We start from the raw sequence: 136,360 nt of genomic DNA, 5'->3' as shown, positions 1-136,360 counted from the left end.
GACTGCTGTGGCACAGGCAAGAGAAAACACAGCCCCCCTCACCTCCTCCCTCTCCACCCATGAATGAAATCTTCTATAAATGCTATGGCCAGGACACAAATCCCCGGGTGCCCTTTGCTCAGCTCTCCTTGTTCACTTTGCAGGAAGCCACTAATGGATAACAGCAACTCAGGTTGCGGATGGACCCTGGGGTCCATCCCAGCCCTGGGCACGGTGGCCCTGGTCCCCTCCATCCTGGACCAGCGCCTCAGAAGGCAACAGTGGCTGCAGGACCCAGAAAATACTTATCTTTTTCTTCTGCTGGTTGAAGTTGTCGATGATGACGCCGATGAAGAGGTTCAGGGTGAAGAAGGCACCGAAGATGATGAAGATGACGAAGTAGATGTACATGTAGAGGTTGATCTCATACACCGGCTGCTCTTCAATCTGACCAGGAGAGATGGGAAATGTGAGACTAACCCTTTCTGGAAAGCACGTCCCCAAGTCCCCGGACGAGGGATCACTCTATCCAGACACAGCTGTGGGGTCACTGCTCCAAAACCTTTGGCAGATGCTGTGTGGGTTGAGTCGTCCTCATGGGAGCAGCCACGGGAAGGGACATCCATGTGACACCAGCTGGGCGACAAGGATGTGCTGACCCCGAATCCCACGGCGTGGGCTGGGGAAGAGGAAAGGATGCCCAGGTGCAGCGATATCAATGAGCAAATTTGAGTTTCTTCCCAATAACTGGTTTTCTGAGGGCTGAAATATAGCCTGGAGGGGACAGGGAGAGTGGTTTAATTCGTGCCGTGGCAGCGCACGGGGGTGGCACAGCCTGGCAGCCTCGGAAAACACTCCTTGTCAAGGGGTATCGCTTAATTCTGCTCTACATTCAACTGGAGACAGCCCAAGGTGTCAAAACCAGCTTCCCTCATTTCGAGGAAGGCCGTTGGCAGAAGAGAGCGTTGATTTTTTTTTCTCCCAAAACAGTTTTGCCCCAGGTGTCGGGGGAGGTGGGAGCCCAAGCCACTTTCGGGGGGAGCTGGAAGCAGCTCCTTCGCTGAGCGCCGGCAGCTGCAGCCGGGGCGAGCAGGGCGGCTGTTGCTGATGCTAAAAAAAGGCAACGAAAGCAATACGTTCAGGCCCGTGGGTGCGCGGGGCCGACCCCCTCCGCGGGGCGCGGGCGAGCGAGCTCGGGTGGAGAGAGGTGGGAACTCCCTTCTGCCGCGTTGGCTCACGGCAGCGCCTGCACACGCGGGCTGGCCCGGGGCCCCTTTCTGGGATGGATTACAGCAGAAACAGCCCCTGCATGAAACCCTTCAAAAAGTTAATTTTTTTTAACCACCCGTTTAACCCAAAGCTTAAATGCTGGCTGCTCTGTTTTAATAACCCATTTATTAGGGGGCCTACATAAAATGACCCATTTAGGGGGCTACAAGAAAGCTGTGGAGGGACTTTTTACAAGGGCATGTAGTGATAGGACGAGGGGTAATGGTTTTAAACTGGAAAAGGGGAGATTTCGATGAGATATTAGGAAGAAATTTTTCACTGTGCGGGTGGTGAGCCCCTGGCACCGGTTGCCCCGAGAAGCTGTGGCTGCCCCATCCCTGGAGGAGTTCAAGGCCGGGTTGGACGGGGCTTGGAGCAACCTGGGCTGGGGGGAGGTGTCCCTGCCCGGGGCAGGGGGGGAACTGGATGCTCTTTAAGGCTTCTTCTAACCCAAACCATTCTATGATGCTATGATTCTTGCCCAAGGCAAGGCAGGCACTTTCTCCAGGATGGGATAAGCTCTCCCAGCTGGAGCGGCACATGGAGGGCATCGTGTCACAGCAGGGTGAAGGATGAGCCCTCTGGGTTGGAGCTGTGGAGGCAGAGTGGGGATTTCAGGCCACGAAGCTGAAGCGGAGAGGAGCGGGCTCAGCCCCAGCTGTAGACCACCAGGTCTGGTCACCAGCCCAGTGTGGGGTCAGGGTGCAGCTGGAGTGGTGGCTGTGGTGCAGGTGGCAATGACAGGGGTGGCAGAGACACAACTGGCTGCCCTTTTTGAAGTTCTGCGCCTCATCAGGGGGGATGTTTTGGGGGTTTCTCCTCTCTTTAGCCCATGTCCTAGCTGAAGCCATGGGTGGGATGGAGGGATACCAATGGGCAGAGCCAGAGGGGACGCTGTGGCCAAGGGATCCATCCCCAGCCCGTGCTGAGCTCCTCCTCGGCCCCAGGACTCCAGGACTCTGCTCCCAGCTTGCCAGGGGGAACCGGCCCCATGGGACGAGCGATGCTTGGTGCCAGTTTTGAGACATCCCTGCTTGTCCCCTCACCTCGCGTGAGTCCACGGCGGCATACATGATGTCCATCCAGCCTTTGAAGGTCGCCTGTGGGGACAGCGGAGAAGAAGAGATTGGCTGGGAGGTATTTGGGGGCGAGGGAGGGAGGGGAGGGTGATGGGTGTGTGTTTGGGGTTTAGTTTGGGGCTAAATGCTGGCTCAGCCCGCAGTTACAGCTTCTCCGTGGGAATGGCAGGAGAGGGACCATGAGTTGAATCCACAAGAAAAATGGCCCAGTATAGAAATACTGAGATCTGCACGTGCGCGTGCACACACAAGCTCCGTTGGGTGGCTGAGCTTACCATGGACTTCCCAAAACACGGCTGCAAACCAGGCTGGGAAAAGAAGCAATTGACTCTTTTCTCCCCCAAAACCCCAAAGTGTGTATTCCCAATGGCAAAGCTGTGCCGGAGCCGGCTGCCTCCCTCCCTGTGCCACCTCTGTAGCCCTGACGGCTGTATCGCTGCCTCTGCTCTCTGGATCTGATCCTGGTGGGGTGTGTGGGGGGTACACTGCATCTTTACAGGCTTTTGCTGCTAATTTGTTAAACAAAAAGCCTGAACATCTTGTTTCCTGAATCTGATGGAACAACAAATCTGAAGAGGAAGCTGAATTTAAAGCTGGTTGATCAATTTGTGTTATGGACCAGTTCTGCAACCACCGGTTCCCCTGGATCTGGTGGGAGTAACCCCAGTCTGCCCAATAACACAGCCCACACCTATATTTTTATTAAAATTATGATGAGCAGTTCCTCTTCTGCTTGGCTGGCTCAGCTGCGGTGGGTTCAGTGGAAGCACGGCTGCGTTCGCCCACTGCCCTGCAGCGGACACACACACTCTTTTTCCAATCGTCATCTTCCCCATGCAAAACTCTTGCGGCCTACGACTACAGCAGACTGAACTTTCCAAATGGGTGGGGGGAAAATGCTCCTACATCCTGTGCTCTCCAGAGGACTTCTTGCAGCTCCAGGCTTGGTGCTACCTACACTCATCCACGGTGGTTCCTCGGTGGTGCTTACCTTCCCCTCCCATCTTCTACCCTGTCCCTTTCCTCCTTGGCTCTGCAGGTTTGGTTTTTGTGTTAAATCCCAATTTTGGAGCTACGAAGCAATGAAGAGGCCCCATCTGGGCATCAGGGCAGCATCTTCCTTTGGCTCTGATGCTATATGCATGTCTTGGAGGGACAGTGGCTGCTTTCATTACGTACCACCTGCAGCAAGGAGAGGTATCCCAAGCCCACGTTGTCGAAGTTGACCTTGACGTTGACCCATCTGACCTCGTTGGTATAGAGGAGGGCCATGCAGTCACTCTTGTTGTTCACCACGCTGATGTCAAAGAGGTCCCCTGTAGTGGTGTTGACACATCGGTAGTACTTCCCCGCAAAGAGGTTCACCCCCATAATGCTGAATATCAGCCAGAAGATGAGGCAGACCAGCAGGACATTCATGATGGAGGGGATGGCACCAAGCAAGGCATTCACCACCACCTGCAAGGGGAGAAAAGACCTTGGAAGACCTGGCTAGGGAACCAGGCTAGCAATGATGATCTGGATGGCCCTGTGCCCCAGCCTCACCCTCCCCAGCAGCACCGAGTGGGCTCAGACTGGACCAAAGTTACCTGAGCATTGATCCCACTGATCTGGAGTCCCCTGAAAACCAACTGGGATGGGTCCCTGATGTAGGTGATAGACAAGAGACCGGGTCTGCTCAATGGTGCCATGTTTCATGGCCGTGTCAGAGTCAGCAGCACACGGGGGAGGCACCTACCCTCATGCCTTCAAATCTGGACAGGGCACGCAGTGGTCTCAGAGCTCTCAGCGTCCGCAGGGACTTGATGGCTCCCAGCTCGGAGTAACCCAGCCAGTTTGCTGTCAGGCTGATAATGGAAACCTGGAAGGAGCAGCCCAAGGGATTAGCAGCATCTCAGATGGAAGCACAACCGAACCACATCCCTGCAGCTCCTGCCCTTCCCTCTGTCTCCAGTACTCCCTCGGGCTGGTGGGCATCACCTTGTCTTGGGACACAGGGATTGGCATTGAGTCCTTGGGTCCCTGGCGAAGAGCCACTGGAAGGGTGTCCCTGCCTTTTGGGTATGAAGGTGGAGGTGACGCAGAAATACTGCACAGGTGGAACGGCCTGCTGTGTCACAGAGCTTTTGGGAGACCCTATATCCCTTCCCATCTCTACTGGGTCCCGGTAGAACAGCATGGGCTTGTTCTTGGCTCGAGTGTAAAACAGAAAGGGTTTGAAAGGGTTTCTGCAACCCGGGAAAGAAGCGGCCCTTCCTGTAGAGGACCATTATTTTAAGGAATGGTCTAAGCCCTCAGTCCACAGACACCCCACTGTCCTTTAAAATACAATATGTGTTCATTTCCACCAGCCTGCTACAATCCCCTAAGGCTCCCAAATCCCTTGGCTAACTATGGCTCTAGAGGTGTTCATCAGATAACACTTACATCGACGATGAGGAAATCCAGCCAGCACCACGCATTGGTGAAGTACACCTTGAAGCCATAGGCCACCCACTTGAGCAACATCTCAATGACAAAGATGTAGGAGAAGACCTTGTCGGCGTACTCCAGGATGGTGCGTATCACCTTTCGTTGTTCAATGTAGATGTCCTCAAAAGCCTGGAGGAGGCACGGAACTACGTGACAGTCATTCTTCCATTAGACCCCCTGCGCAGCTCAGAGCAGCCACATCCACACCAACATTGTCCCCGCTTTCCTAGGGCTTGGGGCGGCTTGAAAAGTTGAGGGCGTAGCTACAGGTGGCATTTACCGATGCACCTGATCAACATGGGGTCTAAGTCTTGTTTTAAGTTCTTGTTGGCTACGTAGAGCGGTGTTTGCCCCAAAGCAAAGCTTCACTGCAACAAATGTCCAGCTGCATCTAATTCCCACCGGTCCGAGCACAAGCCAAAAGCCAGGACACCAACCTGCACCTTTGGATGCCCTGGTGGTTTTGAAAATGCTCTTAAGGAGCGTTTAGGGTTACTGATACATCTTCAGGGCATGTAAAACATAAACAAGCAGAGGTACGGGCATGGTGACCAGGTGTTGCACAGCTGTTTTAGCACAGCTTTCGATTCCGGCACCAGCTACAACCTCAGACATCCCCAATCTGCACTTCGGAGCGTGATGCAGACACATAAAGTATGTCTGAAAACCAGTTCAGTCCTTCTGTCCTCCTTCCCTCTCTCTTTACCCCCCAAACTCGCAGAGGAGTCGGTCTCCCCGTGAGCTCTGTGTATTTACAGGTGTGGTTGAGTTATATCTAGCCCAAATACTCCAAGAGGACCAAGAGGCTGACACACAGCTTTTTCATGAGGTCGATTTAAATGGACGCCCAGGTTCTGGGAAGGCGCACCACTCAGCGGCTGGAAATGCTGAACAGCAAAATAACAACCATGAATTATTCGAAAAGCACCTCCCGACAGCCTGTTACGGAGGCAGAGAAATGGGGAACAGTTCGCCTAAAGCTGAATAGGTGGTGCAGATAGTTCATGGTTGACACTGAGAGCAGGAGGGGAGGCTGTAGGCGGTTGCATCCTCTTGAGCCCGTGGACCACAGTCCACGATAGATACTGGGAAGGGTTGTACAGGGGTGATGGTACTGATGCAGGGCTCTTGGAGGGCAAGGGAAGGAAGGTTAGATCCCCTTGCAAGGCTGAACATCGGCCAGACCTGAGCCAAATGGGGTTTTAAATCAAACATCTGCCCACAGCTGTGTTATTTTGCACAGGAAACAACCAGGCGATGCCCAGAGCCTCTGGTGCTGCTGCCTGGGCTCTGCCCGTGTTCCTGGGCTCCCACCAAGCTGGGGAGCTGCTGCAGAGCAAATGGGACAGGGCAAAAGGTGGGACCTACCAGCGCCCCGCTGCTGAGGAGGATCATGAAGACGATGAAGGTCTCGAACCAGTCGTGCTCCACGATGCGGAAGCAGGTTTTCCGGAGGTTCCACCACACCTTCCCTCTGTCGCTGGTGATGTCCACGTAGAGGCAGGGAAACCTCTTCACGCAGGCTGGGGATGGGACAAAGAGCTGTGGGTTACCTCCTGGCCAGGGCATTTCCACCAGCGTGACACTATTCGTGCTTTTATTGTCTTTTCAAGCCCTCCTAGGTGGAGGTTGGAGCAAGATCCTGCTGGGTTTGAGGGCGCACATGCAAGAGGGGACCCCCATGGTGACCATCTCCCTGGTAGTACAGGAGGATTTGGAGTTTGGGATGAACTAAGGGAGCCTGGGGCTCTTTATGCTGCAAGAGTTCATTGGCAATAGCCCCTCCTCCATACCCACCTCCCCGTCTCCACGGGGTCCCCTGCCCTGCTCTGTCCCTCACCTTCAGTGAAGCACTCCTCGGGCTCGTTGCTGTCCTCAGCCTCTTCTGCCGCCTCCTCCTCCTCTGGCGGTGGGGGCTTGTAATCCACGGTGCTGCACAGGGACGACGCGTTGTCGCTGGAGAGGGGATTCTGCAAAGGGAGAGGAGGATTCAGGCTGAGCTGCCTCGTGGAAGGGATGCTCCCGGGATGCGGCGGCCTCCAGCCATCCTCCAGCTCCTCCTGCCCCCACCATTGGAGCTAGCTGGTGGGACCCCTTTGTTTGAAAGCTGCTCTGAGTCCCTTTCCTATGAAAATGCAGCCCAGAGAGAAGCTGGTGAGTTGTCCAGGGCTGCAAACCTTGGAGGATCGTTGGTACATGAGCTTGCACAAGCTTTGCATGTCATCCAGGTTCAGAGGAGCAAAAGGTCCCCTGACCCCCACCTTCCTCCCAGCATGGCAAGTCCATCTCCCATCAACTTCTACCATCACCTCAGGCTGATTTTCTCACCTCCTCCTCCTCCTCTGCACGATCCCGTCTAAGAAATACTCTGCCAAACACCCTTTAGTACGAGACCCGCAGAAACCTGGGTGGCCACCATGGCATTTCTCTCCATTCCTGCTGGCTTGGCTTGTGCCGAAGGGGGCTTTTAGGCTGAGGTTCACCCGAGTTCACAACCTGCATCCCAAATATCTCTCACCGGCTCCATCCCGCGCCACAGCTCAGCTTGGCCGGCTTCCCAGACACCACTCAGCAAGGCCCGGAGGGGCTGATAACGAGAGAAAGCCTTGGCAGGCCCCTGGGATTTTTTTCCTCCCTCCCTCTTTTTTTTTTTTTTTTTTTTGTTTTTGGCTTTCTGAGAAGACTTTCTGCAGTGCTTGAGGAAAGAGCAGATCCTCAGACCTGCCTGTCCTACCTGGGAGGAACTAGGAACCTGAAGATCTTGGGTGGGCATCTCCAATGCAAGATGGTGTTGGCTTGGGCGAGGAGATAATCCTCCCCCACTGTTTCTAGTGCTTTCAGTAGTGAATAAAGCAGCTCCTCCATCCTCCAACAAGCCAGGGAAGACCCCCTGGGGTAATTTGAGGCACTGCCATTGCCTGCAGCTTTAGGGGCTGTAGCCACCTCAGTAGGAGACCTTGCTTTGGGGGACCCTTGCAGCCTGGCTGCTGCATGCTGGGGACACACAGGGCATTGCCTTGAGGAGCAGGACGTGGCAGAAATTGTCAGCTGGTGGCTCTGCAGGAGCAGTGGGGCCACACTCCACTGGGACTTGGGGGGGTGACAAGGAGGGACAGGGGGATTAGGAGGCCTCGGCATGGAGCCAGGCAAGCTGTGACCCCGGGGAAGGACACATGGAAACCATCTGTCTCCAGGACAAACCTTGCAAAGGCACAAGGTGGGGACGAACCAGCCTAGCAGTGCTGGAGATCAGGGGAAAGGTGTCCAGAGCGGGTCCTCTTGAGGGGGAGACAGGGATGGTCCCCAAACCCCATCCCTGGGGGTTCCTGAGACCCCACGCGCCTGCAACCGACACGTTTGCAGGCCAATTTCCATCACACACCCGGTACGGCACCTCCAGCCTTGCTGGGTGTTTCCACCCAAATCCAAGGCTTTCCCCATCCCGGCCAGCACCGAGCACCGGCATTCAGGCACCGCGCACCCCGACTCCCCCTGCGACTCCCCCCATCATTCACAGCACTTGACGATACTCTTGTGAAGTACGCAGCCCAGAGCATCTCAGGAGACATCACCCTGCCTGGCAGCATGGGGGTCTGAGGCGAAACCCCCCCAGGAAGACCCCTGAGCTGCAGCTCCAACTCTTCGCACAGCCATGGCATGCCAGCACTGCTGTTCCCGTCACCTTCTCATTGCTTCACCGTGCGAAACAGAAACCAACTGGAAAGACGCAAAAGCACCCGAGGAGACCCGCTGCGCTGCGGACATCACCCCTCTGCTATTAGTTCACCCTGAAAAATGTCTTTGTCTCGGAAAGGAGCTGCTCTGGAAGGGGGAGAGTGGTTAGCGGCGTTTTCGGAGCAGCCCACCTGGAGAACCCCCCCGCCCCCAAGTTTGTATAGTCACCAGTAGACCGCGTCCCTGGTGTGAGGTGGTGTGTTGGGCTCTGGCTCCATCTGGAGCTAATCGACGGCATGTGAGTGCACCGAGCTAGCAGCAGTCTTCCCCTACAACCAGCCAAGGCTTCACACAAGTTAGCACCCGATTTCTAATTATCATTTCACATGATGACCACCAGCTCATTGCCCACCCCTCCTGTTGGGGCAGGGACCGGGTTGTTAATGCATCCCCCACCCCCCGGCTTTGCACCTTGGTCAACATTCGGCCATCAAAAGCAGCAGCGATGATGGGGTGAACTGGTATTTAGTGGTTGAGAGATGCCGTTTGGCCCCTGCACGTGCTGAGCAGGCAGGGATGGCTCTCAAAATATGAGCTCCATGGAGGGTGCTGGAGCAGGTGCCACTAGATGTCAGCTGGACACAGCCCTGTAACGCTGGAGCCACGCTGGGACATGTCCGAGAGTCGCCTGCTGAGGTTTTCCCCCATCCATGGGGAAGCACGTCATGGTGGTGGGGAACTGAGGTCCATGGGGACCCCACAGACCAGGCTGGATATGTCCCCCTGTCCTGGTTTGAGCAACACAGGGTCGATTTCCCTTCTAGCGCTAGGGAAAACTGCACTTTTAGAAGACTCCAGTGTCTGAATTTGTGAAAATATTTCCTTTACAGCCGGCGATGGTGTGCGGGTTTCAAGGTCTCAGTGTTTCCGAGCTCACCGGCTGCGGGGATGAGGAGGAGCGAGACCCGGGCGCTGACCCGAGCTGCCAACAGGGTTAGTTCATACCAGGAACGGCACATTCACTATAAATTAGGAATTTTGCTGAGGAGTTCTCTCTCTCCCGTGACGGCTGCCGTCCTGAGAACTCCTCGCCCCGGTGCCGCAACCCTGAGCCCGTCCCTTCCTCCCGAAGCCGCAGCGCTCGCAGGGTCCCACGTTGGCTGTCGCTGCTGGGGGTGCACAGCTTCTACGGGTAGAATGGGCTGAGGATAATCCTGGTGTATTTTATATTGGTACTGGGATCAATATTGGTTCTTTAGCGCTATTAATGTTCATTATTTAGTCTTATCCTATTAAATCTGTTTATGTTTCAACCCTCAGGTTGCTTTCTTTTTCCCCCAATTCCCCTTCCCAGGTGGGGAGAGGTCATCGGGTGAGAGAATAATCGTCTAAATGACAGTAAGTTGTTATGGGTTTCTCAAACCATGACACCCCCCATGCCGTCGGGTTGGCATTAGCATCACCTCCGTGCAGAGCGACCGCACACCTGGGTGTACTCTGGATTAGTGCTACTGAGCTGGACTTATAGTAGGAAAAATTTGGGGAAAAAAAAGTCAGTTCTCAGCCCTCCTGCTGAGATGGGGGGGTGGGTGACAACAGCACCCTCACCCCTTCCCTTGACCAAGGTGCTCCAGGCAAGTCTGTCCCTTGTGAACACAAGTGAAGACAGGTGCCCATCGCCATGCGGAGCTGCAAGGAGCCCACCGATGGGGAGGGAGGCGGATGGCTCCAGGGTTTTGGGAGTCCTAGTGCATTTCGCAGCCCTGAATTGGGGTCCCTGGGCAGTCACAGCCAAGTACGGCAGCAGTTGGGATTGCACCCAAACTACACCCCTGCCTTCTGCCCCGGCACACCGCCCTGAGCAGGACTAGCTGGGACAGAGCTTCCCAAAGGTGCCTCAGCTCCTGAGCAGACACGTTCAAATGATAAATCCCCAGGTCAGAGCTGCTCTATTACTCACACAAACCCCCTTTCCGTATTGCTGCAGTTACTCCTCTCCGCCGCGGCATCCCTGCTGCCCTGCCTCTCCCCAGGACCTCGGTTGCGACCACATTGCAAGCAGTAATTTCCCACCAGACCGTCACCCTCCTTTTTGTGCCCACTCGGGTTTTCCAGACTTTCTTGTCTCGCATCCCCCTGGCATCTTCCCAGAGCACCAAGGCGATCGGTGCCCCACGCGCCCTGACAGTCCTCTCCGCGCCTCAACATAGCAATGCCAACATCAGCTGTCTCCTCGGCTTTAGATCCAAAATGCATTGCTTCATGTTCACTTGTGTTAAGCTCCTCCATCTGGTTTCATGCCCTCCCCAATGGTGCTTTCTGAGGCATTAGCAGTGGATCCAATGTTCGTGCCATCAGCAGATTTCCTGGCATCGAATTCCTCTGGAACATCTTTAACCCCAAACGGAGCGTTTTGACCCTCGCACCAGCCCTGTGGTGCGGTGGGTCCCCCTGGCATTAGCGATAACCCCATAGCCTGACCCAAACCAGGGCAAACTCCTGCTTGGACCCCCCCCACCTCCAGCTTACACTGGGAGATGCCAGGTTGAAAACCCCCAAGTTTGGCCCATGCCATGCATTGTGGAAAAGCTAGAAGTGACCAAGAGAACAAGAGGGAACGGGCACAAACTGGAGCAGAGGAAGTTCCATCTGAACCCGAGGAGGGACTTCTCTCCTGTGCGGGTGGCAGAGCACTGGCAGAGGCTGCCCAGAGAGGGGGGGAGTCTCCCCCTCTGGAGCCATTCCAAACCTGCCTGGACATGTCCTGTGCTACTGTTGGAGGTGCCCCTGCTCTGGTGGGGGGTGGCAGTGCGGGGGGGCTCCGGAGGGCCCTTCCAGCCCTGACCAGTCTGGGATTCTGTGAACCAAACCCAGCATCATTCTTGGGGCGGCACAGCAAGAAAGGGTCAGTCCCAGTTTTGGGGTTGAAGCCCTTCCAGACGCCTTTCATACCTTGGCATCTTCGGTTTCGGACTGGGTGCTCGTCTCCTCGTAGAGGTCAGACTCCTCCGAGGCGATGGGGACTTGCACCGTCAGGTTGGGGTTGTTAATGAAATTCATGTGGTCCAGTTCATCCATGAAAAAATGGTCTTTGCCAGCGACTCCGTCCAAGTACTCCAACTTGAGCTCCTGGCCAGTGTCCACATGGTTTAGCCCAGAGTTGTCCTTCTTACTGTGCTCTTGCTCTTCCTCGGGGGCCACCTTCTTCCCCTTCCACAGCCTGCGGAGCAGCATCAGCAGAGAGGTCTTGACAAAGTCGATCCCCTTGGTGATCCTGCCAATAGCAATCTGCAAATTGTTCATCTCTCCATCATCGTCAGACGCCGCCAGGCTGTCGGCACTGAAGGAGCTCAGCAGCAAAGCTAAGAACAGGTTCAGCACCTGGAGGGGACAAAAGCAAACACCAGCATTGATGTTTGGCAACAACCTCATCCCTGTAGGCCAGAGTGGCACGGAGCAGTCATGGCCATGGAGAAGACCCTGTCATCGAGCATGTCATGGGACTCCCTCCTCCCATTTCCCAGCTCTGGGGACTGCAGAGATGTCAACCCCATCTCCTGGAGGAAATGGACATGGTCCTCCTCACTCCTCCTTGGGCTGCGATGCCCTCAGTGTCACATCCACCTGCTTGGGTCCTTGGATCCATTTGCAAGTGATGTCAGTCATTGCTTCAGCCCCTCTCAAGCCACCTACCCTATGGGTCCATCAACACGCCCTTCCCTTTGTTGTCTTGGAGCTCTTGGCCTGGCTGGTCACCACGTGGGACTCCCTAAGCCTATGGTGCTTCTCCCCACCACCCACAGGAACGCAACTCAGCTCCATCCCTTCTCTTCCCAGGGAGAAACCTCCTGCTTATTGTCCTCCCAGCTGCAACTCTTCCTCTCCTCTTTGCTGGCTCTGGTAGATCAGATGCCCAGCGAACTCCTGAGGGTCTCCAACACCCTAGAGCCACGTAGGAGCCTGAGCCACAGCCATAACCTCATCCTTTTCTACCAGAGACTGCACTGTTCCACAGCAAGTAGTATTTCATCTCAACCTAAGTCAGCTCATGGGATGTAAATATAGCTCCAAGCACGGACTCTCTTCTGCATCCCCCAGATCTCTCCTACTTCACCATGCCCAAAACGTGACTGGACCCCACCGCAGCCTTGCCTGGCATGGGTGGACTCCTTGCTTGCCAGAAAAGAGGAGCAGCTCACGAGAAGAGGAACGGGACGGGCTCTCCCCGGGGTACGGGAGCATCGGCAGCACCCAGCCACGCTCTCGCTGCGCGGAGCGGCCGATGGGCCAAGCCCACAGCTGTTGATGTTTGTGCCTTTTAGTGCCAGCAGCGCATCTGAGAAGGGAATTAGCTGCTATTCAAGGTCACTGCTGTTTTCACATGGCTCATACCATATGACTTAAACCGCATCTTTAAATAAATCCCTACTATCCCATCAGTTTAATACTTATGTTAAGTACCAGTTACAGCTAATAGTTGCCGTTGCCTCTGGCTTTTTTGGACAGGAGTCCGTTACCTTGTCACCTGACTGACTTCCTCCCTTTTCCCTTAATAACCCCAAAGGAAATGCTCAAAGTGTCATTAACAGCAAAGGACGACCAGCCGTCGCCTTATTCCTCTGCAGGGGAAGTGGGGAGAAACACACACCTCCCCGCCGCCGGGATGCTCGGAGGTTGTGTGGGACAGGCTCCAGTGCTCGGAAATACCGGAGACACGGCCAGGAGAGCCTGGCAGAGAGGATGAAGAGGGTAGAGACGGCTCTGTAGGTGGTCACGCGCCATGTTTCTCTACTCAGCTTTAAATGAACCCCAGGCAGGAGCAGCACAGAGCACAGCAGGAGCTGGAAAGCTTGCCTGCAAAGCTGGGGTGACATCTCAGGGAGGGCTGTTTCTGACCCCATCAGCTGGGCTTCCCCCGTATCACCTCCAGAAAAGTCTCCTGGAGGGCTGGATGGGCTGTCCTACTCCAAAAACCAACTCTGGAAGAGGAAAAGTCTCCAGGAGCCCTTTCGGGGAGGGTCTCCAGGGAGCCCCAAGCTGCGATTCCCAGTCCCTAATCTCCTGCACTCTCTTCAGACCACCCTGGAGATGCTCCTGTTGCTCACAGGTGATCTTTCAGCCTGGTTCAGCATCGCAATTCAAATCACCACGTTCCCCTCCTCGAAAGGTAGAGCCGTTGCTGGGTGACGGGCAGCCCCGGGGGGACATCAGGCTGCTCCCCACCGCGAGGCGATGCGCACCCCTCTGCCCAGCGTCACCCAGCACAGACCCCCGGAGACCCCGGGGTGAGGTCTGCAGCCAACACGGCTCTCCGTGCTGCTATGGGGGGCCAGTTCAACCCCCCCAATACCCGGTGTGAGCCAGGGGAGCCAAGCAGCACCCAAATCCCGATGTTCTGCCCTCAAAGCGGGACACTCCAAGCCACCCTACCCCTCAACCCAAGTTGTGGGGTGGTCTGGGTTTCCCCCCGGGGCTGCTTTCGCCCCACTGGGAGGGTTGTGCCAGCCTGGGGCTGGAGCAGCTACCCGAGAGGCGTCAGCAGCGCCCTGCTCGGATAGTTTTTCAAAGCAAATTCCAAAGGGCTTACACAACCCCGGCAAGTAATAAGAGCGATTCGGCAAGCCGCCGCGCTTCCCTCCCCTGCCTTGCTCCTTAAGAAGGGAGAGCAGGGCCCACGCAGCCTGGAAAACAAGCTTCAAAGCCGCCAGCGAGAGGGTTACCAAGTTTAGAAAGGATTTCACGCTCGCCTGGAACTTGCAGACCTGCAGCGCGGGCAGCGAGCAGCTCGGGTTAGCGGGGAGGGCAGCGGGCAGGGAGGGAGGGTGACGGTGACCAGGGGTTCAGCGGGACCTGGGGGAAAGAGCCACGGGCTACAGAGGGGTCGTGCATCCCTGGGATGCCACCTGGACCGCAGGGAGGACTGGGGATCTGCACCAGCCTGCCGGGTGGGTCTGCTCCCCAAAGCAACTGGGAGCAAAGGGCCAGCCCTGGGGCGAGCTGGGTATAATGCCGTCTCCATCCCTCATCGCAGGAGAGTGGGAAACGGTGGAGGAAAGCCCGAAAAGCCGTGTGAAGAAAGGGCAGCTGGAACACTCTTTTGTCCCAGAGTCACCCCTGTATCTGCCTAATACCCGTTGTTAAATTTTCCATGCCTCGGTTTCCCCTTCTGTTGCTGATCTGGTTTCAGCTGACGGTCCCTCAGAAATTGCTTCTTACCCTGCTTTATGTGGAGCTGAGCACACAGCATGGCCCCACTGCGTCTCCAGGAGGGAGGTCAAGCCCTTTGCCTGTGCTCCTGTACAGCTCCAACAAGACCATGCCTACAGGCATAGCGCTGTAGATGAGCCGAGCTGGATACCGTTGGGCAGAGAGCGAGGGGCAGATGTGTCCCCACCCCATGTCCCCACTCCATCCTCGCCCCCCACCTTTCATTGAGAGTCCACCCCAGCTCCAAGACTCACCACAAGGTTCCCAATGACCATGACCATCATGAAGACAATGAGGCACATGGTCTGGCCGGCCACCTCCATGCAATCCCACATGGTCTCGATCCACTCCCCACAGAGGATGCGGAAGACGATGAGGAAAGAGTGGAAGAAGTCATTCATGTGCCAGCGGGGCAGCGTGCAGTCAAGGGAGATCTTGCACACGCATTCTATGTAGCTCTTCCCGAAGAGCTGCATCCCCACCACGGCAAAGATGAAGACGATGATGGCCAGCACCAGTGTGAGGTTCCCCAGGGCGCCCACTGAGTTACCGATGATCTTGATGAGCATGTTGAGGGTGGGCCAGGACTTGGCGAGCTTGAAAACCCTCAGCTACAAGGAGCAAGGAAACAAGGCGTTGATTTGCCTGGGGTTTTCATTGCCACAAGGTGTCAGCAAGGCTGCGAAGCTGGGATTAGACCTTCCCGTGGCAGTTTTATTAAGGCAGGAGGGATTAAACACCCAACTGCTTTGCAAAGAGCACAGGTTCCGACTTTCCTAAATATTTAGCTTGACTGACAGTGTTATCTTTAACAGGGGACCACCATAAAAGAGGTCGAACAAGCTGTTCTCCACCCTGGTGGCAAATGCATGCAGAACCCCCTGGCCCAGCTTGTCCCCGAGGCACGTACCAAGCGGAAGGAGCGGAGCACGGAGAGCCCTTGCACGTTGGCCAGGCCAAGCTCCACCAGGCTCAGGGTGACGATGATGCTGTCAAAGATATTCCAGCCCTGCTGGAAATACTCGTAAGGGTCCAAAGCAATGAGCTTCAGGACCATCTCTGCTGTGAAGATCCCCGTGAAGACCTGTGGGAAACAGCAACTCATCAGCTTGCTTGAAAGCCAGCGCTCAGCAGGGGGTGGGTAGCACCTCGTCTTTTTTGGGGCATTCCCAAAGCGTTTCATCCCACTGGGTCCAGCCCTGGTTGCGAATGAGCTCCCCAGCCGCTGCCCAGTGTGGCTTTGTGGATCCGTGCTGGGAGTACTGGGGACTGATTTCTACCAGAGAGACTCGGCAAAGGTGCGTGTTGGCAGGCAGAAATTAAAAATAAAAGCCTCGTTTGCAAAGGGACCCACTACGAATGACTGCTGAATCACAGGGATTTCCAGCATGGAGAACTGGGCTGCTACTGGGATGCCCCTGCCCCTCCCCGAGCCCGGTGAAAGCTGATCCGGCTTTTACACATTACTCTTTTCCCGGGACTACAACGGCGGCGTGCATTATCACATTACTCCGGAGCGGGATCAGCAATGTGGCAATTAGCATCCTTGATGCAATTTCGTGACACGGCCTGTGCAGGGAAGGGGGGGGGAGGGGGGGCACTGACAAATTTTTCCCTGGATGTGGAGTGAGTTGGGGCGCATGGGTCCTTGCCTCCGCTGCGCAGGAAGCCTTCTGCGCTGCCATCCCAGGGGATGCTCCCCAACATGCCCCTTTGCGTGCCGGCCCACAAACGTCCCCTTTTCTGCTCCTGCCAGCTCATCCCCACTCTCTTCACATCCCCACTCTCTTCACATCCCCACTCTCTTCACATCCCCACTCTCTTCACATCCCCACTCTCTTCACATCCCCCCTCTCTTCACATCCCCACTCTCTTCACATCCCCACTCTCTTCACATCCCCACTCTCTTCACATCCCCACTCTCTTCACATCCCCACTCTCTTCACATCCCCACTCTCTTCACAACCCCTGCTGCTTTCACCTCTGGCACAGGCAGGCGATGTGGTGGGACATAGCGGCGCGGTGGGAGCTGCTTCTCCCGCTCCCATCCCTCCCTGGCCCTTCCCCAGCAAGCCATCCCCATCCCACACCGGCATGAGGGTTGTCCACGCGGCCAGAAACCGCCGCTGGCGCGAAGGGAAAGCTGGAGGCGTCTTTGCAGTGTGACCGTGCTTCGAGCAACGGCCGATTAATCCCCTTGTATTTCCTGAATGAAACCAGAGACAAAGCAGCTATGTGCCCAGCGTCATCCTGCCTGCCCGGCGCTCGGCCACCGGCGTGTGTCACTCCAGTGCCTGCGCGCAGAGAGGCCCCGGCAGGTGCTGGAGTTGGGCAAGGTGGGAGGAGATGGAGAGCTCTCCCACCCCTCAGCTACGTTTCCCAAAGCCACCAAGGGCCTCCTGCGCTTGTCCCACCAGCAGATTGCATCCACCCGAAAGCCCTTTACCCTGAGCTCCCAGCAGGAGCAGCCACAGCTGGTTTGCTAAAAATGCCCATGAAATCAGGACAGCCCAGATCTGCAGTGATTTCACTGGGAAAAGTCCGGATTATTAGTATTTTTTTACTGCTGCTGGCACTGTTGTCTCCTGCTCCATTGGGACCTGTTTGCTCCCAGCACCCGAATTGCCCCTGCTCTGCCACGCGGCCACCCGGCACCGCGAGGACACTGTGGTGGCAGCAGCTCGTGCCTGACCCCTGGGTTGCAACGTAGAAGATGGCTCAGGACAGCTCTGCAAGGCCATGGCCACATTGGCATTGCCAAGATGCACCAAGGGAGACAGAAGCTGCAGCAGAAGGGGAGCAGGGGGTGATGGACCCCACTTCTGTGTCACCTCCCTTGATCCGAGCCATCCTGGAGCCCGACGCACCACAGGGTTCCTGTGATCAGACCTCCATCCCCAGCCCAAGCAGTTTCTCAGCAGCTAGGAAGTGGTTCCAGGCACGCTGTTTCCAATGGCCACAGAGGGGATCTGCCCACCAGGGTGGACGGTGTGGCTGCTGTGGCCCTAAATGGGGAAGGATGGGTAGTCCGTAGCTGCCTACCAGGTTTCCCACGGTCAGCACGTTCTCGAACTCCTCTGTCATGGGGTAATGCTCCATGGCCATGAAGACCGTGTTAAGCACAATGCAGATGGTGATGCCCAAGTCCACGAAGGGGTCCATCACCACCATCTTGACAAACTCTTTCAGCTTCACCCATGGAGGACAGCAGTTCCAGACCAGGAACGTGTGGGCAAATTTGTACCACCAGGGCGGGCACTTCTGGTGAGCTTCCTCCAGCTCTGAGGGCAGGAAAGAAAAATTACATCAGTGTAGGCTTCTCCTCTCGTCCCCTGGGTGGTCCAAGTACTAACCCCTAGAAGGGACCTCTCCTGAGGTCCTGAACCAGCCCTAGACCACATATGAGTTTCATATGGGGGCTAAAAGCAGGAGCCTTCCCATGCCCACGTACAGTGATGTTGCAGACCTTACCCTCCAAACCAGAGAGGGATGGAGAGGCAGATGAGTTGGGGAACTGTGGGTCCAATCCTGCTTTCAGCACCCAGGCAGGATTTGAGGTGTCCCTGCCAGGCTCAGATGGAAGAGACACCCAAGGGAATGAGCAGTGTTGTTCCCTTGGTTCCCAATGGTGTGGCTGGAGGGCTTGGTGCCCATTCCCAGGGAGGGCAGGGCTGAGAAGCCCCTTATTGCTGATTTTACAGTAATTTTTGCTGTGGTCGAGACAGCGGCTCTTGGGAAGCCACTCAACAGCTCTTGGTTGACTCTGGAGATCATGGTAATCGATTGAATTATTGCCTCTGAGCATGATCCTAGCAAGTTGGGACGAAAAGCCTTGCATCGCTGCAGTGCCCTGACCACATTTGGAGACCCCAGGTCCAGAACCATCCTTCACATGGGGCTGGAGATGTGGGACAGCCACTATCACTGGTGTGTGCTGAGCACCCTAAGCCCACCAACACACAACGATTGGGCTAAACCAGCCAGCGCGTACAGCCCTCACCCGGGCTGGAGAAGGACGTACCTTCCACAGCGTTGGAGATGACACTGATGGCGCTCCCCACTCTCTTCTCGAGGCCTGGCCCATCTTGGTTGCCCACGGTGAGGTGGTTGTGGTCCGATTTCTCTGGTTCATTGGTTGGGTTGAACTAGAAGGAGAGGAGGCCACAGGGGATGAATGCAGAGCGCTGTGGGGTATTTAATGCGCTTAAGGATAGAGCAAGGAGAAAAAAGGGGCATGGTCTGGAGAGACCTTAGGGTGCAACATGGGAGCTGCAGATGGGCTGCAGAAAGGCTTGTAGGACCCAAAACAAGCTGGACACAAGCCTGTCCCTCTGCTGGGGTTTATTGGGGTGGGCACCCTCAAGGGATGGCAGAGACAGAGCCGAGCACGTACATCAATCACCGTAGCGGACCGCTGCAGCACGACCTTGGGGACCACTTGCCCGTTGCAGTCCTTTGCCTTGTCCTGGTCACTGTTCAGGTCTGAGTCGTGCTCCTTCTCAGCTTCACTGCTGGGCAGGGAACCACCGCTGGATCGCCGGTCCTGCAACTGCAGCAATCCATGTCTCCATCACCTATGTGTCCACAGCCATCGGGAGCTTCCCACAATCACTACAGGCCACCAGGTTAAGGGGGGTGGTGGTGGGTGAAGTGACCCCCAGGACCATCCTGGGCAGGACTTTTTGACTCCAAAGTCTGCTGCTGCAGGACCTGGGCAGAGGCGAGCTCATCGGCAAACTCGGATCCTCACGAGCAATGATGAGGGAGAACAATTTGTCGGAGCTAAACCCATGCCCAAGGTTGCAAGCTTTTCCTTTTTGCTTGCTTCACCATTTGGTCAGGGTGAATAATTCATAAAGACAAAATTAGGGCAACCCCCAAATTTCTGTCTTGCAGGAAATTTTAATCTTTGAAATATGCTTTCACCCCAAATGGGAAAGCAGCAAAATCTTCAACGCTTTTGCTGAAATGTAACGTTCAAGATTTTTGGACTTGCACTGAATTTGTGAATGTTTGGGTCAAAATGTAATATTTTTTTTTCCCCCCAAATGTTGCAACCCTTCCTTTTCCTTTTTTTTTTTTCTCCCCCCCTTTCCAACAGTGGTATTAATATTTGAACTTTACTGCACCCTCTGGTAGCACTGAGGATGCCACAGCAGAGTGGGAACCTCTCTGGTCCCGCTGCATGTTGCCGAGATACAACACGGTGTCCACGCTCGGGCGCTGGATACTAAATTGATCCGGGTGCCCTCACTCTCAACCTTATTCCTTGTCTTCTCCATTTCTCTAGGTGATAACAAATGAATAATAAAGACTTTGGGCAACTCACTGGTTAATTTGTTCAGGGAACCGGCCACGGCATCATCTCTATGCCCAGCCCTGGAGTCCCCATCCCTTGGGCAGGACCTGCTTAGACCCATTCCACGAGCAGCGTCAGCCAGATAAGAGCAAAGCCACTTCCTCGGAGGATGTCGTGGCTTGGCACAGATCAGCAGCGAGAGACAAAGGCTCTAGATAGAGGAAAACACTGTTTTGTGTCTCTCTCTACATGCAAGGAAGCTGGTCCTTTGCCCAGACTAACAGTTTGGTTTGCAGGGATGTCTCCTGCAGACGTTGCTGACATTGGCCAAAATGACGATTAGAGGTGGAAAATGGCTGGGCTGCCGTATCAGACATCACAGAAGCTTTTCCTCCCATTTTTATAGGCATATTTTGCTTAAAAAAAAAAAAAAAAAAAAAAAAGAGAGACTCCCGAGAACAGGAAAAGGGCCATGGTAACACCTCGGGACCGCAACGGGGCAAATGGGCGCAAGTCGGGCAGATTAGAGACGGCAGCTCGGAGAAATAATCAATGCAACCCCTCTGCAGCATCAGACATGAATCTCTGCTCGCGCGCTGGGGTACAGCAGTGGGGCCAGACCCCCCAGAGCCGTGTCTCAGCTCCTGCAAGGACCCCCAGCACCTCCCCCGGGTGAGAGGCAAGGTCTCTCCAGCCCTCTCTTCTACTTCCAGTCTTGGCCAAAAGCAAATGGTTTGCTAACGCATTTAGCTTTGCTGCAACTGCCCTGGCTTCCTTGAGGGCTTCTCTGGTACCCTGGTCCTAATCTGCCCGTGCAGGCTTCTCTGCCAGGTTTCCTGCTCTTGACGTGCCGCAGGAAGATATATTGTTAGTTCTGGTGCCTTTTGTGCTTTGTGTCTCTCCTCCTCCTTCTAAGCGACACCGCAATTATGCGCTGCACCTCTCTGCTGCCTCCCAGTGCTCCCTGTGCTGGAAATTAAATCTTTTCAGCCTTTTTCTTTCCTCCCCTCCCACCCCCCCCAGCCGGGATAGTATCTCAACTTTTTGATTCAGCCAAGACCCCCAAAATATTTACTCTCTACAACTCCTTGAAAGGAGGTTGTAGAGAGGTGGGGGTCAATCTCTGCTCCCAAGTAACAGGTGATAGGACAAGAGAAAATGGCCTCAAGCTGCACCAGGGGAGGTTTAGGATGAATATTAAGAAAAAGTCCTTCACGGAAAGGGTTGTCAAGCACTGGCCCAGGCTGCCCAGGGCAGTGGTGGACTTGCCATCCCTGGAGGTATTGAACAGAGGGGCAGATGTGGTGCTGAGGGACATGGGTTAGTGGTGGTTTGGGCAGTGTTGGGTTGATGGTTGGACTCCATCTTAAAGGTCCCTTCCAACCCAGACAAGTCTATCATTCTAGTTATTATCTTCACTTACTATGGACCAAATGGAACTTATTCTTGGATTTTACATAGAGGCACCTTCACACTTGTGTCTGCCTCCCCTTTTCTCCCCCTGTTCCTAAAGTCCCTCATTTTGGCCTCCACACTTTCCACCAACCATCCTCTCTTGCTCCTCTTGATGCTTCTTCAGCTGCTCCATGAGCTGCTGAAATTCCTCCTCCTTCTGCTGCTCCTCCAGCATCGTGGCATCGTTTTGTTCTGCGTAAGCCATGGCCACCACCGCGAGGATGAGGTTGATGAGGTAGAAGGAACCAAGGAATATAACCACCACAAAGAAGATCATGTACGTTTTCCCTGCTGCACGCAGCGTCTGTGGAAAGAGGAGGCACGGGCTGTCACACCACCTCAGCACGATATCAGTTTGATGATGCTTCCAATGAAAGGTCTTGCACCAGGGCACCCTCCCATTTGTGGTGGGAATACAATATTTTGCTCCCATCTTCCCCAAGGGCCGCTCATTGCCCAATTGACCTTCCTGCAGTCCATGGCACTGGGTTAGGACTTGTGTGAAACAGCCAGGAGCCTCAGCAACTACCCCCCCCCCCCCCCATGGTGGTCCATGCTATCTGGTAGCCCAAGGCCTGCAAGCATGTATGGTGATGGGACCAATATTTCATCAGAGACTCACTTTGCTGTGACAGGGGCTGATGTCTCTCAGCCTCCAACTTTCTCAGGTCTCACCCTTGGGACAAGAGCGGTCCTTTTCTAACTCCGGATCTGAACACTGTCATTTCCAGAGGACACGTGCAGCCTTCAGACATAGGCTTGCTTTTATCTAAACAGTCCCTGGACCCAGGGGATTTCATGGTGCCTGCAACTTCTTCCTCAGGGAAGACTCAATCCAGGGGACAAGCGACCTAGCTTCCCCCCCCTCACTGTGTCCCTTAGCTCAAGCCAGAGAGGTACTAGATACTCCTGTAAATCCCTGATTTCCATGATTCAGCACTGCTGAAGCACACCTGGGAAATACACTGCACTGCTCAGGTTGGGCAGCTAGGTGGGACCATGCCCCATCTCCGCTGATGCTAGTTAGATCCATACATCATGGGACAAGGTCCCACCTCTTTGCACTCAACTGATTTTTCCCATGTCCTAGGCCAGGGGCAGCATCAAAACAAGAGAAGTATTTGCACGAGGATAAAAATTTGCACGGAAGCCCCAGGCCCACCCCCGGGGGTCACACGGGCACCTACCAGCTGGAAGAGGTTCTCCCAGAAGTCCTGCGTCATGAGGCGGAAGAGGGCCAGGAAAGCCCAGCTGAAGGTGTCGTAGCTGGTGTAGCCATAGTTCGGGTTCCTCCCCGCCTTCATGCACTGGTACCCTTCAGGGCACTTCCTACCAAAGGAGCCGCGGGGGCAGTGGGTGTGAGCCCCTGGCACTGCCCCTCCTGTACCCGCAGCAAAACGCTCCATCCCTGGAGGTGCTGAGATACTTCAGCAGAACCCCGTCCCGAAGCTGATGCAGTTGGATGCCCAGACGGATACCCACCAAAGCTGATACAGTTGGATACCCGGACCCATATACCCCCCAGACGGATACAGTTGGGGTTCCCAGACCATTCACCTCCAAAGCCACGTTCCCAGCCCCGATCCTGTCCCATCTCAATCATCAGCGGTCCCACTGGCAGCCTCATCCCCTCCCACAGAGTCAGAGGGCACCTTGGCAAGCCTTGGTGACCTGCACTCACCCAGCATCGCTGCTGTTCCCGCAGAGCAGGGCATCAAGCGCTCCCTCCAGAAAGTAGAAATTGGCTTTGCGGTTGGGGAAAGAACAATACAAAAAAAAAAAAAAAAAAAAAAAAAAAAAAAAAAAGAGAGATACAAACATTGATTTTCAAGTTCTTGGTTCTTGGCAGCTCCTCGCTGTCAGGGAAATTCCCTGAATCCTGGTGTTGGGCACCGGGTTATCTTCTCTCTGCCGACTTTGCTATTCGCATTGAACTGCTTGGCACTAGCTCAGAGAGTTCACAGCATTGTTTCACAGACCCAACTAGGTGGCTCCCAAGCCCATAAAGAGCTCTGGAAACAGCTGGATTGGCCAGGGTCAGGTCTACTGGGAAGATGGGTTAACGTCTGCTCACAGGACCAGGGCTGGTCTGTTTTGCTGGGAAAACGCACAGGGCGTCCCCAGGGAGCACTGAGCATGGGGGACTACAGGGGGCCCCAAAAAGCCTGGGGAAATGGTCTGCTACTGCTCCATGGCCATCACTTTCCTCCTGCTGCTCCCATCCCAACCAGCCCCTACCTGGGGGGAAACCCACCCTGCTCACAGACCAGGGCTCTATAAAACTCCTCCTTACAGCTTGAGCACAGACTCAGAGCCACAGGAGCTGCCAAGAAGTGCCACCACAAGCCACCGGCCCCCAGGGACACATAGATGAGCACCTGGAGACACCCACGCCAGGACATGGGAGAGGGCACCTGGAGCCCATCCTGGGCATCACCTAGCACAGCCCTTCCAGGAGCCACGCAGGGATTTCTGGAGCTCCCTCAAAGCATCCTCGGCTCTGCCTGGCTTCTTGCCACCAGGCTTTTATTTAACCTACGTAGGCTCATCGAGGAGATATCCTGCTTGCGAAACTCCAGGCGATATGTTTTTGGCCCGGCCCCAATAGCTGTTAACCTGAATGCACGGCCGCAGGGTGCTGTTGCTATTTGCACTGCACTCATTAGGTCCTATATATTGAATTTTCACCCCTACCAAGAAGCCTTCCTGTAATTAATGCCAGAGCGACTCGTACACTTGGGCAAAGCAGCTCAGCCGAGACGTAACCTGACCTTCTGCTGAGTTCTGCCGAGTGCCCTAAATGAGACGTGAAACATCCCCGTGGAGCATCCTGCCACCGTGCAGCTCTACAGGCAGGTTTTCCAATATATATATATATTATTATTTTTTTTTTTAAACATTTTCACAGAGTTTAACACCCCAAACCAAAGAACAAATAAAAAACCCACCACGCGTTTTTGTTTCAGAGAAATGTTAGGAAAGCAGCAAACTTGGAGACCTGTCTGAGGACTTGTGCTTGATCCCACCTCTCCCTCCTTCCCCTCCTGTTGGCTGTCGCAGTGTTGCTTGCACGCAATGCTCACTGAACACAGCAGTACTTGGGGAAGGACCCAACTATGAGGCAGCAGTGAAAGGGGGTGAGAAATGTCATTCCTGCATCCTTCCCTCCGGTCTTCCACCCAAAGTCCCATCTGCTCCTGTAGGGTTTGGTCTCCCTGCTGTGACCAGTCGGATGGAGCAGCCATTCACCAGTACCCACCCCGATGGGGAGATTGTGTCCTCACTAGGAGGAGGAAGACATGGAGACAGCATTTTGTCCAGGCCTCCCCATGGTGAAACCTTTCTGGAGGAGTTCAGCTTGCCCAGGTGGACTACATTTTCCCTGGCAAGGAGGACTTGATCCCACCTGTCTGTCCTGTGAGTGTGCACAATCCCACCAGAGCACCTCAGCAGATCCGTGCTAGCAAGCCATCTTGGTCTGACTCAGAGGAAGACCGAGGAAACTGAGGAGCAAACCAGGGTGACGGGTCAACAGAGAAGGGCATGCATGAGTGTTTACCTTCATCGTTGATGTAGGCCTCAAAATCAAAGGTGCTGTTGCTGGTAAAGTTGCTGGTGAAGTTGCTGGTGATGCTGTCAGTGAAGTTGCTGTAGAGCGTTGCGTTGACCAACGTGTCGTTGTCCAGCCCCAAATCCCCCATCAGGGTGTCATTGAGGGGGGGCCACCGCACGCACTTCTGCCGGAGGTTCCCCATGAAGAGCTGGAGACCGATGAGGGCAAACACGCTCAGGCAGAAGACGGTGAGGATCATGACGTCCGAGAGCTTCTTCACAGACTGGATCAGAGCCCCAACGATCGTCTTCAGCCCTAGGGAGGGGGTATTACTGCATGGCTAATCACTTGTTTGCTAATTGTGGAGAATGTGTTATGGTGTTTCTAAAAGGTGCTGGGTCTGGTGGGGACACGTGGTATCACCGAGTTCACCCCATGTGCTCAGACCCCCCAGCTCTGTGCCCCACATTGCTGGGCAGCATAAACCCTTCCCCCAAAACTGTCACCCTTGGGCCAGTGCCAGACAGGCCTCCCCACGCCAACCTTATCCTGGGTATCACAAGCCAAAGCCCACCCCAGCCTGGCAGCCATCAATTCCTTTTGGCTTTGTGTTTTCCTCAAATGCCAAAATCTGTCCTTTTTCTGGCCTCAAAATGCCAGAGTAGACCACTTTGCTGTGGCACATAGAAAAGCTATTTGCCAGCCCACTGGAAGGTGCTGAGCACCGCTCTCAGCTCCAGAAAAGCCTCTGTGGTCCAACAACCCCACATGCTGCTGTCCCATGGGTGGTTGGGGGCCCAGCTGGACCCTCCAGCCTGATCCCTTCAAGCTGGAGAAACCCTAACGTGTCTGAATGAAGGTGACAAAGCGACATCTGCATTAAACATCAGGATTAACTCATCTTTCACCCCGAGCATCGCCATTTCCTCCGCAGAGGAGTCTCGCCCACAGATCCTCAGAGAGCTTTTGACATGAAGGATGTTGTTCCTGTCACCCGAGGTCTACACGGATGAGGGGTGATGCCGGGACATCCTGACATTGATCTTAAAAGCAGCTCTGAGCGCAGAGCTTTCTCATGTGCAGGCAGTTTTCTGAAGACACATGATTTTTATCCCTGGCATCATGCCAGTTCCCCCACCCCCCTCCCCAAACTCCTTAGGTAAAACCCTGTTCTCTAAGGGCTTGTCTATGTTGGGAAACTGCTGAGGACAGCCGTTCTAAAACCGCTTATTTTTACAACCGCTATTTCTTCTGAGCCTCTTGGGGGGGGATGTCATTCCGGAAAGCAACAGCAGCTTACGTTTTCCTAAACGCAGTTTTTTAGCCTGTTTGATGGAGGCAAAAACTATTCAGATGTGAACCCTAAGGATCTGGAAACAGCAGGGACACAAGAATTTATTCACCACAGGAAGTTATCATTTTCAGTTCAACCTCACGCTTATTCAAGGGGTCTGACCTATCATTTCTGTGAGCTTGCACTAGGTGGTACCAAAGCAGGGTATTGAAATGGTACCAAATTTGGGAAACAGCCATCAGAGACATTTGATAACACGCTCCTAACGCTGCAGGCTGGATGTTCGAGGTGACGTTAAACACTCGCCGAGTGGCTCTTGCGCTAATACCTGTTAAATATATCAACCCTAGAACCGGAGCAGTCAGCAGTGGGGACAAAACTGAGTTTATGGCTCCAAGGACCAATCAAAGCGTATTGGTTCATCGAGCCCATAAACACCACCCGAGCACAAGCCCACTTAAGGCATCTCTCCAAGGAGCCCTAAAAACACCACATCTGGCTCATCGGGGACTTTCCCTGGCCAAACAACCGAGTGAGCACAGCTATTTTCAAGATGTAAAATCAGCAGGACCTGACCCAAAAGCTGAATTATGTGAAAAATTATTTATAAGTATCGAATACCTTATTTCCTCTGTTTTCTCTTAGAGCTGTCAAAAGAACAAGGGATTGCTGTGAACTGTGGGAAAACCTGAGCTCAAGGAAAGGGAAGATATGGAGAGGACACCCCTTCTTTAAGTCCTACCTGGTATCACGGTGATGGTTTTCAAGGCACGGAGGACACGGAAGGTCCTGAGAGCAGAGATGTTCCCCAGGTCCACAAACTCGGTAATATAGCTGCAGGGCAGGAGAGGAAAGGGCTTCAAGGGTTCTACCGGGCACCCGTCACTGTGTTTCTCAGCTCTCCTCTCCAGGGTATCCCCCCCACACACACACACCGGGTGCAGTGTACAGACCTCCTTCTCCTCCCCACATCCCACCAAACTCACGCCATGGAGATGACCATGAAGTCCAGCCAATTCCACGGGTCGCGCAGGAATGTGAAGTTGTCGATGCAGAAGCCTCTCGACAGTATCTTGATGAGGGACTCGAAAGTGTATATCCCAGTGAAGGTGTATCTGAAACGGGAATGATGACTCAGGGGATGCTCACCTGGGTCAGAGGGCTGCCTCAGGATGAGGTTTTGTCCACCCCTGGCAGTGGGACCATCTTGGGGAGATGAGTTCTGGGGGCTCACAGCCACAGGCTGCTGGGTTCTTGGGTTGCTTCACACTGGGGGAGGTTTTCACCTCACCTTGTAAGGCCATCTCAAGGTAACAATCCCTTTGGTGACTACTGTGCAACACCTCTGATTCCTGCTGATGTCTCACACCACCATGGTCTCTGCAAAACCCTGCTGAGACCTGATTGTGCAGAGCCACAGCAGAAAATGATGGATTTTTCCTCTTCTCACCTGGGGCTGGTTGTCCACTCTCCTTGGACTGGTGGATCTACTCAGCCTCTCCAGGCTATCGGTGCTGACCTGACCCAACCTGATCTGCAGTGGTCTCCTGTCACAGAGACCTCACCAGATTTTGGACAGCACTGAAACACTCCCACTCTTTGCAATGCCTAACGCAGAGCATGGGCATCCCTTCTGAGATCAAGAGGGCCACCAGCATCTCCCAGTGACACATCTCCTCCTCTGAAGGGTGCCTGGATCCTAACATCCCTCTCTCGGCCTTGGTCCTGTCCCTCCTGAGGATGGCCAAGCTGGGATGGCCGCCGTGGCTGGGGCAGGTCATGGGAGGTAGGGACTTACTCCACGTTCTTGGACCACGCCGGGGGGTTGCTCAGCGTCATAAACACGCAGTTGGTTAAAATCGTGATCATGATGAACATGCTGAATAATTTAAAACCTGGTCAAGGAGAAATGCTGTGGCTGTTGCCTCGATTTCCCCCCACCCTTTGCACAGATATGAAGCCAAGCACCCCTACTCCTCCTGTCCTGGCTCCCACTTTGGTCCCATGCCCTGGCCTGCTCCTCCTGCAGCTCTCTCCCGTGCTCACACTTTCCCCTTGTTCCTCTGCTCCCATGCATGGTCCTGGCCCCTGCCCTCCCTTTCTGCTCCCCTCCCCATCTCCGTGGTGCTGACTCTGCCTCCCTTCTTGTCCCCTGTGCTCCTTCCTCTCCATCAGCCCAGGATACAGCTCTCCACACTTATCTGATTCCTCTGCCAAAAACATCTCTTTTTCCTCCTACGTCCTGGCCACCAACCTCTGCTGCCACCAGAGCTCTGCTGGGAGCACTTCCAACCCATCCTAGTGCCCCTCTTGCTCTTGGGGTCCTTTCCTGTCTTTCCATCTCTGCTTGTCTCACACCAAAAGCTCCACGTCACAGATCGGACAGGATCCCCTGACCTAGTAAGCATTTTCCTTCCTTTCCAAGTGTCCCCAGACTTCAGAGACTCCATGCCTAGAAATCTCCACCACTTAGGTTTCTTCTCTTCTCCAACCAAACTGATTCCTCCCTTCTTCAACCAGGGCTGAGCCCTTAGTGCCATCAAGGTGCCCAAAGCCTTCAAGCACCCATTCCTTGGGAAGGGATGGCTGGACAGTGTGTCCTGGCCATGGTGGGGGCCAGCCCAGGAGATTTGCTCCCCACACCATCATGAAACACTTCTCTCAGCCCTCTCCCAGGGCTGTTCACACTCTGAGCATCAGGGTTTGACCTGGCAATGGAGCAGCACCACAGAGGACAAGGATATGAATGGATAAGCACTTTGATAGCTCCTCTGCGGATGGGGTGGAAGGGACCCAGCAGGTAGAGGGCAGGTGTCGCTGAGAAGCGGAAGATGGACTTCCCTTTGTTGAGGACTATGAACGTCTGTGGAAAAAAAAGAGAGGAGGGAGATGGATTAGCTCTTCTGCACACCCCCGAAACACCCACGGATCAAGTGCTGCCATTAGAAGTGAGGCCTCTATGCATGCTTTGGATCTCCAAAGGCTGGAGACTCTGCCAAGGAACAGATGCTCTGCTTTGGAAAAGAAGCAACCACAGCAGTCTGGAGCCGTAGATCACCAAGACGGGCTCCAAAGAGATCCTGGGACATGGTGGAAAGAAGAGAAGGGTCCATGCTTTGCTCTTTTTCTTGGGACTTACATCTAATGCCAAGTCTACCCATGGGCTAAGCTGTGCCCCTCACCTTCTTATCCTTGTAGAAAGGGTCCAGGTCCTCCAAGGGGGTCCCGATGAGCTCCAGCGGTGGGTCACCATAGATGAGGGGCAGATTCTTGCCGGCTTCCAGGTCACTGCTGGGTTTGATCTCCTCTTCCTCAGGCAGCTCAACTTGCTGCCGCTTTATCTTGAGCGCCTCTGCCTCGGCGATGCGCTGCTCGATGGCGGCCAGCGAGGCAGGGGTGAAGGGGCGGAGGTTCTCGGGGCCCGGGATGTGCGGCAGGCCGGCCATCCTCTCATTCTGCTTCCTGGACGCCTGCGCCCAGCCTGCTGGGGAGAGGGGGGCTGAGAAGGCAACGCCAGCTGGTGCCGTTTTGGGCCATTTTTGCTCAGCCCTTGAAACCAGGTGATGGCAAGATCTGGGTGGGAGTTTGCAAACGGGTCTATTGCAGAAATACTGAGCTCGCGAGAAGAGATTATTACGCACGGATCGCTTGCAGACGGAGCAACACGCGTGCTCCTTTCTCCTCCCAGACCCCCATTCAGCCCCATCGGGGCTGAGCACCATATGAGCTGAGCAGTTGGTGTCCCTGGCACAAGCCGGCTGTTGTTAGACATGTAATTTCACAACCTAGATGGGGTCGTTCAACAAAACAAAACACCTTCGGCATCAGCAGCACCGCTCCGGCTGTCTCCCCTTTGCCATATGCTGTAAAGCACGGACAGCTTTCCTCCTGCACCTCGTGCAGGTAACGGTGCGGTGCTCAAAGCAAGAGGTTCCTCAGGCAGAGGAGCTCGGACCTGCAGGGGCGGTGGCCATTTCACAGCGCCCGTCCCTAGGAAACACGAGTAACCTGCAGTGCCGGATGGCTCTGCTCCCGAGAGGATGGGGTTAAAGTCTTATCTTGAGCCAAAAAGCAAAGCAATAATGACACTTTCTAATGTTACAGAGATCAGGATGACTCCCCAGACAGGAATAGGATGGGCCATTTGAGGGAGATAAGAGCGGCTCCACTGAGCAGCAGAACAACAAAAAGGGTTGTAGAGAGCAAAGCCGGAGAGACCCTGGAGGAACGCACTGCCATGGCCTGAGGAGAGACCCTGGAGGAACGCGCTGCCATGGCCTGAGCGGGGCTGAAACGCTTAGCAAAGGCTTCCTAGACACCAAAAATGTTCTTGTTTTGAGTCACCTTGCCTCAGTTTCACCTCGATATCTGTTTGACCCATAAACATCAGCTTGTGGCAGACATGAGCCCAATACACGGCACAACTCATCCCGCTTTGCAGGGATACTGGAACATACGCACCTCTGTGCCTCCCCCTCCCCAAAACCAGCATCCCACTGGCAAGCGGCGACTCCTCCATGCACCAAAACTTTACGCGATGCCGCTGAGCACCTGCCCCCGAAAAAGCTTTAGGATCAATACTCCTCACAGCCCTGCCAGGCTGAGAGCTGGAAACCTTCAGCCCTTTGTAATTAAGGAGAACCGGACATTTATAGCCCTGATGGGAAGAGAGACTCTGCATGCGTAACGGTATCGACACGTTCCTATGGTGATTATAAAACCAAGTGATAAAAGCAACGGCAAAGGGAGGTATTGATTTCGAGCAGCGCAGAGATAACTGCATTTTAGAAACCACTACGCTCCCCGGCTATCGCTGCCGAATTGAATCTCGGGGGGGGGGGGGACAAAATGGATTTTCCCCATGGCAGCCAACCCCCTGGATGAAGCCAGGACTGACACTCCCCCCCCCCCCCCCTGCTGCAACATCTCTTGGGCACAGACCACCTTCACCACAGTGTCTGAGCAGCCCCTTCATGGCTCCGGCACCAGGGCTTCCACACGTGCTCAAAATACAGCTGGTAGAGGGATGGGAGCGCCTTGCTGCCTTTTGGAACAGGGCAACCTTTTAAAAATAAATAAATAAAAAAAGTAAAGTGGCAAGAGGGCTATTTTTTGTATTTAAACCTGTGAAGTGCGTGCAATTTTTTTGCCACCACACATCCCCGCGAGGGGACGATGCCCACGGCAGCGGGTCAGCAGGGCACCACCGTTCCTTCTTCTCACCCAGTTTTTCTGGATTGACACCCATTTCGTGCTCTACTTGAGTGGCTCTGGAAACCTGCCTTGACACAGATGACCTCAAAGCTCAAGCCAAAAGCACGGGGCTGCGTCTGGCTCTATCGCCCCAAGTCCCACCGGGGATGCACTGATGCATGCTCAAGGAGGACCTGCAGCATCCATGGGGGGTGGGGGGGGACACCAAGCCACCCCATCTCCTGGGGACTCCAAGGACTCGCAGGAGCTTGTTGGTTGGAGGCAGCCTCAATTTCCCTGGAAATGGGGTTTTGCAGAGCTGTTAGGGCAAGTGTGCGCGCTACGGGTCATGCCAGTGCTCCGTAGGGCTCCAGCCCCTTCAGCACCATGCTGCTCCCTCCAAGGCTCCGGTGCGTGGGGTCCCGCACGGTCCACATCTCCCCTGGAGCCTCCTGTTGGGTGCTGCCCCTCCAAAACCCCCAGCAGTGCCGTGTCCCCGCTCACTGCGGTCCCGGCGGAGGTGGCTGTGTCTCCAGCTGCCACCAGCGATCACCGCAGGGCTCAGGTTTCTCCAGCCCCATGACTCTGCTCATTCCTGCCCCGGCAGGAGCGAGCACAGGAGGGGAGCTCAAGCGAGCGGCACCAGCTTTGCTTTCAGCCCGTAACTCCTCTTCCTCTTGCTGGGCTGAAGCCGCCGTGCCGTGGTGATCCGGCTGCCAACCGAGCAGTCCCGGGCAGCACCAGGCACAGGGGGGTGATGCTGAGGGCTGGTGGCACCCCCCAAGGCAAAGCAGGGGGTCCTCAAAGGGGATGTTGCCTTAGGCATGGAAATGCTTTTTGGGGTTTTTGGGGGGTCTTTTGCAGCATCTGGTCCCGCTCTGACCCCTTTGTGGCCACCCCAGAGATAGCGGGATGACTCCAGGGAGCAGGAGCAGGAGTTAAGCCTATGAATCCCACACACTGCAGCCCCGAAGCCATCGGCATCTCTGGTCGATTGCTGCTTCCCAAAAGAGAAGGGGCCAAGAGCCAAACGGGGGCTCTGCAGGGGGGCTCAGCTCAGCACCCCTCTCCGCCCCAGTGTGCCCAGTTCCCACAGCAGCACATGTGGGAGATAGTGGGGTCCCACCACCCCAAGTGAGGCAGCTCACCCTGGGACCGGCCACCTTCCGCCGCTGGGACGGGGGCGAACAGCCCCGCTGCTCCCGGCCTGCCACATTTATAGCAGCGGCTATAAATAACTGAGATCAAACTCTTTGCGCCTCCGATAGGTAAAAGCGGTTCGGACGCAGCAACAGGTGCTGCCCCGGGCACGAGTCGCCCCGTGGTCCTGCGGGGCTCAGCCCCCACTCACCCCAGGACCTGTGTACCCCCCCAGAGTCCCTTATTAAAGGCGGATTCCCACCCCATCAGCTTTTATGCTTAAAAAATTAAGAGTTGGACTCAATGATCTTAAAAGTTTCTTTTTTTCCCAACCTAAAGTGATTCTATGGTTAAATTAGTCACTTAAAGCGTCTCTACAAAGCCTTATCTGCTATTTGTCACCTTCTTAAAATTTGGACTCCCAGATAAGCTGCGTAACTCCTTTTTACTGTGATACACTTGAGCTGCTGCTTTTGGACACGCTGCCCAGGTCCAACACCTTGGCACACCATGGCTGAGCATCTCGCTCCCCAGTTCAGCATCGTCAATTACCAGTAGGCAACTGGGAGCAGCTCCCGGCTCAGGAGCACGTGGCCTTCACTTTGATAGAAATTCGGTTTCCCCTGATATTTCTTGCTACTCTGAGGCCACACAAATGAATCAGCCTCCAAAAAAACAGGAGTGGTTTGGAAGCTACCAGAGATGCTGCGTAATAGGTTCTGTATAACCAGGACAGACGGAAGGGTGACAGGGTCCTGTCTGGGACAGCTTGGAGAGCCACCCCATCCCAAATTGGCACTTCATCCATCCCTGCACAGAAAATAACCTCCTGTGGGCTGAGGATGAGGCGGGGGAAGGACTTTCTTGGCTGCTGCGTGCAGACACGTGGCTGTGGGGGGGACACAGGGTCGCTGGGGGCCTCCCCCCATCCTGCTGGCCCACGCAGGTGCTGGGCTCAGCCCATCACCCCAGCTCCAGGGCTCTGCTCCTCCCTTCCCAAGGCATTGCTCCCCAGCAATGCTGCCCCAGCCTGGAAAGCCCGGAGAGGTGCACTTGTTCCCTCACCTTGCTCAGGGTTGGGTTAACAAAGACAGACATAACTGGGGCGTCTCAAGCAATGGCACGCTGCTCCCGAGAGATTTCAGCTCTGCACGTACCCAGAAGGAGACAGCAGTGGAACCCTCTGAGCACCTGCAGCGTTGCAGCAAGGCCACCAAACACATCTTGAGGAGCTGCCGCCTGCAAACCTGCCCTCAACATTCATCCTCTGAACAGGAGACACTCTGGAAAGACCCCAGAAGAGGCCGATAAGAGCACAAGTCCAGGACAGAAACCAACCTGAATGGTCACCAGCAAGTGTAAATCAGCTTCACTCACCAAGAACCAGCAGAGCCAGATGATGCTCAGCCAAGTGCTTGCAGCGTAGAGCACAAGGGGTACTCCCTGCGGCAGGGATTAGCGTGGAAACAACGAGCTCGTGCACCAAAGCCAACAAACAGCCAGCTCGGGGACAACCGGTGCCAGGGAGCCCAGAGCTGGCCCACATGCTTGTAGCTACAAGAGGTTAACACCGGGGGAGATAAGCCAGCACCCAGCAGCTCAAGAGCTCTGGAAACCAGATGCCATAGCACACACAACCCAAACCCATCACACCACAAACACAATCCTGCAGCACCCACTCCTTGCTACCTGCACCCTAAATCCTCCTGGGACACACCACTTCCACCCAAACCAGCACCCAGAGGCTGACTGCATACAGGACAAACCAACCCATCTTCATCCCTCCCTTTATCCCCCTGAGGACACCCGGGGTGGGGCAGGATGGTGCAATGGGGACCAGCTGGGACTGCATGGTTTGGGGATGAGTCACAGCTCAGCGATGGATTCTCAGTCATGTGCATCCCAAGTGCTGCCACAAACACCAGCCATCTTCCACACTGCCCATCTCCGGGGAAGCCTGGCACATCCCATGGGTCTTGCTCTCCCAACCCTGCTCCATGCCCCATGAAGTCCCCCGTAGCAGGTCCCCTCTCCACCCCTGCACGCGTTAAATAGGTTTTAAAACCCCAAACCACATGGGCTGGGAGACCTGCTGCCAGGAGAACCTGTTATTTGGTTCAAACCCAGCCCCGGGGCACGGTCAGGACAGCATTTATATGTCCGAGGAGGACAGACAGCTTTATGGGGGTGATAAATACCGGAGCCCTTATCCGCTCTGCGTTTCCCACCTCTGTACACCCGACCCCTCGGCCCCAGTGGTGGCACCATGGGGGGAAGGAGAAATCCTTCCAAATCCTGCCACCATACCCAGCGAGGCAGAGGGACCCCAAAGAGTGAGGCTGTGTCACGCCTGTGCCGTGGTGGCGATGCCATCCATTGCTGTGGGTTTTGTTTGAGCTCCAGGATATGCGCACTTTTCTTGTGATGCTCCAGCACACGGCGGAGGGGGGGGGGGGGACGGGGGGGGGGGGGACGCGGTGCTTTGTTGTAAAGTCTGATGGTTGAAAAGAAAAAGCCTTCAGGCACGATCCTGGGGATGTCAGGCCTTGAAAAAGTCCTACGAGGTGTTTATTTCCTACTGGGTTTTCCCCGAGTTTTGAAAAACAAAATGGGGAAATTGAAAAAAAAAAAATAAATCTGATGTGAAATGTTTTGTTTTTTTTTTTTTTTTTTCTGCCCACAAATAGCACAGGAGGTGGAGATCGGCTTTAAGTCATGCGCATGGGCGATTTAACGGGGCGCCGAGCAGGGCCTGGAGCTGCATTAGCGTTTTGGAGATTATATGAGTTTCTAGTGGTAACTAGCATAAACACCCTTCAGTTGTGCCAGACAAAATTAGCCATTTTATAAACAAGTTTATGTCCCTTTCAGTAACATGATAAAGTGCTATTTAAGAGCCTGATGTTTACTATCCCCAGATATATGGTCGTCCCTTAATGCTTTGCTGTAACTACATCACAAAGGCTATCTGGAAGGACATGTGAAGTTTCCAAAGTCTTCTTCTGCAAACAAATGCCTCTTATGACGCTGCCGTGGGACGCTGGATCTCCACCACTGCGGCGGTTCTGAACCCATCCTAAACTCACTCTGGTTTTAGGCTGCTCTCTTTTAAAGGGGGCTCGTGCTGAAGTTTCACAAAAAGAAAATAACAGCAGTAAAAAATTAAGAGAGAGTCACGCCAATCCTTTTCCCACTCTATTTTCAAATAGTGGCGGGCTCGGAAGACTTAGAGAGTGAGAAAAAAAAAATTCTTAATTTTCCATCATTATCCTTTTGAATTAATGAGGTTTTTAAGTGCTCAGCTGGGAATTCCCGTGGGTTGTGTGGCTCAAACATCAGCCTCTCGCCCACCAAGCCCGGCGAATGCCGCTGGCTCCCGTTAGTGACACGTCCCCCCTGTGCCGACTCCTGTCACCACCGTGGGTTTTTTACCCTCCTCTCGGTGTATTTTGTTCCTTTGCCTGAAGCGTGGCCCAAGACAACTGCACCGGCAGGAATGCGGGATGCTTCCAAGTGGCATCCGTCATCCCGGGAAGTTGGGTGAAGCTATGCTGCCTTCAATTTTGCCCCATGGCGAGCGCAAGGGATGGTCTGCTGAAAGCCCTTGGAAAACAACGCCAGAGCAAGCCCAGCGCTGGTGGATGCCTTTCCCCAGCCAGACCGGAGGGACTGAGATGCTGCGGCAAGTTGATGCTCTTCAAGTGCCACTGTGGTCCCCCAGGTCGGTCCAGCCCAGCCAAGGTCACTCGGCGGGTGTGAGTCAGGATCGTGCCTGAAGGCTTTTTCTTTACAACCATCAGACTTTACAACAAAGCACCGCGTCCCCTCCCCCCGCCCCCGTGTGCTCGAGCATCACAAGAAAAGCGTGTATATTCTGGAGCTCAAACAAAACCCACGGCAGGGGATGGCGTTGCCACCACGGCACCGGGGCGACATGGCCTCCTGCATCGCAGCCTGCACCCGGTGGGGGTTGGAGCTATTTGGGGTCCCTCTGCCTCGCTGGGTATGGTAGCAGGATTTGGCCCTGCTCCTTCTCCTTCCCCCATGGTGCCACCACTGGGGCTGAGGGGTCGGGTGTACACCCACTGAGTGACCCACAGCAACAGCGATGCTGGTACGGTTGCGTGGGCCAAATCTTTGATTTTAAGGACAGGTCGAATAAGTTCACTGCTATGGGAATGACGCTGCTTCCCGGCTTTCCGCCTGCTAGACGTCGCCTTTCTCAGGCAGACCGAGAGGAGGTCACCAAACACTCCCCAGCCCCTTTCCTGGCAGCGGCCAACCCACCCACCGCCTCGCGATGCGCTTTGGGACGAGGACACCCGTGAGCCGAGGGCTGTGCCGCCGCTCGGGAGATTTACACGGAGGAGGAGGAGGAGGAGAAGGACGTGATGCCTGATCCCATGTTTCAGGGCGCGTTGCGGCAGCACCTTCAGCGGGGCCCCCCCCGCCGCGACGGGCGCTCTGCAGGTGCCATGCAAGGTGCTGCTCCCTTCCCCAGCTCCTCGCGAAGACGCGGCCGAGCCCGAGCCGTCGCTGCCTTCCTTTGGAGAGCCAGATCCTTAACACTGAACATGCTAAGGGGGCACCAGCCTCCCCCTGAGACATAAGCCACTAACACCCCACCCCCCCCGCCCCAAAATACATCCCCTGCAGAGGTGCCTCCACTCCTGCAACTGGCGTAAGCGGCGCGGAAATTAAATTTATACAATTCGCTGATTGTTGTTGACCTGAATTTACTCAAACGCCGGCACTTCCATGCCCGTTTGCCCGCGGCCCTACCAAGGGGTACCTCGATGTGCTTAAGGCGGGGGTGGCACACATAGGCTGGAAGCCGTGAAGTCCTCAGATACTCTCCCGTGGGCCACAGATGGAAATAGGAGGTTGCAACATCCTGCAGCAACGCGCTAACCCCCTCCTGCCTGGAGCCAGGGGGATGCGGTGGGGGGGTACCAACCCATCCCCACCTCCTCTCCATCCCCCCGGCCCTACTGACCCCCCGGAGGGGATTGCCGGAGAGGGGACACCAGGGGGGATGGCTGCTTGGGTTTATTTTGGGGGGATTTTGGCTGGGGTGCAAGCTTGGGCAGGCAGGGAAGGGTTAAAGCGGGGACCCCGCGCTTGCCCACTGCCCACTGCCTGCACTCGGGTGTCATCCAACGCTCCCGCTCCTCCCTGCCAGCGGCTCTCATGTCTCATGTCAGGCTTGGAAAAGATCTGAGCGGTGCTGCGAGGGGACGGCGTGGGGGGAAGGGAGGATGGCATAGAGCCGTCACGGCTTGCGACCCCCCCCAGGGGGTCCCCCAGACTCGGGGGGTGTGGGGGGCGGCGATGCAGCCACCGCGGAGGGATGCCAGGATAGACACCATGGGGATCCCCAACGAGCAGGTGGAGACCTGACGCTCCCTCGGGATTTGCAATATCGGGACCCCTGCAGCATCCCGGCGCTGGAGGATGCCCATTTTCCCATCGCAGCCTCCGTACCCCGATACCCCGTACCGGCCACCACGCAAACCAGGACCAACACGGGGCACCTGCGGCCATCACAGCCTGCCCCGTGCCCAGCTCCAGGTGAGCCCTGCACCTCCGCTCTTGCCTTCCAGCTCCCGAGGAATCGTTCAGATCCACTTGGATCCGGATAAGGGGGACTCGGAGAGGAGATATTCCCAAGGGCTGTATAAATAACCGAGGAGGGAGGGAGCCGTACAGACAGACAGGCGCAGAAGCTGTGCACCCTTCCCGGCATCTCCGGAGCTAGAGATGGGATCTTTGCCCTTATAACTCCCCGAAGGATCCGCCACATTCTCCCCCTTCCTCCCTTCCATATAAATGACCTCATTAGTCCAACCTGCTGAACACAAATGATGCTGGACGTCTCCTCGTTACCGGCAGCCGCTCACTTTCCTACGCTTAAATCCAGCAAGTTTCCCCGAGTGAAGGTGGAGCTGCCCGAGTGGCTCCACGGGGCCCTTTGGCCCCTGGGTGATGCTCATGGGACGTTTATGTACACACTGGAAAGTAGAAAATGCTATTTAAATATTAGCACAGGCAAGCCAAGGCTGGACTCAGTGTTCTTTAACAAATTCCCATAAATATACCCTTTTTCCCCTGAACTGTAATGACGTCAGGCATTTTCCTAGCGGGGACTAAGGGAGGCAGCTCCGGCGCTGGCAGCATCCACCCGTCAGCGACCTGTGCAGGATCTCCCCTGTATGACAGGACCCATCGGGGTGTCCCACCCTCCCCAGGGGTTTGGGGAATTGTTGCCCATCGGTGATATCCGCTGCTAAACCTCTCGCCGCACATTTGGCTCGCTGCGTGCCCAGGCTGGTCCATCGCATCCCGGGCAGCAAGCGGGGTGGGCAGGGGAGGAACCGCATGTGCTTATCTGCAAACTTCGCTCTGCCACTCACCACCGGCTTCAAGGAGCGAGGGAGCAGTGATGCAGGACCGGGCCAAGAGGGATGCTTGCCGTTGTGAGGGATGGGGGCACCAGGGTGGCCGATTGCCTCTGGATAGACCCTGAGATGGCACTGGGGGCGCACAGTGGTCCCTGCAGGTGTGGCGAGTGATGGGATCTCTGCGGAGCCCCATGCACCCACCGCCGGCGGGCACCCAGGTCAGAGCTGCGTGGAGGCTTGGGGGGGGGGGGGGGGGTTCAACAGCCAAAAAATGAGCCGAATCCCACCCTGGCACTACCTCTTTTTCCACTGTCCACTGGGGGATCTGAACCCCACATTGGGCTCACCCTGCCTCCCCCGTACCCCAACACCGGTGGCTGTGCAGCACGCACCCCACAGCCCCCATGTGCGGATGGGGCAATGACGGCCTCCTGCCTCCGTGTCACCCCGTCACCGCTGTTTCAGCATGGCAGAGGGGTCCCACCTCCTCCTGATGTCACCACGGGGGTCCCTCCTCGCTGCCCCACGGGGGACAGGGGCTCTGCGGGGACAGGCGCCTTCCCGAAAGAAGACACTGCGAAGCACTCCGCAGACCTTTCCTGCAACCTTGGCTTGGCCAAGCTGAGGTTTATATTTAGATCTCCAGGAGGAGAAGCCAGGAGAAAGGCGACTTGTGACTTTTAAGCCCTGCCTGTAGCTCCTTTCCTCCGGGTGGGAAGGTGGCTCAGAAACCGGTTGCCCGTCACATCCCCCACCATCCCCTCTCATCCTGGCAGCAGGTCCGTGGCCACCGAGGGTCTGGTGGCTGCTGGCACACGCGTCCCTGTGCCCTGCCTGCACCTTTGCGGGGACTTTCTCCCCCCGTCCCAGTCTGTTTTCCATGCAGGGGGATCTGTTGGGTGCCTACAGCCCTAAACACCACCCCAGTGACCGTGGGGGCTGTCCTGCTCCCATCCACCTCCAGCGCTCTGACTACGAAGCCCCCGATGTTGCTTGCACCGCTGCAGGCACCGCAAGAACGACAAACCCGGTGACATCCAAGACGCTGTAGACCCTTCCCGGTGCCCTGGCATCGACCCAGGGCTGAACCCGGTACTTACTGTTGGGTTGAGAGATTGAAATCCCAAGGAGAGACCTTTTAGGGCCAGAATTTCCCTCTCCTTCGACTCCTGGAGGCTTTGGCTCAGCGAGTGCCTGTTGGCAGAGCAGCTGCTGCTGCTGTCAGATGGTCATGAGTGAAACCTGAGGACATGCGGGGTCCTTCAGGTAGCCTCAGCCCCGTCTCAGCTGTGGCATTCGTCTCCGGCTGCACCAATCATGGGGCTGGTGGTGCCTGCAACCCCCACGGCCACATCTCCCAGCGCTCCTGGGGGGTCCTGTGTGTGTGGACCACCCCCTGCGCTGCAGCCACTCCGGCCATGCACTGAGCTGGGGACGTGGCCACACAGGGCGGTCGGGGTGACAGAGCAGCGTGTCCCAGATGTTGAGGTGGCTTTAGGTTGGCTTTGGCACCAAACGAACCATGGGGAGGTGGAGGTGGAGGTGGGAAGGGACCCCCAGCCAGCACCTCCCCATCTCTTTCTCCACAAATGACGTGCAATTGGGAAGAGCAGTGGGACAACCGTGAGGGTGGTGGTGGTGGGGTTGGTGCCAACCCTGCTGCCAGCGTTGTCTCGTAGTCGGTGGCTCTTTGAGAGCGTCATTTGGTTGTGCAGCACCCAGCACTGCCCGCGGCTCCTCCTCTTGCTTCTGCCTTTTCTGCTTCGTTCCCCCCATGCCCCCCCTCCACAGCTGCCTAATCTTGCACCAACACTGCGTTTCTCTGAACACCAGGAGCACCTGATGGTCAGGATGGCCAGCGGCCACGTGGGGTCACCCTGCTTTGACACCAGGACACCTCAGCCTGTGTCCCTTGATGCACACGCCATATGGGGAGACCTCCGTGGGTCTCAACCAGACCAGGGTGGACTGGGATGGTGCAAAAAGGAGGTTTGACACGTGGTGGCCTCCCATCTTGTCCTTCCTGACAGAATCTTTGGGTGCTCTTTGCATGCCCAGGTAGTTCCTCAGGTGCGTAGGGTGCTCAGGGCACACCCAGGGTTGGGAGGAGAGCGTGGAGGGGTGCCCAGCTTGCAGGGCTCAACCCTTTTCGGGTGCATGGGGCTGCGTTGGGGGTGGACCAACCACCCCAGCACCCAGCCTGGTCAGAGGGGACTCATCATGGCTCCAACACTGCCAGGTCTGTGCAAATCTGCTGCTCATCCAGTCTCAGAACACCCTGTAGGAACTTTCCGCTGCTGGTGTGGGCTTTGATGGTGCCGAAGAACCTGCCCTCCCCAGCCTGGCATCCCTTGCCGGCGTGTTCCCATGGCAATTCGCCTTTCCCTGCCTCCAGCCTCTCACCCACCGGGGTCCTGGTGCTCGCCTGCATCCCATGGCAGTCAATAAAAACAGGGCCAAGACTGCAAACCCGAGCACGTGGGGAGCTGGGAAGCAAAGTTCCTTGGCTCAATTCTGCTTTACACTCAATAATTTTCCTTTTCTGTTCAAGATTGTGTAAACACAGCGGCGCGGGAGACCGGGTTTAGCTCTCGGAGGGAGGAGAGGTCGTGCAGCGTGGGATGGAGGATTAGCTCCACGCGGGAGATGCCCAAGGTGTGCTTGGGGAAGCATAACTTGGATTTCTTCAATTAAAAACCGACCCCGGGGCTCTTTTTACTGACTTGAAGCCCGGGCTGGGCTTGGAGCCGCTAAAGCCATGGGAAGGAGAGGGTGAAGAGCTCCCAGGGGATTGCTGCAACCAGGGCAGAGAGCACCGGGAGCCCATCAGGAGCTCAGCAGCGAAGCGACAGCCTGTCCCCGCGGGCAAAGCACGTTCCCCGTGTGTCCGGCGGTCGGTGGTTTCAGCCTGCGAGGAGGGCAGGGACAGGGAAGTCCTCCCGCTGTGGCTGTGGGGACTTCCCATTTGCTCCGGTGGTCACAGTGAGAAATTCAGGGGATGCTCGGCGGGTCCCATCAGCTGCCCCAAACCCAACCCTTGCCGCCTTGGATGTGGCTTCTGCCCTTCTGGAAGCTGGGGGCACCCCGGGGTGCCCATCTGGGCACTGGGCAGGGATGAGGGCACAGCTCTGCCTGCCAAAACCAGCTAAATCCCAACTGGGATGGGAGCTTGGGGTACCCAGGGGTACCCACAAGACTAATTTGGGAGGAAAACCCGTGTCCTTGGGGTGACAGGGCAGGATGAGGGCAACGCCTGGCACAGCCTGAGGGACCCTGGGGTGTTTGAGGTGCTTTGGTTTGCACCGTTCCCCTAAGCTGCGGGCGCTGGGCGCATCCTGCCCCTCTCCCTGCTGCGGGACCAGCTGCATCCATGGGGGGGGGCGGGGGGGGAGCGGTCTGTGGGGCTGAGCTGATCTCGGTGCAGGCAGGAGCTGGGCAGAGACAAGGCTGGGTTGGAAATAAGCTGCGCCAGCGAGCTGGGGCGCGGGGAAGGGGCATTTGCGGGGTGGACTCCCCAAACCACAGCGCTGGGCGCATCCCGGAGCAGGGATGCAGGAGTGGGTGCAGGCACAGGCATCGGGGCGCCTTGGGCAACCAAGCGGGGTGGCCTGGCAGCCCCCAGAGGAGCAGGGGATGCAGGCAGGGAAAGAAGCAACAAGCAAAAGCACTCCCAGCCCTGAGCCTTATTCCCATCCCCATCGCTGATTAACCCTCACCTGGCCAGGGCTGCGGAGGGGGACCCTTGGGGGGGGTCCCAGGTCTTGCTGGAGCCTTGGGACACGTGCAGGGTTGGGTGCACGCTCCCCCGAAGCGACGTGACCCCCTTACCTTACTCCCTGGGTGCTCTCAGGGCCCCCGACAGAGTCATTGGGTGCTGGTACCCAGGGCCAGCAGGCGGCAGCCCCCCCGAGATGTGCTGGGGTCCCTCCACGCCGGCCGAGCCCTGTGTCCAGGGCGGTGTGTACGGGGACACTGTGCGCTCCAGGGCTGACACCCTGGATCCGATGTCAGCGCCCGTGGCGGTGTGGCGGGGCCGCAGTGCCACCCACCGGCTCCAGGCAAAACACCCCCCCCCTCCCCTCTTCTGCCGGACACCCCTCTCCACCCCAGGGGAGGACAAGGCGCCCCCAGGGCAGGGTGGGCGATGGGGATGCTGCCATACCCTGGGCCACGCTGGAGGGGAGATGGGGAAAACCTGCCCCTGCTCTGCCTAGGCTCAGCTACCCCAAATACGTGGCTTTAGGGCACGGTCTGTGCTAGAGATGCAGCAAATCCTTTCGGAAACCTTTCCCGCGGGCTGATTGTGATGCACAGTCCCCGCGTGGGGGTGGCACATCAGCCCTCCCGCACCCGCGGTGGCCTCCTGCCTTCGCAGGCTCTGCCACACGCCCTGGAGGTTGTGGGGTCGAAGCCCAGCGGGTCATTTTTGGGGCGCAGGTTTAGCACACAGAAAGGTCCGTTCGCAGCTGAAAATACACGCAAAACCCGGCGCTTTTCAAAGCTTTATGGCAAGCGTGACATTCCTGCCGAGCATCCCCAGCCCTGGCGCAATCTGCTGCTGCTGTCTGCTTCCCATCCCTGCCCAAACAGCATCTTCCTTGCTAATGATGGAGAGTTTATCCACCTGTGGTGTCCTCCCGGCTGCAGACAGGTATTTATTTGACAGCTGCCGTATTCCCCTGGAGGTTTCCTGGCCGGTAACGCAGGACATTGTTGCCCCCGGGGGGTTGTTTAACGAAACGTCTTCCATCTCACCTCAAATCAAGTTTGAGGTTCTGTTTGCCCTCTCAACACCTCTTCGCAAGACCGGACGGGATCTCCGGAGATCCGGTGGTCTGGAAAGGGGCCTACAAGTGGCTTTTATTTAAGGGAAGGACGTGTGGCTACACGGAGAAATTACAACCCAGGGAGCGCGAGGAGCTCTGCTGAGATCGGGTGGTTGGGGTCTTGGGAACACGGGAGAGGTTTGGGAAAAGAGCATTCAAGGCTGTTCTCGCTTCTGGAGACAGCGTTTGCCCAGGCAGGAGCTCAACTCAGGGAGGGCGAAGGATGCTCGTGGGGGAGAACGGAGCAGGCTGTGGCGTGGTGGTGGCAGCTCCGACCCGGAGGGGACATGGTGCCCCAGCACCTCCGGGACAGCCTGCGATAGACCCGTCTTGCTCTGGTCCTCGCCTTCCTCCTCCAGCTCCTCTCCGCGGCTATGCCCAGAGCCTGGCTGCTTCACCAGGCAGAGACAAAGCAGATATTTCTCCCCCAGGGAATATTTCCAGGCATTCCAGGCATTGGCAGGGCTGCCACCCTCTAGCCAGCTTGGCACCAAGTTATCTGGGTTTGTAGAGCAAACCAAACCACTGAAAAGCAATGCTGGATTTCAGAACAAGATTTTATTGGCAAAACCCTCACTAGTCCCGGGCAAACGAGTCCCCAGTGAGGATGGGTGACCCCCACTGCTTGCAAACCATCCCCGTCCCTCTGGTGCAAAGCCCCTGGGAGAGCTGCAGAGCTCCTCCGAGCCACCATGGCGAGGGTGATGGACCGTCTTCCCCGGCACCGAGAGCAGCTGAGGCAACAGGCAGGGGAGAAAGGGAAACATTTTGGAAATCAGGGGAGGATCTGAGGCATGAGACCACGGGGGGTCTCCCCTAGAGAGCTGTGGGGTTTTGTCTGCCTCTGTATTTGCTTCTCCCGCTCCCAGAATGGCTCCTGGGGGTTGTGTCTCGGCATCTTCCCATAAGGGAAACAATTTTGTGAACCAAGGAAGGAGGGGAAAATAAATGGCAGTCGGTCCCTTCAGTGTTGGGGCCCCTTCAGTTTTCATTCCAGTGCCAAATGAAAAATGCCAGATGTCCTTTGTGAAATGATATTTGTGTTTCCTACCCCATCCCGGGGCAAAAGAGGTGAAGAAGCTCTCTTCCCTTCTTCTAAAGCATCAACCAGAGAGCTTTGGGCAGGCGAGACACAGTCACAGGGGTTCACGAGAGCCACCGGCACCCCATCAGGCAGAGCCTTTCCCAATGGCCGTTCATACCACCCTCTGAGGGTGCCAGACCCAGAACCTACACAATCCTTTTTATTGTGTTTCTGGGACCGTAGCTGTGGAGCTGCACCACCACCACTGTCCTCGGGGACGTATTTCCCCCCTGAACACTGTCCTCATCACGCTGTGAAGTCTTGGGTCACCAGGTTGAAGACGTTGCTCTCCATGGACGACTGCCACTTGCCCCAGTTCCTCTTGATCTCAGCCTGGACCTGAACCAACACCACAGACCTGTGCTGGCACCCAGAGGCACCCACCAGCACCCAACGGAGGGACAGGAGCTGCACCTGGGGCTCGACAAGGGATTTGGGGTGACGGAGGGTGGTGGGGACCCCCATGCATGTGACCATGCCCAGGTGTGCACACATGCATGGTTGCGTGCATGCAATGGTCATTGGGGTGCACCCTTGGGGGGTGTCTGTGTGCCCACGTGTGTGGCTGTGGTGCCCAGGGGGTTGGTGTTGGGGGGGACACGCACCTCTCCATTCAGGAAGCAGTACAGCAGAGCCACCAGGAACCCCTGGAAAGGACAGAAAGAGCAAATTTCACCCGAGGGAAGGGGCTGGACCCCTTTGTGTTCAGCTGCTGCGCGTAGCATCCTCCCACACCTCTCACCCCATCCTACAGGTGTATGGGATCAGCACAGACTCACAAGACCACAACCGTTGTGCCCTGTCCCTGGTGTCTGAGGGGTGTCTGGGACATCGTCCCCTCCTAAAAGACTGCAGTGCGTCCCGGGGTTCCCTGGTGTGATCTTGGGATGGTACAGGATGGACACATGGGGATTTTGCCTACCCATCTCCCCCAGTCTGTACCTGGTAGGAGCCGAGCACCAGCTCGAAGTACAGCCGGGCATCCACACCGATGTGCTCGGGGAAGAGTGCGAAGACCACATAGTGCACCCCGAAGAGAGGGATAAGGAGCAGCGTGGACTTTGTCAGCCTCCTGCGGAGAGTGGTGGCATAAGCTGGGGGACGGGGTGCGGGGTGATGGTCCTGCTGCCCTGCCAGACAAACCCTTCCCAAGAGCTTGGTCTTAACCCAAAATTGTTTTTCCATGAGAGGAGGTCTTGGAGGCTCCAAGGATGGTCCTCCTCTGTGCTCCTCCAGGGAAGGTCTCCTGCCACCCCAGGTGCCCCCAGAAACCAGGGTGAGGGGAGCTCCCCCTTGCCTGAGATAGTTCTTACATGTACTGCTGCTTGTAGTTTTTGCTGATGTCCGGGGACCGGATCTTCTGCGCTAACATCCTGGTGACATTGAGGAAGATGAGGAAGTTCACCTGCCAGGGGAAGCCATGTCTCAGGCTCTGCACAGACCCCTGGTTGGATCCCCCTTGTCCATACGGGACGCCCATCTCTAGGGCTGGGATGCTCAGGGAACGTACTCACAAATATGGCCAGGAGGATGGGAGCCTTGATCACCCACCAGTACAGGCTGGTGTAGTCATCCCAGCACCTGTGGGAGAAGAGAAATGGCTCTGCCACCCACTTGCACCCTTTTAGCCCAGGTCTCGCCCCACCACCCCGCCCAGACCCCCGTCCCATCTGTACATCACCTCTTGCCGCAGCATGGGCCCCACCAAAAAGTAGAAACAGCTTTAAAATAAAGTGCTGCCCCACTTCTCCCCTCCTGAGCCTCCCATGCAAGAGGGTCATCCCCCACGACTTGCACGGGGGACACGTGGCCGAACTGGCCTGGAGAAAGAAGAGGGGGGGGCTGCTCTTACCCGTGGTTGTCGTATTGCAGCCTGGTGATCACCCAGACGCAGACCGTCAGCATGGGGACACCTGCAAGGACAGGACCCGGGCAGGGATGCGGAGTCACCCTGGGGCCCTGTAACCTCCCCTCTGTCCCTTGTCCCCAAAACCACGTGTTTAGGTCAGGTCTGGGGCCCTGGAGGTGGCAGGAAGGTGGCAGCCTTTCCCCTTTCTTCAGGTTTTTAAAAGAGATGGTGCCCACTGATGGTGATGTGTCTGTCTGTGTGTCACCTCCTGGCCACCCTCCTGCCCCGCTCTGTGCTCTTACATCTAACCTGGGCACCTGGGATGGGTTTTCCAGCCCCAGATGGATGTGGGAAGAAGGAATGACCTGTCTCTGTCCCATCCTGACCACATTCAGGATGGGTCGGCAGCAGACGCTGCTGCAAAGGCTCTTTGGTCGACGTTTTCCCCATTGAGTGATTTCGCACGCATGCCACGAGGGCAAGGATCAAGCCATGCTGCCCGACCAGCTCCAGGGGCTGGCGGGAGCCCCACTGAGCACAAGGCCATGCAGAGATGTTGGGGTGGGGGGAACACGCCGCGAGCAGCCATGGGGACCATTGTGCCTGTGCCCAGGTGGGCCTCAGGGCAGGCAATCCCCGAAAGCGGTGCCTACCCCAGTCTGCGTCAATGGGACCTTGCTGGAGGGGCTGATGTGCCGGGGGGCCCCACACTCACCCCAGCCGATGAGGATGTACCACCAGATGTACCTCTTGTCGGAGGTGAAGGTGAGCAGCAGCAGGGTCTGCAGGTACATGCCCTCCACCAGCAGCCAGTAGAAGTTGGCCAGGACCGAGTACTGGAAGAAGGCGATGGCTGCTTTGCAGTTGACCTGTGAGGATGAGGAGGGGGAAAGGCTCAGGAGTGCCAGGCTGGTGTCAGACCTTGTCCCGGGGGTATAGGGGATGGTCAGCCTCTCCATCCATCGGATTGAGGAGATCTGTGAGGGTCTTTCAGTGCGGCCCCAGGGATGCGGCACCGGTGCCACACGTCACCCGTGGCGTTTTCTGCTCTGTCTGTGCAGCATGGGCAGATGACCACAGGCTGTTATTGTAGGACCTTTAGAAACTCATGTCTGTGGTGACCACAGTGTTGTATCTGGGCTGCACGCAGAGGTTTCTGTTCCTATTGACAACCCCAAACCTGCGCACGCAGAGGTGCAACGTCTGTTTGCACTTACACGGTGCTTCTGGGGCTGTGCGGAGCTTTAGCCCTGCTGGGAGACCCTCTGAGACCAGGGAGAGCTTTGAGGGCAGTACATAGAATCATCGAATCATAGAATGGTTTAGGCTGGAAGGGACCTTGAAGATCACCCAGTCCCACCCCCTGCCCTGGGCAGGGACACCTCCCCCCAGCCCAGGTTGCTCCAAGCCCCGTCCAACCTGGCCTTGAACACCTCCAGGGATGGGGCAGCCACAGCTTCTCGGGGCATCCTGTGCCAGGGGCTCACCACCCTCAGAGTGAAAACTTTCTTCCTGATATCTCATCTACATTTCCCCTCTTCCAGCTTAAAGCCATTCCCCCTCGTCCTATCACTCCATGCCCTTGGAAAAAGTCCCTCCCCAGCAATCCTGTAGGCCCCCTTTAGGGACTGGAAGGCCACAACAAGGTGTCCCCAGAGCCTTCTCTTCTCCAGGCTGCAGACATGTTCACTGCAGACAGGGCCCAGGCAGAGGTGTTGTTGTGAACCTCCTGAAGACCACCCAAGCCAGCCTTTCCTCTCCAGGTTCACAGCCTTTCCCTCTCTCCTCTTTGCAGTGCTAAATCCACTGCAAATCCACCTCGACCCCTCCAGATCAGCACATGGTGCCCTCACCTGCACCGTCTCCGGGTTGAGGCTTGACGTCTTACCGTTGACATTGTGCAGTGGTCAACAGACTCGTCCGAGAAGAGGACAGCGTCCTTGATGAACACGGCAGCCCCACGCAGTATGAAGGAGGTGAAGAAGTGGATGTGGATGGAATTCCTGGTGCAATGAAGCTTCCTACAGGAAGAAGAGATGTGTTGTGCCAGAGAGGAGCGGACAGAGGAGCCCAGGAGACCACGTCTGGGTGGTGGTCAAGCACAAAGCCCTGGAGAAGGTTTTCCTGCTCTGAAATCATGAAGGACGAGGTTGTGCTGTGCTCAAAGCTGCTGCCCGGGGACGAGGTGTGCTGGGGCACATCCTCCAGCCACCTCCTGAGAGCATCCTTCTGCAGCACAGCGAGGTCTGCAAAAACAAAGCTTGAAAGGGCAACCTGGGGGTTTAAAGTCTTTGTGTCAGCAGGAAAGGACAATGCTGCGGTTTGTCTCATGCCTCCCTGGTTATCTGTGTTGGCAAGGATGGAGCGTGGCTGCTCGGGGAGGGGAGAGACTGAGAGCAACCATCTCCTGCTCACGATTTACCCTGTTTTCCTCCAGGGAGCAGCCAGCACTGAGCCCTACCTGAAGCAGGAGAAGATGCCGATGGCCAGGAACAGGGCTGCCAGGGACGTGGAGTAGCCGCAGGTGTAAAGCACCTTCATGGTGACAAAATAGCCTTTCTGGAAGGGAAAGCACCAGCGGAGTGAGGCAGCGTGGGCTGGGAGGTGGTGGGCTGCCATGGGCGGGGAGGTGGCAGGGTGATGATGCCCCAGCCCTTACCCAAGCTGGGCTTGTGCCCAGCCAAGCTCAGGTGCCTCCAGGCAGCCCGGTAACAAGGATGAGGCCAACGAGACATCTTCATCTTCACGTTTCACTGCCCAGTGGCACGGGTCAACGTGGGGTAGGGTGATGCTAGGGAGGGTACCCCACGGTCCCTGGGGGGGACCCACTTGCCTTGGCCTCGGTGTCGTTATTGCTGCCAACGGCCTCCAGCTCGCAGGCGTTGTAGTAGGGAGGGCTGGGGAAGCTCCATCCCGACTCGGTGCAGTTCCTCCAGATCAACGCTGCAGCGACAAGAAGGGACCTCACGAGAGCCACGGGCATTGCCTCTCCATCAGCACCCCCAAATTGTCCAGCCTGGGGATGGCACCCTGCTCTGCGGGACACAGCCTAAATCCCAGAACCGGCACCCTGGCTGTGGGAGCAGCATGGTACCCACATGGCCTGCCTGCCCCATCCCTCCCATCCAGATCACACCTCTCCCCTCCCGTGCTGCGCCTGGAGGTGCCAGGACATCTACGGGCAGGATGTGAAAGCCAGCATGAATCCCTGCGGTGGGGAATTAAAGCTAAAAAGGGGCTTTCTCACCCTGCGGGGGCTTCATCAAGCCTCTCCTGAGCTGTTTCTGCCCTAAAGCCAAAGCATTTACCAACCCTCCATCGCCTTTGCCCAGCCGGGGAAGCGCTCGGGTGCCACGGGGGCCGGTCGGGTGCTCTCCTTCACACTCCGCTGCCTCTGAGATGGATGGAGGCAGCGGCTCCCCCGGCAGCAGAACCCGCCCCAGGAGAGAACCCGGCCTTGAAATAATCATGGTCTTACGCTGCGTTTTTCATCCGCGTGGCTCGGAGTGGTACCGAGCAGGTCAGGAGCATTAAGCTGGTGTGTGGATGGGGAGAGGAGGGCACCGAGCAGGTAGGGGACTCTCCTGGTGTCACCCAGCTGGAGGATGAGGTCCCCAAGTGCTCTACCCACAGGGGATGCTCGGTACTGGATAACGAAAGGCTTTGGGGACTTCCCTGGTGTGACAGAACCCTGCATCTCTGCTTTTGCCCATCCCCTGCTTGGACTGCAATACACGCCAAGCTTTTGGATGGGGTGGGATGGGAAGGGCTGGGGTGGCACCATGCAGGCAGGGGTGGGCGCAGCTCAGCCCTGGGTCCCAGGGGATGAGCGATGGGGGCGGCATTCAGAGCACCGCACCTTTGGACTTCTTGAAGACGTGGAGGATGTCGGGGCAGGCGACGGCTCGGGACTGGCCCACGGGCACGGCCGACCAGCAGCTCACTCCATCCCACTCGGTCAGGCAGCCTGGGGAGGGACGGGACGGTGAGCGCCGCCGGGAAGGGACGTGCTGGGGACACACACACACAGACACACAGCCCCCCCGGTGCCCAGGCACAGCCGGCGGCAGGCACGGCTGCGTGGATGTAACGGGAGAGCGGAGAGTGTCCTGCCGTCACCCGATCCACGGGGCCATGCCGTACCCCCTCAGGAATTAGGAGCATTCTGGCTCCAGTTCTGAGAACGACCTCCCCCAGCGCTGAGATCTCCTTTTAGCCCCGCGGCGGGACGGGACCTGGTATTTCCTGGGGCTACATCACACCCAGAGCTCCTGCATGGAGAGAGACCCCGGGGGACGAGGGTGCGGGAAGGGCTGGGACTTTCCTGGTGGCATCTCAAATAAAGCAGGTTTATGTGGGATTTCTGCACCCAGCAGCCGTGGTGGCCCAGCTCGGGATGTCTCTCCAGCCCGAAGGAAGAGGACAGGAGAAAGCAGCGCAAGACTTGCTGGAGAGCAACTAGCTTAAACATGCTTTGCTTCCTTCTCTAGCACTAAGTTCAGCTTTAAAGGACTCTCCAATCGCCTTGGAAACGAGCACGGCCGAGCAGATGCGGGGCCTTGAGGAATTAGTGCTGCAGCACACCGGGATGAAACATAGACATCACACTTCCAGGACAGCTCTCCTCCTTGCACATGTACATTATTAACCTCGTAGATATACATTATTAACCTGGAGGCACGTCTATTCCCAGCCAGGGAATGCGGACTCAGACAATTCTAATTAGTTTTCTCTGATTTTCAGCAAAAGCAGTCTGTAGGCACCCGACCAGGCTTGGAGGGATTTGCAGGGCTGTCATTACAACGTCAAGGCACGTCTTAATTTTGGCTCTGGAGGACAGGTGAACCGAGCACAGCTATTGGGACCGACGCTGAGAGCGGTTGCTGCATTTCTTGGGGTCTGAGCGAAACATCTGGATGTGTCTGTACGGCAGAGCCACCCTGCTGTGTATAGGTGCCTCTCTCACGGTATGAACGAGCTCTTCCAGCACAGCGAGTGCTGTGGGACCACTTGGTGGGGAGCCAGAGGAGCCGCCTGTGACACAGGGACTGAGCTGGGATTCACGCAGCTCTGCAGCGCAATCCTGGGGAATAAAGTCACCCCTCCATTCGGATGGGGGGAAAAGGTTTAAGTCTCCCTTCCCACCCCGTTCCCCTCTCCTGGGCTGCTGCAGCATCTAAAGAAAGCCCCGTTTCCTAGCGGTGTGCAAAATGGGGACCGCTCTCCCATGCAGAAGAGGCGATGGAGGCAACTTCTGGGTGGAGAGGGCGAAAAAAACATGAGCAAAGGAACAGGCAACGTGTCTCATTGCCCACCTCGCAGCCAAGAGCTATGCCTTCAGTGTCCCCGCATTGTTGATCCCCAGAGGCCACTACGTCCTCGTGCTGTCCCCTCTCCCCAGGCTCCCAACCGGCCGAAAAGAGCATTTTTTTTCCCTCAAAACGCAGTTTGATGGGAAGTTCCTGCCCAGCATTTCTACTGGTTAATTATATGCAGACCTGCCAGGGTCTGACTCCCTATTTTTTGCTGCTCTAAATGGTACCTGGAAACCTCCAAAACAGCTCATCTGAGTCTCACCAGCAGGTTATTTCTTCCCAACTCTCTCCGAGCAGTAAATGCTGTGAGCTCCGGAGCGGACTTTGAAGGGAAAGCGTTGCAAACGCGATCTCTAACCAGACTTAGGGCCCCCCCCGGCGGGTTCCCCAGCAGGATGCTGAAGCCTGAGGTCCCCGTCCTGCTCCTTCACGCTATATTGCCACCACATCCAGGGTATCTGAGCCTTCCCCTCCATCGTCACTTCGTGCCACGCTCTCGGCAGGACCCTCCCCACGCTGGCACAAGCACGCAAGGGGGAAAGGATAAACTCAGTTCAGGTGGGCAGCGGAGGAGGCAGTCAAGCAAGAAACCTGGGATTAAATACTGATTTTAATTATGCATTCATGCTTCTTGCTTATTTTCCAACAGTGAGTTTCCTTCCCCCCAGCTGGCACGATCTGGGCTGAAAAGTGGACCTTTTCCAATCAACTTGGCTTTTCTCTGCTAAGCTGGATGATATGTTATATCTCTGCACAGTTACTTAAGCAATTTTGCACCTTAACATGCATTTATTGAGATGCTTCATTTTTACATTTGTATTAGATGAAAACCTGTTGAATGACGCATTTCTTATTCAGTAGGTGATAATTTTTACCCAGAATTTGAGCCGAGCTGCTTTTGGATGGAAATTGAAATGCAATTAAAAAAAAAAAAAAAAAAAAGTACTAAAGCAGTGCTTTAAAACTGTTTTTCAATTAGTTAATTGGTTTAAAAGTCCCGGATATGTAAGAATTAAGTTGCTCAAAAACATGTTTCGCATTAAAACTAACTGAATTAGGAGGACACGAAGTAGTGACATGCACCGGGTGACACTCCTGCTGATGGCCAGGGCTCCGCATCGCCCATGCCTGTATCCCTGCCTGGTCCTGGAGCATCGGTGCAGGGGGGACAGGAGCGGGCACGAGGCTCTGCTTGGGATATGGACCACACCGTCGTTTCGTTGCCATATGCCTTAAATCCGTGGGGTACTCAGCCCCTGAAGTTATTTGCATCCCTCAGCCCACCCGAACCCCCCCGGGTGAAATCTCAGCCTCCCTCTCTCCCTGCAGCAGCAATTTTGGGGCTCTCCAGGGATGCTTAGAACCAAAGAAGCATAGAATTGTTTTGGTTGGAAGAGACCTTGAAGATCATCGAGTCCAACCATCAAACCACCACTAACCCACGTCCCTCAGCACCACCTCTGCCTTTCTTTTCAATACCTCCAGGGATGGAGACTCCACCGCTGCCCTGGGAAGCCTGTGCCAATGCTTGACAACCCTTTTGGTGAAGGAATTTTTCCTTATATCCATCCTAAACCTCCCCTGGTGCAACATGAGGCCATTTCCCCCTGTCCTTACCCTTCACCTCGGCGCTGGTCTCCATTTTCCTGAAAATACCTGCTCTTCTGCAACCCCCCCCTGCCATGGATGACCCTCCAAAGACTCCCTTAGCAAATCCCCCTCCTCCTCCTGAGGAAGACGAGCCCCGTGCATGGCGGGCAGCCCGCACTCACCTTGCTGCCCGGGGGATCCCGGGGGAGATGGCGTTTGGCTTTCCCTCCTGATAATCTCCAGACATTCAGCTTCTTGCTCTTGGAAGTAGAGGACGATGGAGCAGTCGGGATGTGTCGCTCGCACCTTGGGAAGGGGGAAAGGGCAGACAGTAGGATGCCGGGCATTAAAAGACCCGAGCAGGCGGGATACCAGCCCATATTCAATATTCCTGCTGCAGCCAGCCCCAGGAGAGCTTCTCTACGTAACCGTGCTTTTGGACCCTGACATTTCCTTAGCTTTCTACTGTTTGCCTTGTAAACACCACAAAGAACCACCGCAATTATTTCTAATTCCCTCTGAAAGCGTGTGATGCTTAAGGGCATCGCGCCGCCAAGACGCAAGCTCTGTGCAGAGAAGCTGAGCTTAAAGACGGGGGGGCCGACCCCGTCAGCGGGGCAGTGGCGAGCACCTTCAAAGCCTGAGCAAGGAAACCTTGTAATTAGAGATTTGAAAAAACACCCCCCCCCCCTATTTGGGCATGTCTAATCCTTCCCTTGCCAGCTGGGTTTATGCTCACACGGGTTTTGCTCACGTTCAGGCTGGTGTATTTTAATCAGAGGCATTGGTAATGGCCGTTGGAGCTCACCCATCTCCTGTTCCCCTTTTTTTGGGGGAGACACTGCGAAACAGCCACACTGACCTCCTTAAAGCTCTTGGATTGGCTAACAGAAGTGCTGAAACACCATGGAGTGTGCCCCGACCCCACAGCTCCCCAAAAATGCAAGGGATGTGGTGACTCAGCGCGCCAGGGGAGAATCTGCCCCGGGAATATCCCGCTTTTGGGGTTTGCCCCCTTGGCTTCCAGCAGGAGAGCCGGGAGATTGAGGATGAACTGAGAGCAGGCCATGAATTCTGCATGCCCATTCCCAAGCATCCATGCCCATTCCCTTCCATCCGTGCCCATTCCCTTCCATCCGTGCCCATTCCCATTCATCCGTGCCCATTCCCATCCATCCGTGCCCATTCCCTTCCATCTGTGCCCATTCCCTTCCATCCATGCCTATTCCCATCCATCCATGCCCCTTCCCTTCCATCCATGCCCATTCCCTTCCATCCGTGCCCATTCCCTTCCATCCGTGCCCATTCCCATTCATCCGTGCCCATTCCCATCCATCCATGCCCATTCCCTTCCATCCGTGCCCATTCCCTTCCATCCATGCGTATTCCCATCCATCCATGCCCATTCCCATTCATCCATACCCATTCCCTTCCATCTGTGCCCATTCCCAAGCATCTGTGCCCATTCCCATCCATCCATCCCATTCCCTTCCATCCATGTTCATTCCCTTCCATCTGTGCCCATTCCCATCCATCCATGCCCATTCCCATCCATCCATGCCCATTCCCTTCCATCTACGCCCATGGGGAGATGCCGTGGGGGCTGCAGCATCTGGAGACGGGGCACATCTGGGGCAGGGTTTTTTGGGCTAAGGACACAGGATTCGGCTGCTGATGGTTTTAGGTGTGTGAACAGATATATAAAAGCTGGAGAAATAGAGGGATGAGGGTGGGTGAGCGGACCCAAGGACTGGAGGGAAGTTTGAGGCATTAAAGCATTGTTTGGCTTAGTCCTGTCCTTCCCTGTGCTGTCCTGGACACAGTGCAGCCACTCCTCTGGGGTCCCTTCACCTCCCTCAGGAGATTTAGTTTCCTTTTCCTGCTGAACACAAGATTTACAAGGAAATTCCCGGTCTGCAAAATGCATTTTGGTGACGGCTGCTGGGCACAGCACTGAGAAAACACACTGCTTCATCGTAGTGATCAAGGATCTGGACTGGGCAGAGGTGCCGCAGCCCCTTTTAGCTGCAAAGCTGATAGTTTTTATTATTTATGGCAACGCAGCATGACTGCCGGAGCAGCGGAGCGGGTAATGTGCAGTGCTCCCTTCGGCGCTTGCTTCAAGGCAGGCAATTCCTTGCTGTGCCTCAGTTTCCCCATCTGGGAAGGGGCATGATGCCATCGCTCTCCTTATAAAGCTCTCAAAGCCTTCAGTGCTCCACTGGCCCTGCTTGCTTTTCCTGCTCTTTCCCCTTTCCCTCTCTTTTTTTTCCCTTTTTGTTCTTTTGTTCTTTTTTCTTTTGTTCTTTTTTTCTTTTTTCTTTTTTCTTTTTTTTCTTTTTTCTTTTTTCTTTTTTCTTTTTTCTTTTTTCTTTTCCTCTTTCCTTTTCCCTTCCCTTCCCTTCCCTTCCCTTCCCTTCCCTTCCCTTCCCTTCCCTTCCCTTCCCTTCCCCTCCCTTTTCCTTCCCCTCCTTTTTCCTTCCCCTCCCTTTTCCTTCCCTTTTCCTTCCCTTTTCCTTCCCTTTTCCTTCCCTTTACTTTTCCTTTGCTTTTCCTTCCCTTTCCTTTCCCTTTCTCCTTCCTTTTTTCCCTTCTTTTCCCCCTTCCTTTTCCCCCCTTCCTTTTCCCCCCTCCTTCCCTTTTGCTTTCCGTTATTCAAATCCTCCATATTAGCTCAAGAACTTGTGGAGCCAAGCAGCGCCGGGAGAAATCCCGAAGGCTTCGCAGAGAAACGCCGAGCCGAAACCCTCTCCCATCAGAGCCCTCCACCCACTGGCATTTGCCGCCAGAGCGATTTACTGAGTTCGGGACGGGTTTGCCGCACGGCTGCCAGACTCACCGCGCATTGCTCTGGCAGCTCCGTGTCCCCCACGGTTCAGCGGGGACTCAGCACCAGCAGGATGGGGAGCACCCTGTGCACAGCCCTTGCCCCCTGCAACCCTCCGGCCATCCCAACCTTCGCGCCTGCGGATGCTCCCCCAGGCCCTCGGGGCTCCTTGGAGGCATGGAGGATGATGTGAGCGAAGCCCCTTCCTCCAGGACCAGGATCCACGTCAGGATGGAGGGGACCGTCCCCAGGGCAAGGCAGAGCGGGGTCACCCTCCCCGGGGGATGCTCTGGAGCAGCCTCTGGAGCTGAATCCCACCGGAGCTTTGCCGGCTGGACCCCGAGTGTTGTGCCAGCCCCGGGGCGCAGGGGGGTCCTGGCATGGCCCACCTCCCTCCCTGCGCTGCATGTCAGCAAATCCTCCCCCAGAAGCTGCCGTGAAAGCACTGGAGTGGGTGCAGCGGTGCCGGCAGCTCGCAGGACTGTGGCTTGGTGTCACCCCAGGGTCGGGCAGCTCGAGGGATGGGGACAGGGACGGGGATGTGCTGGGGGAGACCTGACCCCTTGACCAGGCACGCTGCTCCCCAGGGCTGGCCGGACCCCAAAAGTGGCTGTGACAGGCAGGGGACCGCCACGCACACTGCCCACCCTCTCCCCTCCGCCGTCCCATCGTCCCCCGGGACACTTACCCGAAGCGTCGGGAGTGTGAGCAGCAGGACCAGCAGTACGCAGGTACCGGGGGGTTGCCATGGGCCCCCCATGGCCGGAGCCAACCCCGCGTTGCCCTGTCCGCGGGTGTCCCGGCTCAGTCCCCGCGGGGTTGGGGACACCCCAGCTCCTCCTGCATGGCCCCGTGGGTGGGGGGCCGCAGCAGCACCCCGGCTCCCGGGGGCGACCCAGCACCCCGCTCCCCCTAACCCCGCTTTCGCTGCTCCTTCCCCAGCCCTGTCCTGCTCCCGGCTCCCTCCGGGAACCTTTCCCGTGGTGGATGCTGAGTCCCACTCGGGTGGCCCCGACCCTCTCCCCCCGTGCCCACCCGGCTCGGACTGTGTCCCCCCGACCCTGCCCAGCACCGACGGGCTCCGTCTCTCTGCGAGACTGAATGTCACAGCTCCTGGATCTGGTAATATGGCAGGCTCCACCCTCCGCTCCCCCTCCCCACGCAGAGGGCTGGATGCGAGGGGGGGGACACCCCAGCCTGCCACTGCCCAGCCACCGCCGGGCTCCCAGCACCCCTTTATCTGCTCCCATCAGGGACCTGGGGACCCCCAGGCTGGGCCCAAGGGGGTTGCGCAGGGGGGGCACGGAGCCCTCTCGCCTGCTCCTTGGATGCTGCTGAGCTGGAAAACCGCTGGCCGAAGGCTGTGGGAAGTGGGGGTGCGGCCAGGATGGGGTGCGCAGGGGCACGCCGCGGGTTGCCGCACTCGCCGGCCGTCTCCACGCCAGGACCCGGGACGAGAGGAAGGCGGGAGAGCTCAAAGGAGATGCGGTGATGCGGGAGCTGTGCACGAACACACGCCCTGACAACGTGTGCGCGTGGCTGGGCGACCACGCGTGCACGTGGGCTGGGGGCAGCGATGCTCCTCCAAGCCCTGCCTGCCCAGGAGGCTCCGCCGCCCATGGCACAGCAGCGCTGCCATCGCTGTCCCCAGCTGCGCCCTCCCTCTCCCCCCCTGGGACACCCCCCACCCCTTTTCCCTCTGCAAAATAACCTTAATTCTGCCCCAACTGAGGTTTTCGGTCTCAGCTGAGCTCGTGATCTTGGTGGTTCGGTGCCACCAGGGCTCCGGGTGCTGTAACATCGGTACCGAACCAGAGGAAAAGAGATGGGGTGCTGGTGGGGACCCCCCGCCCCCCCGGGAGTGGGAACAAACCGTGATGGACACACACATCACAACCCACCCGGCGCAGCATCCCTCCCAGGCATGGGGCTGCCCTCCGGGCCAGCTACGGACCCCCACACCCCCACCTAGGCTCTTCTCCTTATATATATATATATATATATGAAAAAAATCTATATAGATATAATTCTCCATGCTAGAAAGCCCCCAGCCCCTTATAGCAAGGAGAATTTTGACCCAAACTTCACCATTTTAACGCTTCCAGCCATGAGGCGGAGAGGGCGGGAGGGGCGAAGGGATGATGATGAGGAGGAAACGCAGGAGCGGAGGGAAGGCGGCCGCGCTAATCTCTTGGGATTAAGGATCCAGCCTCGCGCCCCTGGCACCCCCCCCCCCCAAAATCCTCCTCACCGAAGCAACTCAGGTGTGGGCGACGGTGAAAGGAGGGGCTGAAAATGGCCCCGAGGGCCCTTCCTGAAGGGTAGAGGGCTTGAGGAGGGGCGGGGGGTGGGGGTCTGCACTGCACTTGGTGCTGGGGTGGGAGGAGGGTGAAGCATTTACGTTGCTAATTTTAGTAATCCTACGTCATTACCATTTCTTAACGAGGCGGCAGATCACATTAGCTAGTCCTTCCATAACTTCTCGTAATGAGACACGAAGCCAATGAATGAACCGCCGCCGCCGCTCTGCCATTCGAAGACCTCAATAAGAATTGCTATGTAAATTAAATACCCCTTAAAAAAAAAAAAAAAAAAAAAAAAAAGGCAAATAAAAGAACGAGGTCCTTAATATTTAAAAGCACTTGCTTGACATTATTAGGAGCGACACCGACGCTGCTCTCAGAGGCGCGGACCGGCAAAGGCTGAGCCCGCGGTTATGTTGACACAAAAGGCTGCTGAGACCCGGCCAGACTCATTACCGCTTAATAGTTTCCACTGAAATGCAAACACCCGCTCTTAATCATTTCATTTTCCAACAGCATATAAACACGCAGAGGGAGGGTGCCTTATCAGACGCTGCGAAAAACAAATAAAACAATACCCTGTGCCCCAACCGGCTGCGTCGCCCCATGGGGCAGCGCCCGGCCGAGGTGGGGAGCGGAGGAATGGAGCGATGGGGGACATCCTCTGGTTTGGGGGTGGCGGTGGCCCTGAGCCACCCAACGTGTCCCCACAAGGGTGGTTTATTTGGTGCCATCCGGTGGCAAATTGACCGGAGGATCCCGTCCCCAGCTGGTTGCTGGGGGGAACAGCCCAATTTTGGAGGTGGCTGGGTCTGGTCGCCGCGGTGGGAAAGGCCAGATGATCATCGCATGGCTGGAGGATGCGCGTTGCTCTTCCCTTCCCCAGCAAGCAGCCCATGTGGTGGGGGGGGTGCCATGGGGAGCAGTGGGGACTCCTCAGGTGATGCCCAACCATCTCTGCCTTCCCGAGCTGGTCCTGCCCTTCCTCCGCTGAGGATGAGCTGGGGCAGACCATGGTGGCTTGACCTCCTGCCTGGGTGACCTGCCCAGCCCTGCTGGCGTTAGGGCCATTGCTCTCTTTTGCAGCAGCAAGTGGAAGATGCTGGGAGGGCTGGAGCCCCTCTGCTGGGAAGACGGGCTGGGAGAGTTGGGGGGGTTCAGCGTGGAGAAGAGAAGGCTCCGGGGAGACCTCAGAGCCCCTTCCAGTGCCTAAAGGGGCTCCAGGAGAGCTGGGGAAGGACTTTTTACAAGGGCATGGAGTGATAGGACGAGGGGGAATGGCTTCAAACTGGAAGAGGGGAGATTTAGATGAGATATTAGGAAGAAATTCTCTCCTGTGGGGGTGGTGAGCCCCTGGCGCAGGTTGCCCCAAGAAGCTGTGGCTGCCCCATCCCTGGAGGTGTTCAAGGCCATGTTGGACGGGGCTTGGAGCAACCTGGGCTGGGGGGAGGTGTCCCTGCCCGGGGCAGGGGGTGGCACTGGATGGTCTTTAATGTCCCTTCCAACCCAAACCATTCTATGATTCTACAAAATGAGGTCAAACTCACGGCATAGCAAACCCTGGCCAGCCCGGGACCCTCCAGCCCCCTCTGGGCTCCCCACCAGGACCAGCACAGGGGCAATGGTGACAGTGATGGGGATGGCAGGGGTTCACTGGAGGGGACAGCAGAGGAGGAATTGCCTCAGGCGCATCACTTCAGTCGCACACGGCCGTGGGTGGTGTGGAACGGTGACCGTGGGGCTCTGTGTCCGTGCCAAAGCCCCGGGGAAGCTCCCCGGAGGCTGCCCTCCAGCCACGGGCACTCCCATTAATCCACCGCCAGCGCTGGGATTGCTGCTGGTGCGTGTCGGTAATTACAAATGACTCAGCCGTTTCCAAAGCAAATGAAGTCACTCGCAGTAATCTTTTTGCAAGCGGCAAACGCTCGTTTACCCAGGGCTGGAAATTACTAATTGTGTTACCTCCATCCCACCTTACGGCAAAGAAGCCGGGTGTCCCCAGCCCTCGCCAACAACCTCTTGCTTAATTTTAGGCTCTGTGGAAGGAAACGGTCTGTGAGGGGCGACTCAGAGTAAGAGGAGACCACGGTGGCTGGAGGATGTCTCGGGGAAGATGGGGCTCAATGCGTCAGCAGAGCGAGACCTCCTGGAAAGGGAAAGTGGTAGGTTTGGGGTATTTTTTTTTTTCATAATGAGCTTTCAAAATGAGATGCTTTCACCCACTCGCGCTCCTGGACCCGCAGAGCATCCCCGAGAGGCGTGTGCCCGAGCGGCTGCGTGTGGCAGCGTGATGCGGAGCACAGGGGACAGCGGCTGCCGAGCTGCCACTCCATCTCCGGGGTTCGTCTTCGCATGCAATGACAAACTGGTTTTTGGACTGGTTTTTTATACCCCTTAAGAGCCAGCAGGGATTAGAGGGGGATGAATTGCCTCAGTCGTGTTTACTTCATCTTCCAGCAGTCTTAGGCAAGGTTGCTGCCTACTGCCTGCGCTTCCTCATTTCGGGAATGTCCCCGGCTCCGATTCATCTCCGGGGAAGGGGAACGGCACAAGGGATGCGCCGTCACCTCGCTGCCCTCCCCCAGTTGCCGGAGGGCATCCCAGTGAGTCACTGCTGCCGGGCTGTATCAGAGCACAGCCCATCCAGGCTGGATGCATCACCATCCTGGTGTTCCTGGTCTGACGGCTGACCATCATGCCCTGGGTGGTCCTGCTCTGCTCCTCGGCTAATTTGCCAAAGCTCGTTGACGCTGAGCCTTCTTCGCTCGCGTTGCAAGCAGAGACCCAGGCAAGAGAGAGCATGGCTTCCCTCCAAGGGGCTGCAACACGGTGATCCTGCTGCAGATGCCTGCTGCAGCATCACCCCGGCTTGTGCTGCGGCGTCTGCTTGCACCTACGTGGTTGCAGATGTTGGGTTCATGTCCAAGGGGGTGGCAGAAGGTGCCGGTCCCTCCTGGTCCTCAGGGGTTTGACCCTGTTTCAGGGTCACGGCCTTGGTCCTGACTATGGCCCAAAGCAACACTCCTGGTGGAGCCCACCCTCTGCCTAACCAGAGTTCCCGGCCTTGGGTTTGATTTAGGGTGAAGGTTTGGGTGAGGGTTTCCAGAACAAGAAGTCCCAGTAAGAGAGGGGCTCAAGGGCTTCCATGGTGAGGGCTGCAGGTAAAATTATCTGCTGGACATCGTCAGGGTGTCTCATGGCACACATCTCAGTCTGGGGGTTGGGTTTGGCACGGTGGCTCTTACTGAGGCAGTGAGGTCCACCCCCACCAGAACGTTATAATCCCCTGATCCCTCCTGAGACCTGGTTTTCTATGATGCACACATGGATGGCTTATGTGCCATCACCAAGCACGCCATGACGGGGAGCATAAACTGGGCTGTCACCTCTCCGAAGTGCTGGTGAGTCGGTTGATGGGGGTCCTCACCCCACCTCCTTGGTGAGAAGAGGTGGCATCTCCAGCCAGAGGGCCATTTCTCCCTGTGAAAGGTGTCTCTGTCCTGGGGACAGCACCGCCACGGATACCTGTGTCCCCATCCCACGTGCCACAACACATTTCCCTGTGCCCCCACCGCGCTTTCCTGGCCAGTGTTTATGATGCCACTCAGCATCCCTCTCTCCCACTGATGCTCAAACCTTCTCTCTGCGTGACAGACATACTGGGGGACTTAAAAAGTGACGTGCCATGGTGAGGGGCTGCAGCCAAGCCCGCAGCTGAGCCCCCAGCCCGTGCCCTGTCCTGCAACGCTGCACGAGATGCATCGGGGCTGGGGGTTGCGCTGGAGGGCAGATAATAACACCCCCAAAGGGGCTCAGGATGCCATCGGAGGGGTGAGAAACGTTCAGGGAATGTCCCCTGTCTCCCCTTGTTGTCCCACCGCTGGCAGAAGGTTTCCTTATGCTGCTCAGCCCTTCGCCCCGGAGCTTGAATCGTTCCTACGGATGAGAACAATATTCGCGCCACGGAGGCGGATGCCCGGGCTCTGTTCAGAGCAAGGCGGGCTCTGCCAGAAGCAGGGGGTAATCAGCACGGTAATTAAATGCGCAAATAATGGGAATTTGGGAGTTATAACAAAAGGCAGAGAAACAATCCGGAGGGGCTTGGAGAAATTAGGAACTCAGAGGCAAAATCTAATCAAGCAGAAAATAGCCCGACTGGAGCCAGCGGCTGGGGGTTACGGCAGTCGGCCTCGGAGCGCTCCTCCCCTGGCATCTGGGGGCGTCTCCAGTGACATTTTGGGGCAGAACAAGAGGTTTTGGAGAGATCTGTTCCCATTTGGTGAGCAGGGCTGGCTGTGGGCTGTGTTCCTGGGAAAAAATCCCAGATCTGCGCTATCGGTGGACGGCGGATTTTGGATGTAATATTGATGGAAATAATCACTCAGTAGAGGAGTCGGGGGGGATGCAGCTGATGGAGGTGGAGGAAAGATACCGGAGGCCAGCGGGAAGTTGGGCTGTTTTGGGGGAAAAAGTGTTGGGTTTTTTTTTCATGGCGATAGGTTTGCTGGGGCTTAAATATTTTAAGCAGTGTTTCCCCGAGAGGAGCTCGGGCACACAGAGCTCTCTGGCCACAGGGAGATAAAGGGAAAACGTGAGCTGGTTTTGGTCTGCTGGACACAAATCCCCTTGTGAGCATCCTGGGAGGGACTCGTGGTGGGGGAGAGCAGCCGGCTGGAGTCAGGCTCTGGCGCAATCGATTCCTGCTCGTGTTAAGCCTTGTCTGGGTTTCCACGGTGGGATGTGGTGGCCGGTCGTTGCATCTCCAGGGAAGTGGTCCACGAGGCTGAGAGACAACCCCAGGGGACCCGGCGCTGTGCCATGGGCACCCTGGGGACCAGACATCAGGTGGCACCGGGGCTGAGTGACATCCCCGGCCACTGTGCCTTGGTTGTGCACGGAGGGATGTTGTCTCTGAGGACCTGCAAGGGGACATCCCATGGGGTGGAAGGACCTTCTCCCTCCACCAACAGAGACCCCAAAGCTGTGGTGCACTGGCAGGGATGCTTCCATCTGATGGCGGCCACCACAGAGCCCTGTAGATCCGATCCCAGCATGACAACTGAAGCTATCCCAGATTCTCGCCCAGACCCATCTCCCAATGCTCCTGGCAAAGGCACCTCACCAGGTTTGCTCCAACATCCCGGTTCTGCCCCCAGGCACCGATGACACGGCTCAGCCCTGCGGGGATGCGCTGCAGCTGCCTCCCAGTGCTTTCTGCCAGCGCTTGAAAGGACCTTTCAATAAGACCCAATCAAAGAGGCAGCGTGGCAAGGAGCGAGCCGCTCCGATGGGAAAGCACATCCCGCCAGCCCCTGCCCCATCCTTATTTTCCCATTTCTTTGTCTTCTGCCCCGGGGAGGCGACCCGGCATCAGGCTCGAAGCCAACGCAAGGCAACAGCCCTAAACTGGAAAGAAAAGGCTGTTAAAGATGGGATCACCTCTGGCTTGGGATGTCCCACAGATGGAGATTGCCAAAGCCCAGGAGAAGCCCAGGAGCTGTCATCGCAGGTTTTCCCTCTATTCCCCAACTGAGCGACCTTTGCTCTGTCCTGGGGTGGCTGTGTTTGGGCTCGGTATCCCCAAATATCTCCTGCAGCCCCCGAGACTGGGAAACAGAGGCACCGAGAGCACGAGCACGGGGCAGGAGCGGACTCATCTCCCACCAGCCATGACGGACGGGACCTGAAGACACCACAGGGTGCTGGGACCTGGGATTTTAGCAAAGCTCCCAAAGCCACAAGCTGTGAGATGCCCGTGGGGCTGAGCAACCCCAGCACTGGGATCAGACCTCCCCGGCTACTGGGACCAGTAGCAGGGCTTGGAAAAACCTGCAGCCCCTTGTTCCCAGCTCACTTCCCCGCGGGGAAGGTTGTCCTGCAGGGTCAGAAACGCCATCAGGGGGGCACAAGCCATCCCTGCCCCACAGCCTATTGCAGCGGGGGGGGGTTATCCTGGGGATACACCGCAGGGAAAACCAGCCCGGGGACGTTCCTCCGCCAGCCAAACCTCCGGGGAAGGGTTTGTGGTTTGTTTAGTCCCAGCAGCTATAGCAACGAGCCCGGCCGCCTGCAGCAGCCCCGCTTGCCCCATCGCCCACACGCCTGCCCCAGCCATGGAGGTGGGGGCACCCCATGGGGTCTGGGGGGACACCCCAGTGGGGACCTACGTCATCCCGCACGGGGTAAGCCCCGGAGCGCAGCTCCGTCTCTGGATTTAGGGGATAGTCAGGGCTCACCGAGGGTAGTGTGGGGAAAATGGGATGGGGTGGGAGGAGAGAGGGGCTGGGGTCGGGGTTTCGGGTGGGCACCAGGATCTGGGGCAGCAAAGCTGCTCTTTGCGAAATGCTCCCCTGCTCCCTGCAGACCCCGGGGAGGCCACCACTGCACGGAGACGCGTCCTCGGGGGTTGGGACTTGCCGGGCACGCGATTCATCCAGGCTGGTGGGGCTGCACCCCTGGAAAGACGGGGATTGGTGCAAGCCAACCCCCTTCTCCGAGGCTCCCAGCCTCCCGGGACCAGCGCTGCTCTCCCCCCTGCCCCTCTGCCTTCTCCCCCCCCCCCGGCTGCCCCGCTGACAGGGCACTACATTAAAGCAAGAGTGGGACATCCCTGGGGTTTTCCTTCCCCCTCCTGCCTTTCAGCTCCGACCTGGGAGATCTGGGGGGGCCGTGCCGGTATCCCAACAGCCCGTGATGATCCTCCAGCAGCTTCCCGGGATGGCGGCTGCCCTGGTTCCCCCCGCCAGACCCCCAGACGTCCGGGAAGGTGCGTGACGGTAGATGTCGTAGAGGTCAGCGTTAAAACCAGCTTAACTTCATCTTCTTTTTTTTTTTTTCCCCCAGCCTTTGCAGGATGAGGGGCAGGCAGGGGGGGCTGTGCCCACCCTCCGCAGCCCCGCAGGGTCAGTCACGCTGTGCTTTCATGGCTGCTTTGCCCCACGGGGTGCATTTTTTGGTGGTTTTAGCAAACTTGAAGTCTAGGCTGGCCTTGACCACCCTGGGATGCTCCCAGGGAATGGTTTTGGGGCTGGGTTTAGTTTTGTTTTTGTTTTGTTTTTTTTTTTTAATCCACCTCACTTCATTCTCCAAAAGTGCATTCCATGTGGGCATAGGGAGCATCACCAGGGAAAGCCAGGGTGATACGGGCTCCTGGGTGGGACTGGAGTGGGACCCACGCCAGCCCCAGAGCCCGTGGGACGCGCAGGCAGGAGCAAAGACCGACTGCCTGTAAGGATTTCACCCAACCTTGTGCCACCCAGGATCTGGAAATCCCTGCTGGGGGAGCAGACAGCAGAGACAGGGGAGCTTCTGGTTCCCGGGTCACACCGTGGGCGAAGCCGTGTGGCGTTGAGGGACGGGGTGTGGGGGGGGAGGTTAAGCCGTCTTTAAAAACACAGGGAGGAAAAGGCACGCTCAAAATCGGCGTGGGAAGAAAACGGAGACCCCAGCCCGGCCCCTCGCAGCCCTGCGGTGGGGGTTGGCTGCCTTTCCCAGTGGGACGGGTGGGATCCATTAAGAGCCGCCAGCCCTTCGCGTGCTTTCTCCCCCTCACCCCGGTTCAATGCCTGGCTGCTGGCCCGCTCCCTCCTCCCGGCTCCAGCTCCGGCCACCTCCCGCATGGTGCTGTAACGCTCCTCGCTGGAGGGTCCGCTGCCTCACGGGAACCCATCCCTGCAGCCGTGAAAGCACTTTGGGATCCAGCGTGTGGGATACGGGGATGCCCAAACCCCCTTTTTCCCAGGGTTCCATCTAAAGGGGGCTCACAGGTCTGGTACATGAAGGCAGCAGGATTTGGGAGGCAGCCCCTCCAGCAGGCATTTTGCAGGGGAACGTCATGCCTGCGGCAAACGGGGATGTTTTGATGGGGATGCAGAGCCAGTCGCCGCGCTTCCCCTGCAGCCGGATTACCCTCAGCGGCCGCCCCGCGCATCGGGCATCCAGCCAAGGGCACTGGGATGCTGACCTGTACGTGCACGGCCACTCCGGGTCCCAGCGCCTCCTGTGGAGCCAGGCAGGGGCTGGAGAGGCACAGAGCATCCCCAGCCTGCTCCTCTGCTGGACCCAGCTCCGTAGGTTCTTGCTCCTGGGAATGGAGATGGGTCCAGCCCCAGCTCCTGCCTCCTCGGGAGGGTTTCTGAGCCACCCCGTGCACAACGTGGTGCGAAGCGGAGCCGACCCTGGTGTGGTCCCCACGCCGTGCCACCCCGAGGACACCGGCTCTGCCGCCGGGTGCCAAGGCAGAGGCTTGCCAAGCCGCTGAGCGCTGCCAGGATCACAGCAATTCTCCTCCGAATGGGCGGAAAGTCTGATGCCTCCAGCACCACTAATCACCTTTTGTGAGCAGCCTTCAGCAAGCCAGACCAGATGTTTAATCACATTTGCAAATAAGAAAAGGCTGGAATATGGCTATTTTAAAGCTTTATCCAAGCAAAATAATTTTTAAATGCCACATGGGCCTTCCAAACTGGGTGGGGGGTGGGGAGTCTGGCTTAGCTCCCACCACTTGGGCACAGGGACAAGCCTTGGTGCCGCCCCATCCCATCCCAGGCATTCATCCCATGGCCATGCTTCTCGTGCCCTTGCTCTGATCTCTCTCTGACGCAGAGCCCCTTACTCTCTGGCAGATTTAATCAAGTTGATGATGATTCAAAACTCCCAAATGCACCAGGTGGTGATGAACAGCCTGGCTATGTCGGCACTGACGTCCTTTGGGTTCGGGCCATCCCCGGCTGCTGCCCAGGTAAGGGTCAGGGATGCTGGATGGCCAAAGGGACTGTAGGACCAAAGGACCAAAAGGACCAAAGAGGTGGGCAAAGGGACCTTTCCAGAGCTTCTCAGGACAGCAGGATGCCCGTGTCCTGCTTTGGCACGGTGTGGGACCCCTCCGGGCGCAGAAGCTGGGTGGTCTCAGCCCATCTCAGTCCAGGCTCTGTAGCCCCTCGAGGTTTTGGGGCTCTTTGTGCTGGTTTGACCCCCAGCTCTGCCAGCACAGATCGCATCCCAGGCTGCTTGGAGGCGATACAGCCTAGCTGGGAAGAGCCAGGACCCTCCCTGCGTGCTGCGGCCGAGCAGCGAGGCCGAGCACTATTCATTAGGCAAAACGGCTCTGCGAGGGCTTTCATTTAAAAGTCCATCTCGAACCCAAATCATATTAAACATTTCATCTCCGTGGGGGGAAACCAATGCTGCTTTCTCGGCGGGGGCGAGAGCTGGGCTGCAGGCAGCTGCTTTGCTCGCTTCCAGCTGGTGTCTCCAGCCACGTCCCCTCCCATACTGCCCACCCAAGTTCACCCGAGACTGGACCCTGCCTGTCACATCCAAGCGTCTGGATAAAACGGGCTCTTCCCAGCAGCGTTTCGAGGTCCCGGCTGCGGGGCTGCCACCTCCCCATGTCCCCAGCAGCCGTGTTCCCATGCTGGCTCACCACGGGGCTTTGTGTGGGTTTGAGCCCACCCAGCCGGACCCTGGCAGAGCCGTGCCGTGCCGACGGCATCGCAGCCAAGAGCAGCTCCGTGGGAACTCTCTTGCTGGTGTTTTGGGGAGTGGTGCCCCAGGGAGATGGCTGCTGAAAGGGACAGCACTGCCTTTTGTTTCTCCCCGCAGGCGATGGCGGTACCTTTGCAGACCGGAGAGGAAGAGGAGGCTGTGGTGTTCCACCATCACTACATCCCCTACCCCAGTCCCACTCCCCTCCTGGCATGGCCAGTCCCAGCACGGGATCAGGGACCGGCAGCCGTGCGGTACCTGGGCACGAGCTCGTTAGCTGAGGATGGGGAGGTGTGAGTAACGAGGGCGCTGTGGGGCTGCATGCGCGTCCCTGGGGCCCCTAGTTTAATGGGACTTCCAGCCCAAGCTGGGATACAAGGGGCAATGCCAGGCTGGTGTTTACTCCTGTCCTTGTTCCTCTCCAGCAGTGTGGTCCCTCCTCCTCCACCCCCCAGTGCCACGGGGACGGTGGGAGCCAACGTCCCACCAGCATCGGGTAAGGACACGTTCTCCCCATGTCCCTCAATGAAGGACATCTTGCCATCAAGCAAGCCTCAACCGGGCAGCCCCCAGTCAAAGGCTGAGCCCTCCCCACTCCCTCCATCCATCAGATCCTGGAGGTGGCCATTGCATATCCGCCAACACCCCTTTTCTCTCTGTTTTCCCCATGTCCCTCAATGAGGGACATCTTACCCTCAAAGAGGGACATCTTACCCTCAACCGGGCAGCCCCTGGTCAAAGGCTGAGCTCACACCACTCCCTCCACCCATCCATTGGATCCTTGAGGTGGCCGTTGCACATCCTCCAGCTCCCCTTTTCTCTCTGTAGAATACTACGATGTAGTGGAGTAGAGGCTGTGAGCTCCGCGCTTCCCAAGATAGTTTCTCCTGCACGTCCCAGCCCTTGACCCCAGCAGATCCTGCAGGTTCTGAGCATGGGTGCTCCATGATACATCTCATTTTGGGGTGGCTTGCGGGGAGGAAGACAACGTGCCTAGCAAAATGCACTTTGCTGGGCACATTGGCTTCCTCCCCGCGAGCCACCCCAAGGCAGGGGGTGTCACGATGCCTGTCACCAAACCCCAGGTGACAGCGTTAACCCCCAAACAGGGACATGCTTTATCTCCATCCTCTGCAGAGGGCTCATCCCCAGCAGGTTAGTGGTGACATCCCAATACCAGCTGGACAACGTGTCTCTGCCAAGCCATGAGGACTCTGCGGCACGAGCTGCGCCATGTCCCAGTGGGGAGGGGATGGGGGGTGTGTGTGTGTGGGTGATGCCAACCCAGGTGGTCCTGGTCTTCATTAGTGCCTTCAGATCTCAATGCAGCACATTGCCTGTAATTAATTTGCTTTGTTAAGAAAGCGCCCTGCTGTCACTAATTAAGCATCTGTAATTACCCAGACTGCTGGCTTTGTGCCTGAGTGCAGGGCTCCCTCCGAGCTGTGGGGGCGAGGGGGGGGGGGGGGGGGAAACGTGAGGCTCTTGTACCTGGTGTGTGGGGGGGGTACATCAGTGCCTGATGAGGGTTTTGGGGCAATAGGGGGAGCTGCTGATGGTTGGTGCTGGGAAGGAGAGTGGGATGCTCCTGGCTGAGCCCAGTCATGGGGAGAGCTGGATCTGGCCCGGAGCTTGCTTCTGGTGGGGATGTGTTTGGGGCAGCAGGATGAAAAGGGGTGATCATGGAGTTCCCCAGGATTTGGTGTCCCCTCTGTTCATTGGGAAGTGGGGACAGATGCGTTTTTGGGTGCTGGAAGCTGTCCCCTGCCTCTGCTATCTCCCCAACCCCACTTAGGGGTGACGGCCCTGCTCTGACACTGGTGGGCTTACAGGGCAGTTGTCAGGAGGCTTTGCCTTAAAAGCAGAGCTCCTCACAGGAGACTTCAGAGCTGGTGGCCACCTGGAGCTCAGAGCATGCAGAAAGATGGTGTGCAGGTGGTTGCATCCCTTTCTGCCCCCATTGGGTATGAGGACTGCTTGGTCTTTCTTCGGGGTTCCCCCATCCTCCTCAAGCCCAGGACTGAGTGGTGCTCTGGCACAGGCAGATCTGTCCCTGCAGCAAAGCTCAGCCTGGCTCCTGCTGAAGCTGGAGAAGCAGCTCCTCAATATGGAGCAAAAGAATCGCGTTGGATTGTGGCATGAAGGCACATCTCCAGCTGGGAGCACCCCGAGAGGTTGCGAGACTGGCTGGGCAGAGCAGCAAGAGCAGAAGGGGAGGAGACCATCCAGAAGCTGAGCTGAGTTTGGTGGGCAACCAGGTTGGTGCACAAAGATTTCCACTTCTGTATAGACAAAGAGGGAAGGAAGAGGAGAGGAGTCACCTGGGGATGGGGTGGACAGGAAGGGTGGGCTCAAGACACGGCCCAATCTTAGCTTGAATATGAGAATAATGAGAGGAATGGGAAGATGAAGCAATGGGGATTGCAACACCCATGGTGGAAGTAACCCCTGGAGCCTTCTCTGGGTCACACTGGTTGAACTGGGGCACCCTTCAACTGGCAGCATGGAGGGCATCACACAGCAGGAGCTCAACGGCATATACTTGCGCCCACATCAGCAGGGACAGGGAGAAGGTGTGGGTGGAGAGAGCTGCCATGGGCACAGAGGAGAATGGAGCAGGGGAGATGCAGAGTGGTTTTGCTGGGAGTAGGTTGTGTTAGATGAGGGACAGGGCTGCTGGGGTTGACCCAGGTGATGTGACGCCTCTCCCCGGTGTGGTACGACGGGACTGTTTGCCCCAGAGCCTTGGTGGGGTTGTTATGGGAAGGCACGAGTGGAGCTCTCTGCTCGCAGGCTCCTGCCCCAAGGGTCAGAGATGAATCACTGGGTCTGGGCAGCAGCGTGCGGATGTCCCTGGCAGGACCTGGGATGCAGAACAGCCGGGATGGGAGATGCTGCTGGTGGCTGAGACCAGGCCAGAGTTCTCTCTGCAATGACAAGCACTTGCTTTTTAACAGCAAGTTTCTGCAGGGCATCCTGGAGTTGGCTTGGATCCTGTGTGCCCAGCGCAAAAGCAACAGAGCGGAAGGAGAGGCTAATTACAGCCCTGTGTGTGTTAATTACGCCTATGTAAACACCTAACGCAATGCAGCCCCTGGCTGCCAACTGGGGCGAGGGCTGGCATCTCCTCCCGCTCAGGGTGGGAGCCAGGAGGTGGCAGGGCTCAGACCCCAGTGGCATCACCTGGACCTTTGTACCAGATGCTGGTCCTTGAGAGGGGAAGGGCAGAGGGGCTCCTGCAGCCCAAACTGGGGGGAGAAGGGAGACGGGGAGCCCTGGCAGCGAGTGCCTGCTGCAGATCTTGGAAGTGGGGAGATACTTCCGATAATCCAGTACTCTGCAGGGTGAGGTTTGGGGATTAGCCACGATGCCACCAGGGAATTGCACCAAGGCTTGCTGGGGTGATGGGCATGGACCAGAATTAGCTCCTGCTGTCCCTACCAGCTGAGATCCCCCTTTCCTGCGGGGTGTGTGTCCCTGTGGCCAGGAGAGGTGCCCAGAGCATGGACACTTTTGTGGGCAATAGCTCTGATTGCATCAAGTTGAAGGCACTGCAACGGTTTCTATCAGCCCAGGAGGGCACTTATCAGCAGTGACACCTTGGGTGACCCAGGGTCCCCGGCGTTGACTCACCACCACTCTCCACCCTCGGTGAGGTAGCCTGCCTCCCGTCTGAGCCAGTCCATCCTCAACAGGGTGAGATACACACATCACCTTCCCCTGGACCTGCCCCAGACACCCACGTGTTTCTCTGCTGATACACCTGAGTCACCTGCCACACTCCTCAGCATCCCCTGCTCCACTCGTCCCGCTCCAGGGGACACGGGCTGAGGTCCCCAGCACCCTCCTGCCGGGGCAGCATGATAGAGGTGGTCCTGCTCCATGGGTTGCTGCTCCTCCTCCCCTTGGCAGCCCTGCTGCTTTACCGGTACAATGCCACCTTCCACTACTTCTGCAAGGTGGCCTTCTTCAACTGCTGGATCGTGGCCATGGCCACCCTCCTGTCCCCCTTCGCGGCTCTTCGGGGACGCTCTGTGGAGAACATGAAGTGAGTATGGCCTGGGGATGTGCTTCTGATGTGGAGATGGCTGGGGCTTGGTTGTGATGGAGGAACTTCATCAGGAGGTGGTCTTGTGGACATTCAGGAGGTGGTCTTGTGGACACATGCTCTCTCCCACCCTGGGCATACCCACAGGTGGTGGTTGAGCCCTGGGGCCACAGCGAGGGCTGTGGTCACGTCCATGTGGTAATGAAGGGTGCATCTGCATCTTGTGGTGTGGTGAAGAGGTGCTGGCCATGCCCAGGGAGGGTTATGCCAGGATGGAGGTGGCAAGCTGGGTTGGGACTAGCAGTCTCTGGAGGATGGAGTAGCATAAAAGGGATCATTCTTGGCCATTGCAACGCTGGGGTCACCAGTTGGGTGGGCGACGGGGGGTTTTGGCAAAGGTTGGAGGTACAATCATAAGCAGGATGTGAATGCACACCCATTGCAGTCTCCCTGGCACTGCCATCAGGTCTCGCTCAGCCGGAGCCCCGGGGACCGCGCTTTGGCAGAGGGACTTTGGGATGTTTTGGTGCTACCATCTGTCGGGCATGGCGCAGTCGTGCCCCGGCGAGTCGCGTGCTGGTGCTGTCAGCTGTGCTCAGGGGTGGCGGCAGCCGAGATAACATCGCTGTGCAACACGAGAGGAAGGTCTGGGTGCTTTCAAGGGTGTTGCAATCTTGTTACTGGATTCCTGGGCATGATAGCATACCAGAAGGGATATAATTATGTCAGAGGGAAAAATGTCTGAGCCTGTGGTGTTTGCCGAGCTCGAGCCATCGGGTATTTGTGCTGATGGATTTTGGGCCCTCGGCAGGAGTGTGGTCAGAGGTTTGATGTTATCAGGCCATTGTGTAGCCTCTCTCCCTCGTCCTTTCTGTGCAGAAAGGCTGTGCACACGCACACACGTCCGGAGCTGCTCCGAGAGCTGCTGCAAACGCTTCCGGCTTAGTGGAAATACCCGGTGTGATGCAGTGGTGACTCACGCTGCCTTATCTCATCCCACCGACACCTCGCAACCATCCTCTGCCCCAGCAGCACGCCTGGTTCCGTCTCCTCCTCAGCCTCCAAATCCCAAAGCCTCAGGCTTGGAGCACGTTCCTGTCATTAGTCCTGGCTTTGGGGCACTGCCACAAGTGCTTTGCTTCTCTGCAGACACAGGGATCTCTGAGCCTGTGTCTCCCAAGGGTTGGGTGGTCTTCTGATACAATGGACCCTCCAAGCATCATGCCGCCTTCTCCCTCTGTGCCTGTCTCTACTCTCTCCACCCAAATTTCTCCTCATCCCTCCCTGGTGCTGAGCTTTCTCTGACAGCCCTGTCCCCTGCCCTGTCCCCTGTGGGGTCCCTGGGACCAACGGCTGCCAGATGTGTGGACCTTGGCATGGGTGCTCTTCACGCTGTGGGTTTGCGAGTGCCTCGTTTCAACACTGAAAGCATACCAGCTTTTCATGTCCACTGTGGGTGATGCAATCCCTGTTGCTCTATCCTCCCTCCATTCCTCTCGTCATTCTCATACTGAGCATCACCCTTTTTCAGCACCGCCATCCTAATGTCACCCTTCCTGTCCAACCCTCCCTGGATGGTGACACTGCTTTTCCTTGTTCTCCCTTCCATTCACGCGCATGGAACCTCCATCTCTTCCCGGCACCGCAGCTCCAGTGAAGTTCTTCTTTGTGATTTCCTCTAATGAATGAAGCTGAGTTGGTTTTCCCTTCCCTCCTCTCTCTTCCCCCTCCACCTGCAGTGCAAAGCTTGGTGCCTGCAGCCCTGCCCGTTGGTTGGTCTGCAGGGACAATCCCTGGAGACATCTGCATCCCTTTAGATCTGTCTGCCTCAAGACTCTTCCTCTGCATGTCCATTTTCAGGGCTCATCCACCTACAGCTCAGCACCTCTCGGCTGTGACCCAGCTCCTCTGGCTTTAGGTATTTGCAGGGCAGGCTGCGAGCCCGGGGTCTGCTTTCCAGCCCGCACGCACAGGTCCAGCTGTGCACATGGGGGAGCCTCTGGTTGAGGCTCACCTGGCCAGAGGCAGTTGTCCTCATTGGGACGGGATGATTTGCACCTTGGCTGGAGGCAGACATCCCATTGCTTCTCTTCTTGTTTTCCCACCATCCCTGGACATCAAAAAGCCTGGGGTTTGGGTTTTGGGTTTTTTTTTTTTTCTTCCCCTTCTCTCACCAGCTTGTGCTGGTTGCTCTTCTTCATCAGCGGCTTCAATGCAGACTTTCTACTACTGAGACAGCAGCTGGTCTCACCTTGAGGGTGGTATCGTGGTTTAGGCCAAATCGGCTACTGGGGACTTGGGGGACCCCAGACAGGACCGACAGATGCTCCCCTCTACCCCTCATCAAAGTGAGAGGCAGAGGAGGAAAAAGAGACTTATGAGTTTAGAAGGAACTGCACTACTTTAATGAAATATTAATAATAATATAAAAAGAAATAGTGAAATATATACAAAAATGGATCAAGCTCCTGAGATGACAGTCACGACACCGGCTGGCACTGGGGCAGTCCCAGGCTGGACCTAATGACAGACTGGATTCCAGACCTGCATTCAGGATGGGGATCACAGGCAGACGAAGAGTCCTCCTCGGACGCGGCCGTTGAAGGAAGAGCGCCGACCCTTTGATCCCTCAGCTTTTACACTGAGCATGAGGCAGAGGGGATGGAACACCCCGTTGGTCAGGTTTGGGTCACCCGTCCTGTCCGCTCCTCCCCGCAGGTGGGACCCCTCTGCGCTTTTCCGCCGCCGCCGCTCCAACGGGGCACATAACAGAGCTGTGCCCCGGGGGGTTACAGCAATACGTATAAGCAGAGCCTCTCCCACCCCGTGCCGGGGCATCAGCTACAGACGTGGGTCTGATCACTCTGAGAGCGAACGGCGTCTGCGCAATACGCCGCTCATGTCAGTAGTTAGAGGAGGCCCAGCTAAGAAGCGAAGTTACTGAACAAAATTGGTCCTGTTTTACCTCAAACCAGGACAGGTGGTTACAAGGTTTGCTCTGAGCTTCGCAGGCTACAAACGTGCTTAGAAAAGCAAAGCATCGCCGAGACTGAACGCAGATCCACCTTGGAACACGCTATTTGCTCATGTAGACCAGATGTAGCCTGGCCGATCCTGCGCTTTGCTTCCCCGAGTGATTGTGAAGGGCTGGAAAAGATCAAGCAGCTCCCCTCTGTGTGGATCTGCTCCCCACGTGTGTTCCTCTGCCCTAGGCTCCTGCGCGCTGCGATCCTGCCCCTCAAACACTTCTATGGCATCAAGATGCAGGTGTGGGGCTCTGAGCGTCTGAACGTCAAGGAGCCCTATGTGATAGTTTGCAACCACCAAGCTTCCCTTGACCTCATGGGTACGTGCAAGGGAGGTGTAGGGGAGGGCTCATCTGCAGCCTTTGGGGTGCTGCAGGGGTGGAGCAGGCTTACCTTGGAGGTTCCCAGCAACACCAGCACCAGGATTTGTACAGGGCAGTGTGGTAGGCACAGGCCAGAAGAGCTGGTGGGGCAGGAGCTCAGGGCTATGGGTGTGCTGCAGAGAGAGGGCTGGGACAATGGAAGAGGACACCAGGTCACTACAGCCTCAGGGCTGGTTGGTTCTGGGTGCCATTGGGCAGGGACGGATCCTTTCCTCTCCCATCCATCCTCCAGGCATGGTGGAGGTCATTCCTGACCGCTGTGTGCCCATCGCCAAGAAGGAGCTCATGTACATGGGCACGGTGGGGTGGGCCTGCTGGCTCAGCGGCATCATCTTCATCGACCGCCACAAAAGAGAAGATGCAATCACGGTCATCTCCCAGACGGCCAGGATCATGCGGCGTGAAAACGTGAGGGGGGCTGGCAGCAGGGGGGGAGTCGGGGAGCAAACACCGAAGGGGCAAGGGGGTGTGTGGGGACAACTGACATAGCAGGTCCCAGGGTGCTCTGGTCGGGGTCCATGCTCATGTCTCTCCTTGTCCCGCGTAGCTCCGGGTGTTGGTTTTCCCTGAAGGCACCAGGAACCAGGACAAATCCATGTTGCCTTTCAAGCGTGGGGCTTTCCACTTGGCCGTGCAGGCTCAGGTGAGGCCATCCTTCCCTCGATGGAGTGGGGTGGGCATGCACCCTGGGGCAGCAGGATGGGGGACATTAGGGTCTTTTGGGGTCTGCAGTCCCCAGGGATGAGCACCCTGATGTGCAGGACCCAGGGAGGAGACGAAGCCCTGCTGAAGCCTGGGGCACAGCAGGAGCTGAGGTCCCAACCGGGGAGGGGGTCTTTATGGAGGACACCCCTGACCCCCCATCTCCTCTAGGTTCCCATTTTCCCCATCGTGATCTCCCCGTACTGGGACTTCTTCAGCTCCAAGGATAAGAAATTCACCTCTGGTAAGTGATGGAGAAGCCCCGTTGCTGGAAGGCAGGGCTGGTGGTGGGGATGAAGCACGTAGGGCTTGGAGGTCTCTTTGTGGTACACTGGGGTGTGAGGAGGCAGCTGGCGGTGGAAGATGCTGGTAGGAAGACCTGATTCCTGGTGGGTTCATCTAACAGCATCCCTGACCTTTCCTTTCTCTCTCCAGGGACGTGCACCATCCGGATCCTCCCCAAGGTTGAAACTCGGGGCCTGAGCCCAAAGGATGTCCCTGAACTGACAGAGACTGTCCGCCAGGCCATGGCTGATGCCCTCGCTGAGATGTCTACGAATCACTTTGGGGACCAGTGTGCTGAGCAGCCTCCGTTCCTGCGCTGTGCTGGGGCCGGTGCTGGCAGGGGGACAGGCAGCCTGGAGCATGAGGAGGACACAACCAGCACCAGAAGTTAGGCAGAAACCCTTGGGGACATAAGGGAGGTGGCACAGCCAGAGGCTGGGCCACCCCATCCCCTGCAGATATGTCCTCCAGACCTGCCACCGCCTTGGCAAGGTGCAAGGGGAAGCAGAGGGATGGGGGATTGGGCAGAACCTTGAAATGAGGACAAGGTGCCCCCAGAAACCCCTTGCTACGACTGCATGTCCCCTCCCCGGAGTGTTGCCTGTCTCCCCCCCAAACCTGGCGCTGCGTTTGGCCCCAGGTAGCAAGCCCAGTCTGCCTGGCAGGGTGGCTCCTGCCCGTGCTCAGGGTGAGGGGACAGAGGGACCAGGTTGGGCTGGGCGTTCACTGCGCCGTTTTCCACCCCTGACGGCGTGACCCGCAGCGGGGTTCACCCATGGGCTTGCTGGGTTCCTTCTTCCAGAGGCTCCTGCAAGCTGGTGATGCTGGTCAGATGCAGCTACCTCTTGGGGAGGGGTCCAGAGCGCAGCGTGTGGCTGGAGGGGGGGCAGAAAGTACAGGGGATACCGCCACATGGGAAGGGCATCCTCGATGCTCAACGATGAGGTGAGGGTGCAAGATTAAAGGGTCCATACCTGGTAATGTGTGTGTGTGTATGGTGTCCTGCCTGAGCCTTGGGTGCTGAGGGGAGTGTGGGGAGGGGGATCCATCTCCTTATGGACATGTGGGATGCTCGGATTACTCCATGAAGAGCATCCCCACGGACACTACGGCTTCTCCATGGGGTACCGCGCTGGACGGCGTGAGGAGCATGTGGTAGGGTGAGAGTTACACCAGGGTGGACTTCTCCCTGCCACAGGGATGAGCACTAAGTGCACAGGAGGAGCACCAAGAAAGCCCAGAAACCTCAGAGGGCAAGGGTACCTGGATTAGGTCCACCTGGAGCAGGAGGAAACTCCCCATGGCTTCCAGATTTATCCACTAACTACCGTCTCCCCTGGCCTGTTCCCTGCAGCCAGGCTGGGCTTTGGGCATCTGCTGGCTCCTTCCCAGCCCAGCAGCTCCTGTCCCAGCCACCCTGGGGTAACAGTAGGGCAGGGAGAAGCTCAGTGCGTCGCTGTCCCCAGTGCTGGGAGCAGGGTGGGCAGGCTTCACCTCCCATCCTCAAATAAGATGTGCCAACCGTGGCCAAACAAGGGCGCAGCACTCCAGTTCGGCATCGTTCCAGCTCCCAAGAGCGGCTGTCTCATTCTGGAGGAAATTCTGCAAAACCATGGAAATCACTGACATAGATGGATACCACTGGGCAAAAATACTAACAACAGAAAAGAGACTTCCCATGAGTCACCAGATTGGGAACTGTCACATGGAAGTGGTCAAGGGCAGTGTGCATGTGAAGGATCTAATTTCCTGGAAAGCTCCTTTATTCCCTTCCCTCCCGCCAGGGCTCCCTACATGTGGCTTAGTCTGTCAACTCTGAGCTGGCTTGGTGCCCACCACGTGCCCACCACTATGGGTGCGGATTGGCTGCTCAGAGCCTTGAACCCAGCAAAGCTTGGGTCGGGTGGTTAAATATTGTCCTACCCGGATGGCCGGGTCCCAGCCAGAGACCTCGCTGGTTTTCGCTCGCTGCCAGCGGGGAGGTGAAAGCTTGAGGAGAGGAAGAAGACCCAGCACAAGGGCTTTGGGACCACCTCGTGCTTCCACGTGGTCCCCCAAGCATGGGGTCTGCAGCTGCCCTGCCTTGCCTGCTGCTTTGCATCCTGTACCTCACAGCTGGAGCATCTGCAAAGCCGTAAGCCCTCTCTGTGTCTGCCTGTCCATGCCTGGTGGGATGGTGGTTGGCTTCAATTGGTGTGACAATCCTTGCCGTGACTGTGGTTGCTGGTAAGGGTGGGACTGCTCAGGGTGGTGTGCTGTCCCCGTAAAGGACTTTGCACCGAGGGTTGGCATCTCTGGGCTGCTTTGGTGTAGGTGCAACCTTCCACACAAGAGCAGAGCCTTTCCTCCCTCTGCGGATCGACCCTGAGATGTTTAGGCAAAGGGGGCTCCAGTCCAGTCTGCACTGGTCACCCTCTCTAGGCAGATGGGAAGGCTGGGTGGCATAGCCCTGCAGAGAGCATCCAGGGCTGGAAGAAACCCAAGTGCCCCCCACCTTGAGAGTCCAGAGTGGAGGGGAGCACTGGGATTTGGTGGGGGGTCCCTGCTCTCCTCCTCTAGCGAGGTGTCCCCTCTCCCAGGCACTACGTGGTGCTCTTTCCCTCCGTGCTCTACTACCCATACACGGGCATAGTGCACGTCCACCTCATGGACCTGGATGAGCCCGTGCGGGTGACCTTCCACCTTGCGAGCAGCCACGGCATCCCCAACGTCACCCTGGAGGCGCAGGGCAGCGATATCCTCCAGCTGAACTGGCCCCGCTTCTCCAACGTGAGTCACTGCCCCATGGTGAAGCTGCGGACCTCGGGAAGGGGTATCCATCACCTACCCATTGCCAGAGCTAGGCTGGGAGAACTGGGAGGTGACATGAGGTCCACCCTGCATGGGCAATGAGTGAGCTGAAGAGTGGAGGGACATGGGGCATGTACAGAGACCTTATAGGTTGTATCTGCATCATCTTCCCATTCACACTTGTTTCCTGATGCCTTCATGGGGCAATGGGGTGGTGACAATGGGGGACAGGTATGATGACTCACTGACATCCAACATAAAGGCTTTGCACCTCCATCCCTGGAGGTGTTCGAGGCCAGGCTGGATGGGGCCTTGAGCAACCTGGTCTGGTGGGAGGTGTCCCTGCCCACGGCAAGGGGGTGGAACTCAATGATCTTCAAGGTCCCTTCCGACCTAAACCATTCTATGATTCTATTTCTGCTGTTTTCCTAGGGGCAGATATCTACCCCTCCTCCAGGGAGCTATGAGGTTGCGCATCTTCACGTCTCCATCCAGGGAGGTTCCCTGCAGGTCTCCAAGCAGAAGAAAGTATTGGTGAAAGCCCTAGAGCTGGAGACCTTGGTGCAGACAGACAAGGATGTCTACAAGCCTGGACAAACTGGTGAGGGGCAGGAGCTGCTGGAAGAGCTTGCAGGCTCTTGGCATGGGACCTCCATGTGTGGGTCCCGGGCCTTGGAGCTCACTCCTGCTCCTGCCTTTGCTCTCTCCAGTGAAGTTCCGAATTGTCCGTTTGGATCAACACTTCATTCCCAGCAACAGGGAGGTGAGATGGGGTCGGGGCGCGAGGGGGTTGCGGAGGATCCCCGTCTTCCCAAGACGATCGGCCTCGGCAGCAGTGGCACAGCCTTTGATGCCCCCACGAGCGTGGAGAAGACGGGTGTGGGGAGGGAATCCCCCAAACACCGCCGGGACGAGGGATGGGGGACATAGGCAGCAATTCCCAGTGCTCCCAGCCTGCGTGCCCGGGGTGCAGCCCCTCGCTTTTGGCACCGGCACAGGAGACACGTTATTCCCTTTGCACCGTCCCTTTGCCCGTCTTCTCTCTCGCGTAGCTTTTACGCCCCGTGATAACGCCCGCCGGTTTCAGACTCCCGCTGCCGCGTGGTGGGGGCGGGCACAACGGCACAGCTAATGACGCCGTTTGCACAACGCAGCCTCGCTGTGCGCTCCCCGCCGCTGGGAAAAGGCACTGCGATGGCTGTGGAGGTGGTCAGCGGGAGACGGGCGATGACAGTGGCTCCGAGCCGCCCTCCCAAGCCCAGCCACCACTTCTGCAGGGGCCAAGCCAGATCCCACAGGCTCAGCTACAACCTCAGCCCTCTGCACTTTGGTCCTGCTAAATCCTTCCTCTCTCTTTCTTCGCAGCTTCCCTTGGTGGCCGTGCAGGTGAGTTGTCACCCCACGCCAGCCTGCCAGTGTCCCCCGGAGGAGCAAAGTGCCCCGGCACTTGTGTGTGTGTGGGAGCAAGGGGTCATCCTTGTCCTGGGGACAAGGAGAAGGGACAGGGACAACCCCTCTGTGAGTGCTGAGAGAAGATACAAGGAGAGAGGAGAAGGGCTTGGACTCCTTGTCCGCATTTCCAGCCCACTGGGGGTCAGCTTGCCATCTGCCAGCAAGATGGGGGTCCTCTGGGGAGATGCTGCTAAGGGGCAGGTTACACGGATGAAGATGGCAGTGGCTATAGCCACAGAGGCTTTGACCCAAACTGGAGAACCCATTAAGCTCCCAGTCCCTGCTGGAGCACCCCCAAGTTGGATCTTGGCTAATACAGCCCCTGGGAGGGGATTTTTCCTTCTGGAGAGGTGATTTCCTCAGGGTTGCTCTGAGCAGGATGGCAAGGGAAAACGTCCACTTTTTGTGAGGCTGTGCAGGGTGACTTGAGTCCTTGAGGTTGTCAACCCACCACCACCACCACCACCATGTGCCCCATCTGCAGCCCCGCAAGTGAGGGCTGACACCGCATGTCATCGAATCATAGAATCATGGAATGGTTTAGGTTGGAAAGGACCTTGAAGATCATCGAGTTCCAACCCCCCTGCCATAGACAGGGACATCTCCCACTAGACCAGGTTGCCCAAGGCCCCATCCAGCCTGGCCTTGAACACCTCCAGGGATGGGGCCTCAACAACCTCTCTGGGCAACATGTTCCAGTGCCTCACCACCCTCACAGTGGAAAACTTCTTCCTAATGTTCAATCTGAACCTGCCCTCTTTCAGTTTAAAGCCATTAAAGCCATGTCCTGGTGTGCAGGATCCCAGCGGGAACCGCGTGGCGGAATGGCGGGAGGTGAGCCTGCGGCAGGGCATCGTGGACCTGTCCCTCCCGCTGGCTGCAGAGACGGCCCTGGGCACATACGTCATCGAGGTGGAGAGAAAGAGACACTACTTCAGCGTGAAGGGCAATGGTGCGCGGGGACGAAGGCTGGGCTCCACACGGGGTGTTTGGGATGCCATCACATGGGATGGCAAGAAACTCCCGAAGGAAGAAATGGGCACAATCCCATTCTCCGCTGGTTTTCCCCCAGGGCTGCCCCACTTTGAAGTGCTGATCCGGCTGCCCCGCATCGTGATGGCGGAGGATGAGAAGATCCCGCTGGATGTTTGCGGGCGGTGAGTTGGAGAGTAGCCCCAGCAGAAAGGCTGGTTGCTCCTGGGGTGATGCTCCCCCAGCAGCTGCCCCATCTGCTCCCCTTCCCGCTTCCTCCTGACAGGTACCCATCTGGGAAAACTTTCCGGGGAAGGGCTGAGGCCAGGCTGTGCCAGTCCCAAAAACATTTTTTCCTGAAGGAACCTATGAGGATCTGTGCTGAGTTGAGGGGCCAGGTGAGGGCAGCAGGAGGGCGATGAAGGCACATGGGTGGTAGCCCTGGAAATGTTTCCCCACCTTGGGGTGCTTGGGCTGGTGATAGCTGGGTGCATCATTTGAGCATCGCCAGGTGAGCCAGGTCTCCTGTGAAAGTGCTGCAAATCCAAAGGCATCCCAAAGAGGGCAGAGGAGCAGAGCAGGGACTCTTGGGGTGGTCCTTGGGCCAGGATGGGCAGGAATGGGACAGCCAGCTGTGTGGTAGAGCATGGTACCAACCACTGGAGGGGCAAGTTTGCAGGATCCAAGGGTTGCAGGACAGGATGGAGGGAGGCAACGGCAGCGGGGTGAGCGGGAGGCCAGGGGTGACAGCAGATGACGGCCAAGGGTGACAGCAGATGACACTCAAGGGCCTGGCTGCAGGGTTGCTGCTAACACATGTGACTCTCTCCTTCAGACAGGGAGGAACGGCTGCTTCTCTACCGAGGTGCCGCTGGCTTCCTTCAGCCTGTCCAACTTCTACAGTATTCGGCTCTACGCCTACGCATCGCTGCAGGAGGAGGGGACCGGTGAGCACAGCCCTGCCGACAGCCACCCAGTGATGTCCTGGGGTGGTGGCACCTGGAGGATGTGGCACAACTGTTCCGCTGGGGTGTCTTCAGGGTCTCTGTCCTTCCCATTCACAAGCACCAGCCGCTCTGTGCCCTTACTTGCTTTGGTGTCACTCTTTCTCTACTCCTGACTGCTGGAGCAATCCCTTAGGTCCTGGAGGCCGATCAGGAGCTTCTTCCCCTTCCATCCCTCCATCCTCCACCTCTCCTTCCCCACTCTCTGATACTCTGAGACTAGTCAGTGCGCTTCATTAGTGCCTCAGTAGCTACCAGGGGGATTGTGGTTTTCTTGTTGGGTCTTTCTAACCTTGAATCTACTTACAGTCACTATCTGCCTGGGGGGGGGTGTTGTTAGACTCATCCTTAGGGTCACGTAAAAAACCCAATTTCAGCCCAGCCCAGCTGCAAGTGGCAGATCCTTGGCCTCTCCTATTTGCTTGCCATCATTAAAAGGGGGATTTTGGGGTAAAGCTGGGTATTTTGGTAGCAGACAGCTCTTGGCTGAGCGCGGTCCTGCTCACACTACAGCTCCTGTCACACCTGAGGACCATTTTTTTTTTTTTTTTTTGGTGTTTGTTGCCCAACAATTGCGGTTTTGCGCCGTGCAAATGTGCCCCGTTACCTCCAGACTGGGTCTACGCACCAGTATGGTCTGGTAGCACTGGACAGGGAGGGGGACGGGAGAGCAGGCAGGGGACCCGGCTGCCCTGGCTGGGGGGGGGGAATCACCAGGACAAACTGCTGACCGCCTCTCTCATATCCCCCTCCTCTCCACAGGGCTGTGGCGTACAGCCAACAAAAGCTGTACCTTTGTGAATGAAACGGCCACAATCACCTTTGAAAACGCGGAGAAGTACTACAGTCCTGGGATCCCCTACACTGGGACGGTAAAGGGGGGGGGACCTCTGACCCCCAACCCTCCTATCCCACCCCTGCCCTCTGCCCCACGGCCGCAGCCCAGCCCAGAGCATCCCTCCTTCCCTCCCGCTGCAGATGCTGCTGAAGGGGACCAACAGCTCTGCCATGAAGGAGAAGGATTTCTTGCTTGTAGTTCACACTGGAGGAGAATCACAAAGCAAAACTTTGCTCACGGATGGGTCAGGCAGAGCCTCCTTTGAGCTGGACACCTCTGGTTGGAACAATGAGGTCCTCCTGCACGTAAGCGACCCGTGTCCTGCGCCTTGCATTTAGTACAGTTCACGGAGGTTTCCTTACACAAAACCTTCCAGTCTCCCCTTGACCCCCACTCGGTCTTTTTGCACCCACAGCATCCTCTGCTAAAGAGCTCCACATGTCTATTAGCCCTGTTCAGCCCTTGATTGCCTGTCGGACCCTACGGACCCCGGCACCCTTCATGCTCCTCCTGCGCTGGGAAAAGGGGCTACGCTCACTTTTGATGTGTTCTGCGAGGTCTTCCTCTAATTCCTTATCCCTGCCTTGCCGTTTTCATAATTCGCTGCCGAATTTCAGGATCCTTTCTACCTTCACCATCTGAGCACGAGATCAGATGGTTGTAGGATGCTTTTTCAGATCCTACTCTCTGCCCGACACGTGCTGCTTAGCTGTGTCTGCATCTTGCCATCTGCTGGCTACCCCTTTGAGCGTCCTTTGGACAAGTCCCATGATGGCACACAGCACTATTTTTTGGTGCTGAGCGCAGCTGGATTGCGTTTCTTGGCATGATCCTGCAGGGATGTCACAGCAAAGCACACGCAGAGTCACTTTCCACCCCTACTGTGCTCTGCTGCTGAGCTGATCTTTGCCATTGAGACCCTCAATTTCCACCCCTCAGGGTGAGCTCAAGGATGACTCTCCAGCCTCGGAGCATGAAGGCGAGAAGTATTACAATTACCACAGTGTCCATCACTACCTTTATCGCATCTCTTTGGGCAGCAAAAGTTTTCTGAAGCTCCGCAGGGTGGAAAAGAAGCTGCCCTGCGGCCAGCCCCAGAAGCTCTGGGTGGATTACGTGTTTGATGAGAAGGCCATGGACATGAAGCTGCAGAGCCTGGATGCGGTCTTCCTGGTGAGCCTTCACCTGGGGAGATACGGGAGACTGCATGAAGGGCAGAGCTCAAGGGAGGAGAATGAGGCTGTCTGGGGCATGGGGTTAAACCTTCCCCTCCAGCAGAAGCCATTTCCAGCTGGCCCTGGGAGGGTGCTCTTGGGTTCAGGACTCAGAGATGGACCCTGGAGCTGTCAGCTCTTGGGGCACCATTTCCATCCCTCTTGCAGGATGCATCTCTAATAGTCTCTCCCTGAGTGTCCTTCACAGCTTCCCCTCACATCTGCTCATGCCAGTTCCCTGCTCGGCATTGGTGTCGTTGTTCCCATCTCCTCCTCTGCAGGTCCTGGCCAAGGGGACCATTACCACCGTCCTCAGAAAAGAGGTGTCCGCAGAGGCTGGTAGGTCCGGAAGCATGGACAGACTGTGCAGGGCTCTGCTCCTCATGCCTGGTCCTCATCTCCCCTCCCTTCCCACGGCCCAGGGCTAAGAGGTTCCTTCTCCCTGGAGCTGCCCATCGGCCCCGAGTTGGCGCCCATGGCCAAGGTGCTGGGCTACGTGGTGCTGCCCAACGGCGAGATGGTGGCTGACAGCATCAAGCTCAACGTGGCCAAGTGCTTCCCCAACAAGGTGAGTGGAGGCTGCCGGAAGCAGGGGAGTTGCTGTTGGGCTTGGTGGGGAGATGTGGGCACTGAGCCTCGCTCTTCAGCAGAGCCTTTCCTCATGCTCTGCAACTGGCTGGTCCCAACTCTCCTTTCGGGGAGGGTTTTCCTTCCTCTCCCATTCCTGTTGCTGCTGCAAATCATCTCCTGGCTTTGAATGCAGTCTTCACTCTCCGTCCTAAAGGAGGCCTACCGGAGAGCTGGGGAGGGACTTTATCCAAGGGCATGGAGTGATAGGATGAGGGGGAATGGCTTCAAACCGGAAGAGGGGAGATTTAGATGAGATATTAGGAAGAAATTCTTGGCTGTGAGGGCGGTGAGCCCCTGGTGCAAGTTGCCCAGAGAAGCTGTGGCTGCCCCATCCCTGGAGGTGTTCAAGGCCAGGTTGGATGGGGCTTGGAGCAACCTGGGCTGGTGGCAAGTGTCCCTGCCCAGGGCAGGGGGGTGGAACTGGATGATCTTCAAGGTCCCTTCCAACCTAAACCATTCTATGATTCTATCCTCTGCTGGCATTTGGTGTCAGGCTGCGGTACAGAGGTCCTTCCTGGGACCAGCTCCCCTCTCCCCTAACCTAATGGCTTCTCCTCTCCAGGTGAATCTGTCCTTCTCAGAGCAGAGGGCTCTGGTGGGCTCACAGCTCCACCTGAAGCTGCAGGCTGCCCCGGGGTCACTATGCGCCGTCTACGCTGTGGATCAACGCAAACGATCCTCCAGCCCCAAGGGCAAGCTCAAGCCCAGCACGGTGAGTCTGGAGTAACCTCAGTCCTGGGCTGGACTGGACTGGGCTTGCTGCTGGGGCATGGAGACAGCAGTTTCCTTCCATGGTTATCCACGTTAGGGGAAGACAGTAGGGACTTTGGGGAAGCTGCCCCTGTAGGATGAGTGCCGGGAGCCTCCCACGAGCTCCTGCCACCACCCATGGACTTTGGGGCTTTGCAAGGGAGATGGTGCATAGCTGACTGGGATGGGGCTGAGCCGCAGAAGTGCTCTGCAGTGCTTCCTGGGGTGGAAATCTTGCAAACAGGGTGCGGGCGGTGAGGAGCATCCCCTGCTCTTGGGGAGAAGAGAGATGGGGTGGTGACAGGTCCCAGCGGAGGGGCTGGGGCTGGCAGCAGGGCGGCATCACTGCCATGCCCCGGGGAAGTGCAGAAGCTACAGAGTGATGCCAAGGGGCACGAGGGGTTGGAGCTGGGCCAGGAGCGTTTCATGTCTTCCTCATCTGAAGCTCATGTGTTTGGTTTAGGTCTTTAGCTTATTCCCGATGTTTTCCGAAGACAGATATCCTTTTGAAGTTGAAGAATATGATTCACCTCGCTGCCAGATAAACAGGTTCCTAGACGTGCCAGCAGGTCTTCCACCCATTAACTGTTATGATGGGCCAGGGAATAGCTGGGCAAACTGCCGCCACAGTCTGGGGCGCAGGGAGGTACCGGTGTCTGACATCCAGCCCGACCCCGACAGCCTGGTTCAGGTACGACCCCTCCAGCGCTCCCTCACGCTCCTCTTCCTCCCACGAAGGAATACTCAGGCTGCTGAGGGCACCCAGTCCCTCACCCAGCCCACATCTGCGCTCGCGAACCATGCTCTCACATCGCCCAAATAACATGCCCTGCCCCTCGCTTCGCCAGCCTGGGACAGACACGTGAAATGTGTCCGTCAGTCCCGGAACAGCGTCATTTCACGGGAAACTGCCCTTCCCATCACAAATCTGGGCTTGGAGTAAAGAGCATAGACTGGCCTGGCATTCCTTTGCTTTTTTTTTGGGGTGTGTGTCTCCCACCAGCAGCAAACACAGGGGTCGGGGCTCTTTGGGAATGGAGTGGGCAGAGAGGATCCACCAGACCTTTCCCACCTGTCCCTGGTGCAGCAGCTTCCCCTGGCACAGATATTCCTCTCCTGCACTCCCTTTGCGACGCGGGAGGGGGTCCTGACCTTCGGGGGCTCTGTTCTGCCACGGGGCTTTAAGCGCAGGTCGATTCCTTGCTTCAGAGAGGGATGGAAGAGCGTTTCGGTATTTCCGCCCGTCAGCACCGTGCTATTCTCTCTCACGTGTCACTTTTCAGAATGCAGATTTGCAAATTGTCACCAACACTCTGCTGGGCTGCGCAGCACGCATCCAGTTCCACAAAGGACGATACCCTTCATACTTCCCAGGCGAGTGGAGAGGGCCTGTAACAGCCATCATGGTGGTTGCAGAAGGACGGGGCGGGGGGGACGTCCTGCCTCCTTCCGTCCTTCCTGGCAGCACGTTCAAGTTGCGCCCCTGTTTGCAGAAGCAGGTCTGGAGGAGGATAAACAGGCGGGTGGTGTCGTGCAGGACACGGGGACGCAGATGGATTTCTTGGGGATGTGGCTGTGGGAGCTGGTCCCTGTGGGGTGAGTACGGAGTCCCAGCAGACCTCAAGCCAGGGGACTGCCCTTATTGCATCAGCTTCACCTCTGGGTGCAGAACCCAGACCTTGGGTTCAGTGTCCATGTACCCAGGAGTGACACTGAGACATGTCCAGCCCCTTCCCTTGGACAGACCCTTGGAGAGATCGGGTCAGGCTGAGTCCTGCAGGCAGGGGATGCCATAAGAGATAAGGGCGCTGATGGTACCTCTGCCCATCCCCAAGCATGTGATGGCCACCGATGGTCCCCAGGACCTAGAGGAAGGAGGTTGGCATGCTCCTTCTGCTGGTTCTGCCCATCAGACGCAGCCTGCGAGATCTGTCCATCTTCTACTGCCCTGCAGGGAGGAGGGCTCCACAGAGGTGGCAGTGACGGTGCCCGATGCTATCACCGAGTGGGGAGCTGGGATGTTCTGCACGTCCCCATTGGGCTTGGGGATGGCCCCTGCCACCACCCTCACGGCCTTCAAGCCCTTCTTCGTGGAGCTGGCACTGCCCTACGCTGTGGTCCGCCATGAAGCCTTCACCCTCGTGGCCACCGTCTTCAACTACCTGCGGCAGTGCCTGCGGGTGAGTGGGGCTGGGGAGGGGGCCCTGGGTCTGGGGTCCGGTGGGGGCCGATGGAGCCGTGGCTGTGGTCTGGCAGGTCCAGGTGACACTGGTGGAGTCAGCAGAGCTGGACGTGTTGGTGGACATGGACCAGAGTGCGTACAGAGGCTGTGTCTGTGCGGATGAAGAGAGGACCTTCCAGTGGAGCGTTCGAGCCACCAGTGCGGGTACTGAGGGGATGGCAAAGTGCTGGGGAGGGGGGAGGTGACCCCGGTGGTGAGACTCCTTGCAAAACTCCTCTTTCTCACTGCTTTTCTGATCCTTTCACCCCCCTCCCAGCTCCCTCTCTTCTCCCCTCCCTCCCCTTTCCCTTCTCCACTCTCCGGTCTCTTCCCTCCGTTTCCCAGTCCCACTGCACCCATTGCACCCTCCTCCTTCCCTGGCTCCCCGGGATGGCTCTGAGCTGGACCCAGCCCCCGAGGCAGTGTCACAGCGACGTCCCCCATCTGCCTCCGCAGGGGAGGTGAACGTCACCGTCATCGCCAAGGCCCTGTCCACCAAAAAGCTCTGCGGCACCCAGATGCCCGTGGTGCCAGCCCAAGGGCGCACGGACACCGAGACAAAACTCCTGAGGGTGCAGGTGAGCAGAGCGAGGCGGTGGGCTTGCACCATCCTCTCGCTGGGAGCAGAGCTGCACCCAAAGCAGTCACCCCCGGAGCAGCGCAGAGCATCTCCCCATCCCTCAGCCAGGCTGGATGGTGCCTGCAGGTGCTGGGAGAGTGTGCCCATGCTTAGCTACCATCGGTGGGATGGTGCCTTCCCTTCCTTTTTGGGGTGAGATTGGTAGATTTGAGGCCGCTGACTGTGCGATGTTTGGTTTGCTCCCCTCATCACACCATGCATGGAGCTGTTTCAAGGACCAGCTTGGCCCTGGTGGCCCTGAGCGTGTCAGAGCCCATCGGTTGCTGGTGGGGACGGGATCCAGGAGGGTGTGTGTTGGGGAAGGGGAGCATTTCAGGGACAGAGAAGGGCAGGCTGACTCTGATCCTGGTCTCATACACGCTGTATTCCTGGTTTTAAAGCCTCCGAAACTGATGTGAAGGGAAATTGCAGCTGCCTGGTTGTCCCTCTGCTCCTCGCCCTGTCCACCAGCCATGGTCTCGAGGGCTGGCAGTGTCTCTTCCTATCCCTTTGGTCCCCTTCGCCTGACCCGGCACAAGCCTGCAGCGACGTGGTTGAGATGAGGACTCCGAAACGCAGCCCCGCTCCCCAGCAGCCCTGCCGTGCCAAGCGGGTCGGGGGCTGCCCGGGGAGCAGCCGCTTTGCTGCCCACCCTGGAGTCGTGGTTCCCCTTGAGCTGCTGCCAGTGCCATCCCTCGGAGAGGGGACCAGGGCAGGTGAGCTGAGCCCGGGCTGACAAAAAGCCTTGGGACGACAGTGCAAAACCGATGGCTGGGCAGGGAGAGGATGCTCAGAGCTGTCCCGAGCACAGCCCTCCTCCCGTTAAAAATAAAGAAAAATGCAAGTGGAAGTGTCAAAATGTTTTTCTTGCAAGAAAGCTCCCTTTCTTCAGGCTCTTTCCCACCATCCCTGACCAAAGCCAGCTCTGTGTCCCAAAACAGACTTTGCATTAGGAGCTCAGCACTCCTGTCCCCCTTAATGATGGGTGAGAGGGGCCGTGCCGTCACTTTGCTGAATAAAAAACTGAGACCAAAGCAGAGAGAGCACTCATTGCACGGGCACCACGGCAGCAGAAGAAACAGCATGATGTGGGGTCAGTGGTGCCTGGTCCAGAGGGGCCGGGGGACGACGCACTCTGGCTCCTGCTCCGAAGTCACCAGCAGCACCGGATGACAAATCCTCGGTGTGATATTCCCCACAGGCACCGATCGCAGAGGCAAATCGATCTCCCCTTGGCCACACTGCTCATGGCCCATCCCGCCCCATGCTCCAAAGGGCTCGGTGTTGAACCGCCCCCAGGATGCCCAGTGGGGCACTGACCCCTGCCCACATCCTACGGTGGCGGGACAGGCTCAGGGCCACGCTCCCCCCTCGTGTCCATGGGGGTGGCGGGGACCAACCTCCTCTGGACACTGCCACCACGTGGGGTTGTTCCCGAAGGGCAGGGAGGTGACACAGGGCTGTGTCCAGCAATGCTTGAGCAGGACTGGCATGGGGACACCAACTGTGGTCATCCAGGAGCCCACGGGGAAGGGGTCAGCCCCACTCGTGGCTTCCCGCAGTGCTGCCTCTGCCTCTCCCTGCGTCCCCAAAGGGAAGGGGACCGCAAAACCCCAGAGCAGGGGATGCACTCAGGATACTGGGTGGCTGTTTTGGAAGTGCCTCAATTTTCCTAAATTCCCACCAGGACAGAAAAAGGTGTCCAGCTCCCAGGCGTGGTGCACGGAGGAATGAGAGCGGGTGGACCTGGCATGACAGCCCAACACCATCCTGCTCCTATGCCCACAGCTGATTTGATGTAATTGGAAGAAACTGGGCAAAAAGACAGCCTGAGACCTGTTAGCAGCTCAAGTAGCTACTATTTGGCTAAATTTGAAACACCTGGAAACAAGACCTTCTGAGAAATCGCCACCAGCTCACAGGCTGTTCCCATGATGTGCTGCCTACTTTCGTTTGGGCAACTCGTTCCCGCTCCCTCCTGCCATCACTTTCCAGCAAACCAGTGTGTAGGTGGGTCCTGCCCCCCGGTTCTGAACCTCTGTAGCCTATGGGAACCTTGCCTCGAATTGCAAAAAAATCCATCAGAGCCTTGAACCCAGGAGGCTGTGGGGGCAGAAGGTAAACATTGCCTTGGCTATATCTGCAGGTTCATGCTGGATCCCTCTGCCAACCCTTGTTTGCTCACTGGGTGGAAAGCAAAGATCTCATTTCAGAGCCTGTAGCAGAACAGACGTGGGTCTGCAGCAATCGGACACTTGGAGAAGGAGGCTGTGGCCGTCCCCAACGTCCCCTTGCAGCTGGAGACATGAGGTCCCCATGTGCCCTACTGCTCCTCGTCCTGCACCTCACAGCTGGGGCATCTGCAGCACCGTAAGCCCTCTTTGTGTCTGTCTGTCTGTCTGTCCGTGCCTGGTGGGAGGCATTTAGTTTTGGCTCCTTGATGGTGCATAGTGGGAGCTAATCCTTCCCATGCCTGCGATTGTTGGCCAGGGTGGAAGCGCTTGGGCAGGTGGGTTGTCCCTGCACCCTGGGGCTGGTGGCTCTGGGATGTTTTGTTGTAGGTGGTGCCTCACTTGCAGCCCATGTGTGAGCAGAGCCTTTGCCCTGCTGAGCTGGAAAGTCAAGGGGAGCCCAGAAGCAGAGTGGGGAGGCTGGGGGAGGTGGCCCTGCACCCCAGCACAGGTTTCTGTGCACTCAGGAGCTCTTCAAGACCTCCATGGGGTCTGTACTCGGATGTGCCTCATCCCAGCGCTTCTCCTTGCTAGGAGTTACGTGGTCACGTCCCCAGCTGTGATCTACCACCCCCACACAGCAATGCTGTGGGTCCATCTCAGTGGCCTCCATGAGCCTGTCCAGTTGACCGTCCAGCTGCAGAGACCAGACAGGACCCAAAACATCACCCTGCTAGAGAGGAAGGTCCAGGAGCCTCATCTGTACCTGAACATCACCTTCCCCGTGAGTGTCACCCTATGCACAGCCGTAAGCGTGGAGGGGGATGCCCCGGACACGCCGTTGTCTCCAGGCAGAGAGGTTTCCACCAGCTTCCCTGAGCATGGGGCTGTGGTCCCCACGCTGCTCCGCAGCCCTAAGCCTCTGCAGCTGGAGGAGGATGGGACCAGGCGTGACTTCCCCATCTTTTGGTAGGGTCTCATGCCCCACGCAGGCAAAACGACTCTAGGCTCAGCCCAGTTATTCGGCAGCTGAAACAATCGCCTGGTAGCAGACACACAGACTAGGGCAGGGTGTGGGGAGGACATTTCTTCCCAGCCCCTGGCTTGGGGAAGGTGTCCCTGTGGGTGAGGAGTGCTCTGGGTCACTCCGAGTGGGCAGAGCATCCTGGCCATGGCATATCCCTTGTCCTCACCTGGTGCCTGGTGTTTCCCCTGCCAGGCTCCAGCCCCCGCCAAAGGGAAGGAGGAAATCGTAGACCTGCACATCTCGATCCAGGGAGATTCCCTGGATGTCTCCAAGAAGAAGAAGGTGATGCTGAGAGCCCTGGAGCCTGGGATCTTCATACAGACAGACAAGGCTGTCTACAAGCCTGGACAGCAAGGTGAGGGGGGCAGGATGGACCACCCTGGGTCCATCTTCAGCTCTGGGCTGAAGGACCTGGTGGGAGAGGGGGACGGGAGGCTCAGCCCTGCTCCTACGCTGCACGGAAATAGGAGGGCTCATCCTGGGATGCACTGGGACCCCCAGCAACGGCCCAGGGCAACGCTCAGGGTGGATTTCCATCCACCTTCCCCATGGGGAACCCCCCATCCAAGCCAACGCACCCACTCCTGCATCCCCGTTTGCTCTTTCCAGTGAAGTTTCGAATTGTCTCTTTGGATAAAGACTTCGCTCCCAGCAATAAGAAGGTGAGAGCAGGGCTGGGGAAGGGGGGAGGTGACAGGGCGCCTCTGCGCTGCCCTCCTACAATCTCGGCAAGCCGTGAGAGAGGTGTGGGAGTCAACCAGCAGCGCCTTTCCCCTTGGGAATCCTGCCCCAGCCAGCTCTGCCTGGGTGGGTGCGCTCCCCAGGGGCAGGGATGCCCTGTGCTGCTCGCGCAGGCTCCAAGCAGGCTAAGGAAAGAGAGAGCAGAATTGCACGCGTGACGTGGGAACATTCCCACTTGAAGTTCTGGTTAGGGATGTAGCGATGGCGACTGGGAAGCAGGGAAAGCCCTATCGATATCCATCAAGTCATCAGACGTCAGGATTACAGGCGAGTTCCGTCTCTAGCATCCCCGAGCAATCATCTGGGTCTCTGCAAGTGCGGGAGGTTCCCAGATGAAATGGTTGCTGGCTTCTTGAGGAGGCACTAGGAGGTGTCACCTCTCTACGCCACACTGGCAGTGCCCTCAGCTCAAAATCAATCCCAAAGCAAACTGAAGTTCACAGCATCCCCCAAATAACCCTCACGCTGCTCCGTCTGTGGCTCCGTAGGTGTCCCCACCTTGATGAGACCCTAAGGAAGGCTTTGAATTTCTCCTCTAACCATCTTCTCATTGCCTTGCAGCTGCCCCTCGTGATCCTGAAGGTCAGTCTGAAAGATGGAGGGAGGCTCCTGGGTGGTGTGAGCTTGGGAAGGCAGCCATGACCTGGGGAGGAGAAGCATAATGCAGCCATGGGCTGTTTTATCACTGGGTGCTGGGGGCGCCGGGTGCTGACGCCACGTGTCCCTGCGTGCAGGATCCCAGCGGGAACCGCATCGCACAGTGGCAGGAGGTGAGCCCGCGGCAGGGCATCGTGGACCTGTCCCTCCCGCTGGCTGCAGAGCCGGCGCTGGGCACGTACATCATCGAGGTGGAGGGGAAGAGACACTCCTTCAGCGTGGAGGAATATGGTATGTGGGGACCGGGAGGTGCACAGGGGGTGGAAGCCCCACCTCAGCATGTCCCTGTGGGCAGCACGTCTTGGCCCCTCTGGCCACCCAGGCACCGTTGCCCTTGTCCTGGGAGCGACAACCCTCTCTCCCTTTGCTTCTCCACCAGTGCTGCCCAAGTTTGAGGTGACCATCAATCTCCCTGACGTGGTGCTGGAGAAGGATAAGAAGATCCAGGTGGAGATTTGTGGACGGTGAGCCCGAAAGAGGCTGTGCTGGGAAGAGGGAGGGGATGGATGCAACGTGACGTGGTCCATCAGGCACACCCTCACCACCCTCCACCCAACAGGTACACCTACGGGAAGCCCGTCCAGGGGAAGGTCCAGGCCAGGTTGTGCCAGCGCATGAGGTTCCTATACGGACCTTATAGCGACTCCCTGAACTGCATGGAGGTTAGCGGGCAGGTGAGCACAGTCGGGGAGCGCGGGTGCCAGCGGGACAGCCCCATCCTGGGACTGCTGCTAACGGGGTTAACTCTCTCACTCCAGACTGAAAAGAATGGCTGCTTTTCAACGGAGTTTTTGTTGATTGACTTCAACCAGACCGGCTCCATATTTCAGAAGCAATTCCAAGTCCAGGCATCGCTGGTGGAGGATGGGACAGGTAGGCATGGCAGTGGTCTCCTGCTTGGGAACAGGTATTGCTGCTGATGCATGGTTTTGCCTTCATCCCCACGTGCACCCAAATGCATGGCACGGGGGTATTGGTCTTCTCCAGGAAAGCCCAAAAGCAGCGCCGTGATTTAGGGGTGCACGTGCGCAGGGACTGGGTGCAGGTGGGGATGTGAGCCAGGTCAGCCGGGCGATACTTCTAATTCTGACCAGAGAAATCATCAGGAGGCAAAAACGCCTTTCCAAGATCCAACAAGTCTCGCAACACTACGGCTAGCAGTGAGTCGGGTCCTTGCAATGCAAAGCAGTGGTTTCACCCAGTCCGGTGGTGTGGCTTCATCCCTCGGGCTAATCCCTCACCCACCACCTCGGTCACGCCAGAAAGGACTGCCAGTGACTTGGAATTGGAAAAAAAAGAAGACCAGGGGTTGTCCACAGGCCCACCAGCACTGAGGTGGCCTTGCATCACGGTGCTTTTGGTGAAGAGCCTTTTCTGAAGTCTCTGCAGTCAGCTGCACCCTGGTTTTAGGTCTAAAACATGCCATAGAGGTTTTGCTCCTCTTGAAGGAGGTGCAAACTGTGCTCGAAGCTGCCGGCTGCAGATGGAAAGCCTAAAATGTCCACGGACCTTTTCTGTACCGTGGGGGAGCTGACAGCGGCTAACGTCTGCTCTGTGTCCCTGCAACACTCTCAGCTCCCTACTCCTTCTCCACAGGGCTGGAGCAGAAAAACACCAAGAGCTGTGAGATTTTACCCGAAACCTTCACTGTCACCTTCGAAAACACCGATGATTTCTACAAGCCCGGCATCCCCTACACTGGGACGGTAATGGGGCTGGTCCTCACACCCCGCAGGGTTCCCCTGCATCCTGCTGCGCCCAGTCCTGCTCCGGGTGACCCCCAGCCCTGTTGTCCCACCCCTGCCCTCTGCCCCACACCTGCAGCCCAACCTAAGGCATCTCCCCTTCCATCTTCAGATGGTGCTGACGGGAGCCACCAGCGCCGCGCTGCCACAGAAGCAGCTCTTGCTCGTCGTTCAGCAGCAAGGAAAAGATACGAGTCAGACCTTCCTGACGGACAGGTCAGGGAGAGTCTCCTTCGAGCTGGAGACCTCTGATTGGAGTGGCACGGTCACCCTGCGTGTAAGCAACCCCATCTCCCACCCCTTGGGGCTCCCTGTGCTGCTTTCTCCAGTGGTATGGGGCTGGGCAACTCTCCAAGCCCGCATCAGTGACGGCTTCACCCCCCTCATTTCTACCTCCATCACTCAGGGTCAAGTCAACGAGACAGCTCACACCCAGAACGATGGCACCTACCAAAATGCCTATATATACCTCAGCCCCTTCTTTTCGGCGAGTAGGAGCTTCCTGCGGATCCGCCGGCTGGAGAGCAAGCTGCCCTGTGGCCAGCCCCAACAGCTCTGGGTGGACTACATCTTCAGCAAGCAGGCCTTGGGGACTAAGCCAGGGAGCCTGGATGTGGTCCTCCTGGTGAGCTCTGGCCCCAGGAGGGAGGGCAGCAGGCATTAGGGCAGTTGTATGAGAAGGTCCACATCTACACACACATTTGCAATCTTGTCCCTGAGGACAAGACCATGAGCAATCTGTCCTGGCTAGACTGAGGGACCTACGCTTGTTAGAAGAGGTGTCTTCTGGCACTGTTGGACCTGCATTCCGATGGGAGATGTTCAGGGGGCTGGAGACTGGGCAAGGTCAAAAACCATCCCAACGCTCTCGCCCTTCGGTGCATCCTCCATCGAGGCATTTCGGTTCCACACTCAGCATTGGTGGTGGTGTTTCTATCCCCTCCTCTGCAGGTCCTGGCCAAGGGGACCATTACCACTGTCCTCAGGAAAGAGGTGCCTGCAGAGGCTGGTAGGTCTGGAGGCATGGACGGGCTGTGCAGGGCTCTTCTCCCCATGCCTGGTCCTCATGTCCCTTCCTCTCCCACGGCCAAGAGCTGAGAGGTTCCTTCTCCCTGGAGCTGCCCATCGGCCCTGAGCTGGCGCCCACGGCCAAGGTGCTGGGCTACGTGGTGCTGCCCAACGGCGAGATGGTGGCTGACAGCACCGAGCTCAACGTGGCCAAGTGCTTCCCCAACAAGGTGAGCAAAGGCTGCTAGAGATGGGGGAATCACTCCACGACATGTCCATAGCTGCACGCCCTCATGTCTTTCACTCCAGTTGTATCACAGCATCACAGTCTCTTTAACCCATGCCCTGATCCCCAAACCCTCAAGCCTGATTTTATCCTTGTCTGGAAGAGACCTCCATGTCTGTGGCTTGGTCCTGTTCCTCCATCGGAGGTGTCACCCCCTCCTGCCCTTGCCCCCTGATGTCCCTGTCCCTCCCCAGGTGAAGATGGCTTTTTCAGAGGACAGGGCTCTGCCCGGCGCGGCGCTGCGGCTGGAGCTGGAGGCTGCCCCGGGGTCCCTGTGTGCCGTCCGTGCCGTGGACCGCAGCGTGCTGCTCTTGAAGCCCGAGGCTGAGCTCACCACAGAGACGGTGGGTGGTGGCACTGCCCAGGTCCCCTTCTGCAGCCCCTGGGACCAGCTGGGGACGGGGTGGAGAGGAAGGGATGACACTGGCTTGGAACTCCCCTAGGGGTACTCGGTACCATGGTGGCTCCTGGGCAGTCCTGCTCCTGGGCAGGGTGCCTGGCTGGTTTTGTACCTGGCACGCGTGTTTATTCCCAGGTCTACAAAGTACTCCCCAACTTCAACTACCCTGGAAGAATTCGAGACCCAGCACCCTGTTCAGCATTTTCCTGGGATTATCCGCCCGACTTTCCTGTTCCTATCATCCCATATGTACCGAGAGAGAGAGGCTTCTTTCACCCTCCAAGGAGGCATCACTTACATCCCCCTTTTTGGAGGAATTCCCAGATGGACACCTACAAGTTATTTCAGGTAAAGGTCCTGGTTTGTCTTCATCCAGGAGCCAGATGTGGTTTGCCCAGGGTGCCGGGAAAGCTCAGCAATGTTCCATGAAAGCCACACTCGTGGCAAAGGTCTTTCCTGCAGACCCCAGGCTCCAGTCCTTGTCCACTTGTCTTCTTCTGCAGCCCTGTGACTATTTACTGCTGGGATGGGGATATTCCTCCCACCGGGGTTCAGAGACGGACAACCTCTTTTCTTTTTCACAGAATGCAGCACTGAAACTTTTCACCAATGCCAACACCAGCGACATTTGCAAAGAGATGTTCAACATGCCCAGGGTATCGACTCACCTCGGTCCCAGAGGTCAGCACAGCCCGCAGCTGGCTCGCTCTGCTGAGCCCTCTCAGGAGAAAAGAGCAAAGAGCTGATGCCCAGTCCTGGCTCTCGTGTCCTCAGGGGGACTCGGAGCCACCCTGAAAATACACTCGGCATCAAAGAGGTTGAAGAGTATTGAAAAGGATTTTGGCCCTCTTCGGGCTGCCTGCGGGTGAGGTCCAGCTGAGATGCAGGGAACTGTGGACCCTAATTTCTGCTCTGCCTTTTCCAGGTGGCATTGATTCCCAAGTCTACTATTTGCAGAAAGAAACCACAATGAACCGTGTTATCCCAGCCATTGCTGCCCAAGAAGAGAAACCGGCACCCCGGACGTATTTCCCAGAGACGTGGCTGTGGGACCTGGTCCCCGTGGGGTGAGTGAAGACAGTCCCCATAGGGCTGGTCCTCTCCCTACCTCCTCTCCGGCATGGAGGGAGGTTGGGGACCTCAGGCTGGCTCCTTCTTCCCTAGGGAGGGCCAGCCCAGCTGGGGATGACACCAGCTGTGCGTGAACATGGTGGGATGGCCTTATGATGTTCTCCATCCTGCAGGGAGGAGGGCTCCACAGAGGTGGCAGTGACGGTGCCCGATGCCATCACCGAGTGGGAAGCCGGGATGTTCTGCACGTCCCCATTGGGCTTGGGGATGGCCCCTGCCACCACCCTCACGGCCTTCAAGCCCTTCTTTGTGGAGCTGGCGCTGCCCTACGCTGTGGTCCGCCACGAAGCCTTCACCCTCGTGGCCACCGTCTTCAACTACCTGCGGCAGTGCCTGCGGGTGAGTGGGGCTGGGGAGGGGGCCCTGGGTCTGGGGTCCGGTGGGGGCCGATGGAGCCGTGGCTGTGGTCTGGCAGGTCCAGGTGACACTGATGGAGTCAGCAGAGCTGGAGGTGTCAGCAAACGCAGACGAGGCGTACAGTAGTTGCATCTGTGCAGATGAAGCGAGGACCTTCCGATGGGGCGTGCGAGCCACCAGCCTGGGTACGGAGCACCAGGGCCATGGCGGGACCCCCCGCCCTGCTGCTTGGGGACCTCCTCGGAGGATGGGGTGGGCAGGGAGGACAGGAGCAAATGCAATGCCACCTGGGAATCTCTCCTCCGCTCCACTTTCACCCTCCCCATTGCCTCCCAGCACTGCTCCTCAGCCTGGTGACCCCCATCCCAAGCCAACCAGCCCCACACAAAGCCCCACGGCTGATGCAAGCCCGTGGGGCTGCAGTGTGGGCTGGGGTGGGGGGGGCTCTGTGGGGACTGAGCACCCCGCTTGCATCTGCAGGGGAGGTCAACATCACTGTCAGCACCGAGGCCCTGAGCTCCAAGGAGTTCTGTGGCAATGAGATACCCGTGGTGCCAGCCCAGGGGCGCGTGGACACCGTGATAAAGCCCTTGCTGGTGCAGGTCAGATGGGTTATGGAGGAGGAAAGTGGGATGGGTTTGGGAACAGGGTCCGAGCAGCCCCTGGGGTGCAGCAGGAGGACCGGGAACAGGACAGCACCCAGCCCTGAGCCTGGGCTGCAGGCATGACCCAGGGGGACATGGCTGGTCCCTTCTCCTGACCAACTCTGACACTGCTTCCCCACAGCCCGGGGGGATCCTGGTGGAGAAGGCGCACAACTCCCTGCTCTGCCAGGAAGGTAGGACCAGCTGGGGATGTCTGGCAGTGCCATGGGGACGTGGGGCAGGGATGCTTGGCCACTGGTCACAAGGGCCATCAGGCCAGAGGAGCTCCTGGCTGAGACACCCCAACCCAGCCTTGAGCCCATGGAGGGTCAGAGCAGGAAGGGGGTGGGCAAGGGTGCCATGGGGTCAGGCCAGGAGGAGCTGGGCATTCCCACTGTCGTTGCCCTCCATCCCCACAGCCACTGAAGAAATCTCCCTGGAGGTTCCTGCAAACATCTTGGAGGGCTCCCAGCGAGCCCACGTCACCGTGATGGGTAAGGGACAGGCGGGACACTGGGGATCACCTGGGGCAGGGAGGGTGCAGAGCTCCATGGCCCAAGCTCAGCATGGAGGTGGGACCACCCAGAGCTGAGATGGGAGGGGATACAGGGGGTACAGGCGATGACAGTCCTCCTCATATCCCCCTGGGACAGGTGACATCATGGGCAATGCTCTGCAGAACGTGGACAGCCTCCTGGCCATGCCCTACGGCTGCGGGGAGCAGAACATGGTCCGCTTTGCCCCCAACATCTACATCCAGCAGTACCTGGAGAAGAGTGGGCAGCTGCACCCCGACACCCGCGCCAAGGCGCAGGGCTTCCTGCAGAGTGGTGAGCGTCCCCGGTCCCCTCATCTCCCCGTCCCACCTTGACTTGCCGCCGAGGGACACCACTGCCCCATATCTCCCCTCCCCGTTTTCTACCTGCGCCCCGGGGTGGGTCTGGGCTGCCGCTAGGATCCCCTGGGGATGTAAAGACCACTGCGTAAAGACTCATGGCCACCTCCTCCCCACAGGCTACCAGCGAGAGCTGCTCTACAAACATGATGATGGCTCTTACAGCGCCTTCGGGAAGATGGATCCCAGCGGCAATACCTGGTGAGGGACCGCGTAGGGGTCAGGCAGGCGGTGGAGCAGCATCCCTCCGGGGACCAGCCAGCCCGGGGCTCCTCCTGCCACCAAGCGTGCCCCAGCCCTGGTTTCCCATCCCTCTGATGTCCCTCTGGCTCACAGGCTGACGGCGTTTGTCCTCAAGTCCTTTGGGCAAGCCAGAGCCTACGTGGCCATCGAGGAGCGGCATATCACGGACGCGCTGCGCTGGCTGCAGAAGAAGCAGCAGGACACGGGCTGTTTCCGCAGCGTGGGGAAGCTCTTCAACAACGCCCTGCAGGTGGGTGGCTGGGCTGGGGTGGGACATGGGGACACGCAGCCACAGCCAGGCTGGCCCCAGCATGTCCCCAGTGTGTGGTCTTGGCAGCGGGGGAGTCCCTGTGCTGGTGGCACGGCACGGCCGAACCCATCTCCCGCTGTCCCCTTTGCAGGGTGGCATCTCAGATAAGATCTCGCTGTCGGCTTATGTCACGGCTGCGATGTTGGAGCTGGGGCTGTCCCCAACGGTGAGGATGACCCCATCTTCCCCGCAAGGGCTGGAGGGGTTGGGATGGGTGCTGGGGCAGGGAATCCGGCTCTTCCAGGCCACTTCCTAGCCCAACCTGGGCGCGACCGGTCGCACGGGGCAGAATTGGGGTCTCTGAGTGATGCCCACACCCGTGGGCTGGTTCCTGACTCCACTCCCGTGCCAGGACCCGAGGGTGAGCTCAGCCCTGCGGTGCCTGGAGGCTTCGGCCACGGACGACCCCTACACGCAGGCGCTGCTCGCCTACGTCTTCGGGCTGGCGGGGCGCGGGGAGCAGCGGCAAGCCCAACTGCAACGCCTGGCCCAGCACAGCGTCAGCTCAGGTACCACCCGGCGCGGGCAGGGGCACCTCCGGGCAGTGCCACCCTCTGCCTGGGTCACCCCACGCCACCCTCGGGGGACCTCCCGAGCACGGGGCTGAGCTCCTGCCCCCTTCTCTCCCAGGGGGGCAGCTCTACTGGCGGAGGAAGAAGAAGGCTCTGCCCCTCTCGCAGCCCTCCTGGGCCGCCGCCGCGCCGGCAGAGGTGGAGATGACCGCCTATGTCCTCCTGGCATACCTCTCCCAGCCCCAAGTGTCCTCTGCCGACATGGGGACTGCCTCCCAAATTGTCCGCTGGCTCAGCAGGCAGCAAAACCCCTACGGGGGCTTCGCCTCCACGCAGGTTGGTGGCAACTGGGGCGCATGGGGCTGCTCCGAGCATCCCCCCTCTCCCCCTCCCCATCTCTATCCCCTGTAATTCGTGGGTGACCCCAGCTCGGTGCTTTCTCCATGCCCAGGACACCGTGGTGGCCCTGCAAGCCCTGGCGAAGTACGCTGCCCTGACATACAGCAGCAACGGGGACTTCACGGTGACGGTGACATCCCCGGCGGGCACGGCGCAGTACTTCACGCTGCACAACAGCAACCGGTTGGTGCTGCAGCGGGCGGCTCTGCAGGAGCTGCCGGGGACGTACGAGGTGCGAGGCCGCGGGCAGGGCTGCGCCCTGGTGCAGGTGGGTACTGTCCGGGGTCCCCCGTCCCTCTGCGGTGCCCACTCGGTGGCTCTAACCCTCCTGCGTCACCTCAGGTGACCCTGCGCTATAACGTGCCACCCCCTCCGAGCACGGGGACGTTCGACCTCCACGTGGAGACGGACCCCAGGGAGTGCCGGGGGGATGCCAGCACCCGTTTCCGCCTCCTCCTTCGGGCACGGTAGGGGTCAGGGCTGCCCCTTGGGCTTGGGGGGGCCGGGGGCAGTCCAAAAGGGAGGGCAGACCCCAACCCCACCCTGGGGTTCTGTCCTTGCAGGTACACTGGGGACCGCCCCACCACCAACATGGTTGTCATCGAGGCCAAGCTGCCATCTGGCTACATCCCGGACAAGAGCTCCATGGTGGAGGTGAGAAGCCCCCGCTGCCCCCAGGATCCCCTCTGCCCCACCGGGGCACCGGCTCTGGTTGGGGGCACCCACCGAGCAGCTGTTGCCCATCCTGAGCCGTATCCCTCCAGCTGAAGAGGCAGAAGCTGGTGAAGAAGGTGGAGGTGCAGCCTGACCAGGTGACGATTTACCTGGACCAGGTGAGATGCGGCATGGGGACAGGATCAGAACCCCCCATGTGGGGGCGTGGGGATGCTTCCCCATTGGGGGTGGTTACACCTCGCCCTTGGGCTGTCTCTGCAGCTGACCAAGGAGGAGGAGACCTTTGCCTTCACTGCCACACAGGACTTCCCAGTGAGGAACCTCCAGCCGGCCACCGTGACGCTGTATGACTACTACGAGACAGGTGAGCCCCGCCGGGGACGTGGCCCTGGGGTGCCTGGTCCTGCTGCCACCCCTTGCAACCCCAGTGGCTCAGAGGGGGTCTGGCTGAGCTGTCAGTTCCCGTTAATGAGCTTTGGCTCGTTAGCGGGAGCAGCTCGCCCTGAGCCCATCGGTCTCCGTCCTTCCCATTGCAGGTGACCGCACGGATGCTGCCTACAGTGCGCCTTGCAGCTCAGGTAGGGGCAGAGGAGTCACCCCACCATCGGGATCCTGATGGGGACCCACCAACCCTGATGGACCAACCTGGGCTGTGCTGAGCCCCTGGACCCAGGGGGAGTAGGGCAGGGAGTGGGGTTGGAGGTGCCCAGCCTGGAACCTTGGGTTGATTGATTGATGGGGACTTGCTGGCCAAAGCTTGGGGGGACTAGAGGTCAGGGAGGACCCAGGGGTCCAGGTTGTGGGGTGCAGAGAGTAGCTGTGCCTCTTCGAGGGGGCTCAGACTCCCGTAAGACCTGGCCTGCCTCCAGTGCCCCCTGCAGAGCTCCTCTCCATGGGTTTGGGGTCTCAGGGATGGAGCTGAGCTGGAGGGGACAGGGGCAGCCCAGGGTGGTGGTGGGGGCAGAGGGGGCTCTCCTCTCACAGTACACCCGTCTTTGATTTTGAAGAGGCTGACGGTCAGGAGCAGGAAAACTTCTAGCACAGCCTGAAGCCTGGCAGCCGCTCCCCTCCGCTTGACCCAACTCCCTCAGCCACCAAGGACTGGGACAGCCTCTGCTCCCACCCTGGCCATGGCCCTGACCCTCCATGGGGACAGAACGTGGCCTCCAGGTGCTCATGGCACAGCATGGCTCGCTCTGGACTCAGCCGCTTCTCCCCCTAGCACAGCTCCCACTCCACCAGGACCCAACGGAGCCACAGCTGATGTCTTGCTGCTCTGCAAGTCCCCGCCACAGATATTTGACTTTGGTTGAGCAGCCAAGCGGTGGCTTTCCAGGGACACACCTCTGCATTGTCTCCCCTGCCACCCCAAGGGAGCTCTGGGGCACCAGGTCTGGCCCCTCCACTCCCCACGGCACTTGAACGGGACCGAGACCTCCTCCCTCCTCTCAGACCAACTGTCCCTTCCCCAGCAGGTCCCCACCACCCATCTTGCTCTCCCTCGGAGCCACAGTGCTACCCCAGCCCCCTCCCTGCCACCACCACGGTGTCACTGACACCAAGAGGGACCTGGGGACACCTCCCCAGTCCCATCAAGACAGAGTCAGGCACTTCTTAATGGTGAGAACCTACAGTCCCCCCCAGGTCTAAATAAAGACATTTGCTCAAGTGTGTATTTCCTCTTGGTCTTTCTTTTCTTATGCTCCCAGGGTCCCACAGCCGGAGGAGGTCAGGCTGGGGTGTGGTGGGGAGGGGGTGGCTGCTGTGGATGGTGCTGGTCCAGGCAGAGAGGGTGGATCCAGCCGCTCTTCAGCTTCTTTGCCAGAGTTAAAGCAAGGTGGGCTGAGGTGGGTGGGCTCCCCAAAGGCGTTGGTAGACTTCACCCACCCTACGCTCCTCTCTCCAGCGCATGAAGGGACCTGGGAGCTCACAGCACAGGCTCCTCACGCGTCAAGATGCAGGACCCATCCTGCTGCAGCCTCAAACCAGGGTTTAATTCTGCTGTAACTGGTAAGCTGCTCTGCGCAGCCACCGCCACCTGCCTGCTTCAGGGTTCAGCACCCACCGTCCCGTGACCTTGGTGACAAATATAGTCCAGGGAGCCACCACCTCTCTGGGGACAGCGAGGGCTAGTGTGGGTGCTTGTGCCATCTCCACAGCGCAAGAGTCTCCCAGCAGAGCTGGCAATGGTGAGAGACGTGGAGATGCAGCCACGCAGCAAGCACATGAAGGGGGTTGATGTTACAGCACTGAGGCCAAATAAACCTCCCCTGCCCCACCGGAGGACAGGAGGCAATGTCATATCAAGGCACTAACAAGAATGTGTGGCTGTCACAGTCCTGTCCCCATGGTGGGGGAGAGAGGCAGGATGAGCCTGCGGTGGGAGGACAGGGTCCAGCCCTGCCCCGTGCCCCAAACCAAGTCCCTCGCCGAGGACGGAGCCGGTGCCACATCACTTATGGCGTTTTTTCTTCTGTTCTTTGCGCTTCTGAGCCCTCACGTCCTTCTTCAGGCGGCTGTCCACAACCTTGAACTGGCCCTTGACGCCAGGAGGACGACGCACCCGGGGTCCTACACCTTTCTTAGCCACCAAGTAGGTGACCTGCCGCTTCTCCTTGGCCAGCCCAGCCTTCTTGTAGATGCTGCAGGAGAATGGCAAAAGGTGAGACCGAGACCCTGGTGCCGCAGCCCAGCTCCAGCAGTTTGGCTTTGGGATGTATCCAAAGACCAATACTGGATCCCAGTCCTGCTCTGGGCCCCTGTGCCCCAAGATGGGGCTCCCCTGCTTGCTCTGCCACCCCTCGGCCTACACCCACATCCAGCCCAGCCATCGCCAGCCCTGCCAGGTTATGTGCAGGTGCTGTCCCCACACTGTGGCTGCAGGGACAAAGCATTGTGAACCAGCCCAGAATGACATGAAGGATCTGGATCTCAGCTTCGCCACTCACCGCCGCAGCTGAGCCACCTTCTCCCTCTCCGAGATATCCACCGTGCTCACCACGGCCTCTGCTTTCTTCTTCATCTGCTCCATCTTCTTCAGCATCTGTGAGAACAGTGAGGGTGAGGGACATGGGGAATCACCTGGGAAGGGGAACAGAGCACCCGTGCAGGACCACAGCCCCACTCACCCGCCGCTTCTTGCGGGCCTTGGCCTCTGCGACCTTCTTGATTGGGCGGGCGTTGATTTCACGCCAGCGTTGCCGATACGCCTCAACTGTCTGTTTGTCCACAGGTATCTGCTTGCGCCGGTGCTGCTTCTCCTCCTCTGTGAACCACTCCGGCAGCTCTCCCTCATCCTCGTTGAAGGAATACCTGGGGAGGGGGACGTGGGTGAGTTGTGAGCAGGACGTGGGGTCCCCACACTGATACATCTGCCACCCCCATGGCCTGTCTCCTGTTGGGAGACCGAACGCTGCTCCCCTTCCAGCAACCACAGCTGCAAGTACCTGTTGAAGGAGTCATCAATCAGGTCCCGCCTGGCCTTTTTGGAGGTGGCGATGACAGAGCCGAGCGCCAGGCCCTCTGCGTCCAGGACACGGGCTTTTTTCACTGCAGCATATGGAGAGATTAAAGTTTGGCCTATCTGCAAGCAGCCCTGCCAGCCCAGACATGCACGGTCTGGCCCTGCCTCCTGTCCCTAAAGAGGGTCTCACGTGGTATCACAGGGCACACATGGGGGCAGACATCACCCCTCACTCACCTGGGTTCTCAATGGGCACCACCTCGAAGCCACATGGCTCGACACGGCCCCGCTTCCTCCCCACCGGTGTCAGTGGCCTGCGGAGAGGAAAGTGGTCAGGGTTGGGGTCCTCATCTCCCTGCTCTCCAGGACTGTGGAGCTAGGGGAGAACATCCAGATCGCCTCACCTCTCCTCGTCGCTGCTGCTGTCATCATCACTGCTCTGCTCATCCTGCACTTTACCAGCGATGGGTCCTGTGTCTGCAGCAGGTGGAGGCTCAGCTAGAGCTTCTTCCGGGGGTACCTTCTTCTGCCCTTTCCTTGTGGCTTTATCTGGGGAACAGGAACCACTGGGTGAGAAAGGGTCGAGGCAGACCCCACTGCGGATCATTTCTCGAGAGAGCCAGCTCATTAGCACTACACTAATACCAGCTCGTTAAATGTGTAATGACACAGGCTGGAAGCAACCTCTGGAGATCTCCAATCCCGCTCAGAGCGGCACCCCCATCATGGTTTGAGCCAGTACCCCAGACTGGGTGTGGGGCTGTCCCTCTGTGTCCCCCCAGCAACACAGCCCCCCGCTAACCTTTCTGAGACTCGTGCTGTCTCTCAGCCAACATCTGCGACTGCCCCAGCTCCAGGTCCTCATCTGCATCATCCTCAATGCCGGCAAAGGCATCCTGGGGACGGGGAGCAGCAGGTCAGGGGACATGGGGCAGACCTGGGCAGCTGCCGGGGCACAGGCTGCCCTGTCATTTCTGCCTCAGCGGGACTCACCTTCCCAAACCACAGGCTGGTCTGCCGTTCCTCCAGCACCGACTTCTCCTCCAGAGGCACCAGCAGGGGATTCTCCTCTTCCTCCCTTTCCTCTTCCTCTTCCTTCTGCTTAAACTTCACCCTGAGACAAACAACAGCAGGATCAGTGTCCCCCAGCCAGGACGGGGTGTGCCCACTGCAGGACACCGGAGCTGCTCCAAAGGAAGCCCCCACCCCAGGGAGGCCTCTCCTGGCTCTCACTTCTTGGCACCCTGCTCTCGTCTTTCCCGCTCCAGCCGGCGCTGACGGGCCTCTATCTCAAGCAGTTCCTCTGGGTCCAGATCGCTGGCCAGGGACACATCATCCTCTTCCTCATTATCTGAGACATAAATGTCATCGTCCTCAGGTCCTATCTCCAGGAGGGCATCTGCTGATGCCATGTCCCCCCGAGTCACCTCGTTCAGCAGCTGCAATGCAAATGAGACGAGTCATAAGCTACAGCCCATCAGCCATGTGCCCACCACTGTCGTGGTCCTGATGGCTCTGAGAGCCTGGCCTCCCCCTGCTCCACAAACCGGGGTCCTCTGGATAGTCCGGAGGGAGAACATGCTGGTGTCACCATCATCAGCGATGGAGACACCAGGGAGGTCCATCTTCAGCTCCACACGCTCACGCTGCTTCCGCTGTTCCTTCAGGATCTTCTTCTTCTTTCTGGAGAAGGAAACAAAGGAATGAGGCCACACTGCCTCCCTCCCTGCACACACACATCCCAGTGGCTCATCCAGTGCCACATCGGTGCCAGATCTCCCTCAGCAACACTGTCATTGTCCTGTGAGGGGTAATCAACCCTGGGACAAAGCGGCTTGGAACAGCCACTTCACCTGCTTTGAGGAACAGACAACCCCAAGGACCCTATACCCACAAACCCCACCCACTGTCAACAGAGGGACAGTCTCTGACACACTCGCTCTCTGTCCCCATGACTGGAGTCCCCCTGGGCGCTGCTGGCTCAGTGCTCCCCCATCTCTCCTCATGTGAGATCTTTTTACCTCTTTAATTCTGCCAGCTCCTTGGCCTTCATCTCCGCCAACGCCAGCTCTACCTCCTCTTCCTCTTTCACCACCTCATCAGGTGTGGCGCTTGGCAACGTCTTTTTCTCCTTCTTCTCCTCCTCTGTGCCTTCCTCCTCTTCACCGGAGCTCAGGCTGCCAAAAGGAAGGACCTCAGACCATCTCTCCCACTGGCAGACCCACCCCACCACATCGGTGCTCTGGCACAGCCCCGTTGTTCCTACTTGATATCCAGCTCCTTTGCCTGTTCTTTCAGCTTTTTGGCCAAGAAACGCCGCAACTTCGTCCTCCAGTTCAGCAGAGCTCTGTGCGGGAAGGCAGACTGTTAGAGACACCCACTGTGGTCAGCATAACACCCTGTAGCAGTGCCACCCAGTACCTGAGCTCTTTGCGTCCCAGCACACGGATGTCCTTGCAGCACTGACGCAGCTCTTCCGTGGTGGAACTGTGATTCTCCAGCTCACCGTCCCCCAGTGTGATCTGGATAGAGAACAAGTAAATTAATTAAACTTGTATGCTAAGTCCCTTCCTTCGGCAAGAATAATCAACTTATAAAATACAAGGGGAATGACTGGCTAAACTCCAGGCAGGCTCCTGCCCTGCTTCCCATCCACAAGAACAGGAATGGGGCCATTGCTGGCCCACCTGCCTCCCTCTTTTCATCATTCTGTGCTCCTGGGGATATCTCAAGGGCCACCAAGATCCCCCTCACTTCAGGCACTCACCTCGTTGGCCTTCGAGAGGAAGTCCACGGGGTTGGCAGCCTTGAGGAAGTCCATCAGGGTGAAGCGGTGGTAGAGAGTTGTGTCGCCATCTGCGTACCCTTCTGCCTACAGGAGGAAGGAGCTGCATGAACTGTAGCAGGGCACAAGAGCAGCTTCAACCATCCCTAAGGGATGAATGACGTCACATAACTTATGTCCTGCTGCCACATCCACCTAAACGTGCCCACACAACTTAGGGATGAGGGCAAGTTACCAGTCCCAACCCACCAGCTCCACAGTGTCTCCCAGTCCCACCTCAGACTCAGAAAGGTGACAGTGATAGAGGTTTGTGTTAGCTCCATGCCCAGCTGAGAACACTTGACACAGCCTTTGCTATCCTGTGTCCTAAAGACACCTCACAGAGACACAAATCTAGTTGCCAACCACTGCAAGGAGGGTTTCACCGATCCATCCCCAGCCTCACAACTTGTATCACTGTTTCCCCATTGCTGCACTGCCTTCTAAGGCTGTAAGCCTCCACAAAAATGGCTCTTCCACCACTTTGCAGCCTCATATCTTTCATTTTCCTGAGGAACTTTGCTTATTACGATCACTTTGTCCCCAGTCCCCAACCCCTTTAGTGTGTATTTGGCCTTGCTTCCCAGAAAAGCAAGCTCATACCTTTGGCTTCTTTTTGCTGACCAGCTCGCTAACAGACTTGGTCTGAACCTCCACCTCCTTGAAAGCGTATTTTGGGTCAAAGAACTTGCTGTCGATTTTGTCTGGAGCCTGATAACCTGGGATGGAAGAATCAGAGCTATGAGCAGGTTGTTTCCAGCCCCATCCCAGCAGCCACAAGTAGCCCCAGCCACTCACCCTGGCACACCACAAAGATCTCAGCAGACTCATTGCGGGAGGCTTGGGGCTTCGTGGCCTGGACCTTTTGGAAGAACTGCTGGAAAATCCAGAGAAGCGGCTGGTAGTCCCGAGAACGAAAAACCTTGGTGATGAACCAGCCGCCTTTGCAGAGGAATTCGCAAGCCAGTTTCAGGGCCATGAGGGTCAGGTTGGCTGGAGGAGGCGGAGAAAAGCAGTCAGTAGTTGTCACTGTCCCTGCTACCCAGCTCCCCGTCCCACAGCGCACACCACTGCCACCCTGCCCTGTGCCTGCCCCTGTACCCCCCCAGACCATGCCAGGCCACACTCCAGCCTTGGGTGGGCCTCACCTTGCGAGTAGGCATCGTGCACCCAGCTGGCTCCCACGTTGGGTGCTCCATCGTTCAGCACCACGTCCACTTTCCATGTCTGCAGCTCCTTGCGCAGGGCCTGAGAGATGGAGGCAGACATTAGTCCTGCAAACCCCACCACAAAAACCAACAGGCAGCACCCCCATCCTCATCAGCTTAGCTCAGCCCCCCGCCACGGTCCTACCAGACTGGAGTGTGATGCTCAGAGCATGGTAGACAGGATCGTACCTGGCGGCACTTCTCAGTGGTGATGTCCTCCTGCAGCGTCACCACGTTGGGAATGGGTTTGATGGGGACCAAGTCCACTCCTAGTATAAGGAGGAGATATAAAAACCGCAACCACTCAAAACCAGCCACCAGCCCATCCCAGGTGGCTTCCCCACCCGCCCTCTTCTCCCACCAGGATCCCCACTCCAAGATCCCCTTTCTTTGGTTACACCCAAGGACTACGGTGGAGGTCCCTGCCCCTGGTCCGCTCCTGCTGGGTCCCATCACTCACCAATGATCAAGCTAGAAACCGGCATGAATTTGGAAGCCACCTGTAACCTGAAAAGGACAGAAAGGAACATAGCTACAGCAAGATCCCAGCAAAGGCATTAGCCTTGAACTGTGCTGCCAGGGGTTTGGGGTCAGCTTTGGCATGAAGGACAGAGGCTGAGATGAGCCACTGCAACAGGAAATACAAAAATGAAGTTCCATTTCATAATGAGGTTCCAGGGCAGCTAGCAGCACTGTGCTGTGACTTGGGTCCCTGACACCACTCACCACCCGCCAGGGGCCGCACACAGGTCCAGCAGTGCCCGGGCTTTCTGCAGGAACTGGAACTTTCTATTGAGCTGGAGAAGCTTGAAGGAAGAGCGGGAGCGAAAGCCTGTGGAAGGAGAGATACAGGTTACGGATTACCAGGGGTTAGGGGTTCTCAGGGCTGCAGGCCCCTGTGCCCCGAAGCGAGCGGGCAGGCCCCTCACCTGTCTCCTTGGCCAGGTGGTAGAACTTGTCCCGCCGGCTCTTGCCCAATTTGCTTTTCTTGCCCATGGTGGCGCTGGGTGGGCCCCTCCGCGGGGCCGGGCCCTGCTGTCAGCCGGTCCTGGGGGAAACAAACAGTCGGTGTGAACTTGGGGCCGAGGGGAGGGACGGGCCCGGTGTCCCCTCACAACCCGCCCAGGCAAACCCCAGCGCCCCCTCAGCGTTCCCCCGCTGCCCAGCCGGCCCCGGCCAACGGCCCCCCCCCAAGGCCCCGCTGCCCCCTCAAGGCGCATGGAGGCCCCGCAGCCCCCCCCGGCCCGGGGTCCCCTCAGCCCTGACACCCCGGTTCCCCCTTTCCCCTGCCCAGGCCTCAGCCACCGCCGCTGCCCCCGGCACACGCACAAAAACGATAGCGATCCCGATCGCGACCCCGATGCCACCGCGTGCCCGTCCCGTCTTCCCAGCGTGCCTCACGGGAGCAACTCGACTTCCGCTTCCGCTCTCCCTCGCCGCCATGTTGTGAGTGGCGCGCCCACACCGCCGCGGCCAGGTGGGCTTCTGCCGGCAGTAGAAGGGAAAACGATAACAAGCGCTCTCGGGGCCGCGTCCGCGATCTGCACTTCCACCTCTGGTACTCCATGATACGGAGAGGTCAAATTTGACCGTACCAAGATGGCGGCACGGCCGCGACCTGAGCGAGCCGCCGTAACGCATGCGCAATATTGCCCCGCCGGCGCCGCACTGCGCATGCGCCCTCGCCTGGTCGGGATGTCCGACTCTCGCCTCACGGGGAGAGGAAGTGACGTCATGACGCCCGGCGCGGGGGGTGGGGCGAGCAGCGGAAGGAGGACGGCGGCCATCTTTAGTGCCGGCAGGAGCGGCGCCGGGGTCCCGATGCCGGCGGAGAAGATGGCGGTGGACGGGCCCGAGCAGGTGTGGTCGGACAGGGCCGGGACGGGCCGGACTGGGGTGTGGCTGTCGGCCGTGGGGTGTTCGGGTCGCGCCGTGCTGCCGTCGGGCTCTGGTGGGACCGGATCTGGTCGGGGCCTGGCGGGCGTCGTGACTCGGCGGGTCTTGCCTCAGCCTCCCCCAGAGGGCGGGGACCGACCGGGGCCTGGGGCAGGCCTTGGGAGGTGCAGGACAAGGGTTCGGGAGAGGGTAGGGAGGAGGTGGGGACTGTGGGACCCGGGAGGGGGAACAGGCCAGGTGGAATGGGTGGCCCCTGGGGCTAAGGCCGGTGCTGCTGAGCTCTGCTCTCTCACAGATGGAGATGGATGATGGGAAAGGAGGCACAGGGCTCCGGCAGTACTACCTGTCCAAGATCGAGGAACTGCAGGTGAGCCAGTCCTGGCTGCGCAGACGTCCAGCTGGCCTTCTGCAGAACGGTATTGCTGTGATTCCAGCTGGGGCTGTGTGACCGTGTCCCTACACCTGCTCCCTCGAGAGCATCCACAGCCTTTTCTGTGCTGCGGGTGCCCTGGTCTGGGGTGCAGGGAAGAAGCAGTGTCCCAGGGTGGGATCTACAAGCAGGACCCAACCTTTGGGTGGTGGGGGTTGTATGAGATAAGTCTCACTCCTACAAGCTGACAGTGCTGCTGCATGTGTGTGAGGTGTTGCCCAGCCCTTGGCAGTGTGGTTTTGCTGGCCATGTCCTGTTGGCAAGGGCTGTCCCCCTCCAGGTCCCCATCCCAAGACAAAGGCCATTGTGCTGGTGCCCACACTCGGTTGATGCGAGTGCTGCACAGGATGCTAAGGACTGAGTGAAACTTTTCTCCCAACAGCTCATCGTGAATGAGAAGAGCCAGAACTTGCGGCGCCTGCAAGCACAGAGGAATGAGTTGAACGCTAAAGGTATGGCTTGGCTTCTCTCATCTTCCTTGCCTAAGGCTCTGGGGCTGGTCCTGCCTGCTGGACTGGTGGCTTCTGGCTCAGTTGCCAGCCACTGTGGCAACTGCTGCCCTCCGTCGTGGGTCACGGCATGGGTACCTATGGCTGGTGCTTACATTTCCCTCTCTGCAGTGCGCCTGCTGCGGGAGGAGCTGCAGCTGCTGCAGGAGCAGGGCTCCTATGTGGGAGAAGTGGTGAGAGCCATGGACAAGAAGAAAGTGCTTGTCAAGGTATGAGGCTGAGTGGGGTGGGTCAGACAGACCTTCCCTTTTACCCCACCGGGGGTTGGAGCAAGTGTGAGCATAAACTCTGGGGGGATGTAACAGCTAAAAGATGTGAAGTGAGAGACCTTTTTCCAGAGCACGCTGCAGCGGCTCTCCCAGGCTCAAATCTTCCCCGGGTTGCTGGTAGGCAGCTGGCTTAGGGTTTCCTGGGGGCAGGAGGGGCTGGAGGATGTTCAATGGTGGCTGAGCTCCCTGGCTCCAAGCAGCTGATGTGGATATTTGGCACATGACGAGGGAATTCTCAGAGAAATAACTTTGACGGTGGCAACTGCTGCCTTCCAGGTGCACCCAGAGGGGAAGTTTGTGGTGGACGTGGACAAGAACATCGACATAAATGACGTGAGTGTTCTGGAGACGGGACTACTCCCTCGGGGCAGCCTGGCACTGCCTGCCCCCTCCCCTGCCACACCGGTGCTGAGCTCCCTTCTGCTCTCACTGCAGGTGACCCCGAACTGCCGCGTGGCCCTGCGTAATGACAGCTACACACTGCACAAGATCCTGCCCAACAAAGTGGACCCTCTCGTGTCTTTGATGATGGTGGAGAAGGTTCCAGATTCTACTTATGAGATGATTGGGGGCTTGGACAAGCAGATAAAGGAGATCAAGGAAGTGATTGAGTTGCCGGTCAAGCACCCTGAGCTTTTTGAGGCGCTGGGGATCGCGCAGCCCAAGGCAAGTGCTACTGCTGTGGGTCTGTGGTGAGGGTCAGCATTTGGGGCTGCTGCGGTGCCACTGTGATGCTGCCTCTGTCACCCCTGAAGGGGTCCCTGTGTGTCCTGTCAGGGTGTGGCTGTCCGTGTGGGTATGGACAGTGGTGCTGAGGTCTCCATGTGGCTGTTGCAGGGTGTGCTGCTCTACGGACCCCCTGGCACAGGCAAGACCTTGCTGGCCAGGGCTGTGGCCCACCACACCGACTGCACCTTCATCCGCGTCTCAGGCTCTGAGCTGGTGCAGAAGTTCATCGGCGAAGGTAAAATGGCACGGGGTGGGGTAGGGGGCGGCTGCTTGTGCCAGAGCCCCGGCGAGGACTCTCGCGGTGCTGGGTGGCCTCGGGACTGGTCTCTCCTGTGGTGGCCAGGGCAGATGGAAATGCTGCATCTGTGCTAAGCTGTGCACGGTGCCAGGGCTCAGCCCTCTTTGCTCCCCGCAGGTGCCCGCATGGTACGGGAGCTGTTTGTTATGGCCCGGGAACATGCTCCCTCCATCATTTTCATGGATGAGATCGACTCCATCGGCTCTTCCCGCCTGGAGGGGGGCTCGGGTGGGGACAGCGAGGTGCAGCGCACGATGCTGGAGCTCCTCAACCAGCTCGATGGCTTTGAAGCCACTAAGAATATCAAGGTAGGAGGGTGCCATCCCTGCCTGGGGACGGGGCAGGGTCCTGCTGGCCCCACGGTGGTGACAGTTGTTCTCGTGCAGGTGATCATGGCCACGAACCGCATTGACATCCTGGACTCAGCTCTGCTGCGCCCTGGCCGCATCGACAGGAAGATTGAGTTCCCCCCTCCCAACGAGGAGGTAGGTGTGGTGTCCCGCAGCGGGTCCTGGCTCTCCCTTGGTCCCCTGCTATCCTCATCCTCTTCCTGGGGGGAGCATGTTGTCCTCAGCCTTCTTCAGGATTGATTCCTCGTTGCTGCTCTCCTCCAGGCCCGCCTGGACATCCTGAAGATCCACTCCCGGAAAATGAACCTGACGCGGGGCATCAACCTGCGGAAGATCGCGGAGCTGATGCCAGGGGCATCGGGCGCAGAAGTGAAGGTGATCTGGGGGCCACTGCGGTGACACCAGGGCTGGCAGTGGGAGAACGGTGGGTGACGTCCTCGTCCCTTGCAGGGGGTGTGCACAGAAGCTGGCATGTACGCGCTGAGGGAGAGGCGGGTGCACGTCACACAGGAAGACTTTGAAATGGCTGTTGCCAAGGTAAGTGCCTGGGGCGGGGGGAGCAAAGGGGGAACAAACTGTCTTGGGCAGCACCTGCCAGGTCCTGGGAGCTGCAAAGCTTGAAGCAGGGTCAGCTTTGGGGATGAATAACAGTGCTGAGGGGGTTGTCCCCATGTGAGTGACATGGAAGAAGCTGGGAAGGTGGTGGAGACACTTCCCAGAGCTGCAGTGCACAGCCAGAGCCTACTTGGAGCGAGGCTGCAGTGCCTTCCCTGTATAGGGCTGAAGCTTGGTATTGGGGCTGTTTTTTGGGGTTATTAGCACCCAAACTGGGCTGTGTGCTGGGAACCAACTGTCTCCTTGTCCCTGCCCAGGTGATGCAGAAGGACAGTGAGAAGAACATGTCCATCAAGAAGCTGTGGAAGTAGTGGTGAGGCTGGGACTGTTCCTTGGGCTGCCTTCTCTCTAATAAAGTGCTGCTATGGCCACACCTGCGCGCCGATTTGGGGAAAAGGCTGGGGGAGGGCTCAATGACTCCAGCAAACAGACACAGAGCTGCTGCTAACTGGTTTTATTAGAAAATATCCAAAATAGACAAAAAAATGGTTACACAAGAGGCAGAGCAGGCACCCCTGAGCCGTATACCCTGGGAATATGTAAACGCCCCCCCTCCCCTCTGCCTGCAACCGCCCTGGGCCAGAGGAGCCTGTGGGCAGGGGGCCAGCGGGGTTAAGGCACTTCAGCAGGTCCGGCGGGTGGTGGCACCGTCCCCTCAGCCCAGCGCTGTGGTCCCCTCTCGCTCCCCCCTATCTCCAGTTGTCTCCGGTGCAGTGTGCTCAGAGCCCTGGTGAACCCCGCTGCCCGCAGGCTCCCAAGGGCAAAGCTCCCCCCTCTGCCCCCTTAAGACCTCGTATCACTCACAGGATGAGTCGCTAATTATGTAAAACAGCAGGGGGAGGGTGGAGTAATCAACTAACTGATTGTCAAAAACGTAACGCTAAAAAACTTGGTTACATAGAAAAAGAACGGCTTGGGCCAAGCCAGCCCTCTGAGAACACCACGAACCACTGCATAGAGTGAGGCAATGAGTGCAGTTAAGAGGAACGCAATATATTAATCAAATACAAACCCACTGTACAAAACGCTTTTTTTTTTTTCTTTTTCTCTCTTCTATAAAACCTGTTCACAAAAATAGTGCAAAACGTCGGGCACCAGCGGCGAAGGAGGGGGCTGGCGTTTGGAATGACAAAACTTTGGTTGAAGAGGGGGCAGGGCCAGACCTGCCGTGGCGGCAGCTGGGCTCAGGAAGGGCAGGCAGGGCAGGCAGCGGCAGGCAACACTTCCCGGGCAGCATGGGCAGCTTTTTTTTTTCCCCCCACTGGGCAGCAACTATGAGAGGGGCTTTTGGTCAGAGAAGGGGAGCGAGCAGGAGGGCTGCGCGCGTTCGGTTGCTACGGGGAAGAGGCGAACGGCACGATGCAAAAAAGCAGGACGCATTAACGCAGCAGAAAAGCTGCAGCGGGACTTTGGGGGGAAACCAGGGGACCCTCCGCTGTGCTCTGCCTGTGGCTAGAGCTTCCCGGCCGAGGGGAGCCCGGGGGGGGCTAGTGGCTCCGAATCCCTCCAGGCACGTAGGGTTTGTGCAAGTGCTGTATTTGATTCCAGTAAGAAGTACCGTCAGGCTCAGGCAGCAGGGAGAGGAGAAGGAGCTCCCGAGCCCCCGCCGACCTTTTAGGTGAGGCGGATCCCGAGCACTTGTTCCAGTTCCTGCCGACGCTGCTGGACCTGGAGGAGAGGAGGGCAGTCAGGCAGGGAGAGGGGCTGCCGCAGGGACCCCCCCAGCTGCCATCCCAACCCTCTGCAGCACCCCACCGGCACGGCACGGAGCCTACCTTGGCGAAGATGTGTCTGCCCACAGCCTCCTGCGCCCAGGGCTGCTGGTAGAACTCGGCTCGCCGCTCCTCCTCGGGGTTCCCGATCACATCCGTTATGATCTGAGCAAGGAGTGGGGGGGAAGGAACACGGGATGAGTACCAGGGCTGCCTCCCCCCGCCCCGCTCCCAGCCCCTCATCCTGCCCAGCCCCAGGCTTTCAAACAAAGAGGGGAGATTTAGATTAGATATGAGGAAGAAATTCTTCCCTGTGGGGGTGGTGAGCCCCTGGCGCAGGTTGCCCTGAGAAGCTGTGGCTGCCCCATCCCTGGAGGTGTTCAAGGCCAGGTTGGACGGGGCTTGGAGCAACCTGGGCTGGTGGGAGGGGTCCCTGCTCATGGCAGGGGGTTGGACTGGATGGTCTTTAAGGTCCCTTCCAACCCAAACCATTCCGTAATTCTACGATTCACCTTGAGGTCCCTCCTCTGGGATTTAATCCATTCCTGGATGAAATCCTGCGGGTTGTTGCTGAAGCTCAGCATGAAATCGCGCTGCGTCTTTAGCTGGTTGATGGATTCGATAGTCTCGTGGATCTAAGGAGATGACGAGGGGTGAGAGGCAGCTGTTCCTCATGCCCAGAACAGGACACCAAACTCCCCCCAGCTCTGCGGGTGCAGCCTTGAAGTGCCACCCTGCTGCCACCCCAGCCGGGCAGTGCTGCCCCCCACATGGGTGTCCCCCCACCTTGGCATCCAGGGAGGCGATCTCCTGCTGGTTGGTGGTGGAAGCCAGGAAGTTGCTCATTTGAGCTTTCAGGGGATCGTCCACCTCTACATCGATGTCGTAGCAGGCCGTCTTCTTCTGGTCATTGGGGTCCACGCTGGGAGGAAACAGGGTGTTAGTGGGGACTTCCTCAGCTTCCACCCTGATGTAGGGATGGATCAACACCCCTGAGAGCAGCATGGGCACCCCACCGACTGCCCCAAGAAGCCCCCAAATTTGTTTAGCTGATTCTTCCCCTCCCAAGTGACTTGTACTCACTGCTGCTTTGGGTTGGAGACCTCGTAGCCCCTGCAGGTACTGCCCTCCTGCACCCCACCGGGGACAGGCCCTGCCCCTCCACCCTGCAGAGCCCACCAGCCCCAGGGGACACTGCCCAGTGCGCCTTCCCACCCCTACCTGATGGTGTGGTTGATGATGATGGGATCTGGGTGCTGCAGGAGCCCCGCCAGCTTCATGGGGATCTCAGAGAAGCGCATGCGGATGCAGTTGAAGATCTGGAGGAGCAAAGCAGAGCCTTTGCTGTCCACGGCAGGGGCTCCTTCCACCCGCCATGGAAAGGGTCAGGCAGGAGCAGGGGGACTTGCCCAGCCCTGGTTTGTGCATGGTGAGCTGATGGATGCAAGCTAGAGCCTGGGGAAGGGGCATAAATGTAGACTAGGCAGTCTGGAGTGTCTGGTTTGAGCCAGAAAAGGTGCTTTTTCTGGCCTTACTGGAGGTGGGAGGGGTGCTCTCCTCCCAGCAAAGCGTGCTGGTGCCATGGGGCAAGGGCTGACCTGGCGGAAGTAGCGGTTGCAGTTGATGTACTCCTTCTCGTGACTGTCCTGCAGCTTGTTATGCTTGATGTAGAGCCAGAGCGCCTGCATGATGCTGGCGCGGGTCTGGGTGTGCACCCCGAGCAGGCGAGCCAGGCGAGGGTCCAGTTTGTACTGTGGTGGCTGCAGGGACAGGCAGGATGAAGGGGGTCTGCTACTTGGAAGGGCCCCTCCTGCGGGTGTGCTGCCCCACGCGGCCCTCGTGTCACACAACTGTGTCACCGCAGGCTGCAAGGTCTGTGCCTGGAGCTCTGTGTGCTCCTTTCCATTCCCACAGCCCCCCAACAGCCTCGTATTAAGGCTCTGCCCCAGCCCAGGCCTGTTTGCCCCCACTGGACCTCCATACACAGACAAGCCGTGCTGGAGGAAGGGCAGCAGGGCACGGCCAGCACCCAAAAAGCCCCGGGGCCCCTACCTGGTGATCCAGCATGAGCAGCAGAGTGCATTTCACATTGACGTCGCCAGGACGCTTCACTTGGAAGCCATCAGTCTCCTGGGTTGTGGGCAGCCGGTGCCACTACGAGAGACCAAGAGGACACCAGTCAACTCCAGGAGCATGACAAGCCACCCACTAACGGGCTTTGTGTCTGCAGCCAGGAGCAGAGCGCGCCAGTGCTCGGGCTCTGCGCAGGGGTTTAGCAGCAGCAGACAGCCTGGATCCCACCCCTGCGAGTCTGACCCCAGTGGGCTTCAGCCGAGAGCCCACCCAGTCCAACAGATACAGCTTGATGTGCTCCAGCCCAGAAGCAGATGGGAGTTTGGATGGGCCAGGGGAGTTACAGTCCTGAGCACTTGATGTCAAGGGCTCAAACAGCTCCTGGAGTCAATGCAGGATCAGTTCTGCTTCAGCCAGTGCAGGGGCTGGGCATCAGAGCTGCTCTCACAAACCACCCCGTGCGTGAAGGGGATTCACCCCCACTGCAGCAGGCACCACCAGAGAAACAAGCGTTTCTTAGGGCAAAAAGCATGAGCTGGGTACAGGGAAAGCCTGCTCTAGGCAGGAGCACCCCAAAAAAGGTTTGATCCCACTCACAGGCAGCACTTAATTTCCCCGAGGACCAGCCAGCCAGGCAGCAGGGGCTGGGAGGCAACAGGGGAGACCCTTTTCCCCTACCTGGCGCTGGGATGCACAGATGAGCCTTTCTGTGGCATCGCCACCTGTTTTGGGCCTCATATTTCCAAATCTGTGGGGCCCAGAGCTGCCCAAGCCACCTCTCAGAGTCATGTCCTCACTGCAGCCCCACACCCCTCGGCTCTAGCTGCCTACTCGTGGGCATGAAGGGGTTAAGAGCCGAGCAGGCAGCACTTACTGCTGGTAGCCAGTCACTCAGGCCACTGGCCAGCACCAGGGAGGAAAATGCAGCTGTAAACTTGAGCCTGGAAAGCACCAGGGCACTTGAGCCTGGAAAGCACCAGGTGGTTTTGGGTCCAGGCACCCAAAAGCACCTTGCTCAACCCCCTTTCACAGCGGGACAGGTGCTGGGCTGGGGGGCTGAGCACCTGCAGGATAAGCAGCAGAACCACCCCCCATCGCCCGCTGTGGGTAACAGCTCTCCCCACCCTGCCCGGGGTGCAGTCAGCCCCACAGCACGGCCGGGAGCCCCCCACCTCACCTCCACCAGATGGTTGTCTGGCCCGTACAGCTCTTTGTCCAGCTCAATGACAAGGCTCTTGAAAAAGGAGGAGAACTTCCTCTTCTGCTTGCTCGGCTGCAAAACAGAGCGGGAGAGGTTTGGCCTGACACCAGCAGCCAGGGAGGGTTCCAGCCCAAACGCCACCTCCAGCACCCAGCGAGCAGGCGGCCGTAATCTCCCCAGCCAAGCTCCCAGCACACAGCACCACTGCTCCTCCCACAACCAGCTCATCCCTGCCCATATCCTTACGTCCTCCAGCAGTTTGCCCTCCACACGTAGCTCCCAGGAGGCCACGCGCTCACCACCCTCCCCTTCTTCTTTGGCTGGGGTGAAAGTGTTGGAGATGTAAATCCTCAGCTTTCGTTTTTGCTGTGGAATAGGAAAACGGAGAGGGGGGATGCTTGGAGCGAGACGGTGGCTGGCAGCACCCACTCTGTACGCCCCCACCCCACCCCCAGCTGCTCGCCCTCCCAGCCAGCCAGGGCTGCCAACGCACCGTCAGTGGTTTCTTAATGGCCTCCTGTATCTCCATCCTCTTCCGAGCGATGGTTTGGTCCAGCTTCCGCTCAAAAGCAAGGAGGTCCATGTAGGCCTGGGATTCTGGGACCAGTTCCCGGATCTGTCCAACAAACGATCAGTCCCTCGCGTGCTGGGATGGGGCTGCGCTCCCCACACCAACCCCAACAATGCTACCGGTGCTGGGTTGACACGCCAAGGACTCACGAAGTGACGAGTGCAGCACGACAGCACCCATTTCTCATTTTAAATCAAGACTACAGCTTTGCAAAGCTCTCCTCAAATCACAGATCTGTACCGCAGACTGCAGTTTGGAGCCTGTCACTGTGCCCAGCAGCCCGCCCAGTGTCACAGGCAGGTAACGGATTGTTAAGAGGGACCCCCAGGAGAGGCTTAGGGTCCTCCTGGGGTCTCCACCCTAAGCCACTGCTGCTCCTTGCTTGCCCAAAGTCCTGCTTGGCCAATTTGTGCACACCCCAAAACCTCTCCTGCCACCCCAGAGGAAGAGATAGAAACCTTCCGGGTTGATTTGGGACCGAGCAGAAACCCCCAGCGGGCAGGAGGCAGCTCAGGGAGATGCTCCTCCTCGTGGGGAGGTCACCACCCCGTCTGCCCTGGGAAGGCAGCACGGGTGCACCACCTCCCTCCAGTAGCTCAAATCCTTCCCCGCGCACCGAGGCAGCACTCACCCTCTGTGGCAGGACCTTGTCAGCCATCTTCCTCCTTTTCACCCTGCAAAAAGCACAGAGACAAGCAGAAAAAGACAAATATTACACTGCAGCTCTCGCAGGACATCTTGTTGACTGCCCAGTGGGAGGCTGCTGCATGGCCCACGCTTGGGCAGCAGCAGGTCTCAGGGGACAACACCGAGCTCTGCATGTACACCAGGAGCCCGGTGGCTCTTTTGGCCTCATCTAGGCCACAAATGGGGCCAGGCTCCAGGGAAGGGAGTCACAGCTGCATGCCACGTGGATGGCTCTGTCTGAGCCGGGCGTCGAGGCTCCCGCTGCAGCCAACAGGTCTGGGGGGGCAGGTCCCCTTTCGGGGCTGCTCTGTGCAACAGGGACTTTGGACTTGCAGAAGGAGAACAAAGAAGGTCTGTAAGAGCACCCAGAGCACAAGACCTTGGCTCAGTGCCAGAAAGCAAATGAGTAAGAATATATTGGTGCGGGCAAGCCAAAATGACTCCAGGGGGGGGAAGGTGCTGGACATCTAGAGCCTGTCACCAGGGAAAGAAATCCAGTCCCTGGGTTCAGTTTGCTTTGCTGCTGCCGCCTGATGAAGGTGCTGCAGGGCAGGAGCAAGGAGAAGGCGGTACAAGGCAAAGCTATGGCTGCAGGCATACACCCGTCTGTAGCACAGTGTTCCCCAGTTTCCTCTCTGGAAAAGGCCGTCACATTCTCCCAATGCTACAAACCAAAGCCCCGTTCCAGGAACTCACTTAAAACCAGCTAAAAACAAATCAACTTTGCCACGCTGGGGCCAAAATCATCGTGGGTAGAGGAAGCAGAGTGGCCTCTAGAGCCACAGAACGGCTGCAGCCTCGCTCAGAGCCATTTTAGCTCTCTCCAAGCTTGTAGTACCCTGTCAGACCACAGGACGCTGGGCTCTGCTCTCATCCCGCACACTGCAGGCGCCCCACCAGCCTGAGCCCACCCCGATGCCCCACTAAATTCATGCTCAATGCCTGGATACAGAGAGAAACACCCTCCTCCCATTGAGGAGAGTAAATGTGAGTAAGAGATGGGGCAGACAAAGGGAAGTCCCTTTCCTTTGGCAGCACGTGAAGCAGCAGGGCAGCAAACGCAGGCGCTCGTGCTGCCATCATGAAGTGTCCAAGGTACGCTGGCTGCTGGCGCAGGAGGACAGGTCGGGAGAGCAGCCCTAGCTAAGAGCGGGGTCAGAGCACTTCTTTGCACTCTTCTTGCCGCATCAAACGCTTCCTGCCCTGCAGGGTTCGGCCACCCCATTAGCAGCTGGCAGTTCCTGATCCCTCTATCCGCAGCCAGCCAGGAGCAAGGATGCTCGACCAACCGAGCACGGCTGATCCCACGCAGCCAGCCCCCGGGAATGGAGCCGCAGCTTTATCTGGTTGCTGACGTCCTTGCTCGGTGGCGAGCTGCCCCTCATCCTTAATCCCCAGCTTGCTCTGGAGCACCAACGGGATGCGCAGTCGCTGTGTGGAGGCTGCAACTCCCTGTGGAGGGATGACGGAGCCAACCGAGCTGTCAGCCACCGGCCCCGCCACACATCCAGGGCAGGGAAGGGGACCTGCGTATCCATGAGGACCAAGGGAACCTGCCCTGAGAAACAGCCTCCAGTAATCAAGAAGCCCTCACGAAAAACAGAAACTGAGCGAAGGGATTAGCAGCATTGTAAACAAGCGAGGAACTGCTGGCAGAGACTTGTGGCTCACTGAGACCAGTGCCAACAAACAGTCCTACCGAGACTGCAGCTCTGGGAAGTGTCTCTCTAATCTGCCACCCCTGTCCCCCCTTTCCACACCCACGTCTGTGCCTGCCAGAGCCAGCACGAACCCCCGTGAGAAGAGGAAAGACCCCAAGGAGCCAATGCTGGGGCCTCTGACAACTACAAACACACGCAGCAAGGCTTTTCGGTTACTGGCATGGAGATGAGAGCACGGGGAAGCTGTGAGCCCAGTGATCTCTGCCCCCATCCCCGCTCCCTCATCATCACAAAACATCCCAGCCCCGAGCTCTGGCAGGTTTCCCACTGCCAGCAGCGCCAGCCTGCAGGCAAACCATGCTGACTCCCACCCTGCCACGGGCAGCTCCTCCCTCTGCAGCAGGGCAGGGAGCTGCGGGTTTCTGCGGCCAAGTGCAACTGGGACCCAACGGGTCAAACCGCCCCTCTCCAGCCTGCTGTGGGTGTCCGTCCTGGAGCAGGAGGGTGCCGGCCCCTTACCCTCTCCTCTGGGTGGCCAGCGGCGGCTGTGCCTGGGGGGTCAGCAGGCGTTTCCTGAAGGGGTCCATCATCGACTGCGGCAGGCCAGGTCTCATCGGGGAGGCTGCTCCATAGGGGGGTGCTCCTGGTGGTCCCACCTGCAGCCCTGCCATGGGCATTCGGCTACCGGGCGGCATCCCGGGGCGCTAGCAGGGAAGAGAAGAGAGGAAGAGTGTGTGTTAAACACTGCCCTGCGAGGGGGCCCGACCTTTTCTGGGGACCAGCGGATGCCATCCGCCTTCTTGCTCGGGAGAGATTTCCGAGGCTGTATCCTGCCCCGAGATGCCGGTGAGGGACAGGGCAGGGAGGAGGGAAGGACATCAGGAGCTGCAGCCTTCCTTGCTGCAGGAAGAGTGACGGGAAAGCAAAACTGGGACGAGCAGAAGCCACCGGGAGCAGGGGAAGCTCAGCGTGCCAGCCGGCACAGAGCCGAAGCCATGCGTGGCCCCGAGCCACCGCCATGCAGCAGGAGACATTGGACCTGGAGCATCACGAGGGTCACTGCCTGCAAAGCCATCACTCTGGGGACATGAGGGGCTGCGGCGTGGGCTGTGCCGTGGGTTCCTCTCCGGAAAGCAGCAGTGCTGGCAGATGCAATGCCTGGGAGGGGAGCGAGACAATCCCACTTCCTAACAGCACCGGTCACGAGGCCGGCAGGCAGGAAGCTGAGCTCCTGGGCGCAGGGAATGGAGGCAATAGTTCACCCCCTGCCAGCATGCCAGCCCCCGTCCTTCCCCCTCCAGGGACCCAGAAAGGTCATTTACAAGCCACTACACCATACCGAACGACTCCTGCAAGGGGTCCCAACCCAGGGCAGCACAGCTCCTCCCCATCCCCTGCAGCAGAGCAGCTCAGCAAGTCAACACCTGCACTGCTGGCTTGCAGGTACCACCAAGTCTACACCCCATGCAGCCCCCTGGGGCCCCCGACAATCAGTCACAGCACCCCACGACCCACCGGCCGCCCCTCCATGCTCCAGGCTGCTTCACCAGCTGTCCGAGCCAACAGCTTTCCGGGATCCTTTGATCCTCAAGCTCCTCACTGCCAAGACGTGAGGCTGGGAGAGCCACCAAGCCAGCAGAGCAACATTTCTCCCCTGCCGCAGGCTCCTCAACGTGCCAGGACATCCTCCACAGCTCCCCTCCCACCGCCCTGAGAATGGAGCTGGGGCACAGAGCTGTGCTGCAGAAGAGAGTTAACGAAGCTGCCTCATTATCCCAGAGGAGCCCGGCATGGTGATGCCATGGGCTGATGAGCTTATCTGCATACGGGCACCAATTTCAGTGTGAACCCCAGGCACGGAAGGGCTGGGGGCAGCTGCAGCCTGCTTGTCCTCCACAGCTTTTATTACAGGCAGGCTCAGAGCTACAGCAGGAGGAGTTGGTGTGATGCAGCTGGAGCCAAAACAGACTCACCTCCTCCCCAAAGAGCTGGTAAATGCAAAACCAAGAGCTCAAGTTGCTCCCGCTCCGGAGCCCGAGGCCACGGGCATCTCTGCAAGTGGGAGAGCCTGAAAACACACCAAGCGCCGCATCGAGAAGCGTAATGCAGCTGGGAAGTCAAGCAGCAGCGGGCCACAGGATTAGAGGTGCACGTGGAAGTTCAAAAACACGCACACAGAGCACGGGCAGAACCCATTATACAACCAAATGCTGTCTCCACCTTTGCTCAGCCTTCCTTTGAAGCAGCACTTCCAGAGTCCAGGCTGGCTAACCTGCCCTTGCCACAAGGCAGAAGCCTGTTTCTTCCTCCTAACAGCCCCCAGATGTTTCTCTCCTTTTGATCAGCCACATTTGTGCAGCTCCTCGTGACAAGCTGGACTGCGTCGACATTGCCAAGAGCCGACCGTGGCCAGCAGCACCTCCTCTTTTGCCAAAAATCACAAGGCAAGAACCGTTTCTCTGGGTTTATCAAGAAATCCTCCATGGCAGGGCCAGGAGGAGAGGCAGCACTGAGATCCACACCCTTTAAAAATAAAAAAAAACACAGGCAGTAGGTAAATACTATTTGCCAGTGCAGCGTGGCTACAGGAGGGCTGCGTTCTCATAACCCTGCTGACTCACCTACGAGGGCTTCTGGGGAACAGATAAGCCATGGGAAGAGGCTGTGAAACTTTTAATCAGAAATTTGGGAGCCCCAAGAAAAGCTGCGTTGTGCCAAGGCTGCATGCAGTCACCTGCAGCTCGCTAGAGCCACCAGAAGCATGGAGGAGACAAGACAGCTTTCGAGGAAAACCTTGGCACTGAGTGTTTTTCAAGCCCACGCAGGAGACCGTGGTAAGTACCACGGGAAAACTGGTCTGAGGTCAGGCAGGCTCCCTATGTGACAACATACAACACCACAACTCCTTCCCAAAGCACGCAGACAGAGGAACGCTGTCAGCAGCTTGCTCGGATTAAGAGGTGACATGGCTACAACCGGCTCCTGTCCTTCGGCCAGGGCAGCTCTCACCACCACCGTGCCCTGAGGTCTCTCCTATCTCCTTCTGCCACTCCGTGGGTCACATTTATTTCTGATCTATCCCTGAAATGAGAGATTTGGAGGCTGGCTGAATTCAGCTGAGAGAGTCTTTGATGGCTCTGCATAAGCGAGAGCACCTTGTGCAAGGTCTCCTGTGTGTCCATCTGCTCTTCAGAGGGCGAGAGACTGCTCGGTTGCAAGAGGAGACAATTCTGTTGGCAGGGAGAGGTTCAGTGCAAGGATGAACGGATCTGTCATACTTAAGACTGTAACGTCCCCTCCCTCCACAAACATCTGAGAACCATCAGCCACAGTTAAGCTGCTGGGGGGAGCGAGCTCCAGCCCGCCAGGGACACGCATTTGATCACTTGGACGAATGAAAAAAGGCAAGGCAGAATCCTCCACACGGATGTTTTTTTTTCCCCTCTCTCAGTTTACTCTCAAGATTTGCAAATTGCTAATGGAGAAGCCTCTTGGCAAAGCAGGGCCAGCCTCTGCCTTGGGTTCAACCAGCGCCTGCAGCCCTGGCTGGGGGAGCCTCAGCTCCCCGAAGGCTGCAGGCTTCTAAGACTCAACTCATGCAAGCACGGCACAGCTTTAAATCTCCAGCTAAGCCACGAAGCAGCATTACAGCCCCGTCAGGTTGAAGCCTGCCTCCAGCCCGCTTCGGAAGCCCTTGAAATAAGCAGGATGTAAGGGGAAAATTTTATTACACTGGCCCAAACCAAGGAGACCTTCCCTTGTTCCTTCCTGGCTATCAACACCCCTCAGCCCTCCATCCACCCCTCTTCATCCCCTCCAGGTATTGCCTTGTCCTCCCCCTCCCTGCCCCACCGCCCCTGCCAGTGGGGAGGACAAAGGGCAAACCTCGCAAGCTCAGCTCTGAAGAACAAGCTGGACCTCGTCCAATCTTCCCCACGGAGAGTGAGCGGAGCCGTTTGGAAACGGGACAGAAAACAGCTTGTTTCTGTTCCCTGCCAAAGCCTAAGGAACAAACGGGGTTGGCCATGGTTTAGTGGTTCATCCCAGGTCAATGCACAGGCCGTTTGCGTTTGGGGAGCTCTGTTGAGAGTCAACTTCAGTTGGATCCAATGGGAGGCTGGAAGGCTTCCCGATGGATGTTCATTGGCATGACAGGAGCCTCCTCGCCTGCCAAAGGCCCCTTCTTGCGGAAGGACAGGCCAGGAATCGGAGGCTGGTAGCAGAAAAGGGAGCAATAAATCGCAGGATGGATCTGCAAGAAGAAGCCAGGCTGGAGAGCGAGCTTGAAGAAAAGCAGCATTTCAGAAAACAGCTCGAGCGTCTGTCTTCATCTTCCTTCCAAGACCGCAGCTCTTTTCCTGCAGCTCCCAACGAGGGGGGAAAGGCTCTTCCCGACGCATGTCCCATTTTGCTCCGTCCCAACAAGCACGATCCAACTTTGTACATCCTAACAGGCAGGGAGCGAGAGCCCACATGCATCCTCGCCCGGAGCTTTGGGAGCAAAGCCCTGGACAGACGCCAGGTGATGATGGCTCTTCCTGCAAGTTCCTCCCCGCATGCCCGGACGGCAGCGCTTCCCATTAGGACAAACGCAAAAAGCAAACGCTGTTCAAATGGGATTTGAGCTTCAGGCCAGGCTGGTCTCAAGGAGAGCTTGTCTGCCTAAAGCCACCACTCAACCCAGGGCATCACATGGATCGCAACCAACTGAGCTCCTCCAGCACACCCCAAAAGGGTGCTTTGCCCCTCTTTGTTTGGTCTTATCTGTGAGCAAATCCCTCTTGGGAGGGCGCCAGGAAGAGGCCGGGTTCGTGCTGGCAGAGATCATTCCAGAGCTGATGGTGTTATCGAGATGCCGTTGCACGCTGCAAACTCTCACGCAGCACCTTGCTCCCAGCAAGCCCCCCAACTGCCCCAACGCAGCTTGTCACGCTTGGAAGACCTGCTGTATTTTGGTACAGGAGGAGCTCCAGGAGTCGGGTCACTTCTCAGCTAAAAACCATAGATGAGGAAGTAGTAAATTATAGGGCGATGGGCAAAGCAACAGGCAAAGAGACCGAGCAGATTTAGGGCACGTGCTGGCAACGTTTCAAGCACCAGCAGAGATGTCTGGGTCCGGACAAACCTGTCTGCTGCCTCACGTCTGAAGCTGCAGATGTTACGGGTCAGAAAAAGGAAAGGTCACAGGGATTCAAATCATAACACATTAACACAAGCAGGAACAAGGAACAAAGGTGCTGGGTTCCCGCCTGAAAGAAAAACTCCGGCAGCTGCTAACACAGCGTGGAGGCACACACCAGAAGAGCAGAGATAGGTACGTGGCATAAAATACTGCCTTTGGCGCTGCTGCAGTGCTAAAACTGTCCAGGGAACAGCTCTGAGAGCTCCTGAGAAGGTCCTGTGGAGGAAGACGAAGTGAGGACCTTCAACAGCAAGTTCTGGAGATGTTGTCCACCTAGAACTCCACTGTCACATTTCTCCAGGAGTAACAAAGGGTGCTGTGGGCTCTCTGTTGTTGCCTTCCTTCCTCTTGCTCCAAGAGGACAGCGTTCATCTGCTTTGTATCATCACTTAAATTAACTCGAGGCTCAGTCTGTGATGAAACCTGCCTTGGAAACCATCTCCCTTGGGATGGGTGGGGTCACCCAGCCCCAGCAGCATCGCAGCTTTCCCTGCAGCCTTCTGGTGCAGCTCCAGCCCTGGCCATTCTCTCCAGGCCCCCTTTGAGCCAACTCCAATCACCCGATGAGCAGGAAAACCATTTTCCTCCTCTCCCAAAAGGATTGGGTGGATCTTTCTCATGCTGCACTACACCGTCTCCGACATGTCCGGGCTACCCCATCTTTCACCTGGCTCCGTACCAGCAACCTGCACTTCTCCAGCTCCTCCATCCCAGCTGCCTGCACAGGTTTCTCCACGAAGCACGACTTTGCTTTCCTTTGCGTTGCTGCCTGCCCAGGGTGAGGATCGCTGAGCCGCAGCGGCTTTCAGGGTTAGGAGCTGCTTGGACTGTAGCAGCCCTCCTGTCCCATGGACACCAGGCTCCTTCTCGCCAGCAAGTGCCAACAAACCCCTTTTAACGGGACACCTAACGAACGTTGCCTTTTGCCACCTCTGTGCGCCAGAGAAGCATCAGCGCAGGGTAACTTTGAGGCCAGAGCTCTGCTTTGCACAGTCCCATCTCCACCACACAGAGCCAAACCCGCTCCCTGCCACAGCATCGATCCGATAACTCAGGAAAAAACCTCTCCCAAGCCTGAAACTAGCACCCGAATAAACAGTTTTGCTCCTTCTCGCTGAATTTACACCGGCTGGCACAACCTGGATGCTGGGGGCTGGGATTCAGCCTTGGCAGCTGCGCTGCCACCAGCACAGGGACAGGGACCAGGACGGGGGCTCTGCGGGCAGACCTGCTGCCAAACAGCCTGATGGAGCTTAGCTGACCATCCTCCTCCTGGAAAAAAACAAACAACTCTCTTTCCTGCTCTGGGAATGGCACTGGCACCTGGCTGCTCTGGAAACATCAGCTCCTCAAAGGGTCCCAAATCAGTCCCTTTTGGGTCTCCCCAAAGAAGTCGTCCTCTTGAATTCCCTGCTTGAGCCACCAGCAAATAACCAGCAGGCATGCAAGGATGTCAAAAGGACGAGCATATGTTTAATAATCCAGTGATTAAAGAGCCCCTAAGCACTCGCTGGCGTGGATGAGGCCTGTTGTGTCTCCTACTGCCCAAATAATGAAGTTCTTCATTAAACTAGGGCATAACGAAGCAGACAAGTCCTCTGGGTATGGCAGGGATGGCCACCGGGAGGGGAGGGGCTGTCTTCCCCAGCCTGGGAATTGCAAAACAAAGGACAGACCCTCTGGATCGTACCCGCTCTCCCCTCCCACGCACAGGCAGCCCTGCCAGCAAGCTGCCAGCCAGATGCAGCTCGCGGCCAGACGCGAGGCACGGCGCTCGCCACCAGCCCTGGGGCTCAACTGGCCCCCGCCAACGCAGCCGCCTCCTGCACCGGCTCGCCGGTGCCAGATACCGCCGTGACGGACACTGGGTGTACATCACCCTACGCCGGCCGTGCGCTCCCAACACCTGCTGCCATCACGGCGTTACGGCCAGCAACTCCGGAGGGGGAAAAGCAAGCATATGTTAGGTTGTTTACCTGCGGTGGTAAGCGGCTCCCAGTTGCTTCCGTCAGGCTCCAGCTTCCCGGCTGGATTTTGCAACCTGCTGCACGGAAGGTTAGGGCAAACGATCGAGCGTCTGCCCGGCCTGAAACGCCTCTGAGTCGAGTTACCTTCGATTCACGCACAGACCGGCCTTGGCTGCACCATCTCAGTTTTCAGCGCCGGGCTTTTTGGCGTTTTTAAGGCTACAGCGGGCAGTTCTTCGCTCATCTCGTATTAACGAAGCTTACAAGCTGCGAATTCCCTCGGCTTGATTTATTTCTCAAGTTTTAATTCATGCAAACGCGGCGGCAGCTCCGGAGGAGGAGACCAGCGGCGGATGAGAACATGTTGCACAACCGGGCTCCTCCATTTCAAGCCCGCCTGGAAGACTGTGCTTTACACCAGAACTCTAATAACCAAAATAACCACCCCGCGCGTACGAGCGAACCGACAGGCTGCGGGTACAAGCGGGAGGCGGAAACTTCAGCCTATGTCAGAATACACTTCTTGTAAGTGATGTTCAGGCTGGAAAATGAGTGACTTCTCTCACTTTTTGAGGGTAGATATACTTTCCCCCAATATTAGCGAGCGTCGGCACTCCTTGTCCACCACTTAATAACCTTCCCCGGGTTCTTCTGGAAGATACGCACCCTCAACACCACACACGGTTACCTCCACCATTGCCGGAGAGGCCGATAACCGGGTTCCAAGGCCGCCGGGCGCGATGGGAAATGGCTGCGGAGCCGGAGCTGGGTGCAGGGCCCGGCGCTTCCTCCGCCGCCGTCCCGGAGGGCTCCCACCGGATAACGGGGCCGGACACCGGCTCCTGATGGGCGGCCACCGACCACGGCTGAGGGGACGCGCTGGGCGACGCTGCCCGAACTTTTACCGGTTTTATGGGGTGTTGTTTTGTTTTTTTGTTTTTTTTTTTTTTTTTCCTTTGGTTTGTTTTTGAGAGGGTGGAAAGCGAGAGCTTGGGAAGAGGGAGCGCGTGGAGGTACCCTATACTAAAAAAAGGCAGGAAAAGAACATTATCCGGCATCCCAGCCCCGGTGGAGGCCCGGGCTCCTGGGTGAGGGGCACCCCGAGGAGCCGGTGGAGGCCCGCCGGCCGCTGCCCCGGCCCGCCGCGGGCCCTCAGGCGCCAGGGAAGGCCCCAACGGCCGCCACAGCGCCCTCCACCCCCGGGGGGGCCCCGGAGCCCTGAGGGGGCCTCCACCACCCTCATTTCCCCTCACACCCCCCCCCCCCCCCTTCCCCCATCCCGAGGCCGCCTCACCTGGTACTGCGCGGCGGCGGGGCCCATGGGGCGGTAGCCCGGGGGAGCGGCGGCGGCGGCGGCAGCGGCAGCAGCGGGAGCCGGGCTGGGTCCCCGCAGGATGGCGGGGCCGGGTCCCGGGGGCGGCGGGGCGGCGGAGGGGGGCAGCGGGCTGAGCGGAAAGGCGCCGCGGCCGGCCATGGTGGGGGGGAGGGGGGGGGGTCGGCGGGGGAGGGGGGAGGGCGGGGGGGGGGGGGCAGCCCCCGCCCGCGGTGTTTACTCGGAAGCGGCGGCGGCGGCGGCGGCCGGAGACGGAGTCAGCGCGCGGCGCCCGCCGGCCCCGCCCAGTCGCACGCCACGCCTCCCCCCCGCGCGGCGTGGCCCCGCCTTCCCTCCAGCAAACCCCGCCCCAAAGGCACCGCCCCCAGGCTGGGCCACGCCTCCCCAGCGGCGGCGCGCATGCGCATGTGGGGGTGCTTGTGGGCAACGGGGGAGTACCAGTCACGGAATGGGGTGGGTTGGGGGGACCTTAAACAGCATCTGGTTCCAGCCTGCCTCGTGGAAGGGACACCTCCCCCCAGCCCAGGTTGCTCCAAGCCCCGTCCAACCCGGCCTTGAACACCTCCAGGGATGGGGCAGCCACAGCTTCTCTGGGCAACCTGCGCCAGGGGCTCACCGCCCCCACAGGGAAGAATTTCTTCCCAATATCTCATCTCAAATCTCCCCTCTTCCAGTTTGAAGCCATTCCCCCTCACCCTATCACTCCATGCCCTTGGAAAAAGTCCCTCCCCAGCTCTCCTGGAGCCCCTTTAGGCACTGGAAGGGGCTCTGAGGTCTCCCCAGATCCTTCTCTTCTCCAGGCTGAACCCCCCCACCTCTCCCAGCCGGTCCTCCCAGCAGAGGGGCTCCAGCCCTCCCAGCATCTCCGGGGCCTCCTCTGGCCCCGCTCCAACAGCTCCGTGTCCTTCTGCTGTTGGGACCCCCCGAGCTGGAGGCAGCACTGCGGGGGGGTCTCCCCAGAGCGCAGCAGAGGGGCACAATCCCCCACTCCCCTGCTGGGGATGCAGCCCGGGGGGCGGGGGGCTTTCTGGACTGCGATCACAGTGGGTGGGTGTGGGGGTCGGGGCTCGTCCGTGTTGGCGAGGGGCGCTGGCACACGCGTGGGCAGGCGAGCGCGCACGGGTGGGCGCGGGTGGGAGGTAGGACCCGGGGGAGCCCCGCGGGGCGCCCACCAGGGGGCGCCGCAGCGCCCGGCCCGGCGGCGGCGCTTTCCGGGGAGGTGGAGGCCGTTGGGGGGGAGGGGGGGGGTGTCACGCCGTGATGCGCCGGGGTCGGGGCGGGGAGGCCCCGGGGGTGGTACCGGCACCGCCAGGACTCTGCCAGCGGCGGGCTGGAGCGGGACCCGGCGTGGGGCAGGGCCTGATGTGGGGCAGGGCAGGAGCAGGGCCCGATAAAGAGCCTGGTGTGGGGCAGGGCCTGGTGTGGGGCACGGGAGGAGTAAGGCCCGGTGTGGGGCAGGGCTCCATGTGGGGCAGGGCCTGATGTGGGGCAGGGCAGGAGCAGGGCCCGATAAAGAGCCTGGTGTGGGGCAGGGCCTGGTGTGGGGCACGGGAGGAGTAAGGCCCGGTGTGGGGCAGGGCTCCATGTGGGGCAGGGCCTGATGTGGGACAGGGCAGGAGCAGGGCCCGATAAAGAGCCCGGTGTGGGGCAGGGCCCGATGTGGGGCAGGGCCTGATGTGGGGCAGGGCAGGAGCAGGGCCCGATAAAGAGCCTGGTGTGGGGCAGGGCCTGGTGTGGGGCACGGGAGGAGTAAGGCCCGGTGTGGGGCAGGGCCTGATGTGGGGCAGGGCAGGAGCAGGGCCCGATAAAGAGCCTGGTGTGGGGCAGGGCCTGGTGTGGGGCACGGGAAGAGTAAGGCCCGGTGTGGGGCAGGGCCTGATGTGGGGCAGGGCAGGGGCAGCGCCCGACATAGAGCGTGGGGTGGAGCATGGTGTGGTGTGGGGCAGGGCAGGAGCAGGGCCCAGTCTAGAGCCTGGCGTGGGGCAGGGCCTCGGTGGCAGGGCTTAGTGTGGGGCCTGATGTGGGGCAGGGCTTAATGTGGGGCAGGGCAGGAGCAGGGCCCAGTCTAGAGCCTGGCATGGGGTAGGGCCTCGGTGGCAGGGCTCAGTGTGGGGCCTGGTGTGGGGCAGGGCTTAATGTGGGGCAGGGCAGGAGCAGGGCCCTGTCTAGAGCCTGGTGCGGGTGAGGGTCTGGTGTGGGGCATGGGAGGAGCAGGGCCCAGTCTAAAGCGCAGTGTGGGTCGGGGTCTGGTGTGGTGTAGGCCCTGATGTGGGGCAGGGAAGGAGCAGGGCTGGTGTGGGTCAGGGCGGAGCAGCTGTGGGATGTGCTGGTGTGAACCTTGATGCCTTCTCTCGCAGGCACAGGGAGGCCTGGAGCGGAGCCCCGCGAGACCCACAGTGCGATGTGGGACAGCTAAGAGTCGGTCATCTCCCTGTGCAAGGACCCTGCAGGAGTGGCACTGGCTGGGCTTTGGCCCCGTAGCCCTGCCAGTCCGTTTGGAGCTCCTTGACCAAAGGGCCCCACCGTACCTCTGCACTTTCACACCACGGCAGCGACCGTCACACATCCCTTCATGTGACTTTGGGCAGGGCTGGGGTGTAAACCCCTGTCCTTGTCACCACAACCCCCAGTCCTGCAGGACCAGGTCAGCCTGGCCGCCCGTAACCACATCCCAGCTCCCTCCTACCGAGGAGAGTGGCCGGAGCCAGCCTCAGCCTGTGTCGTTTGTCCCTTCTGCAGTGTCACAGGTGGGCGTCACCTTCGGGGAGCTAGGAGGAGATGCTCGGAGAAACGTATCCCTAGCTGGGGGTGGTTTGGGGGTTTTGCAGGGAGTGCTGCCAGCTCGAGGCAGGGGCTGGTCCCACACTGAAGCAGAGGAGGTGGCTCCCGTGGAGGGTTTTTCTTTGGTGTTCTGCTTCCTTTCACGGGGGCGTAGCTGGGGAGGAGAAAACGTTGTAATTTCTTTGCCTGTTCCTAATCCCTGCTCTGTTTTCTGCTGGTGGAAGAGATTGCGATCACCTGGCTTCGGATAGCTGCCCTGGCTGAGCCCCCCAGGTGCCAAACCTTGCTGTGCGGTGAGTTGGCCGGCAGAAGGGACCCGGTGGCCATTATTATTCCTGTTTTCTGCCCGTTCTCGGCCTCGCATGGGCGTTTCAGAGGACAGCACTGCCATTTTCACAGCCCAGAGCATGCCCAGGTGTCTTACAGGACCTCTGGCTCCCACGTAGAGCTGGGGCAAGTTAATAAATCTCTGCCAAAACTCCTGTCTCTTGTGCCCAGCAGAGATGTTTTATACCACGCCTGGGGGATGACAGCCTCTTCCCCATCCTGCGGAGCTGCCTCTGCAGCTCCTGGAGCTCGGGAGGGGAATGAGCAAGGAAAAATCTTTCTCTGCTGTCAGGTGGCGACTTGTGCCCACGAGCCAGCAGTGTGCCCTGGTGGCCAAGAAGGCCAATGGCATCCTGGGGGGCATCAAGCAGAGCGTGGCCAGCAGGGTGAGGGAGGTCATCCTCCCCCTCTGCTCTGCCCCGGGGAGGCCACATCTGGAGCACTGTGGCCAGTTCGGGGCTCCCCGGGTCAAGAGGGACAGGGAACTGCTGGAGAGGGTCCAGCAAAGGGCTACGGAGATGATGAGGGGAGTGGAGCATCTCTCTGCTGAGGACAGGCTGAGGCACGTGGGGCTTTGCAGTCTGAGAAGACTGAGGGGGGATCTTATCAATGCTTATCAATCCCCAAAGGGAGGGTGCCGGGGGGTGGGAACAGTCTTTGTTCAGTGGTGCCCAGTGACGGGACAAGAGGGAACGGGCACAAACTGGAGCAGAGGAAGTTCCATCTGAACCTGAGGAGGGACTTCTCTCCTGTGGGGGCGGCAGAGCACTGGCACAGCTGCCCAGAGAGGGGGGGAGTCTCCCCCTCTGGAGCCATTCCAAACCCGCCTGGAGGTGTCCTGTGCCACTGCTGGAGGTGCCCCTGCTCTGGCGGGGGGTGGCACTGGGGGGGCTCCAGAGGGCCCTTCCAGCCCTGACCAGTCTGGGATGCTGTGACCCCATGGCTGATTACAGGGTGCCCTAAAAATGCCCCAGCTCCTTGGTGTGGGGGGGTACATCCGTGGACATCAGAGCACAGGTAGGGGCAGGGCTACCCGGGGCATCCCTCAGCACGGGGATGTGGGTACTGGCTCTGAACTGGGTTGCACGGCACTCTCCAGAGGAGCCCACTGCATCCCTAAACCCCCCCATGTCTTGCCAGCCTGCCCTCTGCGGCCACTGATCCCCCGAGCTGGGGTTGCGGAGCCGGGCTGGTGTGTCTGCGCTTATTTTTTCTTTATTATTCCTCCCGTGGGGCTGGGAGTGGGGTCATTCCTCCCCAGAGGCTGGGACAAGCCAGGGCGGCTTCCCATGGAGAGCGGGGGGATGTGGTGGGGGGGGAGAAGGTCTACGGGACAAAGTGGCTTTCCTAGGGTCTTTCCAAAAGTGCTTCAGAGGGTACTGCCGACACCCGTGTCCCCTTTGAGCCTCGCTCCATGGGCACTAGGTGGAGCAAAGCACCAAAAAAAGCAAATTTTCCTATTAAATTATATCTCCTGTATCCCCACTGTTTGACGCAGTCCCGGTGGTGGTCCCCCGTGCCTGGATGAAATGGGGATGAAATGAGGTTTTGGGGCAGTTGGTGCTGGGGACTGCCCTCACCCGGGTTTCCAAACCATCCGTCTCTCCCTCCCCGCCTGACGCGCTTCCACCGCAGCCTGAAACCATCATTAAAACACATATCTTCCTTTCAGGAGCGCTGACACTTCATTAAGCAGAACACGAAACCCTGCTCTGGTGGCGATTACAGAGCTGCTAATAACCCTTAATGAAATGCCACGAAACGTTGAAATACTGCTCCAGCGTGGGAGTTCCTCGGTGGTGGCACCGGGCGGTGAGTGATGCTCGGGGACCGTGCTCCCTGC

The 136,360-nt window shown here is 58.1% G+C and overlaps 9 protein-coding genes across 11 annotated transcripts in view; 5 read left to right on the top strand and 4 right to left on the bottom strand.

Moving 5' to 3' along the window:
* SCN4A (sodium voltage-gated channel alpha subunit 4) overlaps positions 1–40,166 on the bottom strand; it is a 45,258-nt gene extending 5,092 nt beyond the window's left edge. The window contains exons 1-23 of the mRNA XM_082495091.1: positions 40,117–40,166; positions 29,465–29,763; positions 29,027–29,145; positions 28,081–28,170; positions 27,269–27,397; positions 27,025–27,116; positions 24,995–25,303; positions 23,117–23,180; positions 22,623–22,764; positions 21,527–21,739; positions 19,075–19,230; positions 18,703–18,826; positions 17,724–17,962; positions 15,592–15,765; positions 14,936–15,292; positions 11,427–11,855; positions 6,640–6,769; positions 6,168–6,322; positions 4,755–4,928; positions 4,066–4,188; positions 3,507–3,785; positions 2,295–2,348; positions 285–426 (exon numbers count right to left, since the gene is read on the bottom strand). Of these exons, the coding sequence (XP_082351217.1) occupies positions 285–426; positions 2,295–2,348; positions 3,507–3,785; positions 4,066–4,188; positions 4,755–4,928; positions 6,168–6,322; positions 6,640–6,769; positions 11,427–11,855; positions 14,936–15,292; positions 15,592–15,765; positions 17,724–17,962; positions 18,703–18,826; positions 19,075–19,230; positions 21,527–21,739; positions 22,623–22,764; positions 23,117–23,180; positions 24,995–25,303; positions 27,025–27,116; positions 27,269–27,397; positions 28,081–28,170; positions 29,027–29,145; positions 29,465–29,728 (3,958 nt within the window). The 5' untranslated portion in view covers positions 29,729–29,763; positions 40,117–40,166. The remainder of the gene's footprint in view (positions 1–284; positions 427–2,294; positions 2,349–3,506; positions 3,786–4,065; positions 4,189–4,754; positions 4,929–6,167; positions 6,323–6,639; positions 6,770–11,426; positions 11,856–14,935; positions 15,293–15,591; positions 15,766–17,723; positions 17,963–18,702; positions 18,827–19,074; positions 19,231–21,526; positions 21,740–22,622; positions 22,765–23,116; positions 23,181–24,994; positions 25,304–27,024; positions 27,117–27,268; positions 27,398–28,080; positions 28,171–29,026; positions 29,146–29,464; positions 29,764–40,116) is intronic.
* A 5,006-nt stretch (positions 40,167–45,172) lies between these two features.
* LOC309681075 (vasoactive intestinal polypeptide receptor 1-like) lies at positions 45,173–57,267 on the bottom strand (the record flags this gene model as incomplete). The annotated part of the gene is made up of 13 exons (XM_082494878.1): positions 45,173–45,265; positions 45,532–45,573; positions 45,869–45,998; positions 46,240–46,331; positions 46,441–46,507; positions 46,779–46,839; positions 47,491–47,644; positions 48,664–48,796; positions 49,237–49,334; positions 49,609–49,718; positions 50,635–50,742; positions 53,863–53,986; positions 57,196–57,267. The coding sequence occupies 13 exons, from the start codon at positions 57,265–57,267 to the stop codon at positions 45,173–45,175; spliced, it is 1,284 nt and encodes a 427-aa protein (XP_082351004.1).
* A 7,656-nt stretch (positions 57,268–64,923) lies between these two features.
* On the top strand, positions 64,924–69,147 carry PRR29 (proline rich 29; the record flags this gene model as incomplete). Its single annotated transcript, XM_082495039.1, has 6 exons — positions 64,924–64,992; positions 65,453–65,576; positions 67,435–67,550; positions 68,414–68,589; positions 68,722–68,792; positions 69,125–69,147. 6 exons carry the CDS (start codon positions 64,924–64,926, stop codon positions 69,145–69,147), a joined length of 579 nt encoding a protein of 192 aa, XP_082351165.1.
* Positions 69,148–72,156: 3,009 nt separating this feature from the next.
* On the top strand, positions 72,157–77,132 carry LOC309681199 (1-acyl-sn-glycerol-3-phosphate acyltransferase alpha-like; the record flags this gene model as incomplete). The annotated part of the gene is made up of 6 exons (XM_082495038.1): positions 72,157–72,344; positions 75,557–75,690; positions 75,986–76,161; positions 76,301–76,396; positions 76,627–76,699; positions 76,891–77,132. 6 exons carry the CDS (start codon positions 72,157–72,159, stop codon positions 77,130–77,132), a joined length of 909 nt encoding a protein of 302 aa, XP_082351164.1.
* Positions 77,133–77,680: 548 nt separating this feature from the next.
* Positions 77,681–90,073, top strand: LOC309681198 (alpha-2-macroglobulin-like protein 1; the record flags this gene model as incomplete). The annotated part of the gene is made up of 22 exons (XM_082495037.1): positions 77,681–77,685; positions 78,800–78,874; positions 79,320–79,509; positions 79,969–80,131; positions 80,241–80,293; positions 80,896–80,916; positions 81,781–81,934; positions 82,055–82,139; positions 82,241–82,352; positions 82,790–82,901; positions 83,721–83,830; positions 83,937–84,101; positions 84,736–84,969; positions 85,292–85,349; positions 85,433–85,578; positions 86,203–86,352; positions 86,854–87,081; positions 87,674–87,889; positions 88,226–88,570; positions 88,647–88,776; positions 89,068–89,189; positions 89,632–90,073. The coding sequence occupies 22 exons, from the start codon at positions 77,681–77,683 to the stop codon at positions 89,647–89,649; spliced, it is 2,892 nt and encodes a 963-aa protein (XP_082351163.1). The 3' UTR covers positions 89,650–90,073.
* Positions 90,074–91,535: 1,462 nt separating this feature from the next.
* Positions 91,536–103,470, top strand: LOC309681118 (alpha-2-macroglobulin-like protein 1; the record flags this gene model as incomplete). The annotated part of the gene is made up of 36 exons (XM_082494945.1): positions 91,536–91,600; positions 91,996–92,185; positions 92,621–92,783; positions 93,038–93,090; positions 93,731–93,751; positions 93,904–94,057; positions 94,206–94,290; positions 94,386–94,500; positions 94,585–94,699; positions 95,423–95,532; positions 95,684–95,848; positions 95,978–96,196; positions 96,523–96,580; positions 96,664–96,809; positions 97,060–97,209; positions 97,401–97,613; positions 97,850–97,946; positions 98,191–98,332; positions 98,510–98,735; positions 98,812–98,938; positions 99,234–99,355; positions 99,540–99,591; positions 99,817–99,891; positions 100,051–100,227; positions 100,412–100,493; positions 100,629–100,785; positions 100,937–101,011; positions 101,198–101,354; positions 101,476–101,693; positions 101,809–102,024; positions 102,099–102,223; positions 102,320–102,410; positions 102,521–102,589; positions 102,693–102,795; positions 102,968–103,009; positions 103,439–103,470. The coding sequence occupies 36 exons, from the start codon at positions 91,536–91,538 to the stop codon at positions 103,468–103,470; spliced, it is 4,407 nt and encodes a 1,468-aa protein (XP_082351071.1).
* Positions 103,471–104,102: 632 nt separating this feature from the next.
* FTSJ3 (FtsJ RNA 2'-O-methyltransferase 3) lies at positions 104,103–111,318 on the bottom strand. The gene is made up of 22 exons (XM_082495177.1): positions 111,256–111,318; positions 110,856–110,974; positions 110,653–110,758; positions 110,387–110,433; positions 110,116–110,195; positions 109,867–109,966; positions 109,517–109,711; positions 109,322–109,437; positions 108,662–108,766; positions 108,316–108,416; positions 108,161–108,241; positions 107,916–108,071; positions 107,442–107,577; positions 107,128–107,333; positions 106,888–107,008; positions 106,697–106,790; positions 106,299–106,443; positions 106,132–106,208; positions 105,878–105,980; positions 105,560–105,743; positions 105,380–105,474; positions 104,103–105,073 (listed from the first exon to the last, which is right to left on the bottom strand). The coding sequence occupies exons 2-22, from the start codon at positions 110,920–110,922 to the stop codon at positions 104,884–104,886; spliced, it is 2,505 nt and encodes an 834-aa protein (XP_082351303.1). The 5' UTR covers positions 110,923–110,974; positions 111,256–111,318; the 3' UTR covers positions 104,103–104,883.
* Positions 111,319–111,689: 371 nt separating this feature from the next.
* Positions 111,690–115,395, top strand: PSMC5 (proteasome 26S subunit, ATPase 5). 2 transcript variants are annotated; one of them, XM_082495090.1, is made up of 12 exons: positions 111,690–111,786; positions 112,118–112,189; positions 112,635–112,704; positions 112,873–112,970; positions 113,307–113,363; positions 113,466–113,696; positions 113,868–113,994; positions 114,175–114,365; positions 114,444–114,542; positions 114,672–114,782; positions 114,858–114,944; positions 115,280–115,395. In XM_082495090.1, exons 1-12 carry the CDS (start codon positions 111,748–111,750, stop codon positions 115,331–115,333), a joined length of 1,236 nt encoding a protein of 411 aa, XP_082351216.1. In that variant the 5' UTR covers positions 111,690–111,747; the 3' UTR covers positions 115,334–115,395. The 2 variants fall into 2 exon arrangements, with proteins under 2 accessions (XP_082351216.1, XP_082351215.1); XM_082495089.1 differs by having other exon boundaries at positions 113,307–113,696.
* A 66-nt stretch (positions 115,396–115,461) lies between these two features.
* Positions 115,462–131,550, bottom strand: SMARCD2 (SWI/SNF related BAF chromatin remodeling complex subunit D2; the record flags this gene model as incomplete). 2 transcript variants are annotated; one of them, XM_082495087.1, is made up of 13 exons in its annotated part: positions 115,462–116,690; positions 116,798–116,899; positions 117,247–117,369; positions 117,521–117,656; positions 117,956–118,053; positions 118,333–118,494; positions 118,787–118,888; positions 119,985–120,080; positions 120,255–120,374; positions 120,502–120,624; positions 121,211–121,253; positions 123,447–123,631; positions 131,371–131,550. In XM_082495087.1, the coding sequence occupies 13 exons, from the start codon at positions 131,548–131,550 to the stop codon at positions 116,637–116,639; spliced, it is 1,524 nt and encodes a 507-aa protein (XP_082351213.1). In that variant the 3' UTR covers positions 115,462–116,636. The 2 variants fall into 2 exon arrangements, with proteins under 2 accessions (XP_082351213.1, XP_082351214.1); XM_082495088.1 differs by lacking the exon at positions 131,371–131,550 and adding an exon at positions 125,148–125,256.
* Between the last annotated feature and the right edge of the window lie 4,810 nt (positions 131,551–136,360).

The sequence above is a fragment of the Vanellus vanellus genome (assembly GCF_965231255.1).
Source record: "Vanellus vanellus genome assembly, chromosome: 24".
Taxonomy (NCBI): Eukaryota; Metazoa; Chordata; class Aves; order Charadriiformes; family Charadriidae; genus Vanellus; species Vanellus vanellus.
The sequence above is the reverse complement of the archived record's forward strand: the minus strand, read 5'-3'. Positions and strand labels throughout refer to the sequence as shown.

Bases quoted from the DNA above. Each gene is read 5' to 3' on its own strand.
- FTSJ3 (XM_082495177.1), bottom strand. From the start codon at position 110,922: ATGGGCAAGAAAAGCAAATTGGGCAAGAGCCGGCGGGACAAGTTCTAC. The intron at 105,744-105,877 runs GTACTTGCAGCT...CCCCCTCCCCAG, and splicing joins ATTGATGACTCCTTCAACAG to GTATTCCTTCAACGAGGATG. The intron at 105,475-105,559 runs GTGAGTGGGGCT...CTGTTCTCACAG, and splicing joins AGGCCCGCAAGAAGCGGCGG to ATGCTGAAGAAGATGGAGCA.
- PSMC5 (XM_082495089.1), top strand. From the start codon at position 111,748: ATGCCGGCGGAGAAGATGGCGGTGGACGGGCCCGAGCAG. The intron at 112,705-112,872 runs GTATGGCTTGGC...CCCTCTCTGCAG, and splicing joins GAATGAGTTGAACGCTAAAG to TGCGCCTGCTGCGGGAGGAG. The intron at 112,971-113,306 runs GTATGAGGCTGA...GCTGCCTTCCAG, and splicing joins AGAAGAAAGTGCTTGTCAAG to GTGCACCCAGAGGGGAAGTT.